Source organism: Sorex araneus, chromosome 3, assembly GCF_027595985.1.
Source record: "Sorex araneus isolate mSorAra2 chromosome 3, mSorAra2.pri, whole genome shotgun sequence".
NCBI classification, from domain to species: Eukaryota; Metazoa; Chordata; class Mammalia; order Eulipotyphla; family Soricidae; genus Sorex; species Sorex araneus.
In genome coordinates, this window is record NC_073304.1 from 86,335,003 (window position 1) to 86,473,912 (window position 138,910).

The 138,910-nt window shown below is 51.1% G+C and overlaps 8 protein-coding genes and 1 pseudogene across 12 annotated transcripts in view; 5 read left to right on the forward strand and 4 right to left on the reverse strand.

Moving 5' to 3' along the window:
* The first annotated feature begins 227 nt into the window (after positions 1-227).
* On the forward strand, positions 228-4,298 carry GCHFR (GTP cyclohydrolase I feedback regulator). Its single transcript, XM_004609573.2, has 3 exons — positions 228-560; positions 2,771-2,865; positions 3,825-4,298. The coding sequence occupies exons 1-3, from the start codon at positions 525-527 to the stop codon at positions 3,946-3,948; spliced, it is 255 nt and encodes an 84-aa protein (XP_004609630.1). The 5' UTR covers positions 228-524; the 3' UTR covers positions 3,949-4,298.
* Positions 4,299-4,500: 202 nt separating this feature from the next.
* Positions 4,501-36,093, reverse strand: DNAJC17 (DnaJ heat shock protein family (Hsp40) member C17). The gene is made up of 11 exons (XM_004609575.2): positions 35,979-36,093; positions 15,505-15,574; positions 15,180-15,238; positions 14,941-15,028; positions 12,201-12,286; positions 11,618-11,714; positions 11,132-11,175; positions 10,747-10,824; positions 9,777-9,857; positions 9,368-9,478; positions 4,501-4,686 (listed from the first exon to the last, which is right to left on the reverse strand). Exons 1-11 carry the CDS (start codon positions 36,054-36,056, stop codon positions 4,564-4,566), a joined length of 915 nt encoding a protein of 304 aa, XP_004609632.2. The 5' UTR covers positions 36,057-36,093; the 3' UTR covers positions 4,501-4,563.
* Positions 4,551-8,637, forward strand: C3H15orf62 (chromosome 3 C15orf62 homolog). Its single transcript, XM_055132507.1, has one exon. The coding sequence runs from the start codon at positions 6,595-6,597 to the stop codon at positions 7,111-7,113; it is 519 nt and encodes a 172-aa protein (XP_054988482.1). The 5' UTR covers positions 4,551-6,594; the 3' UTR covers positions 7,114-8,637.
* Positions 36,094-36,347: 254 nt separating the features above from the next.
* On the forward strand, positions 36,348-44,790 carry ZFYVE19 (zinc finger FYVE-type containing 19). Of its 2 annotated transcripts, XM_004609576.2 has the most exons (11): positions 36,348-36,482; positions 39,154-39,275; positions 39,422-39,472; positions 39,802-39,920; positions 40,158-40,303; positions 40,642-40,750; positions 43,145-43,330; positions 43,640-43,713; positions 43,959-44,057; positions 44,172-44,311; positions 44,395-44,790. In XM_004609576.2, exons 1-11 carry the CDS (start codon positions 36,429-36,431, stop codon positions 44,471-44,473), a joined length of 1,179 nt encoding a protein of 392 aa, XP_004609633.2. In that variant the 5' UTR covers positions 36,348-36,428; the 3' UTR covers positions 44,474-44,790. The 2 variants fall into 2 exon arrangements, with proteins under 2 accessions (XP_004609633.2, XP_054987913.1); XM_055131938.1 differs by lacking the exon at positions 39,154-39,275 and having other exon boundaries at positions 36,391-36,482.
* Positions 44,791-45,124: 334 nt separating this feature from the next.
* Positions 45,125-56,733, reverse strand: PPP1R14D (protein phosphatase 1 regulatory inhibitor subunit 14D). The gene is made up of 4 exons (XM_004609577.2): positions 56,500-56,733; positions 46,396-46,479; positions 46,179-46,211; positions 45,125-45,992 (listed from the first exon to the last, which is right to left on the reverse strand). Exons 1-4 carry the CDS (start codon positions 56,731-56,733, stop codon positions 45,927-45,929), a joined length of 417 nt encoding a protein of 138 aa, XP_004609634.1. The 3' UTR covers positions 45,125-45,926.
* Positions 56,734-70,224: 13,491 nt separating this feature from the next.
* On the forward strand, positions 70,225-87,754 carry SPINT1 (serine peptidase inhibitor, Kunitz type 1). 3 transcript variants are annotated; one of them, XM_055132471.1, is made up of 11 exons: positions 70,225-70,333; positions 70,622-71,159; positions 82,416-82,543; positions 82,752-82,890; positions 82,972-83,142; positions 83,320-83,346; positions 83,624-83,752; positions 83,844-83,894; positions 85,291-85,461; positions 85,622-85,669; positions 86,936-87,754. In XM_055132471.1, exons 2-11 carry the CDS (start codon positions 70,703-70,705, stop codon positions 87,151-87,153), a joined length of 1,539 nt encoding a protein of 512 aa, XP_054988446.1. In that variant the 5' UTR covers positions 70,225-70,333; positions 70,622-70,702; the 3' UTR covers positions 87,154-87,754. The 3 variants fall into 3 exon arrangements, with proteins under 3 accessions (XP_054988446.1, XP_004609635.1, XP_054988448.1); XM_004609578.2 differs by having other exon boundaries at positions 83,627-83,752; XM_055132473.1 differs by lacking the exon at positions 83,624-83,752.
* LOC105943034 (gem-associated protein 6-like) lies at positions 76,012-78,732 on the reverse strand (annotated as a pseudogene).
* A 15,982-nt stretch (positions 87,755-103,736) lies between the features above and the next one.
* On the reverse strand, positions 103,737-105,792 carry RHOV (ras homolog family member V). Its single transcript, XM_004609579.3, has 3 exons — positions 105,463-105,792; positions 105,203-105,261; positions 103,737-105,007 (listed from the first exon to the last, which is right to left on the reverse strand). The coding sequence occupies exons 1-3, from the start codon at positions 105,668-105,670 to the stop codon at positions 104,564-104,566; spliced, it is 711 nt and encodes a 236-aa protein (XP_004609636.1). The 5' UTR covers positions 105,671-105,792; the 3' UTR covers positions 103,737-104,563.
* A 29,331-nt stretch (positions 105,793-135,123) lies between these two features.
* The window catches only part of VPS18 (VPS18 core subunit of CORVET and HOPS complexes), a 12,098-nt gene continuing 8,311 nt past the window's right edge, over positions 135,124-138,910 (forward strand). The window contains exons 1-2 of one of the 2 annotated variants that reach the window (XM_004609580.2): positions 135,124-135,494; positions 136,896-137,037. In XM_004609580.2, coding sequence (XP_004609637.2) covers positions 135,404-135,494; positions 136,896-137,037 — 233 coding nt within the window. In that variant the 5' untranslated portion in view covers positions 135,124-135,403. Of the gene's footprint in view, positions 135,495-136,895; positions 137,038-138,910 lie in introns of those variants that run through there. The other variant, XM_055133708.1, reaches the window with a different exon arrangement.

Sequence of the window (138,910 nt, forward strand, 5' to 3'; positions counted from 1 at the left end):
ACTGCGGCGAGGGGTGGGGGGGTTCGTTACAAGCTTTACCTGGATGGGGGGGGGGGGGCTGGAACCGGGCGGCCTCCGTGGGGCCACCTTTTGCTCTCTGCCGTTTCATTCGGACAAAGGCTGGGGACCAGCGGGACTTTGGAACCTGTTACTGGAGGTGACGAGGTGCAAGGTCACCACGCGCACTGGGCGCCGCGCCCACGCTCCGAGCCACTAGCGGCGCGCTCCGGGCCCCACGTCCCGCGTGCGAGAGCGGCTCCCTCCCTCCCCCCCGCGCCCGCCGCCCGACCGGACCACCCGCGGAAACCAGAGGTCTCACTGCGGGGGACCAGCGGCGACCGCAGGGGGCAGGTCCCGCTAGAAAAGCGCCGGGGCGCGTCACGGCGCCCGCTCCTGATTGGCCGGCCGCGCGGTCAGGGGCGTTGGCGTCGCTCGAGGCCCGAGTCCGAGGAGCGGGAGTGGACGCGGAGGGTCTGCACGGAGCACAGAGCCGCGGCTGAGAGCCTGGCCAGGTCGTACTCACCATGCCCTACCTGCTCATCAGCGCCCGGAACCGCGTGGTAAGTACCGCGGCTCTAGCTGCTGCTTGGGGGGCTTCCGGGGGCGCCCCGGACACGCCCCCTCGCCAGCTGGGGGTCGCGCTCCACTGCCGAGATCCCGGGACCTGACGAGCTGGGGCCGATCCCGAGCCTCCAGGGCCGGCCGCGAAGGGGGCCAGGAGCGGGTGTCCTTTGCTGCGCCCGTCGTCCCCGCCCTGGCCGAGGGAATTTGAGTCTCGGGGACCTGGAAAACCTGACCTCACATATGCAACCCCCGCCTTGCAGCACACTGAAGCGCTCCGGAGTAAACAAAAAGGGAAAGTGGGGGGGAAAGGGAAAAGCTTTGAAAAGAAAAGCGTGCTCAGGCGCTGAAAACCAGCGCCAAATCACTGGCTGCATTTGGAAGCTCTTTCACGAGCTCTAGGGCACGGGAAGACAGAAACGCCTGTTGAAGAAAGGAAGAACACGGAAATAGCGGCAGGAGAACTCCAGTCAGGGGTCAGAAGTCCTGCAGATCCGGATAAGCCCAGCGCTAGTGCGCTTGCCCCGCGTGTGCTCACTCCCCTTCACTGCAAAAAGAAACAAAAACGTCACGTCCCTTTCTCCCCATCTGTCCAGAGATGGTGCAATTAGAGGCGGGAGAGATAATACAGCAGATACGGCATTTGCTTTGCAGGTGGCCTGGGTTTGATTCCCCCACACCCTATATGATTCCCCAAATCCTAGTAGGTGTGACCACTGAGAGCAAAGCCAGGAATAAGCTCTGAGAACCACTGGGTGTGGTCCCCAAACAAGCAGAGAGACAGAGAGAATCAGAGACAGAGAGAGAACACACACACACACAGAAGAGAGAGAGAGAGAGAGAGAGAGAGAGAGAGAGAGAGAGAGAGAGAGAGAGAGAGAGAGAGAGAGAATTAGTCCTCCAGTCCCCTGTTAGCTTCAGATTGATGTGAATGGGCCAGAGAGATAGTACAGTGGTGAAGGAACTTCCTTGCACACAACTGTCTCCAGTGTGAATTATCAGCACCACATATGGTCCCTGGAGCACCTCCAGGAGCCGAGCCAAGAGTAAGTCTGGAGCACCCCAGGGTGTGGCCCAAAAACAAAAAGGAAAAAAAATGAGTGGAATGAAATGACTGGATCCCTGTCCTGCTCTTCTGCCCCTTCCCACCTCCTACCCAGCCCCCAACTCCTTTGGATGGGATGGGGGGTGAAGGTAGGGGTGGTGTGGCACATTCTGTGACAATGAGGTCTTGGCAGTGCCCTACGGCAGCAGGTATAGGGCTGCTACAGCCACCTGAGCAGTACTTAAAATGGGGGCCCCCGGGGGTCTCTTTCCAGACTTCTGAAACATTCTCTAAACCCGGAGCTTAGGGATTCTGTAATTCTCCATCCTGCTTTTAAATATAAGAGCCTCCCTGTGTGTAACTCATACATCTTTGAAGTCAATTGAAAAATACAACTAAACAGGGGCTGGAGCAATAGCACAGCGGGTAGGGCGTTTGCCTTGCACGCGGCCGACCCGGGTTCAAATCCCAGCATCCCATATGGTCCCCCGAGCACTGCCAGGAATAATTCCTGAGTGCAGAGCCAGGAGTAACCCCTGTGCATCACCAGGTGTGACCCAAAAAGCAAAAAAAAAAAGAAAAATACAACTAAACGGGATTTATTGTGTTTATTGTGGCAATTCAGAATTCTGCAATTAGTATTAGAAGATTTCCATTCCTTTAAAAGAAATGCTGTTCCCATACCTGGAACCTTAGAGGCCCCTCCCTCCCCTCCATGACCCTGGTGGAAATATGCAACAGAACATTTGGTGGGGGAGGAAGTTTTTCTCACATATGTAATATCTTCACGTCCAGCCACAGCGCAGCTCATCATTTCTCTGTGCCACCAAGTCAGGTTCCATCCTAGGGCTATGCCATAGGTCTCTCAGATGACAGACCTATAGGTTGTGTCCACTTGCTGGTTACAATGAGAAATATTCAAACACAGGTTTCCACAGTTCTCCTCCAGGTGTTTCTGATGCACGCAAACTTGGTGTAAGTTTGGCAGAAAAGGGATGGTTCGTGGATAGATGGAGGTGGGAGGGAGCCCTCAGAGGGGTCTGATGGACTCTGCCTGCCGTGGCCTTTGAGGGAAGCTAAGGGCTGGTGGCTGGGGAGATGGACCTGGCCAGCTTCCACCTCTTCCTGGTGCTGTCTGCAGCCTCTGTGGCTTTTACTTTGCAGGAGGTGGGTCCCACCACAGTGGGCGATGAATTCTCGAATAAAGAATTGATGGAGTTTCTTGGGGCCTCAAAGAGAAGCTTCCCGGGAAACAACTTGTAAGTATCCAGGAGCTTTCCTACCAATCTTCTCCCTGCAGCCACGTGACCTGTCCCTGCTCCCGTAAGGCCCAGGGACAATGTCACTGCCCGAACTCGAGCCCTTCTACCTGCACTCCAGGGCTCTGTTCTCTAGCAATCTGGGGGTCCTGTGCGCAGCCCCCACCCCCACCCTCCTTTGTACAGCCTCTTAAGTGGGCTGTTCTGTCATCTCTGTTTGGTTCTTTGGTTTGGGGGCCACACCCAGTGGTGTCCAGGGATCACTCTGGGCAGTGCTTAGGGAACCGAACGGTGCTGGGGATTCAAACCTGGGTGAGCCGTGTGTGAGGCAAGCACCGTCACCCCTGTGCTATCTCTCTGGGCCCATCCTCTCACCTTAAAGCAACACCCTAGCTAGATGCAGGCAGTGCAGGCAGCCCGGGTCCCAGGAGGCAGGAGGAACTTGGCCACACAGACCAAGAACTCCAAAGAGGGGGTGCCAGGGAGCCTAGTTTCAAAGGGGATGAGCTAGCAAGTATAACAACATACCAAGCTTGGTGCTTTTGAGCCCTTCACCTCACTACTGGCCCTCCCGAACCCTAAAAGCAGGGCACCATGCTGGGAGGTAACAGAGTCTGCGCCAGGCTGTAGGCTAGAGGGACCTGAGGAGGAGCCAGCTGCCGGCCTCACTCCTCAGCTCCTTCTCGTGGCTTCCACTAGGGGTCTGAGCTTGGAAAGATGCTGGACTCCGGGCCTGCTCCTTATAAACAAGGACACCTCTGGCGCCCTCCTCAAGTTGCTGGGAGGCGCAGCTAAGGGGCAGGAGGGCCTAAGGGGTGCCAGGTCCTGTACTCTTCAGGACTGGATGCAGTTTGCACCGAGGCACCGCACCTGGGGGCCCTCTCTGGGGGCAGAGGCGAGCTCCGCGGGAGTTTGTGGGGTCACTGCTCACCCAGACCCTCTCGCTTTCCTCTTCACAGTAGCGAGTACTACGTCAATGACCCGCCTCGAAGAGTCCTGGACAAACTGGAATACAAGGGCTTCCGGGTGCTGAGCATGACGGGGGTGGGCCAGATGATAGTGTGGTGCCTGCACAAGGAGTGACCCCTCCCACAGGAGCTGGCAGGCATCCCCTCTTTAGAGTGGCGGGTCTCAGCTCCTCAGCTCGGCTCGGCTCAGCTCCCCGAGCCCCAACTCACTCACAGCCCTCCACCTCTGCTCCCGGACCAGTGTTTTCCTCAACCTGGCATCCCTGGGCATCGACTGACTAATCTCTGATAGCAGCAGGGGAGCACTCCTAGCGCCAGATCTGGCTGCGGGTCCTGGAGAAGCCATGTTCTGGGGCCAGGCTGTACCTGGGCAGGAGCCGGGCCCTGAGGAGTACAGTCCAAGGCTGGGTGGATGGGCGGGCAGGTCCTGGGTGGCTGGTCCAAGCTAATAAAAGGCTGTGATGAGTGGTTGCGCTCTGCTCGGCTGGCACCTGCCCCTCGGCCCGTGGCGTGCCTCACCCCCCGGGGAGCTGCCCACTCTCCACTCTCCCGGAAGGGAAGTCTGGGTGGGGCCCACAGACTCAGGTCCCAGAAACCAGGGCCACCCTTGGTTGTAGGCAGACTGGCACCCTACAACCCTCTCTGCAATAAGAGAATGACTCTTAAAAAAAAAACACACACAAAGGTTTATTGGCAAAGTTGAAGCGAAGGGCTGAGGGCTGGGAGCGCACTAGGTGAGCTGCCCCGTCTCATCCTCCTGCTGCATCTGGGCCATCAGCTGCTGCCGCTCGGCCGCCTGGCGCAGGCGCATCATGACCAGGCTCTCGTAGTCCCTCTCAGACACCAATGAGCCCTGGAGACAGAGAGGGGGACAGGGCGAGGTCAGGACACCGCTCCCCAGACTTGGGGCATGCAGCCGAGCCAGGGGGAGGAGGCAGGGCGGAAAGGCCAGGATCAAGCAAGCCCGCCAGCCTCCCACTGCTGCTTCTGCCCGTCCCCACCCGTCACCACTCAGCCCTCCCACCCGGCCAGGCCCTCATTCCGGCATCAGCTTGGCTTCATCTTTTCTTCGTTAGTCACTTCCTCAAGCTTGTACCAGCCCTGTCTGCCTTCCGCTTAGCTGTCTCTGACACCCTTCCCGCCGCCCCTGCGGCTACCCCCTCCTCACAGGCTTCCAGGGAAGCGAGGTTGTCAGGGGTGTACCCCCCACACCACCTCCCTTGACAGGGAGAGAAGCAGGAGGCCGGCTCCCCTGTCAAACCCTGACACCAGTGCTCCTGGAGGGCAGGGCCTGTGGCTTTTCCTTTATGATCTCGACAGCAGGGCTGGGGATTAAAGAGCACTATATTGTAATAATAAAAAGAATAATAAACAGCCGTTCTGTGGCTGCCTGTCAGGGGGAGCCACCCGCCCCGACCTGATAAGGTCTTGTGGAACCAAGCCACCGCCCCCTACGGGCTGGGGGAAGTGGGGCGCCCACCCAGGCAAGCCGTGTGGGCCGAGCAGGCTGCTGAACCCGTTCCTCAGGGTGTCCCGCTGGTACACACCAGGGCAGAGTGGGGTGGCCAGTGACCCGGGGAGCGAGAGGGAGTGGCTGGGGTTTAATGCCAGGCCCTGCCAACCGGCTGGACTGAAAGGATGCAGAGACCCAGGATGCTGCTCAGCCCCATGCCCTGTTCCTCTCAGCCTGGGCCAGAGCACCAGGCACAGGTCTGGCAGCCCCAGAGATGTGGCCCTGCCCTGTGCCCCCCAGAGAAGGGACCCCTATGGAGGGCCCAGGGTGCTGGAGCACTGGTGCAAAAATGATTGGAAACAGCAGGAGCCCCGCCTTCAGCTGCCCCCTGCCCTGACACTGTATGGAAACCAGGGGCTGTAGGAGGCTGAGCTATGACCCCACCCCCACCCCTCCCCCAAAATCATGCTACAGTGCCTGGAAAACCTGAGGTTATCCTCTGCATGCCCCGGGCCCAGCCCAGGAGGAGCCGGCCTTTCGGCCTTTCGCAGGCATGGGGCTGCCCCAGGCTCTGCTAATGAGGGCCTGTCACGGGGCTGAGTCACCACCCCAACGACAGGTCTCTTCCTTCCCAATCACTGTCCTCGTGCAGGCCTTCCAATTACCTCCCGCCCCCGACCTCCCTCGCAGACACACGGCAGGAAGGGGGGGGTTGGGGGGGCGCGCGGGCCCAGCGCAGCGGGTGACACACAAAGGCAGGCTGCGCGCAGGACAGGTCCCCAGAGGAATCTGAAGCTCCCAGTGCCCTGGGGTGTTGGCCTCGGCGGCCCCGATCCCGCACGCGGATGCTGCAATTACCTCAGCACGAAACCCGGCTTCCCACCTGACTGAGTCAGCTGGAAACAACAGCGCAGCTGCTCGCCACCCGCCGCCGCACACCGCGCACTGCACACCGCCGAGCCGAGCCGGGAGCCGCGCCGGGGCTGGGTGCGCCCCGACGGCACGGGCGGGCGGGCGGTCCAGAGCCACGGCCGGCGCTGCCCCCACTCGGCCCCGGTAAGTGCGGCTGCTTCCTCGGCGGGGAGTTTTTCCACTGTCCTATCAAGTAACCAGGCCACTCCGGCCGGTCGCCAGGGACGCTCTCGCTCTCGGCGCGGCGGACGGGGGCGCGCGCGGTGGGACCTGCCAGCCCGCCCTCCGAGATGCGCGCCCTGGCTCGGCGCTGAGTCCGCGCCTCATGGGCACCGGCTGCGCCGAACCTGGCTCCTGAGCGAGCGGACCCGGGCGCGGGCTCCTGGGGAGGGGCCCATGGAGACCTGGAGGAAGGGCTCCTTCCGCAACGCCTCCTTCTTCAAGCGCCTGAGCCTGGGCCGGCCGCGGCGCCTCCTGCGGCGCCAGGGCAGCGTGCTCAGCCAGGCCAGCACGGCAGGCGGGGACCACGAGGAGTACAGCAACCGCGAGGTCATCCGCGAGCTGCGGGGGCGCCCCGACGGCCGGCGCCTGCCACTCTGGGGGGACGAGCAGCCCCGGGCCACGCTGCTGGCCCCGCCCAAGCCCCCGCGGCTCTACCGAGAGAGCACCAGCTGTCCCAACATCCTGGAGCCCCCGCCCGCCTACCCGACCACCCTGCCCTCGTCCATCTCCCTGGCGGGCCCGCTGGACCAGTACTCGGAAGAGGAACTGCTGGACAGCCCCCCCTTCCCGAGGACACCCGCTCCGGACCTCAGTGACCCCTTCTTCTCCTTCAAAGTGGACCTGGGGATTTCTCTTCTTGAGGAAGTTCTGCAGCTGCTGAGGGAGCAATTTCCCAGCGAGCCCAGCTTCTGAATGGGGTGAGGGTGAGCCCAGCTGGGGTGACTGGAAGAGCCTGGGGAACCAGGTGGAAGATGAAGGAAAAGGGTCCGGTCAGGAGACCAGGGTTCCCCCATCTCCCCGCTTGCAGGGTGAGCTGGGAGGTTGAGGGGGCGGACATGGCCAAGACAGGGCCTGGCAGAGGGGTGGGCCGGCAGGGGCTGAGTCAGACCGGGCAGTAAAGCCAGGTGCCCCGAAGTCACTGTCACAGGAAGAGGCTACAGGGCAACTCTGGGCAGCAGTGGCCAGAGATCGAGATCTACAGGGAGAGGCTGAGAAAGATCCCACCCTGGCCCTTTCGTGGCACCAGTTACTGCACAGTGGCCAGCGAGAGTTCCAGCTTTGCAAGCTGGAGGCCTGGGTCCAACCGCTGGCACCACTGGGAGCACAGGGCTGGGAGTAGCCAGGAGTAGCTGGGTGTGGCCTCAAAACCAAAACCAAAACCAAAAAAAAAAAAAAAAAACCACCCCAACCAAAACCCCAGATTAAATTAACTGGAATGAAGTATCACTGTCATTGTATCACTGTCATTCCATTGTTCATCCATTTGCTTGAGCGGGCACCAGTAACATCTCCACTATGAGATTTGTTGTTACTGTTTTTGGCATATCGAATATGCCACCGGTAGCTTGCCAGGCTCTGCTGTGCAGGTGAGATAGTCTTGGTAGCTTGCCAGGCTCTCCAAGAGGGACAAAGGAGTCGAATCCGGGTCGGCCAGGTGCAAGGCAAACACCCTCCCCGCTGTGCTATCTTTCCAGCCCAACTGGAATGAAGTACAATGAAAAAAATCCCTCTTTAGTCCCTTGAGCTCAATTTCTAGTGCTCAGTGGCCACTCATGCCTTGTGATGCAGGGACCGTTGGCATGGTTGGAGGGAAGTTTCTAGGGTGTCAGTGGCATGGGTGAGGGATGCATGCCCTGCAAAGGAGACAGAGACACAGAGAGGGCTCAGACTCAGCTGCCAACACGGCTGCCTGGGATGCTCCCTGGACCCGAGCAAGGGGCTTCTGGAGCGTGAGCCACAGGCACAGCCTTGCCTTGCACAGGGCACAGGGGGTGCTTTGTAAGTGACGGAGTCCGTAGGAAAGGCAACGAAACCATAGCTGACCCCCTCCGCGCCCTGTGAACGAGAGAACTGGATCAGCGGGTGGACACACAGCTCCAGGAAGCAGCAGCACCGGTTCCAGCAGCCGCCGCCAGCCGGGAGCTCTCCTTGCCTGAACCCTGATGATGGGGCTGCCAACCGGGGCAGAGCCCACTGGGTCAAGGCCACAGGATGTGCCCCGCCCCGCCCGTGACCTGGACAGAAGCTTTGACACGTGGGCAGGGCTGGGCTGGTCAGGGCTAACGCCTCAGGCCTTTCCGAGTGTGGCTGAGGGGAGCTAGAAGCTTCTACACCCAAGCCCTGCACCCCTCCTTCCCTCCTGTACGGGTGTGTCAGCTGCAAGGGGACAGTGAATAAAGTGCTTTGTCATGGCACCTTCGAGGTGCCTGGGCTGCAGAGGGCTGCAACTTGCTGGTGGCGAGTGAGGTCTACCCAGGGGCCGGGGCTGAGCACGGAATGGCTCCTTCCCTGCTCCAGCCGGAGTCTCGGTCACTCCCCAAGGGATCCTGTCCTCTCGGGCAGCTGAGGGGCACAGGGGATGTGACGGAGGTAGTGAGAACAATGCCCTCTGGGCACAGCAGCTGGAGGGCCCGACTGGCCCTGGCCACTGCAGAGAAGGCGGGCTCTACTCGGTCCCAGTGCTTTGCCCCATCCCAGTGGAGCAGGTGCGACTGGGAAAGCAGGGGTGCTGGACCAAAGCGTCCATGGAGTTGGGCACTCGGAGTGGAGCTGGAGGCCGAGCTTCACACCTGTGGACTCAGCAGGTGAGCCTGTGTCAGTTCTAAGGAGATGGGTGGACACACGTGAGAGCAGAGCTGGGTGCCTCGATGCGGAAGGCTTCCCGTGCCGGGTGAACTCATGTGCGGGCAGGAGAAGCCTGTGGGAGCGAGTGTGCTAGGAGCCTGGGGGAGGGAGTCAAGTGAGGGGGAAGAAGCAGGAGGTGGGCAGGCGCAGGGGCTCAAGGCTAGCACGAGAGCCCGGGTGGGTGGCTCGGGCGGCAGGGGGCCAACCCCACCCACTTCTGCAGGCCCTGGACATGCCAGGAAGGCGGCCTGAGTAGAGCCCGGGTAGAAGAGGGCAGCCAAGCCTGGGCAGCCCCACTGGGCAGGCGAGCCTGGCCCCTTACCTGCGACAGGCCCGGGTGGCTGTGTCCCACTGCGCCCTGGGGCTGTCCCTCCAACCAGGAAATCTTCAAAGGGTTGTCAACCAGGCCTACTTCATTCTGGACAGCCAGCTCCTGCCAACCACAGCACCCAGCCCCGGGCGTCAGTCCAGCCGATCAGAAAGCATTGGAGCCGCACTCTGAGCCACTCGACCCCTCTGAAGAGTAGCGTCAGGGTTTAACCGCTCACCCAACGGGCCAGGGCAGAGCAGCGCCCCCTAGAGGCAGAAGGCACAGCCTGCGCTTTCTCCCACCCAGGTGGCCCTAGGGTCCCTGAGAGGAGGCTGCTGGAACTCAGCAGTCCCATGGAACTGGGTCCCCACCCTGGAAGGGCAGCGCGCCGGTGGACGCCTAGAGCCTCTGCAGCACTCACCGCAGCCTTGACGGTGGCAAACTCCACCACGGCAGTGCCCGACTTCTTACTGGAAAGCACCAGGTTCAGCACCTCTCCGTACTGTGGGGACAAGGTCCTGGTGAGCACGGCTCAGCCCTCAGGTCGGCCCCGCCCACACGAGCTTGGTCACTCTCAGCCCTCCAGGGCACTGTGAGTGGGGGGAGAGTTCTTGCTGCAGGTTCCTAGAGAAGGGCCATGAGGGGACAGAGAGAGAGAGCAAGCGAGCACTGGGCAGGATGCTTGCCTCACACGTCGCTGACCTGGCTTTGATCGCTGGCACCCCATCTGGTCTCCCATCTGAGCCCTGCCAGGAGTAACCCCTGAGCACAGAGCCAGGAATAAACCATGAGCACCACTGGGTGTGACCCAAAACAAATAAAACACCAAAAACAACAACAACAACAAAAACAACCCAGAGGAGCTGGAGCAGGAGTAATTCCAGTGCTGAGCAGGAAGTAACCCAAAAAGCAAAACCAACCAATCAACCAAACAAACAAACCCAGAAAAGGGCAATCAGAGATGGAAAGGGCCGGTTTTGGCTTTTGTTTGGGGTCATACCCAGCAGTGCTTCAGGGACCTGTCCTGGGTGGGTGCACAGGGAACCATGCGGTGCGAGGGGTCAAGCCCAGACCGTGCACAAAGCAAGCACTCTGGAGCCCCGTCTCTGAGCCCGGGCTGATTCGGGCCGACTGCCTTTCCGGGAGTGCAGGGTGCACACGGAGCAGTGGGTGAAGGGCCGGGGCTGCCTCGAGGGGGACGCGGCCCTGGTGCCAGAAGCCCCGCCTCCTTCACCCAACACACTCAGCCTGGCCCTTTGCCTCCCAGCACGGCCAGGGCAGACCCCGGCTCCCGGAAAGCCTGCCACATTGGTGGGGCTCTGGCCAGCACCCCAGACTGTCCCTGCGGCCGCTGGCAGGAGGGGGGTGGGCGGGGAAGAGGGGGAACAGACCTTCTGCAGGAGCCGCAGGAGCACGTCTCTGGAGTAGCCGCCCTGGGACTCGTCCTCCTTTCTGCATTTCCACTTCAGCTGAGGAGACAGCAGCGTCCTTATCACCTGCCCTGAGCAGACACCCTCCGGGTCTCTGAGGGCCCCAGAGGCTAGGGGGCTCCCTCCCAAGAGTGTGCTCCCCCCAAAAACAGACTGGCAGGGTGCCAGCGCCCCCTCACCCCCCCGTCTGACTCTCTAAGAGGCTCTCTTTGGGGGGACTTCCGGGCAGCCCTCCCCCACAGCCACCTGGGGGACAGAGAAACCTTCGCTGGCCACTTCCTGGTGCCCTGGAAGCTCCCAGTGCACCTGCTCTCGTCGGGGAGGCCGCGATGCTGACAGGACCCACCTTTAGCTTGGGAGTCGCCTTGCCTTCATGGTCTTCTGCCTTCCCTAGAGAGGTTGGGGCAATGAGCAGGCCGGCTCACAGGGAGCCATGCTTTCCTACAGGAGACTGCCCAGGGCCAGAAGGACCTGACCCAGAGGCTGTCTGTCCTGCTGAGGCACCGCCTGCAGGGGGAGACTCGAGCCCATGCCATCCCCCTGGGCGTGTGCTGCTGGCCTCGCTCAAACTGTGGACAGCCACGGGCTCCTGGTGGGTGGGAGGCCGAGACAGACGCCCCAGGCCCTCATCCTTGGCGGTGCCTCCAGAGCAGCCCAGACCTTGGGGTCTAAGACAGGTGGATGCCAGGGCCCTCGGGCCGGGCGGCAGGGAGGAAACAGGCCCCGGAGCCCTGGGAGGCAGAGGGCACGTGTGACAATGGGCCCAGTGAGGTGCACACCGGGCTCTGGCGGTGGAACCCCCCTACGCCGGGGCCAGCGATGGGCCTCGTACCTCTCAGCCTCAGCTCGCGTTCCTGGCGCAGCTGCTCTTGGATGAGCCTCTGCTGCTCCTGCAGCTGCCGGGACCCCTCCTCCCGCAGGCGCTCGATCTGCAGAGTGGGGGGTGGGGGGTGGGGGTGGGGGACGAGAATTCGGTGCAGATCCAGTTCCAGGTTGGCTCACTGGGAACGGGTGCCTTGGGAGAGGGCTCAGCGACCTGCGGGCAGGACACATTGCCCAGCGCCCTCGGAGGACAGGGGCGAGGCCTGTCCTACCCCGACTCTCCACGGCCACCTGCTCCACTCCCCGCTCGAGCCAGTAGCCCCGCCAGTGGGTCTGGACACACACCTCTTTTTCTTTCTTTTGGGGAGGGGGTGTTGAATCTCCATGACTTAAGGACTTACAAAGTTATTCAAGATTGAGTTTTAGGGGTACAATGCTCCAACCCCCATCCCTTCACCCATGTTCCTCCCCCTCCTCCACGCCCCCCCCCCCCCCGCCCCGCCGCAGTGTGCCTCTATGGCTGGTGCTTCTTTCTTTCATTTTCATTCTCCCGTTTCCCCTCCCATCTGGGCACTGTGGTTTAGGACGCTCACCTCCTGTTCCAGTGTCCGGGTGCTCCGGCCCTCCTCCTCCTCCTCGCTACCCTGGGACTGAGCCTGCCGCTCCCGGGCCTCTAGGTCTACGGCACAAGGGTTGAAGGACCCAGTGGTGGGTTGAAGCCATTCCCAGGGGGGTCTCGGCCTGCCCCAGCCCAGGCCGATTCCCCAAACTCTCACTCAGCATACAGCCAAACAGTGCCCTGTGCCCTCCCTCCAGGCCCATATGCCCTAGGTTCGAGTCACCCAGACAAGTTTCAGCAAAGAAGGAACGTCAGCCACTCGGGGTGGCCAGGGGTCTGGAGGAGTTAAGCAGCTCGCGCTGACCAAGCTGGGGGAACAGGGTGTGGGTGGGGGCTGTCGGCGGCCCAGGCCCTTTCAGGGAGGCCAGTGGGTGGAGCTGCTGGCCCCGATTCCCAGATTCCCGTGGTTTGGCACCACAGCTGGGCCTCTGACCCCACCTTGATTTAGGGTTCTTTTTTTTTTTTTGGTTTCTGTTTTTGGGACACACCTGGTGATGCTCAGGATTTACTCCTGTCTCTGCACTCAGGAATCACTCCTGATGGTGCTTGGGGGACTGCATGGGATGCCAGGGATTGAACCAAGGTTGTCTGCATGCCAGGCAAGCGTCCTACCCACTGTACTCTCACTCCAGCCCCAGTTTAGATTATTTTCCCCCCACTGAGCTCCAGGTCCAGCTGTCTCCGGCACCTCCCCCTCAGCTCACATTTACCAAGTCTCCTGGTGGATCCAGGAGGTCTAGCGGCTCCACCAGGGATGGCAGATTCTGCAAGAGGGATCACCCCTGTGCCCAGTCCCCACTACCTCCCAGGGAGTCTTGCCTGTCCCCTTCTCTAGGGGTTTCTGCTTTCTTAGCAGAGTAATGGATGGATGCCCATATTAAATACATCACTACTGAACAGGTAGAAAAAGGGTCAAAAGGCAAGTAAAGACCCCCAGGACCAAGGCCGGGGCAATATTAAAGTGGGTAGGACATTTGTCTTGCACGCAGCAGGCCAGGCCAGGGTTTGATCCCCAGCACCCCTATAGTGCCCCAATGCAACACCAGGAATGATCCCTCAGCACAGAGCCAGGCGTAAGACCCGAGCATCACTAGGTGTGGACTGAAAACCAAACTAAAACAAAATAATGAAAAATTGCCAGGACCAGGGCTGAGGAGTTGGTTCAAAGGACAGAGCGCAGCTCTGCATGGTGCAGTCCCAGGGCCATCCCAGCACTCGCAGTCCCCTGAGCACCTCTGGGAGCAACCCCTGAACACAGAGCCAGAAGCAGTCCCTGAGTACGGGGTGTGGCGCCAAAACATAAACGTAAAAGTAGAACCTAGACAGGGGCCAGAGCGATAGCACAGCGGGCAGGGCATTTGCCTCACATGCGCAGACCCGGGCTCAATCTCCAGCATCCCATATGGTTCCCCCAGCACCGCAGGAGTAGTTCCTGAGGGCAGAGCCAGGAGTAACCCCTAAGCATTGCTGGGTGTGACCCAAAAGGCAAAACAAAACAAAATAAAAAAATAGCACCTAGACCAATCTTACCTTGTGATAGAGATGTTCCAAAACTGATTTATCGGGTGATAGCACAGTGGGCAGGGCAGTTTGCCCTGCACACAACTGATGACCCAGGTTCTATCCCCAGCATCCCATATGGTCCCCTGAGCTCGCCAGGAGTAATCCCTGAGCACAGAGCCAGGAGTAAGCCCTGAGCACTCCAGACAAAAAATAAAATTGATTTATAGGGAGGGATTGGGGGCAACACCCTGGTGAGTGGATGGAGTTGGGATACGCATAGATGAGCCCCTGTCTTTAGTGGTATTATAAATCATGTGCCAAAGATAAAAATAAGTAAAATGTATTAAGAGTTCAGCTGCTCACTTGGTAAGTTTATAGTAATTATTATATACTTGAAATGGATGGATGGGGGCTCATCCTAGCATTACAAAAAAGAGGGCCAGAGCAATAGTACAGTGTGTAGGGTGTTTGCCCTGCACATGGCTGAGCAAGATTTGATCCCTGGCACCTCTTATGGTCCCCTGAGTCTACCAGGAGTGATCAATGAGCGTAGAGTTAGGAGTAAGCCCTGAGTACCACTGGGGTGCCACCCTAAAAAAAAAAATGGAAGGAAACAAGCAAGCAGAGAGGGAGAGAAGGAGGGAGGGAGACAGGGAAATATGGAGGGAGGAAAGGAGGCAGGGAAGGAGGGAGAAAGGAAAAAAGGGAGGGAGGGAGAGAGGAAGGAAGGAAGGAAGGAAGGAAGGAAGGAAGGAAGGAAGGAAGGAAGGAAGGAAGGAAGGAAGGAAGGAAGGAAGGAAGGAAGGAAGGAAGGGAGGAAAGGAGGGAGGGAGGGAGGGAGGGAGGGAAGGAGGGAGGAGAGGGAGGAAGGGGAGGGAGGAAGGGCTAAAGCTATAGAGAAAAGAGTGACTGGGCCCTGATATTTTATGCATACTGCACGGGTCACAGCCAGCTCTAGCAATCTCCTAACCTGGTGGTGTCTTGCTTCCTTGTCTATGAAAAATGGATCCAGTTAATACCAACCTCCTTAGACAGCTGCAGTACTTAAAAGGGCTAATAAAACATTTGTCACAACGTTTAGGGAACAACAATCCAGTCACTGTTAATACCCCTGAGAGAGGCCTCAGGCTCCGCCCCAGCGCTGCTGGACCTGCGACTCCGTGGGGAAAGCGAGCAGGAACCACAGATGCCCAGACGCCGCGGTCACCTACCGAGTTTCACTTTCTTCCTCTTCTCATCAAGTTTCTGGGTCCTCTCTGCCGCCTGCTTCTTGGCTTTCCTGACCTTGTCATAAGCAGCCTGGCGGGGAAGGAACAGTGAACGGATGGGCAGCCAGAGCACAAGTGCAACACCCGATCCATCGCTCCATGGGGCGGGCAGAGAGGGATGCGGTGGGGCCCCGGCACTCAGAGACCAGTGGCGACGTTCATGGGCAGCAGGAGGCACTTACCCTGGCAGCAGCGTCCGTCAGCACCTCCAAGGCCTGAGAAAGCTGGTGGAAGAGCTCCGCTACATGGGAGGGTCACAGGGTGCGAGAGGTCAGCCTCGCCCGGGCAGGAGCGCGCTCCCTCTGAGAGACCCTTCCGGGGGCCGCACACAGGCAGGAACCAGCCTCAGCAGCTGGGCACCAGCAGGGACCGTGAGCACATCAGCCAGGAGCGGAAGCCCTCGAGTGGTGAGAGCCGGAGACCCAGCCCAAGGCCAGGCCGCACGTCCCGGGGAGCCGGAGCAGGAAACCACACCCAGGTGGGTGTCCCCCGGCCGGAGGGTCTCACCTGCTCTGGGGTTGTCGGGGTTTTTGTCTGGGTGGCATGAGAGGGCCTTCTGTCTGTACGCCTTCTTCACCTGGAAGAGAAAAAACACGAGTTGTGTTACTCTCCTCCCTGGGTGGGTCTAGGGAGAGTGCCCCCAAGGAGAGCACCTCACTACCCCCACGGAGATGGCCTTGGAGGGGGCTGTGTGTGGCCTGGACAGTGCTGGGAGCAACCCCAAAACACACCCAGGTATGGACCCCCAAAAGAGAAACAAAACTAAAGCAAAACAGGTGCTCCAGACCTGCCTTGTAGACGACGTGAGCTTTTGAGTGTCGTCCTGAGCACCACCCCACATGCTGAGAGTGAAATGGTGCTGCCATTTCTGCCACGGTGAGGTGACACGTGACACCACCACCAAAGTATGCACGCTCCAACCATGGGCACTGTGTCTCAGTCCACAACCTTGTGTGCCCCCCTCATGATCACAACAAAGGGAAAGGGGGAAGGGAGGCAGATTTAAAAAGAAAAGAAGAACTTTACTAGTGGTTTCCTTTGTAAAGAGACAAAGTGGAGGGAAGGAAACGTTTTTCCCTCATTCTTTCTACAGCTCAAATGCGCAGACATTAAACAAGTCACGTTTCTTATCAATGGGCCACCACCTCCAAGGGGAGGTGATGTCTCACATTTAGCTTTTATTTCTGCATTTTCCTAGATTAAGGAAGGAAAATCACATTTTCTTCCTTTTATTTTTTGGAGGGGAGATTGTTTCTGGGCCACTGCCAGCAGTACTCAGGGGGCTACTCCAGCTTGGTGGGTGGGGGTCACTCGTGGCAATGTTCAGGAGACCCTGAGGTGCGGGGCCTCCTCCACGCAGAGTATACACTTCATCTTGAGCTATCGCGCTGGCGCTTCTTTCTTCTATTTATAAAAATAAAGACCTAGCTACCAAGATGCTCTGCATTCCCCACAAAGCTGTCTAGAGGGAAGACAGAACACAAACACCCTGAATCTGCCTGCCGTCTGCAGAGGGCCTAGCCCTCTGGTTTAAACCCCCTGGAGAAACCTCTAAATGCAGAACCTTTGGGAGTAGCTAAGCCAACTGGGTTTCCAGCCTTCCCAGAGGGAACCAATATTTCTATTGGTTAGTGTGCTAAACACAGCCTGTATACACTGGAGGCCCCGAGACCAGGAGCAGGAACTGACTTCACTCCCATCTCCAAAGCCCGATGGCGGGCACCCAGCCCTGGACCACTGGCATGTGCTGCCACCTACTGGCTAAGGTCAGTATCACAGTCTCAGTTGTCCGGGCAACTTGATCCAGGGGACCCCACGCCCCCAATGAGCAGGAGCCGTAAAACAACACCCAAGGCCCTCTTGGGGCTCTTTTATTTTTTGGACACTGGGACTCTTTTAAAGTGTTATCCGTTCTTGGGCCAGAGCGATACAGCGCAGTGGGTAGGGCGCTTGCCTTGCACGCGGCTGACCTAGGTTTGATCCCCAGCAACCCGTATGACTCCCTGAGCCCCACCAGAAGTGATCCTCAGCACTACTGGGTGTGGCCCCAAAACCAATAAATAAAGTGTCATAAGTTCGTTATTTTTGTAAATCTAGGAGGGGCCATAGAACAGGGAGGAGAAGGACTAATAAGCAAGATACAGCTGGGAGAGAGGCTTGTTGGTGATGCACTTCCTTGAAGTATGAGGCCCTGGGTTCAAGCCCCAGCACCCCCCCCCCACACACACACACACAAACACACACACACACACAAGTCCGAGAGATAGCAGAGGGCAGGGCTCTTGCACATGTCCAACCTCAATTCGATCCCAAGCACCCGACACAGTCCCCCGAGCAACATCAGATTTCTGAATTCTGAGCACAGAGCCAGGAGTAAACCCTGAGCAATGCCAGGTTTACTCCTGTCCCTCCCCTCCTCACACATACAAAAGCAGAATAAAAGAACACAGTATGGGGACAAGGTAGAAACCAGCCCTTCGTTTTCTTCTTTTGGAGTGGGGGTGGGTGGGGTGGGGGTAGCCACATCCAGGCTGTACTCAGGGCTTATTCCTAGGTCTATGCTCAGGGATCACTCCTGGCAGGGGTTAGAGAGATCTATAGAGTGTAGGGGGTCAAAATTGGGGTTGGCTGCTTGTAAGGCAGGCGTCCGGCGTGCAGTACTGTCTTTCCGGCCCCTCTTTTTCTCCTTAAAGGGTGCTTTACAAATCTTCAGTGCTGAAGACAGAATCCAGGTCTCTGAGCCACATTTCCATCCTGTTATACATCTTCCTCAAAGGGATGACACTAAATACTTTTTCATAATTCCCTTTCAATGTTTTGTGCAAGAAATGGTTTTCACTTAGAATAGGGGCAACTATTCAAGCTGAGAAAGTTGTATAATGGGAAATGAATCTAAATATATTTATTTGCTTCCTTTCAAAAATGGGTCCCTATGGTTGTGACTAATGTCCACAACCATCCCGTCAGATCTTACTTGAATTAGACCTAGGTCACTTCATTCCCCATTGGTGGAGCCCTTCTTGCCTCCCAAGTTTCTAGAATCCACAGCTGAACAGAACCATGCAATCCTGGGCCCCATTCCTTCCTGGCCCCACCTGTGCCTCTATTTACAACCACCTTTTTTTTGGTGGGGTGGGGGGTGGTCACACCATTGATGCTCAGGAATTACTCCTAGTGGTGCTCCGGGGCCCATATGGGATGCCAGAGATGAACCTACGTTGCGTGCAAGGCAAGCGCCCTACCCGCTGTTCAAAGGCTGTTTTAAAGGCTCCAGTCCCTGCCACCTTTAAAAGGTATAGGGGCTGAATTCTGTGTTTAACATCCTATAGGGGAAACCTGACCATTGTCAGGCGCTACCTAGATACAGCAGGATAGAAAAGAGGCCGGAAGTCAAGGCCCCTCGTCCCCAGGGAAGAAGAGGGAAGAGGGGTTTTCAGAGACCTGCAGACAGCATGGACCCTGCCCACCCACTGGTCCACCACTGGCACCCCTGCCTAGGGGGCTGAGCGGGGGCTGGAGAAACAGAGGGAACCTGGGCCTTTCCCTGACACTGGACATTTGGCAAGGAAGATGGCCAGGGAAACAAATTACAGCCTAGGGTGTCAGTGAGATGCCAACGGATAGACCTGAAGAAAAGGGAAAGAACAGTTTTAGTCCCGAAGGCTTATCAAGAAGAGGCATTGTCTGAGTTCGGTCTGAAAGGTGAGAAGCTCTCCAAAAGGAGAAATAGTGAAGTTTTGCTTGATTGAGGAAAAAAAAAAAAAACAATAAGAATGTGAAAAGACAGGATTGTGATAAAATAAGGAAATAAAAACACTTTTTATATTCTTTTAATTTTTTTCATTAAAAAATGTTTTTTTTGTTATCAATGAGTGTTTTTGTTCACTAAAAAGCTTCAACTGAGACTGGAGAGATAGTACAGGGGTTAAGGTACTCACCTTATATGTGGCTGAGCCTGGTTTGATTCCCAATATACTATGTATGGCTCCCCAAGCACCCAAACTCTGCCAGGAGTGATCCCTGAGCACAGAGTCAGGAGTAAGCCCTGAGCTCCAGGGGGCGTGACCCACTTCCAAATATTTTTATCACAATTTCTATAAATATAATAGACATTTATATTATATAATATATTATTTATGTATTATATATCAATAAGGCTTAATATATAATAAACCAGATTTAATATATAATAAATAAGATTTCGATTATTCTCAACCACAAGGCAGTACTGTTCAAAAAAGAAAGAAGGTTCTGTAGTCTAACAGATATAATTTCAAATTTTGAATCTTCTGCATTCTACTGGACGGGAGCAATAGCACAGCAAGCAGGGCATTTGCCTTGCACGTGGCCAATCCGGGTTCAATTTCTCCGTCCCTCTCAGAGAGCCCGGCAAGCTACCGAGAGTATCTTGCCCACATGGCAGAGCCGGGCAAGCTACCTATGGCATATTCGATATGCCAAAAACAGTAACAACAAGCCTCACCAGGGAGATGTAACTGGTGCCCACTCGAGCAAATCGAGGGACGACAGTGCTACAGTGCTGCATTCTACCAGCACAGGGCAAGCTGCTGAACAAAACCAGCCTTAGGATTCCAATATTCAGTTGCAAAAGGAGGGAATTATCCCCTATACTTTAGGCAATTGTGTTGATTAAAGAAAATAATTTTTGTGGAGTAGCTGAGAGAAGCTAGAAATGTAAGCTCCACACCTGCTTCAGGAGGGAGGTAAATGTGGCTGTGGTCTGGTCTGCAGTTAGTCTGATGGGAACTCTGGGGGTGAACACATGTCCTCAGTGGGTCGGCCCATCAACCCAATTTCAATTCTTTTTTATTTTTAGTTCACACTTGGCTGTGCTCTGGGGTTACTCCTGGCTCTGTGCTTAGGGATCACTCCTGGGGTGCCAGGCATCAAACCCAGGTCTGCCATGTTTAAGGCAAGCGCCCTACCCGCTGTACTACCTCTCGGACCCCCCAAATTGAATTCTTGAGTGTAAAGTTGGTTTGAAGTCTACCAATGGACAGTCCCAAAAGCCAATCCTTGTGAGCTCCCGGGGAATATGAAATACTCTCATTCAAAGAGTCGAGGGAAGGCAGCCACGTGACTCTGTGGTAAATACATTTTCTTTTTATAGGGGAGAGCTCAAACGCAGTCCCTCACACTTTCTTGGTTTTGGTGGGGGCCACTCTTAGCAGTGCTAAGGAGGCTACTCCTGGCTTGTTGTTTGGGGAATCCCTCCTGGCAGTGCTCAGGGGACCATGCAGTGCCAGGGCCAACCTGTGACAGCAGCAAAGGCAGGCACTCAGTATATCGAGCTCTCTTTCCAGTCCCTAGAGAACATTAACCTCAATTCACAGGCACCTGGGTCCAAGCCCCCAGTACCGGAGCTGGCTAGATAGTACAGCACGTAAGGCACTTGCTTTGCATACAGACAACCCTGTTTCGATCCCCGGCATCCCATATGGTCCCACTTGGCATCACCAAGAATGACCCCAGGGTGCAGAACCAGCAGAAAACCCTGAGCATCACCAGGTGTTCCCCCAGTCCAAAAAAACCAACATCAATCCCACACCATCACACACAAGGGCACATGTAGGTAGCCTTAAGATCTTCTGGCCAGCCACTGAGGCCAGCGGGTGTGTCTGTCCTGATGAATCAATTACCACTATCTTTAGCTGGTAAGCCTGCCTTGGGCAGGGCCCATTGCTAGGTTTTAGCCTGGAAGGCCAGTTTTGACTGTGAACCAATTGGCCTGAAGTTGAGTGTTTTGTTCCAAACTGGATCCCCAGCTTTGCCCGGCCCTCCTGGACTGACTACTGCTGGAAGAATCTGGAAGAATGCCTCTGGTGACAACACCACTCTCCTAAGGCAGGCCTTTGAAAGGGCTTCCGGTGTCGGTGTCTGTGGCCTTTATTAGGAAATAATCCTTCCTTATTAGCAGTTTAAGAGGCTAGATTGGGGGGAGGGGGGTGGTGAGGAGAGAGAGAGAGAAAAAAAAAAGACACAACGATATCTTTCTTAACTGTGGTAAAGTTGGGAAGGAAGAGGGTCTCTGACGGTACCTGTAGGCAGCGCTGTGGGTGAAGGCAGGACCCCATAACGGGGAAGCTGCTGTCCGTGACAACAACCTGACAGGGTGGAGGTGACCCCAACCTTGCCCTGTGGCTGCGTTCGCTCTATTTTTATTTTTATTTTTTGATTTTTGGATATTCGATATGCCAAAAGCAGTAACAACAAGTCTCACAATGAGAGACGTTACTGGTGCCCGCTCAAACAAATCAATGAGCAACGGGATGACAGTGACAGTGACAGATTTTTGGATCATACCCAGCGATGCTCAGAGACAAGTCCTGGCTTTGCACTCAGGAATTACTCCTAGTGGTGCTCGGGGGACCATATGGGATGCTGGGGATGAACCCGGGTCGGCCGTGTGTAAGGCAAACGCCCTACCCGCTGTGCTATCGCTCCAGCCCCAGTGGCTGCATTCTCAGCACTCGTGGCCTCCCTTCCCTACCTCTGAGTTCCCCTTAGCCTCCTCTCTTCTGAGTCCTGGAAACCTTCGACTGTGTTTCCTGAGACCTCATGGAGAGGAGCAAGGGGAGAGATGAGGGTCCCGACACTCCCTGTCCAGAACACGGTTCTGCTGAGGATAATGTTGTCTCAAAGGCCCAGCCAGGAGGGACAGAGACCTCAGGTGGACATTAGCTCCATGAGAACTTGACTCCAGCGACAGGAGGTGGCCTTCTGCTGGCCTCTTTCTAATGTGCAATGGCCTCTCCCCTTCTCTTCTCCACCCGAGGACACCACCTGAGGTGATTGTCTTTCCAGGCTCAGTCGGGCTAATTGTCCAGAGCACCTGGGAACAGTCCAACAGGTGCTATGGAGGGCGAGGGGTCAGGCATTTCCTGTGTCTCCTTAGGCGGCTGTGGCTAAATAGTACAGCATGTAAGGCACTTGCTTTGCATACTGACAACCCTGTTTCGATCCCCAGCATCCCATACAGTCCCACTTGGCATCACCCAGACTAAAGTGGTACCCAAACAATACCCAAAGCTCAGTGGGCACTCAAACAAGTAGCTCCTGGACGAAAGGGGCAAGCATTCATAAGTTCCCAATCAAAATTCAATTAGATGGGGCTGGAGAGATAGCACAGCGGGTAGGGCGTTTGCCTTGCACGCGGCAGACCCGGGTTCAAATCCCAGCATCCCATATGGTCCCCTGAGCACAGCCAGGGGTAATTCCTGAGTGCAGAGCCAGGAGTAACCACTGTGCATCGCCAGGTGTGACCCAAAAAAGCAAAAAAAAAAAAAAAAAAAAAAAAAATTCAATTAGAGAGCTGACATCTGGGGCTGGAGAAGTAATACAGTGGGTAGAGCACCTGACTTGCATGAAGCTGGCCTGAGTTTGATCCCTGGCACCTCGTATATTTGCCCAAAGCTGCCAGGAGTAAGCCCTGAGCACCATCGGGTGTGGATCCAAAAAAAAAAAAAAAGGGAAAAGAAAAGAAAGCTGATGTCCACCAGAAACTAGAAACTAATGTCTGTGACTTGAAACCCATTAAAGGAGCAGAAGGCAGTGGGGGGCCAGAGTGACAGACAGTACAGCAGGCTAGGCACTTGCCTGGCACGCAGTTGACCTGGGGGGTCAATCCCCACTATCCCACTGGGTCCCCCAAGCCCACCAGGGATGATTCCTGAGCGCAGAGCCAGGAGTCAGCCCTGAGCATTGCTGGGTGTGACCCCCAAGGCCAAAACAAAAACAAAACAAAACAAAACAAAACAAAAAAGGAGGCAGTAGGTGTAGTCCTGACCCTGAGTCCTCGTCAGTTTCACAAGCCCCCTCATGTCTGCCTGCACCCCCTCTTGGGAAACCTGCCAAGAGCATCCCGGGAGAGTGGGGCCGGGGTGGACTAAATGTTACCCCCTGGAGCCCACATCACAGGAGGGGGAAACTGAGTCATGACTGAGCAGTCACCCTTCCCCCGAAGCACCAGGAAGCTCAGGGACCGGTTCTGCCACCTGCAGCAGCGGGGCGGGCAGGGACTAGGAGCTGGGTCGATGCCAGCACCAACTCAGGCTTCCTGCCAGCCACACAGCAGGGTCCCGGGCAGTGCACCCGCCTCCAGTTTCACCTCCAGAGGGAGGGAAACCAGCTCCTGACTCACCCAGAAAAGCCGGGCACAAGGGTCCAGTAAATATCAAATAGCCATCATTAACTTAAAAGAAAGGGGCCCCACAAAGAAGAGATCATTATTTTTTAAAAGGCTGCTGTCTTCTCTTGTAATAAAACCTGGAGCCAGGTAAGTAAGTGGTGCAAGCAATTATCAAAGGCCAGTTATCAAAGGCCAGACTCAGAGGTCAAACGCAGATATGGGGGCGGGAGGGGGGGCACAGAGGGCTGGAAGGACAGACCTGCCTGGTGAATCATCTTAGGAAGCCATGATCGGGTCCAGCTCGGGAATGGGAACAGGCAGTCATTTCTCCCTAAGCTTCGGGGACGCGAGCCACGGCCCAATCTCTGCACCAGCCGGACACCAGAGGTGACCTGAATGGCCGCTGTCACAGAAGTACATCACGGAGTTCTAGACGCATCTCTGCCAGGAAGATCGGGCACTTTCATTCCTTATAGCCTGGGGCCCACACTGCCATAGCACTAGGGAGGAATACTCACCGCAGCTTGGTGGCAAAGCATTCATCATGCATGTGTCAGTCCACAACACACACACACACACACACACACACACACACACACACACACACAAAACTAATAACAAGTTAAGGCTCAGTGAAGGCAGGATAATAGCATCCCAGGCATTCCCCAGTTGTGAGCTTGCTGGTAGTACCAAGATGATTCGAGGGGATTCCAGACGTCACACTGACATCTTTCTCTGGGATAGCCTGGGTGACCCCCAACACCACAGGGCCTATGCAGCACCGCACCCGGGGGCCTCTCATGGGCCTAGCTGGCTGAGAATTGCCTTGGAAACCCTGAACACTACTTGTGAGCCCCCTCCTCCAGAAAAATAAATCCATTTAAAGGAAAACAGAAACTAAAAACAGAAGTCAGGACCAAAAAGAATAGAAAAAAGTGAACTTTTTTTTGTTTGTTTGTTTTTGGGCCATACCTGGCAATGGTCTGGGGTTACTCCTGGCTCTGCTCTCAGGAATTACTCCTGGCATTGTTCTGGGACCATATGGGATGCCAGGGATCAAACCCAGGTTTGGCTGGCAAGGCTAACAATTTACCTGCTGTATTATCACAACAGTCCCTTGGTTTTTGGGTTCTTTTTTTTTGAAGGGGCGACACCTGACAGTACTTGGGGGACCAGCTGCAGTGTGATGATTCAGACCACCGTCACGGCTGCAGTCATAGGCAAGGCAAATGCCTTAACCGGTGTGCTCTCTCTCGGGCCCCAGACAGAGATTTCCAACTGCGGAAGTGGAAACTGCACTACAATAGTTTGACACACTGCCCCGAGCAAAGAGCAGGGTTTTTCAAACTTTCTTCACTGGCAATCCCTTTTCACCCAAGACATATGTGAAGGGCCTGCACAGCCAGGAACAGCTCGGGTTCATTCCATGTTTGATTTTGAGTTCACTTTTGGTCACTGCACATTCTGAAATCTTTTACTGCTGCCAAATGCTGAGCAACCCCACCATTTAAGAAGTTGGGGGTCGGGGCTGGAGTGATAGCACAGCGGGTAGGGCGTTTGCCTTGCACGCGGCTGACCCGGGTTCGATTCCCAGCATCCTATATGGTCCCCTGAGCACCGCAAGGAGTCATTCCTGAGTGCAGAGCCAGGAGTGACCCCTGTGCATTGCCGGGTGTGACCCCCCTCCCCCCAAAAAAGAAGTTGGGGGTCTAGGGCCAAAGATCACTCAGTGGGCGGAGTGCATGCTTTGCAGCAGGTTCCCCAGCACCACCAGGAATGGCCTGAATACAAAGCAGCAGTGGCGGTGAGGGGCTGGATCATCTCTACGCCTTCCGTTTCACCCGCGTGAGGCAGCTCCACTTAGCTGAACCCCAGTCACAGGGCGACTCTCGAGGTCTCTTGAGAGACACCACTGTCTCTTGCTGCTCTAGTCGTTCCAGGAGAGTGATGAGGAGAAAAGTGCAGCAAGAGGAGCTAGAGAGGACTGGAGCAATAGCACAACAGGCAGGGCGTTGCCTTGCATGTGGCCGACCCAGGTTCGATTCCCAGCATCCCATATGGTCCCCTGAGTACTGCAAGGGGTAATTCTTGAGTGCAGAGCCAGGAGTAACCCCTGTGCATCACCAGGTGTGACCCCCCCCCCAAAAAAAAAAGAGGAGCTAGAGACACAAGATTCGGGTTTGGACAGGCGTGCTGCTTTACTAGCCACTGTGGGCCGGGAAAATCAATTAAAGTCTTTTTGGTCTTCGTTTTCTCATCTATAAAGCAGAGCTAATGGTCCTTGCCTCCTTCACGGGCTTGTTTTGAAGATCACATCAAATGAGATAATTTATGTGAAAGCACTTTGGTGTCCTATAAATGTGAGGTATTATCTAGAATGCTAATGAATAGCTTAGAGCTCATAAATACAAATGAATCATACTGTTGGACTTAGCAGGCAGCCTAGGACTTCAAAACTCCAGCGCTTTAGCCAGACAACCAAAGCCAGGAGTAAGCTGACCACTAGAGACACGGAAAAGCCCCCGTCCACCCACCCACCAGCAGTGATGGACAAGCCCTGTAGCCAATGACTATCGTTAACAGAAACCAGGCTCAGGGACTAACCTTAGGCCAGAGCACCTGGTCTGAGGTTAGAAGCTCTGGGGACTGAGTCCGGTGTACCTCAAATCGAGAAAGGGTCCCCAGGTGCCCACAGAACCAGTCCAATCACTCCCTCTTTAGCCCAGAGGCCCAAAGACACTAGGTTTTCCAGTTTCATCTGCCACATCCTCCACAAGGGAATTCCCCCTTCCTCATCAAGTCAGTTGCTTTCAGCTCTCCCACCCTGCGCTCACGCCATTCCTTCACGTTCTGCTTTGTTTGCAAAAACTTGATCGTCTCACAACGAGAAGCATGCAGGCCTGTCACAATTTAGGGTACAACAGAGAAGTGCCATTTAAATAAGGATGGTAAGAAGAAAAGCAGCCTTTTTGCTAGAGCGATCATAAAAGACAACCTCCTGGCTAAAGTTGTCCTTTGGCTTTCCAGGGTAGTTCTCTTGGTAAGTGGACTTAAAATTGGAGTCTTCAAAATGCCATATTAAGCACCTGGCTTCACTAAGTAATACCTGCCAAGATGCAATGAGTGCCATAGCCTTCAACACTTCAAACACAAGGCGAGTTCACTTTAGACCGGAGAAAGATTCACCTGTCAGGTGCCCACAGCTGCAGAAGGGCACTGAATTAGAAACTCCATCCAGTTTGGGCTGGGCCCGACACCCTCTCACTGGGGCATCTTTTTTTTTGAAATACTAGTAAATTTTATTTTATTTTTTTATTTTTTTAAAAATTTTTTATTAGAGAATCACTGTGATGTACAGTTACAAACTTATGAACTTTTGTGTTTGCATTTTACTCATACAGTGATCGTTTGCCCATCCCTCCACCAGTGTCACTGGGGCATCTTGAGCAAGTTTGTAACCTCTCTGGTCTCTTTGTGTCTCTAAAATGACCACAAAGATCTCTTCTTATAACTCTGCTGCATTATATTCATTCTTCCTTCTCTCTCTCTCTCTCTCTTTTTCTCTCTCTCTCTCTCTCCACACACATATACACACACACACACACACACACAAACACACACACACACACAGTGCCAGACACCAGACACTAAGGCCGCACACATGCAAGGCCACTGATAAGCTACAGACCTAACCCCCAACGGTCCTTTTCTTTTCTTCCTGGGCCACACCTGGCAATGCACAGGTGTTCATCCTGGCTCATGCACTCATGAATTAGTCCTGGCGGTGCTCGGGGGACCATATGGGATGCTGGGAATTGAACCCAAGTCGGACTTGTGCAAGGCAAATGCCCTACCCGCAACCAATCTTTTCATCTTCCTGGAGGCCACCAGAGCTACAGTCAGCAGTGGAGACCATCTGGTGCCAGAGATTAAACCCACAACCTGCGCCTGCCGGGATAACCTCCAGCCCTCTGAGCTATGGCCCCAGCCCCTGCAATATATTCTCTGTTGAGGGAGTGTTTGGGCCACACCCAGAAATGCTAAGGGTCACTCCTGGTAGTGCTCAAAGACCCTATGTAGTGGAGGGGACTGAACCAGGATCTGCTACATCCAAGGCAAGCACCTTACCCAGTGGACTCTCTCTGACCCTTCCTGAGAGGTATTCCCCTCCTCCCCAAAAGATCCCGAAACAACTTCTCAGGGAAGTCTTCCTTAATCCTGCCAGTCATATGAGTCATGTCTTCCTCTTTAGCCTCACAGCATTTCCTTATATACTTTTATCGGCCTCTTTGACTCTTCTTTAGAGCTCACTGTATACTAAGCTGTGTGAGCTGCCAGAAAGCTGTAGTGAGGGCAGCAGAGACAAGGCTCTTGCCATGGCCGACCCGGGTTCAATCCCCAGCACCACATATGGTCCCCCAAGCCCACCAGGAGTATCTTTTTTTTTTTTTTTTTTGGTTTTTGGGTCACACCTGGTGATGCACAGGGGTTACTCCTGGCTCTGCACTCAGGAATTACTCCTGGCGGTGCTCAGGGGACCATATGGGATGCTGGGATTTGAACCCGGGTCGGCCATATGCAAGGCAAACGCGCTACACGCTGTGCTATCACTCCAGCCCCGCACCCAGAGTATCTTAATCGCTGAGGACAGAGCCAGGAGTAAGCCCTGAGCACAGCCCGGTGTGGCAAAAAGAAGGAGAGAAGGAAGGAAGGAAGGAAGGAAGGAAGGAAGGAAGGAAGGAAGGAAGGAAGGAAGGAAGGAAGGAAGGAAGGAAGGAAGGAAGGAAGGAAGGGAGGAAGCTGTGGTTAAGTCTTATTCAGCCTCAGCTCTCAAATCTGGGTCAAGAGAGAGAGTTGGATTGCAAACTTTACATGTGGCAGGCTCAGGTTTGATTCCCGGCATCATCCCCTGACACCTCCAGGAGCACCATAAAGTGTGATCCAAAGACAAAAAAGAATTAAAAGATCTGCCACGTCCACCCAGCACCTGGCCCTTGATGACACACTCAACTGATCTGTAGATTTAAACCGAGTGGTGAACTCTGGCGATCCTCCACCTTGTTCTCTCTGACTGCCCACCTCTCCTTCCTACCCTGCCAACTGTGAGATCAAGGGCCAAGTGTGAGGTGAATGAGCACTTGTCAGTGAAGGAGGGAATGAGTGAGAAGAGGCAAGGGGTTGATTTTAGCACCAACTGGCCTGATGCTCTAGCCTACAAACTGCCACCAACTCATCAACCAACCAGCCCCCGCACCTACCCCTCCAGGATGTGTACAGAACTGGAGTCCCAAGTTGATTTATTCCTGTTTATTTTGAGGCCATACTCAGTGGTGCTCAGGACTTACTCCTCGCTCTGTGCTCAGGGATCATTCCTGAAGAGCAGGAAGATTGGGTGGTGGTGGGGGCATAGAGAGTACCAGGGATTGAACTATCATCCCGGCCCCTCGAGGGCCAAGTTGAGACTGATGTTCTCAAATGTGGCATTGCAGTCAAATTGACAACAGTCAAAATGACCCCTGAAATAAAGTCTTGAAATGCACCATAAAGCTCTAGGGGAAGCTCTTCCTGGGAACAACATGGGCCTCAAGGTCAAGAAAGTAACTGTCATGAGGGCCCAGAGAGATAGCAGAGCAGGTAGGGCATTTGCCTTGCACGTGGCCAAATCAGGTTCGATCCCCAGCATCCCATATGGTCTCCCTAAGCACCGTCAAGAATGGTCCCTGAATGCAGAGCTAGGAGTAACCCCTAAGCATCACTGGATGTGGACCAAAAATAACAATAAAAAGTCTGTCAAAGATGTTTGTGGTGGCAACAATGATCCCCCAATGGAAGCAGCTGATTTCAGAGCTCAAGTAATTACTCTGCACCAAATCCATGAGGGATGTGCATCTTTCATGACTGTCCCACACTCATATGGCTGTCAATTCTCTGGGCTAGACAAGAAATGATTACTATCTAGGAAAAACCTGAAAGATGATCCAAAGTTCCTGAAAGCTGATGAGGACTTCATCCTTGATATGGTTCCTGGCAAACCCGTGTATGTTGACAGCTTCCCTGAATACCTTCCTCTAGTCTTTTTTTTTTTTCTTTGTTGTGACATGAGGCCAATCAGTGCCCTGGTATAATCAAATCAGTGAACAAGATGGGGCAGGAGCAATAGTACAGTGGGTAGGGCATTTACTTTGCATGTGGCTGAACCAGGTTCAATTCCCAGCATCCCATATGGTCCCCTGAGCAACGCTAGGAGTAATTCCTGAGTGCATAAGCCAGGAATAACCCCTGTACATTGCCGGGTGTGACCCAAAAAGAAGAAAAGAAAAAAAAAAGGAGTAATTCCTGAGTGCAGAGCAAGGAGTAACCCCTGAGCATTGCTGGGTGTGACCCAAAAAGACTCAATCAATCAATCAATCAACCAGTGAGCAAAAGGCAGCTAGAGCTGGCAAGGTCACCACATCTGCCCAGAAGGCTAAATGTACCTGTCACTCTGGTCTTCTTTTTGTTGTTTTGTTGGTGTTTTCGGAGGGAGGCCACACCCAGCTGTGCTCAGGGCTCACTCCTAGCTCTGCACTCAAGGATCACTCTGGAAGGAGCTCAGGGGACCGTATGAGATACTGGGGGTCGAATCCAGGTCCACTATGTGCAAGGCAAATGCCCTACCCACTATACTACCACTCCGGCCCTTGCCACTCCAGTTTTAATCAATGGAGGAGGAACGTCTCAGAACTGTTTGCCTCGGTTGGCCATTCAAGTTTAACAGTAAAAGACTGGTTAATGACAATCATCATAAGACTTTCAGAAGAAAAGGAAAAAGTTTTGTGAATCATTTGGCTGGTTTATTTTTATTTATTTATTTATTTATTTATTTATTTATTTATTTATTTATTTATTTATTTATTGCTTCTTGGGTCACACCTGGCGATGCACAGGGGTTACTCCTGGCTCTGCACTCAGCAATTACCCCTGGCGGTGCTCAGGGGACCATATGGGATGCTGGGAATCGAACCTGGGTCGGCCACGTGCAAGGCAAAAGCCCTACCCACTGTGCTATTGCTCCAGCCCCTTGGCTGGTTTTTAAGGTGTGTGGGAGTCTTAAGTTATTAGGTCTTTTTGCTTCCTTTTGTTTTTTCACATCAGGCAGTGCTCCAGGCTTACTCCAGGCTCTATATTCTATACTCTTACTCCAGGATCATTTCTGCTGTCCAGGGATCAAACCCAGGCTGGCTGCATGCAAGGCAAGCAACTTACCTATTGTACTAGATTTCTGGCCTCTAACTTATTTTTTAAAATCAGTACTTTTAGGGACCAGAATGATAATACAGTGGGCAGAGTGCTTGCCTTGCATGCAGCTGACCTACTTTTGATCCGATCCCCAGCATCCATTAATCCTCAGCATCCATTATGGTCCTTAAGCACCACCAGGAGTGATCCCTAAGGGCAGAGCCAGAAGTAAGCCTGGAGTACCACTGAGTGTGTCCCCCCAAAAAAATAAAATAAAATTAGTACTTTGAACCTAACAATGACAACAAATCTATCAAAGGAGTTTGAAACCCATTAAAACAGAGATTAATCAGAGGGAAAGATTAAAGTCATCTCCAGGCAACCTGACTCCAAAGTCCACTTTCCAAACTGTCACTGCTGATAAGCACCATTTACAGGCATAAAGGCACGCTTATAGGAGGGGGTGGCGACTCAGCAGCGAGAACCTGTCTAGCATCCATCAAGCCTGAGTTCTATCCCGGCACAAGTAAATAAAGGCACTTTTACAATATTTAACACTGCTCAATGCTCCATCCGATGATTTTCATCCATTCTTAACATAAATTACAACAAGCAGCAATTCTTGGCTTTATTTGTTCAGATGAGTTATAAAAGTTACCTTCTACAACAAGTTACACTCTCTAGGAAATCATCTGCTTAGAAAAACATCAAGTTCTAGAGAGTTATCAACTATAGTCACTGTATTTCAAACTGACAGGCCTCAGGAACAAGAGACAGAGAAACTGAACAGACAAATTTCTGTCTCTCTCAGTTGTGTCCTGAGCGAGAGGCTCTGAAGCTGGCACACAAAAGGCATTTAAAAGCTTACGGAGGGGCTGGATCGAAGGCACAGTGGGTAGGGTGTTTGCCTTGCAAGCGGCAAACCTGGGTTCAATTCCTAGAATCCCATATGGTCCCCTGAGCACCACCAGGAGTAATTCCTGAATACAGAGCCAGGAGTAACTCCTTAGCATTGCCAGATGTGACCCAAAAAGACAAAAACCTAAAATAATCCAAAAAATCATTTAAGAGAAAAAAAAAAAGTTTGTGGAGGGGCAGAGTGATAGTATAGCAGGTAGGGCCTTGTCTTGCACACAGCTGATACAGGTTCTATCCCTGGCACTGCATTTGGTCCTGAGCCCCACCAGGAGTAATTTCTGAGCACAGAGTGGGAGAAAGTAAGCCCTGAGCACCACCAGCTCCCCCTCTCTAGTGGAATCCAATGGGTTTGTTGTGGTAAATGCTTCTCTGCTCCTCTGTCTGTCTGTTTGTTTGCTTTTGGGTCACACCCAGCTATGCTCAGGGGTTACTCCTGACTCTGCACTAAGGAATTACTCCTGGCGGTTTGGGGGACATATGAGATGCCAGAGATCAAACCCAGGTTGGTTGTGTGCGAGGCAAACATCCTAGCTGGTGTACTATCACTCCGGTCCATTCTCTGCTCCTCTGAAAACACTTAAGGAGAAAGGGAAAGGAAACCACAAGGTAGCAGGGAAGATTGTAAAATCTGGCTGAACAAAGAGCCAGCCTGTGCCTGATCCGGACAAAGTCCGCCTCAAGAGTCAGGGCTGGAGGGGCTGGAGCGATAGCACAGCTGGTAGGGTGTTTGCCTTGCACCCGGCCAACCCGGGTTCAATCCCCGGTATCCCATATGGCCCCCCAAGCACCGCCAGGAGTAATTCCTGAGTGCAAAGCCAGGAGTAACCACTGAGCATTGCTGGGTGTGACCCAAAAAGAAAAAAATTAAAATTAAAAAAAAAAAATAAGAGTCAGGGCTGGATCTGAGAGCGGAAACTGGCAATATCCTTAGTACCCAGGGGGAATCTGAGCTGAAAGGCACCTTTCTGAAAGGCAATTTTGCTTTGTGGGTTTTGTGGCAATTTTGCTTTGTGGGTTTTTTCTTTAAAGGTGAGAAGGTGCTAGGGAATCAAGAGCAGAGGCACATGCTCACACTGACGCCTTAAAGATCCTCTCTGCTGGGGCTGCAGCGATAGCACAGCGGGTAGGGCATTTGCCTTGCATGCTGCCAACCTGAGTTCGATTCCCAGCATCCCATATGGCCCCTCGAGCACAGCCAGGAGTAATTCCTGAGTGCAGAGCCAGGAGTAACCCCTGTGCATCACCGGGTGTGACCCAAAAATAAAAAAATAAAAAAAGATTCGCTCTGCTGCTGCGTGCGTGAGGCCCAAGGTGGGGGCCCAAATGAGGCCCAAGAACACGCATAAGCGAAAGTCAGAGGCTGCTGTAAGGGACCACTGTTGTTGACGTAATCTTTTTTTGGCAGGGAGGGGATGAGACTGGGGGACTTGGGGTCTTACTCAGTAGTACTAGAGGACTATTACTAGCTCAACACCAGGGAATTGGGCATCATAGGGTACCAGTACTTAAACAAAGATGTGCTTAGTCCACTGAGCTCTCCAGGCCCAGTAAAGTGATCTTTTCTGGAGGCAAGGGATTGGATCACACCCCATGATGCTCAGGGGTTATTTCTGTCTCTGCACCTAGGAATTACTCCTGGTGGTGCTCAGGGGACCATATGGGATGCGGGACATCAAACCTGGGTGGGCTGCATGCTAAGCAAATACCCTACCCACTGTACTGTCACTCTGGGCCCCCAGGAAAGTAGTCCTGAGCCTTCTTCAGAATCCCTTGCAATTTGGGAGTATTTTATTTCATATTGCTAGGCCTTGGAGCCCTGCCTGGAGAATATGGACATGTACACGGACACATACACGTCACTATTTCACTTTCTAGCCGGGGACTGAAATCCCAAGCCCCGACTCTCTCCCCAGGACTACTTCCACAACCAACCCAGATCCTCCATCAAACCTTTCCTACAAGTAAATGACAATTTGCCCCACCCTGCCTCCTCTAAGGCTGGAGAACAAAACTGTCTACCGTCAGAACTGCTGACTCTCTAAATTCCCAAGAATAGTATTTAGCCCACTTCTGGGCCTGCCAAGTTGGTTATGATCAGAGAGGAGCATCAGTAGAAGAGGTGGCAGAATGGGGAGTTGGCCTTGCTAGTAATTCTAGCAGGGATGGGCAAACTTTCCCTATAAAGGCCAAAATACAGCTATATTTACAAGCGCCAGGGTCTGGAAACAACCCAAGTACCCAGTGACAGATGAGTGGACAAAGAAGCTGTTGGGGTTCAGAGAAACAGCATAGAATCACGGCACTTGCCTGGCATGTGGCAGACCCCAGCTTGGTCCCCAGGACCACACAGTCCCCCAAGCACTACGAGGTTCCAAAACTCAAGGAGACAAAAACCAAAAATCCCAAGAAGCTGATGGGAGGTGAGTCAGGGAAAGACCATTCAACTGGCTGAGTGCATACTTTTGGAGGCAGGGAGTAGGTCCCCATCAGTTCTCAGGAAGTCCAGGGGCTCCACTGGCTATTCTCAGTCAGCTGGGCCAGTGGTTCAATGCATGGGTCCGAGAATACTATACTGTTTGGCTGCAGTGCCTGGGGATTATCTGGGACACTAAGACTGCACCACATAGTGCTTAGGGAGCCATGTGGTGCCAGGGATCGAACCTGGCACAGGTCACTGTACTATCTCCCAGTCCTATGAGTGCATTTGACATTGTCACCCCTAAACACTACTGAGAATGACCCTTGACCCCCAAGCAAAGAGCCAAGAGTAACCTCCAAGCACCATCAGGTATAGTCCAAAAAAACAAAAAACAAAAAAGACCACAATGGGAACAAATACTGATGCATGCCTTGCATACAACTTAACTCCTGTACAAAATCCCCAGCCTCTACAAACAATTTTTTGGGTTGCTTTGATTTTGCTTTGGGACTATACCTGGCAGTGTTGAGGGGGACTATATGGGGCAGGAGAACAAAATTGAGACTCCATCCCTTTGAACTATCTCTCTGGCCCCTAAAAAATGTTCTAGGGGACCATGTGTGGTCTTTGTCACACAATGTTTTGGTTACAATATATGTCACATAAAACTTATTGCTTTCACTGCTTTTTGTAACAACAATTGTGCAGTGCTCAGGGGTCAAACTCAATGAGCTGGAGGTCATGATACACAGGTTGAGCTCAGGGCCTCACACATGCAAGGCACATGTTCTACTACCCTAGTCTCACATTTTAACCATTTTCTGTGGCATGAAGTACACCTATCTTATTGAACAACCATCACTGCCATCAGTTGCCAGAGCTTTTTTTTTTTTTCCCCATATTTTCCCACTGGAACTCTATACCAAATAAAAATGAACTCCCAATACGTCCTTTCTAACACAGTACCCTCCAACCCCTGGAAACCACCATTCTACTTTCTGGTGTTTTTTATTTTATTTTTTTGTGGGGGACCACACCCAGCATGCTCAGGCTGAGCTCAGGGATGACGCCTGGTGAGGCTTGGGAGACCATATTGGGTGTCAGTGATCAAAACCAGATCAGCCTCATGCAAGGCAAGTGCCCTGTCCAATGTACTAAGTCTCTGGCTCCGCCATTCTACTTTCTGCCCCTGTGAATCTGGCTCCTCCAGGTACAGCTAGAATGATTCTTACAACGCAGACCTTCTGTGACTGGCTTATTTCATGTAGCATCATGTTTTCAAAGTTTATCATGGGGCTGGAGCAATAGTACAGTGGATAGGGTGTTTGCCTTGCACGTGGCTGACTCAGGTAGATCCCCAGCATCCCATATGGTGCCCTGAGCCCTGCCAGGAGTGATTCATGAGTGCAGAGCCAGGAGTAACCCCTGAGCATCGCCGGGTATGACCCCCCCCAAAAAAAAAATAATAATGCTCTCTTTAAGGCTGAGTACTATATGCCTAAACCACACTTTTTGTATCCATTCATCTCTCAGGAGCCACCTGGTGCTTCATCCTTTGGCTACTTCAAATAGTGCTGTTTTGCTCTGTTGGGAGGGGCGGGGGGAAGCTGCTCAGGGCTTGCTCCTAAGTCTGTGCGCAGGGAGCGCTCCTTTGTGGGTGTGGGGCACTGAACAGGGTCTCCTGCATGCAAAGCATGAGCTCAGTTCACTGAGCTGGAGTTGTGTGGCACCTTTCAGATCCTCCTGATTCTGGCTCCTGGGCATATGCTGAGCGGGGAACACCTCAACAGCCGCTATTGAAAAGTGTTCAGGAGCTACTGTGGAAAAGATATTAGTGATGGCTAAGCCATGCTTTTGCATAGCCGAGCAGGACGTGAAGCGGAGTGAAGGAGACTTGAGACCTCTCCTTTCCTTTCAACCGCATGGTAAAATGAGACTAAGCCAGCCTGCGGGAGAAACTGAAACCCTCCGGCCGGCGTGGGGACAGCAGGGACGCAGAGGCCCGGGGTGCGCAGGCGCGGGGAGGAGGCCCGGGGTCCCGCCCGAGCTCAACCCCGCAGCCTCTGCCAGTCTCGGGCCGCGAGTCTCGCTCTAGTGCCCCACACCCTAGAGACCCCCCGGAACTGTCCGGGAAAGGTCCTGTTGGACCACCCCGCCATCCCAGAGCAGGGCCTGAGCGAACCCGGAAAGCGAGTACCAGTTAGCTAGGGGAGAGGTGCCCGGAAACAAAAAGGCACCAGACCCCTCGGGATCAGCCCTCCCAGTCACTGTGCTCACCTCTTTGTCCGCCGCCTTCTCCTCGATGCCTAGCAGCGCGTACAAGTCCATCTGTAAAAGCTCCTTGGTCACCGCCATGGTGCTCAGTGTGACAGATTCGTACTACAACTCCCAGGAGTCTCAGCGCGCGGGGCTTGTCGGGCCCGGAAAACTCCGTGGCGCTTTGCCCCCTGGGAATTGTGTTCTGCGTCAGACTCGAGCTTCGAGGAAGGAAGCGCCAGATCGTGAGGAAAAAACTACAACTCCCGGCATCCCTCGCTCCCGGCATCGCCCGCTCTCTAGCTAGGGCGGCGAGTCGGGATTCCCTTACAGGCGGCCGTAGGTGGTCGCGATCGGTGGGCGTGGGGGTGGGTGACAGGGGTGGGCCGAGTGAAGGTTCTTGGGGCTCGCAAGCTGGTGGGCTTGATCTCGGCTCTGTGTGGGTCGTGCAGCGCGGCGCGGGGAGCCGGGATGGAGAGTCGGTGCTACGGCTGCGCTGTCAAGTTCACCATCTTCAAAAAGGAGGCGAGTCTTCTCTCCTTAGGGGATAGAGGGCCAGAGAAGATGCGGAGCAGAAAGAAAAGCTCGGGATTTAAAATCCGAAGACGTGGAGGTTTATCCCCTCTTTTAGTGATGTGGTTTATAAAGTCACTAGGGCTCAGTTTCCATTTCTGAGCTGCCACACCCTCACTTTGGGAATTGGGGTGTTGGGACCGGAGCCGCAAGAGAGAGAGACGGGATAGTCGAGAAGACTCTTGCAAGAGAAAAAGTTTATTCAGACCAACATGCTGGGGCTGCACCTCAGGTGGATGCAGCAGCTTGCGTTAGTTAGGGCAGCCTTTTTATGGCATCTGAGTCCTCAGGGCCAGTCACGTAGTCTCGTCCGGAGCCACTATCTCCGATTCCGCGTGTCCGGAACCACTATCTGCGCTCAGGGCCAGTCACGTAACTGTGTCCGGAGTCACTGTCTGCGGAGCCGTGGGACCAGAGTCACTATCTAGGCTCTGCGTTCTCAGTAACTCCTTCCGTGAGCGGGTCAGATGTTCCCTTATCTTTTAGGCTCGTACGTGATCATCAGCCGACTGGCATACAGATGGCAGGATGTATGTGACAGGACTTCGGTACAGTGCATTGTTATGTACAGCTCAAGGGCGTAAGCATGGTTACAGAAGCAGAACAAAGCGAGGTTACAAAAGTCAAAAGTGGGCAGCTAACCATTCAACCCAATATAGTTTCTTTCAACTCAACAGGGGTGAAAGTCCAGGAAGGTGCTGGAGTTGCAAATTCCTTGAAAATTGTAAAGTGCGCTTCTGTAGTTCTTGGATTGCAAGGCTTTTCCGTCAGCCAAGTGCAGGATTGGACTATTTACCTTTGTCCAGCCCCACTCCCACGCCTCCCATCCCTCCCCCCACATGCTGTCAGGCTCTAGTCACTACCCTATGACCACGCTCCATCATCCTAGTGCTCAGTTTCTCTGCTCTGATCTTGGCCGTCACGCAGTCGGCCCTTCCAGGCCTTTCTAGTTAGATTATATTGTCCTTCCTCCTGCTCCCAGGGCATCGTGGCAAAGTGCCTCTTCCTCAGCATAGACCCCACGCCAGAGGGTCCGATAGTAAACTGCAGGCTTCCTCTGTCTGAATTGTGAACAGGAATTGGGAACCAGATAGGATGAATAAATGGCACTACGTGAAGAAGAAAGAATCTAGAAACTTGGATTTTGGAGGTGGATGCTGAAGAGATACCTTAGTGGGCTGGAGTACAGACTGAATTCAAGAGGCCTAAGTTTGATCCCTGATATCCCATGGTCTCTGGAACAATCCCAAACTCTTCTGGGTATGGCCCCAGAACAGAAACAAACGGAAATTTGGACTTGGAAGTTAGAGCAATGAGGGTTTAGACTTGAGCTCTGTGGTCATACCCACTGGGGGACCCTGGTTTGGGGTAGGTTATATAATTTCTCTAGCCCCCTGTTAGATTAAAAATAGTGGTGGTTAAGTAATGTGTGCACATTGTAAGGATTAAATCAGGTGATCACTGTTAAGTGTTGAGTTAGCGCCTGGCACACAGTAAGTGCCTCATCAATGGAGCCTATTGTTTTCATCCCACCCAGAGCTCTCTCCTTCATTCCCTCCCCTCTCCCCCTTCTCTTCTAGAGCAGAGAAAGGATGGACCTTGCACACTCTGTAGCACTGTCACTGTCTTCCCATTGCTCATCGATTTGCTCGAGTGGACACCAGTAATAGCTCCATTGTGAGACTTGTTACTGTTTTTGGCATATCGAATACACCACTGATAGCTTCCCAGGCTCTGCCGTGCAGGCAGGATACTCTCGGTTCGGTAGCTTGCCAAGCTCTCCGAGAGGACTGGAGGAATCGAACCTGGGTTGGCTGCATGCAAGGCAAATGCCCTACCCGCCGTGCTATTGCTGCACACTCTATTTTATTTGGGGGCCACACCCAGCGCATCTAGGGCATCCACATAAACCATTTCTCCAGTCTTCTGCACTCTTTTATTCTCCTTTGCTGGAGTCCTTGACCCAAAACATGGAAATTGGCCTCTCTTCCTCCCTGTGTGGGACTACTGGATAACTAAGTACAGGATAAAGGGCCAAAGCAATAGTACAATGGATAGGGCATTGGCCTTGCATGTGGCTCACCCCGGTTTAATCCCCAGCCACCTGAGCACCGCCAGGGGTAACTGCTGAGTGCAGACCCAGGAGAAACCCCTGAGCATTGCCAGATGTGACCCAAAAAAGCAAAAACAAAAAACAAACATAAGTACAGGGTAGAAGGCTTGGAAGTTCTTTTTTGAGGGGTGCCATGCCAGAGGGTGCTTCTAGTCCTGTGCTTAGTAGTAGCTCCTGGTGGTGCTTGGGGGTGTCATATACAGTTCTGGGAGTTGGGGATCGAATCTTATTCCTCCTGAATGAAAAACATGTTTGTTCTGTTGAGCCATCACTCTGGCCTCAAAGCTTGGAAATTTTGTATGAAGCTTTATTTGATTTGAATAAGAGAAGACAGACGGAGGCACTCTACCCACCGCCCCCATCTCTCTCCAGGCCTTAAGGCTCTTCTCTCTCTCTTTGCTGCAGCTGTTCACAGCTACGGTGCCTTCTCTCTGTGTGTATTTGTCGAGTTCCAGGAAGGACCCTGCAGGGGTGGGTGCGAGGTGGATCCCTCCTTCATGTTTCTTGTAGTACGGCTGTAAGAATTGTGGCCGGGCCTTCTGTTCTGGCTGCCTTCACTTCAGCGCTGTGGTGCCCCGGGCTGGCAATACCCAACAGAAAGTCTGCAAGGAGTGCCATGAGGTCCTAACCAGGTGAGGGCTCAGCCGAGCATGGCATTCGGCAGCTGACCAGCCTTGAGGCCTTGTGCTCTGAGACTCCGGGTCAGCTGGGGGTGGGAGAGGGGACGGAGTGCACTGGCCCATGGCGGTAGTTCTGACACTAGACTTCTCATCTATAGAGGATCTTCTCCCAACACCTCCAAATGGTCACCTCCTCAGAACTATAAGAAGTAAGTGCTGAAGAAACAGAATGGTGGTGGGCGGGGAACCAGGGAGCACAGAGCAGGATTCTCCTCAGACTCTTCCCCAGGAACCCCAAGGCCTGAGCTCCTAACTGCCCTCATGGGTTCAGAAGTTGCTCATCAGCTTTCCCCAGGAAAGGCTTTGAATCTACCGTGCTCCTTTCGCTGGCCCCTCTGGCTGGCCAGCTGGGCTGGGAAGCAGGGCCACAGAAGCTTGTCCCTCAGAAGTCTCCAGGGATGCCCAAAGGGGATGCAGTGAAGAACAGTGAATGGCTCCTCTTTTCTGCTGTTTCAAAGCCTCTATCTCCTCTTGCCAGGCGCATGGCAGCCTTGGAAGCCAAGCAGAAGCCCAGCGCACCCCAAAACAAGGGCCTAAGCCACCCCGACCAGCTTATTGCTGAGCGCCTTGCGCGGCTCCGCCAGGAGAACAAGCCCAGTGAGTTGGGGCAGGCAGGGTGGTGGCCTAAGCCAGCGTTTCCCGCTGGTGAAAATTGCGTTAAGTGGGGGACCATGGCACAAGACTGCGGGGGCAACCCATAAGATGGAAGCAAGGTCTGCAGGGGACCAGGGTCGGGAAGAGGGTGAGAAGCACTGGGGCTGATAGCCTCCTGGCCTCTGGGGTGGGGTCTGCAGGACCTTACAAGTTCCCCCCGCCCGCCCCTATCAATCACAGAGTCAGTGCCCTCATCAGCAGAGATAGAGGCCAGGTTGGCCGCGCTGCGAGATGAACCCCAGCGTCCCATCCCTTCCACCCAGGAGATGGAGGCGCGGCTCGCTGCCCTGCAGGGCAGACCTCCACCTGCACAGGCCTCCCAGCCGGTGAGTGCGGTAGCTCCGGAGGGCTCAAGGGCCAAAGACCCAGCAGAAATCCTGGGAGGGCATGAGGGCCAACAGCCAGCAGAAGTCCCAGAACTTATGTGCCTTGCAGGAGTCAGCAGGGCCTTCCACGCCCACCTCCTGATCCTCGGGCTGTTGCCAGGCAGGGAGCCAGGGCCAAGCAGGATTGGGTGGGGAGGAAAGAGTGGCCCCACAGTGCTCCTGGGGATGGCCAGACCTGCTCGATTACATGCGCCCTAGATTAGGCCCCTGTGTCTGTGCTGAGAATGCCTTCGAGCCACCTTGCACTGCTGCCCACTGGCCTTGTCTCCTCTGAACAGGCCCATCAGCCACCGGACACCAGAACCCAGACCCAGCAAGCACAGGATCTGCTGACTCAGCTGGGAGCTGAGGTGGCCATTGACCAGAGCTGGGAGCCAGGAGGCCCAGGTAATCCCTTACGGGACTGTCCCAGGGCCGTGGCCCTCCTCTTTCCCCATGAGGGAGAGGCTCTGCCTCCCGCCCTGTGGGAGGTAACTATCAATAAGGGAAAAAAAATCATTCTGAGTGTTCTCATTTACTATGTTTACTTCTCCACGGGAGCCAATATGACATAGTGGTAAGTGTGAACCCCAAGTTGCACAGCTCACTTAACTAGCTCTGTGACTCTGGGCAAGAGACTTGACCTTTCTAAGTTATGCTGCTTTCCATTGTGAGATGATGGTAAAACCCTCCCAATGGGACCAGAACAATAGTACAGCAGGTAGGGTATTTGCCTGGCATGCGACCGACCTAGGTTTGATCCCCAGCATCCCATATGGTCCCCGAGCTCACCAGAATTGACCCCTCAGTGCAGAGCTAGAAGTAAGTCCTGAGCACTGCCGGGTATGGCCCCAAAACAAAGTAAAAATAACAATAATAGTCACTTTATCACTGTCATCCCATTGCTCATCGATTTGTTCGAGCAGGCACCAGTAACGGCTCTCATTGAGAGACTTATTGTTACTATTTTTGGCATGTCCAATACGCACAGGTAGCTTGCCAGGCTCTGCCGTGCGGGCTCCATACTCTCTGTAGCTTGCTGGGCTCTCCGAGAGGGGCGGAGGAATCGAACATGGGTTGGCCACGGTGAAAGGCGAAAGCCCAACCGCTGTGCTATTGCTCCAGCCCAACAACAACAACAACAAAACAACAACAATAATAATAAATGATATTATTATCATATATTGATAGGCAAACTACGAGGTAAATGAGATGGTATAGTGATATGCAAATAATGATAGGCAAACTACGAAGTAAATGAGATGGTATAGTGAGCTGCATGTATCGGTCCTACACAGCTCACAGGAAGTGCTCAGAAAATGTTCTCTGTTACAAAGACAAGAAGGCAATTTACATTTAATTTAATTGGGGGTGGGGTGGGGTTTGGTTTGGGATCATGGAAATTGGTGGTTCTCTTGACTCTGTTTTCAGGAATCACTCCTAGCCATGGTTGGGGGATCATAGATAGTGCTGGGGATTAAACCAGTGTTGCTCACTTGCAAAGCAAGTACCTTAACCCTTTAATTAGAATCTTAAGAAATTGATTCTTTGGGGGCTGGAGAGATAGCACAGCGGGTAGGGCGTTTGCCTTGCATGAGGCCGACCTGGGTTTGATTCCCAGCATCCCATATGGTCCCCCAAGCACCACTAGGAGTAATTCCTGAGTGCAAAGCCAGGAGTAACCCCTGAGCATCGCCAGGTGTGACCCGAAAAGAAAAAAAAAATTGATTCTTTGGTTCTTCTGTGGTCTTAGCCACATTTCAAGTGCTAAGGAGCCACATCTATCTCCTAGCAACTGTCTTGAACAGCCCAGACACAGACCATGGGGTGGAACATCAAGAATAGTTCTTCTGGGGCTGGAGTGACAGCACAGCAGGGAGGGCGTTTGCCTTGCACGTGGCCGACCCGGGTTCGATTCCCAGCATCCCATATGGTCCCCCGAGCACCGCCAGGAGTAATTCCTGAGTGCAGAGCCAGGCACCGCCGGGTGTAACCCAAAAAGAAAAAAGAAAAGAATAGTTCTGCTGAGTTCCAGAGCTGTGGTCCAGCCAGCAGGGTATTTGCCTTGTACCCGGCCAACCCCGGGTTCAATCCCTGGCTCCCCATAAGGGTCCCCTGAGCCCCACCAGGAGTGATCTCTGAACAAAGAGCTGTGAGTAAGCCCTGAGCATTGCCGGGTGTAGCCCAAAAACAAACAACAAAAAAAACAGTTCTGTCCCAAGACCTCAGAGAAGTGGTCCCCAAACAGGGATGAGTCATGGCCTGTTGGGGAGTGCCTGGGGACTCTTTGGTTGTCATGCATGACTCAGAGGGTCCTCTAGGGAGCAGAAGCCAGTGCCCACAGCTGCTCTCCTGGCCAGTGTCAGCAGAGCCAGTCTGCCTCGGAGACACCCTGACTCCCTGCCTATGCTTTATAAACCTGTCAGGTGCTGTTGTTGTCTGTGGTTGAGAAATGATGAGGCCAAGTAGTTCTGGAGCTTGAGGAGCAGTTAGGTGATAAGACAAGTTGAGAGTCCCTTTTTTTTTTTGGGGGGGGGCATACCTGGTGGTGCTCAGGGCTTACTCCTGGCAGGGGACCATATGGGGTGCCAGGGATGGAACCCAAGTCAGCCGCATGCAAGGCACATGCCCTCCCCGCCGTACTATCACTCAGGCCTCAGAAATGATGCTTTCACTTGCTGTAGAAGCTGCAGGAGCTGGTGCTGAACACATTGCCAATGGTCTCTAATGCACACAAGTTGGGGAACTCCTGGGGAGAGCTCTCGGGTGTCTCTACCTCCCTGACTGCATTGCTCCTTCCAGCTGCCTCTCCACAGAAGGCCCGCAGCCAGGATGGCCCCGGGAGCAGCAGCTGGTCCCTGGAGGAGGAGAAGAGCAGACTGCTGGCCGAGGCAGCCGTCGAGCTGAGGGAGGAGAAGACGAGGCAGGAGCGGACCCTGGCCCTGGCCAAGCGACTGGCTGTGCTACAGGGACGGGACCCTGAAAAAGGTAAGGGCTTAGGACAAGGCCGCTGTACCCCCGAGACCAAGCTCTGCAAAATGACTGCACTCGCAGATAGGACCGAATGAAGCACGGGGTGCCCCAGCGCCTGGGGGTCCCTGGAGTTCGGGCTGGTGCCAGGAGGATGGTGACAGGACGGTGCATAAGCAGCAGCCAGCCAGGGCAGGGGACCTGCTTTTCTTAAGGTCTCTGCTGCCAAGGTGGGGCAGGGAGAGCAGGTCTGGGCCAGGTCCCAGCGGTGAGAATGTGACTTCCTCCACGCTCCCCACCCGTCCCTGCTTCTCTCTCCCTCCTCAGTGACGCTCCAGGACTACTTCCCCGACAGTGATGACGAGGACGAGGAGACAGCCGTCCAGAGACTCCTGCGCCAGGTGGGTCCACATGACCTCAGCTTTGTCTGCATCCCCAACCCTGCCTCCACTCTGGGCTGGAGGACCAGTCACTCAGCAGCTCCTGTAATGTGGGCCCCCCCACACACACCCCTGTCCCTGACTCGCCCCTCCTCACCCCTGCACTGGGGAATTAGGAGGCACAGCCAAAGGCAGATGATTTGAGCAATCTTGGGGTGGGGCCTGGACCGGGAGCTGGGCGCTGTAGCTCTCCCTCCCATCCACAGCTCACCGAGGAAGCTGCCCTGGATGAGGCAAGTGGCTTCAATATCCCCCAGGATTCAGCTGTGCCACCCCGAGCCCCATCCTGCAGGCCACGGGCTGAGGTGAGAGAAACCCCACCCCCAGGCCTCCGTGTCTTCCCAGCCACAAACTGTTTCCTGCATCCGTGCCCCCAAACTCATGGCTACCTTCCCCCCGATTCTTCTCTGGTCCCCAAGGCCCAGGCCAAGGAGGAGGAGGAGGAGGAGGAGGAGGAGGAGGAGGAGGAAGAGCTCCCCTGGTGCTGCATCTGTAACGAGGACGCCACGCTGCGCTGTCGCGGCTGTGACGGAGACCTCTACTGTGACCGCTGCTTCCGGTGGGTGCCGTGCGGGCGCTCCAGGGGGCTGGGGGAGTCAGCAGACCTCGTGGAGTGCCTGACCCATGTCCTCTGCTCCCCAGGGAAGCCCATGATGACTTTGATCTTAAGGAGCATCAGACATCAACCTACTGCCCCCCACGTGCCAGGCGAGAGCACTGAGGACTCCCTGGAGAGCAGTTCTTTGCACTGGAGTGCCCATCTCTGACCCGGCCACAGGGACTCATGAGAGCAGGGCAGGCCGGACTGCGCATGCCCTTTCCCCAACCTCACTGTCCCGGGACAGAAAGAGCCTCCGTTCTAGACAGCGTCCAGAGGAACTGATGGAAGGATGAAGTTGGGAACTCTCCAGCTTTGAAGTCCAAACTGGAGTGAGAAGCATGAAGGAGAAAGACTAGACTAAATCTGCAAAGCCAGGCTGAAGCATCCAGGGCTCTTCCTTGGCACTTAGTGTATACAATAAAGCACGTTGGCTCAGACCCAAGGCCTGTATGCAGCACTTACTCCCTGCCCTGCAGTTCTGCTCTTTAAACATCTCTGCTTAGCTCCTGCTATTTCTTTTCCTGCCTCTGGCAAGATCCAGCTCAAGAAAGTCATTGGCTTGAGGCCACCTATATGATTTAGGGGTGTAAATTTAGGGATGTAGGAGGGAATAGTCCCTCTGATGTCCCAAAGTCCACACCATTTTTTTCCCATTATCCTCTCCTCTGGGCTTCACAATGTTTTTGCCAGATGGGCTTTTGTGTTGAACTTTAAATTTCTGAAGATTGGGATGAATGGATGGATGGATGGATGGATGAATAGATAGATGGATAGATGGATGGATGATGAATGAATGGATGGGGGGGCCGAGTGATAATATATTGGGTAGGGCAGTTGCCTTGCAAGCAGCCAAACCAGGTTCGATGCCCGGTGCCCCATATGGTCTCCTGTGTCCAGCCGTGAGTGACCCCAGGTTTTACAGAGCTAGGATGATCCCTGAGCACCACCAGGTGTGGCCCCAAAACAAGAAGAGCTGATATATGGGATAGTGAATGGATAAAAGGATGGATAGGTATGTGGGTGGATTAATGGGTAGAAGAATGAGTTGGGGAGCTGGAGCAATAGCAGAGTGGCCAACCCAGGTTCGATTCCCAGCATCCCACATGGTCCCCCAAGCACCTCCAGGAGTTATTCCTGAGTGCAGAGCCAGGAGTAACCCCTGTGCATCGCAGGGTGTAACCCCCCCTAAAAAAAAAAGGCAAGAATGAGTTGGTAGGTGGGAGGATGAGTGGATGACGTGTGGATAGAGCCTAGTTACTTGCTTACCTCTGAGAGTATCACTCCCCACTCATCACCCCTGCACACACCCCTATCCCTCAACATAGATATACTTCACACTTCATTCAGCCAAGGCTCCTAAAGGTTTTTATCCACTTGGTTGTCAAGAAAAGCATAGGGGAATAGCCACAATCAGTTCCAGAAAGTCCAGCTGATAGAAACTAGCGCATACACTGGGCTGGTCAAATGTCCCTCTTCATCCTCCACATTCTTTGTCCCGAAGAACTGCCATCCTGTTGGGCCTGGGTCCAGAGGCGCACAGGAGGCCTGAGGCTGCCGAAGGTGTGTCACAGGTTTATTTCTGAGGCCGACTGAGTCTCCGGAGTTTCTTGAGTTGGCTGAGCAGCTCAGAGATAAAAGTCTGAGAGAAAAAAACAAATGAACTCAAGGCATAGGGCCATACGCACCCCCACACTGTCCTGCTCTGCCCCAGACACAGCTCCTTATAGGTGTGAGAAGGGGTAGGACCCAGACCAAGCCTCCCTTCAGACACTACCTGTCTCCCTGGTAAGCCTCCCCAGGGCCCCAGAGCCATAGCATCCCTTACCTCTGTGGGGCGGGGACTGTCTCGGAGAATATCCTGGATAGGAAACAGGGTAGAGGGTCCCTGAACCACAGCACTTTTTCACAAGCCCCCACTCAGTGTCCCAGAAATTGTCCCCTCACAATTGGCTCACCCCCACTCCACCCAAGGACTCAGAGCTTAACCCAGTTCCACTCTCCGTCCCCCAACCCCCGGACTGCAATCCAGTTCCCTTTCCTACCTGTAGCCAAGTCTTCTGCTCCTCTGTCGGTAGGTCCATTAGCACCTCCAGGTCAATCTCAGGCTCAGTAAGGGCCGGTTGATCCTGTTTGGGAAATGAGACTCAGGGGGGCTTGGTCAGGTACTAATCTGAAGACACTGCCAGGGGTCAGCTGTCTCCCATGGTCCTTCCCATATTCAGTTCCTCTCTTCATCCTACTCAAAGTGGTCATTCAGGGTGGGGGATCGGGGGTGATGGGAGGGAAGCTGGGGACACTGGTGCTGGGAAGTGTACACTGGTGGAGGGATGGATGTTGGAATAATGTATGACTGAAATCCAACCATGAACAGCTTTGTCATGGTCTATCTCACAGTGATTCAATAAAAAAGTTAAATTTAAATAATTTTTAAATTAAAAAATATATATATGTATACTGTACAGAGCTGGAGCCATAGCGCAGCAGGTAGGGTGTTTGCCTTGCATGCAGCTGACCTGGGTTTGATTCCTCCGCCCCTCTCAGAGAGCCTGGCAAGCTACCGAGAGTATCTCACCCACATGGCAGAGCCTGGCAAGCTACCCATGGCGTATTCGGTATGCCATAAACAGTAACAACAAGTCTCACAATGAAGACGTTACTGGTGCCTACTTGAGCAAATTGATGAGCAATGGATGACAGTGATACAGTGATATACTGTACATCTATTACATATATAATGTTACAAACCAATGTTATCTCATTAAACCTTTATTTGTAAGCCAAAAGAAAAAAGTCATTAATTGATCTAATCAACAGTTATTCAAAACCCACTGTCTGCTCCTGAAACAGGGCTAAGGATCTTTAAAAAGCATGTTTAGAGCTGGAGAAATAGTACAGCGAGTAGGATATTGCCTTGTACACAGCGGATCCAGGTTCCATCCCCCACGCCCCAAGCACTGCCAGGAGTCATCCCAGAGCACAGAGCAGCAGTAAGCCTTGAACACCACTGGATGTGGTCCAAAAACCAAAAGAATAAAAAATAATAATTAAAATCCTGTTTAAGGGGCCAGAGAGAATCCAAAAGGCTGAATACATGCTTTGCACTTGGGAGGGCTGAGTTCAATCCCCAGCGCACACCACCATATCCTGCTCTGCCCCGGGCACAGCGTCCTATGGTTGTGGGGAGGGAAAGGACACAAACCAAGCCTCCTTTTAGACCCTATATGCCTCCCCAGTAAGCTTCCCCAGACCCCCAGGGCCACGGCATCCATGGTCCTCTGGCACTTTCAGGAGTGACCCCACACATACTGAGCTTGGAGTAGCCCCTGAGAAATGCTGTGTGTGGAGTTTCTTTTCTTAAAAAAAAAAAAAAAAGATAGAGAGGTTCAAGTGGTAGAGCACATGACACTCATGTATGAGGCCCTGAGTTTGGCCCTGGGCATTACACAACCCCTCATGCCCCTTCTTTGCTAAGTGATATCTCTGAGAACCACCAGGAATAGTCCCTTTATAAAAAAGAAAAAACAAAGGAGAGATAGCACAATGGGTTGTCTGGACACTATCACTAGTGATCCCTGAACACAGAGCCAGGACTAATCCCAAGGATTTAATGTGTATTACTAAGTGATTGCAGCTATTTCACATTCTGGAAAAGGCAAGCTATAAAGACATTAAAGATCAGTGGTTGTGGCTGAAGAAACACTACAATGTGTAGGGCTTGCCTTACAGGAGGCTGACCTGGGTTCTATCCCCAGCACCTCATATAGTCCCCTGAGCCCATCAAGAATGATTCCTGAGGGGCTGGAGCGATAGCACAGCGGGTAGGGCATTTGCCTTGCACACGGTCAACCCAGGTTCAAATCCCAGCATCCCATATGGTCCCCTGAGCACCGCCAGGAGTAATTCCTGAGTGCAGAGCCAGGAGTAACCCCTGTGCATTGCCGGGTGTGGCCCAAAAACCAAAAAAAAAAAAAAAAAAAAAAGAATGATTCCTGAATTCAGAGCTAGGACTATGCCCTGAACACTGTCAGGTGTGGCCCCCAAACAAATAAACAAAATGTAAAGTCAAGATTTAATAAACCAATGATATTTTTTTGCTTGTTTTTGGGGAGTCACACCCAGCAATGCCCAGGAGTCACTCCTGCACTCATGGCAGAGTGCTTACGGGACCATATGGGAACCCAGATTGGCCGCATGCAAGGCAAACGCCCTAACCACTGTATTATCGCTCCTAAACCAATAACCTTTGATTACTTTATCAAGGGCCTTCTCAAATGGAAATAACAGGAAAGAACTGATATAGGTTGGGTCCACTTTATTGATTTGTGCTGAGGGACATGGTGCTTCTGTCTCATTTGTGTAAGTATCAATTCAGTGAAAAAAATCAAAAGGTTCTAGAGAAATAGCACAGCAGGTAAGATTCTTCCCTTACATACAATTGACTCAGTTTTCATCCATGTCACCATGTGGTCCCCCATACCCCACCAGGAGCGATTCCTGAGCACAGAGCCAGGAATAAGCCCTGAGCACAGCAGGTATGCCCCCCAAATCAAAACAGAAAAAAAGAACAGTTAAAAATTTGGGGGGGTTGGAGAGTAGTACAGCAGGTCAGTCGCTTGCTTTATACAAAGCTGACCTGGGTTTGATCTCCAGCATCCCATGTGGTCCCCGGAGCATCACCAGAAGTAATTACTGAGTGCAAAGCCAGGAGTAACCCCTGAGCATTGCCAAGTATAACCCTAAAAAAAAAAAAAAAAGTCCTTCCATACCTTTTTATTTTTGGGAGGCTTTTTTGGGGGGTCACACCTGGCAATGCTCAGGGGTTATTCCTAGCTCTGCACCAGGGCTCACTCCTGGCGGAGCTTGGGGGACCGTATGGGATGTCAGAGATTGAACCTGAGTTGGCTATGTGCAAGGCAAATGCCTTACCTGCTGTACTACTGCTCAGGCCCTGTTCCATACCTTTCAAGAAGAGATTAAGAGCTTGGAATGTGGCTCAGTGGCAGAGTGTATTCCTTGCATGTGTGAGGGTCTGTGTTCCATCCCCAGCACTGCAAAAATTAAATCACAAATAAATGTGTGAAATTTCTGAATAAGTCTTTTCTAAATCCCTAAGCTTTAGACTTCGTTCCCCTACCTCCTGCCCCAGTGTTTGGACCATACCTGGCAGTGTTCAGGGCTTACAGCTGGCTCTGTGCTCAGGGATCACTCCTAGTAGGGCTTGAAGTCCTTATGTGTTGCTAGTGATTGAACCAGGATAAGCCATGTGCAAGGCAAGTGTCTTAACTCTTTATACTATCTCTCTGGTCCTTTAAACTTCCTTTGTTTTAGTTAATCTGATTTAGCATCTGATAATCATATAGATGTGTGTGTGTGTGTGTGTGTGTGTGTGTGTGTGTGTGTGCAGGGCCTCACACAGTGACTCCTAGCAGTTCTCAGGCAACCAAATATGGGGATCAAATAAGGGTTAGACAAAGCTGCTGCATGCAAGGTTAGTGCCTTACCTCCAGTACAGTCTCTCAGCCCCAAGTATTTATTTATATTTTTTCCTCCCCTTATTGCTATTGTGATGAGAAGTGTGCTGCTAGGTGCAGGGGATCTCACACACACTTGGTTGCAGTACTCAAACACTTAGTGGCAGTACTTGGCAGGGGGCTATACACTTTATACAGTTTGAGGGATCTCAAATGCCAATGCTTCCAGGATCACACTTGCAAGGAGGGGGCAAGGAGGGATTGCTGGGAATCAAACGTACGTGTATACAGAGGGCATGCAATGTGTCTCAGATTGTCTTTGGGGTGTTTACTTTGTTTTGCTTTGTTGTGTTTTTGAGGTGGCCAATGCGGTGATGCTCAGGACTTACTCCTGACCCTGTGTTCAGGGATCACTCCTGGTAGGCTCGGGGGACCATGGGTGGTGCAGTGGATTGAACCTGGGTAGTTTCCTATTGAAAGTACCCTACCCACTGTGCTATTGCTCTGACCCAGTTGTCCCACTTTGTAATGAGTGCTGAGGACAAAACAACAAGAGAGACACATGCCTAACCCTGAAAACTTACGGCCTCATGAAGAATATGGAAAGTAAAAACAGGGACTGGAGCAATCACACAGCAGGTAGGACGTTTGCCTTGCACGTGGCCGACCTGGGTTCAATTCCCAGCATCCCATTATGGTTCTCTGAGCACTGCCGGGAGTAACTCCTGAGTGCAGAGCCAGAAGTAACCCCTGTGCATCACTGGGTGTGACCCAAAAAGCAAAAAAAAAAAGAAAGAAAAAGAAAGTAGGGGCTGGAGCAATGGCACAGCGGGTAGGACATTTGCCTTGCACGCGGCAGACCCGGGTTCGATTCCCAGCATCCCATATGGTCCCCTGACAGCAACTAAGAAGAGCTGACCGAGAATTGGGCCAAAGCAATAGTACAGTAGGGAGAGCACTTGCTTTGTATACAGCCAACCAGGGTTCAATACCCAGCATTCCATATGGTCTCCTGAGCCCCACCAGAAATGATCCCTGAGCACAGAGTCAGGAGTCCCCTGAGCACTCCTGGATGTGGTCCCAAAGCAAAAACAAAAAAGAATCGATCAGATCTTTATGCCTGCACTCATAATAAAGTTAATGAAGACAAGATGTGTTCTCTCAACATAAGTAATTAGAAAACTGGACAAAGTATGGGAACAGTGCTTTCAGCCACTAGGTAGCAGGTAGTCCAGGACACCTGAGGAGGAAGAAGGGAAATAAGACAAGCCTGGGAGTCTACCACGTGCTCACCCAGGAGCAACCCTGAAGCACTGCTGGGCAATCTCTTAGCTGAGATTGCTTTTGTTATTATAACAAAGGAACACTTTTTGAGGATATGCAGTATGTTCATTGACTAAAGTTTTTTGGGGAGTACCTAGTTAGGCTGAGGGGTCCCTGTGGTGCCAAGGATCAATCCTGGGCCTCCTGCCTAGAACTCTAGCCTACTGATCCATCTCTCAAGCATCAATACAATTTTTAATTTTTTTTTTGGAATTTGAGTGATATCTAGCTATGCTTAGGGCCTACTCCTGGCTGTCAACTCAACAGTCATTTCTGATGGTACTTAGGGGACCATGAGATGTTAGAAATCAACTCTCGGGCCCCCACATATAAGGCATGTGCTCCAACCCTTTGAATCAATAGATTGTTTCCTCAAATGCCAACACATCAGGGGCAGGAGAGACAGATAGGGATTAAGGTAGTTGCCTTGCATGTGGCTTACCCTGGTTTGATCCCTGCCGCTACATGGTCCCATAGGCACATCCAGGAGTGACCCACAAAGCACAGAAGCAAGAAAGCTCCACCATGCACCTGGTGGTGGGGGGTGGCCCCAAAGATCCTTATTCCCCCCAAACATGTCAGTACACCTTGAGTACTGGAGTTGTGACCCAAAAAACAAAATAAAATCAGAAAATATGAACTAGAAGATGGCAACTGGGATGAGCAGAACATGTTGTTCAGTGAATGTCTCTAAAACAGGAGAGAGGCCAGAGCAATAGCACAGTGGATAGGGCTTTGCACATGGCTGGCCCTAACTCAATCCCCAACATCCCGTATGGTCCCCAAGCACCGCCAGGAGTAATTCTTGAATGCAGAGCTAGAAGTAACCCCTGATCATCATTGGGTGTGACCCCAAAAGGCAAATAAATAAATAAATTAATAAAGTAAAACAGGAGAAATGTGTGAGTGTTTAAGTTCTTGCTTAGAAGCCAAATCCACCCCAACCCCTGAACTATAGGAGCTCCAGGTCCCATGTCTGGGTGCACGGTGGGACCCTGCTGGTAGCCTCCAAAGAAGTCAAGCCAGGGGCCAGAATGATAATATAGTGGGTAGGGCATTTGCTTTGCATATGGCTGATCCAGGTTCAAGTTCAATACCCAGCATCCCATATAGTCCCCCAGCATCTCCAGGAGTGATTCCTGAGAGCAAAGCCAGGACTAACCCCTGAGCATCACCAGGTGTGACCCAAAATCCAAAACCCAAAAAAAAGAAATGAAAAGAAAGAAAGAAGAAGCCAAGTCAACGGCCAGAGTGATAGTATAGGAGAAAGGGCGTTTGCCTTGCACACTGCCTACCTAGATTTGATCCCTAGTGTTTCCTGTGGTCCCCTGAGCTCTGCCAGGAGTAATCCTTGAGTCAGAACCAGGAGTGATCTCTGAGCATTGCCAGGCGTGGCTCCAAAATAAAAAAAAATAATAAAATAAAGGGCTGGAGCAATAGCACAGCGGGTAGGGCGTTTGCCTTGCATGTGGTCAACCTGGGTTCAATTCCCAGCATCCCATATGGTCCCCTGAGCATTGCCTGTGGTAATTCCTGAGTGCAGAGCCAGGAGTAACCCCTGTGCATCACCGAGTGTGACCCAAAAAAGCAAAAATAAATAAATAAAATAAAATAAAATGAAGAATCCAAGCCATGTTGCGCTGTAAGAGGAAAGAGATGAGGCCGCCTAAAAAGGACGATCAGGCCCCATCAAGTCTGATTTTATCACATAAAGTGCTGTGTCCCTGGAAACACTCCCTGGGCCCCCCTGGGCCATCTGAGGTGGGCACAGAGGAAAGAATCCTGGAGATGGGTAGGACCGACTACCCTAATCCCTGCCCGAGATAACCAGACACCTGAGATTCCCAAATGCTTAACTGCTTCCTGCTAATACAGAGATTGGGAGAGGAGCTGCCACCAGGCACCTTTGGACAATTGCCATGGCAACTGTGGGGCAGGCTCTTTATTCCGGGCATTGCCTGGGAGTGGTCCTCCCCCATGTCCTATTTTCTGAAGTTATGAGTTCATTATTATTCAACATTCCCCCCTGCTTTGATCTTGCATAAGAAGTTTCTTTAGGTTGTTGTTGGCTATCAGAAAGACTTTGCCCTGCAGTGTCTGAAATAGGACTTTTCAGGCAAAATGAGCACTTGAAACAGATACAGAGGGTGAATGGCACTGGGGGTGAGCCACAGACCGAGAAACGTGTCACTTCAGCTCCAGCTCCTCAGTCTCTCCCCACCCAGGCCCAAACTACTGCAGGAGATGTGGCAACCCCACACCAAACTCAGCCATGCTTCAGGAAGTGCCACTGAACAGCCCAAGCCACACATTTCTCTAAATGTAAATCAGACTAGCTGCCCTGAAGAAAAGATGGCACCTGCCTTGTGTACTCCGATCCTAGGCAGAGCTTATCAGAAATCACCAGTGCTCAGAGAAGAGAGAGAGAGAGAGAGAAAGAGAGAGAGGGGGGGAGGGAGGGAAGGAGGGAGGGAGAGGGAGAGAGAGAGAGAAGGGGGGAGGGAGGGAAGGAGGGAGAGAGAGGGAGAGAGAGAGAGAGAGAGAAGGGGGGAGGGAGGGAAGGAGGGATAGAGGGAGAGAGAGGGAGAGAGAGAGAGAAGGGGGGAGGGAGGGAAGGAGGGAGGGAGAGGGAGAGAGAGAGAAGGGGGGAGGGAGGGAAGGAGGGAGAGAGAGGGAGAGAGAGAGAGAGAGAGAGAAGGGGGGAGGGAGGGAAGGAGGAATAGAGGGAGAGAGAGGGAGAGAGAGAGAGAAGGGGGGAGGGAGGGAAGGAGGGATAGAGGGAGAGAGAGGGAGAGAGAGAGAGAGAAGGGGGGAGGGAGGGAAGGAGGGATAGAGGGAGAGAGAGAGAGAGAGAGAGGGAGAGGGAGGGGGAAGGGAGAGGGAGAAAAGGAGAGAGAGGGAGAGAGAGAGAGATGGATGGAGAGAAGTGCTGGGGGTGGTGGGAGAAAATCCTGGCACATTGGTGGTGGGAAGGTGGGAAATGTGCACTGGTGAAAGGAAGGGTGCTGAACAAACATTGCATGACTGAAACCCAATCCGGAACAACTTTGTAACTGTATCTCACAGTGATTCAATTTAAAAAAAACAAAAACAAACAAACAAAAAAAAAAACAGTGCCTGGCCCAACTCTCCAGCTGGACTCTGTTTTGAAGTTTTGGACTTTATTTCCTTAGTTTATTTCAGAGGAAATAGGATACACTTAAATTCATGCACAACTCTTGAGTTTCTTGCTTTTGGGGGCACTGGGTTGGTTGGCTTGTAGACCACACTCCAGGTTTCTCAGGGCTAGCTCCCAGCAATTTGCCAGGAGACCAGGAGACACGGGATCACTGCATACATAAAGCAAGCACAAAACCTGCTGAGCTGCCTCTCAGCCCCCTCACACCCCCCAGGCTCCTAAATTTCCGAGACTGAAATTCAGTGGTGGGGGGCTAGGAAATGGCTCAGCAGGCTGGCGTACCTGCTGTGTGTTCAGGAGGCCTGGTTCCATCCCCAGCACTGCATGATCCCTCCTGAACGCAGAGCCAGGAGCAATCCCTGAGCACTGCCAGGAGTACCACCCCCTCAATTAGGTAAATTTTTTTTTTTTTCTTTTTGGGTCACACCTGGCTCTGCACAGGGGTTACTCCTGGCTCTGCACTCAGGAATTATCCCTGGCGGTGCTCAGGGGACCATATGGGATGCTGGGAATCGAACCCGGGTCGGTCGCGTGCAAGGCAAACGCCCTACCCGCTGTGCTATCGCTCCAGCCCCAGGTAAATTATTTTTTAGTAATTTAAAAAAATTCAGTTGTGGGGGGAGCTGGGGCTGGACATTTTGTTGTTGTCACTATTGCTGTTGTTGTTAACACTTCAGGTGTGGATTCTCACTTATTGCTGAAGGCAGAGCTCAGCTCCCACCCCAGGGCCCTCCATTACCTGCGGGAGGGAGGGTGAATTCAGCATCTCTCAGCATCCACTTCCTCCACAGGTGAACAGAAACCACTGGATGAAATTGCAGGAGGGCTAGATGAGACCTTACATCCAGTGCTCAGCACATGGCTAAGTGCTCAAAGTGTTAAGTCTAATTGGTTGAGGTCTCAGCAAGGTGGCTCTGGCAGTGAGCATTCACGGAGACGGTCCTCTTCCTGGCCATCGCTTGGCCAGCACCCTCCTCTGCTTAACTTGGCACTCACACCCAGCACTGGACATGGGAATGCTCTGTGTTTGCTCTGACACTATGACAGCCACTAGCCACATGGAGCTTCTGGGTTTTTGAAATGTGACTAAGTATGTATGACTGGGGAACTAATCATTTTTAGGGAGGAGGATTGGGCTATATCTGTCTGTGCTCAGGGCTTCTTCCTGGATCTGTGCTCAGGACTCACTCTTGGTGGTGCTCGAAGGATCATATGTGATGCCAGGGATTAAACTGAAGTCAGCTCTAATGCAAGACAAGTGCTCTACCCACTGTCCTATCTCTCAGGCTCAGAACTGGACTTTTCTTTTTCTTTTTGGGTCACATCTGGCGGTGCTCAGGGGACCATATGGGATGCTGGGAATCGAACCTGGGTCGGCCGCGTGCAAGGCAAATGCCCTACCCGCTGTGCTATCGCTCCAGCCCCTCAGAACTGAACTTTTACTCCTATCTAGTTGTTACTTAAAGTGAAGCTACACATACATGACTGATTGTTATTGTATAATTAATTCAAGATGAGAGCAAATAAAGACCAAAGTCTAAAAATAAAAAATAGGGGCCAGCAGATAGGGTGTTTGTTTTGCACATAACTGACTGGGTTCAATCCCCGGCACCCATTAGGCTCTGTGAGCCCCAGCAGGAGTGATTCCTGAGTACAGTGCCAGGGGTAAGTTAGAACTCTGACAGGTGTGGGTCCCAAATAAAAAATATAAATAATAATATTTTTTTTTTTTTTGCTTTTTGGATCACACCCGGTGATGCACAGGGTTACTCCTGGCTCTGCACTCAGGAATTACCCCTGGCGGGGCTCAGGGGACCATATGGGATGCTGGGAATCAACCCGGGTCGGCCGCATGCAAGGCAAACACCCTACCCGCTGGGTGTAGCCCCAAATAATAATAATTTTTAAAAAGTCTTACCAGGGGCCAGACAGCCCCCTTCACAAAAGGAAAAGCCAGTTAAAGGTGAGGAAACAGATATCGGTAGCCTAACTTTATACCTCAGAAATCAAAAGAGCCACCCTAGGAGATGAAGATGCTCAGAAGCAGAGCCCCGAGTTGGACCACTGACCCGGGCTTCCCTGCAGGGACCCACTTTCTATCCCATCAGCCTCCTGCTTCTCCAGGGATCAGGAGCTCTCTCCAGCCCTCAACCCGGGCCCTCCTCAGGACCCACCTGGAAGAGCTCCTGAACTTGGGCGTCCACCCACTGCTCCATCTCCAGCCAGCTCTGGAGCTGCCCTCGGTCATACTTCACCGTCAGCCGGCTGGGTCTCCGAGCCCTGGGCGCCTTTGACTCTGAGTCTGTGGACGAGAGCCTCCTGCTCCCTGGAGCCCACTGGACCTTCTTACTCGAGGCCTCCGTGTTTGGCTGAGGAGATGTGCAGGCAGCAGGGCTTGAAGACGGCATGAAGGATCGGTCTGGACAAGGAACAGGGGGGAAAACTGCCCTTCTGTCGGGGCCTGGGGAGCAGGGAAGTGAAGCGCCACGGAGGCCTGAAGGGAAGGTGGGAGGCAGGGCCGAGGCCCTGGGAGTGGCGGGGAGGGGGGGCAAAGATCAACAAGCCTTTGTTGGCTGCTGGGAATGCCAGCCTCCTGCCTCCCCACTGCCAGGCAGGGCCACTCCAGAGCTACACCCAGCTTTCTTTCCTGCAGCCACGGCCCAAGTGGCCCCACCTGCAGACCCTCAGAGGTCAGGAAGGGGAGGGCTCTTGGGTTCTGACAGCTTCAGGGCTCCTTTGGGGCTCTAGACTGACCATCCTTTGATTTTGTTTTCGTTTTTGAGCCACACCTGGCTGTACTCAAGGCTTATTTTTGACTCTGCATTAAGGGATCACTCCTGGTGGAGCTCAGAACACCCTATAGGGTGCAAGGGATCAAACCCAAGTTGACTGCATTCGAGGCAAGCGCCCGAATTACCGTACAGGTCTCCGGCTCTCTACACTGACTCTTAAACAGAAACTGAAAGTCCTTACTATGCCTCCTGAGAGGGACAAAGACATCTGGGCTCTGAGATGGCTCCTGTAGAACAGGAAGGGTATAAAGTGTAAGAGGAAAATTAAAAAAGAAATAAAAAAGAACAGGAAAGGTCCACTGGCCAGCAGGAATCAGGTCTAAGTCAGCCGCCACTGTCACGGGGGCAGTCTGCAGCCTGAGTCAAAGAACAGGTTACCAAGGGTTTTCTTGGACCGGTGCCCTATTTTGTTGGGTCTGGAATGTGTGCTAATTTTAAGAATAGATGAAGGGCGGCTGGAGCAATAGTATAGTAGGTTGGACATTCGCATTGCATGTGGCTGACCCTGGTTTGATCCCCAGTACCCTAGATGATCCCCCAAGTCTGCCAGAAGTGATTCCTGAGTGCAGAATCAGGAGTAAGCCTTGAGCACTGCCAGGTGCCCCCACCACCAAAGATAAAGGGGTGCTGCAGAGACAGTATGGGGGTTAAAGCACTTGCCTTGAATGCAGTTGACCTCAATTCAACCCCTGGCATTGCATATAGACCCCTGAATCCCACCAAGAGTGATCTCTGAGCACAGAGCCAGAAGAAGCCCTGGAGATCACTGGGTATGGCCTCCTCCCCACAAAAGCAAAATAAAACAAAACCAAAAAAGCCACCCAGAACTTATAAATGAGGAGTGCCAGAGAGACAGTTCAAAGTCTCAAGGACATGCTTAGCTTGCAGGAGGCCAAGGTTTGATCTCCAGCACCACGGTGTTCCCTGAACATACTGCCTGGTCCTGTATGTCGAGAAAAGTTCATTTATCAAACTTGTCTCCTGTATCCTATTCCCAGAGACAACTGCTTAGAAACCAAGTTTATCATCACATGACCTCCTGAATCAGCTCCTTCCTGACACAAAGGAAATCTGCAGACCTACTTTACATCCCAGTGTCATGAGTTAATACTTCTGGGGACCCAAGAGACAGTGCAGCAGTTCAGGCATTTGCCTCGCATGCATCTGGCCCCACTTCAATCCCTGTCTCCATTAAATACAACACTTGTATTTTAAAGAAAAGGCATTTTTAATTGTTTACTCCCTGTAACAAAAATTTCTAAATTCGTTAGAAAAATAAAGGAATAGAGCACTATTTTTATTTTTATTTTATTTATTTATTTTGCTTTTTGGGTCACACCCAGTGATCCACAGGGGTTATTCCTGGCTTTGCATTTAGGAATTACTCCTGGTGGTGCTCAGGGAACCATTTGGGATGCTGGGAATTGAACCCAGGTCAGCCTCCTACAAAGCAAATGCCCTATCCGCTATACTATCGCTCCAGCCACTGTTTGTTTATTTTTTAAAAGACAAATATTATGTTATATTAGATAGTGTCAAAGAAATAAACTAAATACAATGAAAATAAATTTTAAGAAGCTCAGAGACTGGGATTAGCTCAGCAAACTGGAATGCTTTGCCTGTAGGAGTCCCAGGTTTGATCGCTGGCACCACATGATATGAGAGCACTGGTTCCCAGAGCACTGACAAGAGTATTCCTGAGCACTGCCAGGTATGACCTCGGCACAGGTGTAGACACCACCTTTAAAAATGTGAAAAGTGGGGCTGGAGCGATAGCACAGTGGGTAGGGCTTTTGCCTTGCACATGGCTGACCCGGGTACGATTCCCAGCATCTCATATGGTCCCCTGAGCACCACCAGGAGTAATACCTGAGTACAGAGCCAGGAGTAACCCCTGCACATCACCGGATGTGACTCCCCCCCAAAAAAAGAAAAAAAGTGGGAAGTGGCTCGGGATGTGGCTAAGGGGCAGAGTATTTGTCTTGCAGGTATAAGGCCTTGGTTTCCGCTCCTAGCATTGCAAAGAAACAAGGGGAAATAAAAGCAGGGTCCAGAAGCATAAACAAATGGGCAATGAACCTTTCTCTCCTCTCCCAGCTCCACTTCCCAGAGGCAAGTCATGCCACCCAGCCTGTGATGCTTCAGTTCTCCTGCAATCATTCTTATCTGTTTGTGGAATGACACAAACACATTGGTTTTAGCAAGCACCTTTTGTCTTCTCAGTATTCAGGATGAATGCATTTCCCTCACTCAAAAAAAAACTCTCTTATCCCCATTTCTTTCCATTTTCCAAATTTTGTTTGTTGGGAGAGATATACCCAGAAGTGCCTAGGGGCTACGCTTGGCTCAGTGCTCAGAAGTCACCCCTGGCGGTGGTTATGGAGGGAACCATCAGGGAAACTAGGGAACCCCAGGAACCGACTATCTTCCATCCACATGGCTGGGATTTTACTAGAAAAACTCTTTTTAGGGGCTGGAGCAATAGTACAGCAGGTACGGAGCTTGCCTTACACTTGACTGACTGGGGTTCAATCCCCAGTACCCCATAAAGACCACCGAGCTTTCCAGGAGTGACTCCTGAGAGCAGAGCCAGGAGCCCTGAGCATTGCCAGGTGTAGCCCCAAAAAACACAATCTCTTTTTATCAGAAAAACCTTAATATAGGTTTTAATGTATTCAAATGCAATAAAACATCTCATCACAGTGTTGGGTTGTCTTTATGTGAGCCCCCGCCTCTCCCTCTTCTCTCCTTGAAGCCACAGGCCAGCACTGATTTTTTTTTTTACCTTTTTTAATTGACTCACTGTGAGATAGACCCTTACAAAGCTGTTCATGATTGAATTTCAGTCATACAGTATTGGAACACCCATTCCTCCACTACTGTACATTTCCCAGCACCAGTGTCCCCAGGTTCCCTCCCATCACCCCCACCCCCCAGCAATATTGATACTGAAAGGGATATCAATATCCCTGGGGCTGGAGCGATAGCACAGCAGGTAGGGTGTTTGCCTTGCACGCAGCCGACCCGGGTTCGAATCCCAGCATCCCATATGGTCCCCTGAGCACCGCCAGGGGTAATTCCTGAGTGCATGAGCCAGGAGTGACCCCTGTGTATTGCCGGGTGTGACCCAAAAAACAAAAAAACAAACAAACAAAAAAAAGCCCTTCCTGAGGGCCATCAGGTTCAAAGGGAACACACCTAAAGGCATTCCAAAGCCCTTCCTGACTGCCAGCAGGTAAAATACGTTTTAAGATTTTTCTCCTTTCCTTTTTCCAAGAACTTATTCACATCTGAATACTAGTTATTTTTGTATGGCCATAGCAAGAGATACATTGAGGCTTGCAAGGCAGCTCTCCTGGCAACATCTTGCCACAGACTCAGACTACAGCACTCAGGCCAGATCAATCATTCCTAACCCTAGCAGGGTCCAAATCTAGTTATCACTATTTGGATCATGACAGCATTTGTCCATGATCAAGCTCTTAAGTTATAGTTAAGCATTAGGCACTTTGGCCAGGCCCATCTCGATGCCAGGGTAGCACACAACTCACCGCTTGCCCTGGGTCCGTCCCATCCCTCGTCGGGACCTTGTTTTTGGGGGTGCTAGGAAGTAAGGGCAGCTGAGGTTTAGGTCGAGAGAACAGATGCCCAGGAGAAAAATATCATGTAGAGTCAAATGACTCCCAGGTTACAAAAGCATAGCATTTGCTAAGTCTTCCTATGTCCATACAAAAAAGACATTGCTCTGAATAAACTATGCAAAGGACTCAAGGAGAAGAGAAAAACAATATTTACAAGTCAACAGAACACTAAGAAAGAAGCTACAAATGAACACAGGAATGGGAGCACTGTGATGGGAGTAACCCAATAAACCTAAACTACCTGAGGCTATTTTATCCTACAATATCCCTTACCTACTTTGAACACTCAGTTCTTGTCCAGCGCAGCACTGACTTTTTAATCTTCAAGTCTCACAGTTTCTTTGACTCCCTTTTTTTGACTCCCTTTGACTCTCCTTTGTTTCCCTTTTTAATTTATTTGTTTGTTCATTTGGTTTCGGGCCACACCCTTCTGTGCTCAGGCTTACTCCTGGCTCTGAGTTCAGGAATCCCTCTTGAAGGGGCTCCTGGGGGACCTTATAGGGTGCCAGGGATCAAACCCAGGTCGGCCATTTGCAAGGCAAATGCCTACCCACTTTACTGTCTTTCCAGCCCAGCTCTGCTTCATTATCTCCAAAATGGGGACTTGGAGAGGACTAAAAGAGAATGATGAATGGCTGGAGAGATATTTCAGGAGTAAGGCACTTGTTTGACACTTGGCTGATTCTGGTTCAATTCCCAGCACTGACAGTCCCATGAGCACCACCAGCAATAACCCCTAAGCACAGAGCCAGGAGCAAGCCTTGAGCATTGCAGGGTGGGTCCTCACATGCCCCTATCATCACACACACAAAAAAGAGATGTTGACAGGCTGGGAATGGAGTGTGGTGGTGAGGCCATGAGTTTCACCTTTAATACCCACTTCTCTCTCAAAAAAAAAAAAAAAAAAAGGTACACATTTAGCATGGAATCTAAGAGAGAGAGTCCCTTTCCAGTCCCTTTCCAGTCCCTTTTCAGTCCCTTCTGATCATTCTGATCATTCACTTCCTTTCAACTTCCCACTCTCCCGGCTGTCCTGAAGACACTCTCTTCACCAAAGGCTGAGCCAGTTGGCTTCCTTCCTGTCCCTCTTAGCAAGAGGGTGTAGGCCAGCCCAAGGGAGGGAGGCCTTTACAACACATCCCATGACTCACCTGTTACTTTGACACAGTGATCAGCAGGTATCATGAGAGCTCCCTCCCTCTTCTGTTTTATATTCCTTTCAGGAAAATAAACAAAATCAGAGGAGTCGTTGGATTTTATTCATTCATTAACCTATTCATTTAACAATGGTTACATAAGCTTTTTTAGCCAGTCAGGCACTATGCTCACTCCGTACCAGCGACCGGTAATCCAAAATAGACACTGGGAGGGCCCCTAAACATCACAGGGTGCGGGCTGGGCCCCAAGACAAACCAAAACAAAGAGAAAGAGACACGGGGGGGGGGGGGGGGGGGGGAGGGGACGGCGGGGGGGGGGGGAGGGGGGCTGGAAAGACAGTGCCCCCAGCAGGTGTAAGCTTGCAGCCAACAGGAGAAGGAGGAGATTGAGGAGGAGAAGGAGAAGAAACAAGTCTGTCCTTGGGGCCAGGGAGCTAGATCAAAGGGCTGGGATGCATACTTTACAAGCTGGAGGTTCAATTTAATCCCCGGCACTGCATCATCCCCCAGCACTGAGCCAGAAGTCGTCCAAAAGCCAAGATAAATAAGGAAGTGTGTCCTTCAGAACATAGCAGAAGCCACAGTCCTCAAGGATAATTTGTTGGGGTTTTTTTATCTGTCTTTTTGTTTGTCCGTTTTATTTTGGGACCACACCCAGCAGTGCTCAGGGCTTACTCCTGGCTCTGTGCTCAGGGATCACTCCTGATGGTGCTCAGGGGACCCTATTTGGTGGCGTAGATTCACCCTGGTTGCATACAAGACAAGAGACTTGCCCCTGTGCTATCTCTCCGGCCCCCTCGGGAATATATTGCAGAAGCAAGTGTCTTCAATGCCTATAGGCTTCCCGAGCTGTCAGTGAAGCTGCATCACTGGCCAGTTGGGTCATTCACAAGCGAGCTGGGAATCACTCTTCTGAAGCCTTTGAGGTCCATATAGCCCTGTGGGTGTTGCCCCCGAGACCTCCACCACTGCTCATGGAAAGGAGATAAGCCCTTCTGGACTAAGAAAACCTGCCCTCTGAGGAAAAACAAAATGGAAATTGTTTAAAAGGATTTTAAGAACAAATCTTAAAAAGATCATCCAGCCTGTAGCATTGAGAGAGCATAGGAGGTTGAAGAAGGCAGCAAAGCCAGAGGCCGCAATAGGGAGGTCGTGCTGTCAGTCAGGGGAGGTGGACAAACGGGAGCTACTGCAGGAGGAATATTTTACAGAATTTGGTGGTGGGTCAGGGACACAGAAATCTGCAAATTGCTGGGTCTCTGCATGGGGACACAGGTCACGTTGGAGTCTGTGAAAGTCTGCAGGGGCACAGGGCCAGACCTCGGGGAAGCTGGAATTCACAGAGGTGTTCTGCCCACTGTTTATAGTTTGAGGCTCCTTCCGGACAGTCTTCTGTCTCACCTATCTGACTGGTCTACCCACATCACCATTCTTCAGTAAGTTTGTCCAAGATAAGAGTAACCAAGACTCAGATATGAGAAGGATAAACTCTCCAGGTCGCACTGGGACAGGGACAGACACAGGCCTGGGCAACGGTGAGGGAGTTTAACCAGCTCTTCTGATCCTGCTTGGGTCTAGAGGTGGCATGAAGATGGGCAGGCGGCAAACCCCATCAGAACTCGGCTATTCTTAAATGTCTCTTCTTTCTTGCCTGTCATTAAAAAAAAAAAAAAAATTAAGATTTTATTTAAGAGAAATGAAAGGAAGAGAAAAGAGGGCAGGGAAGCTCTCAGATTATAGGAGGGTCTCTTTAAGCAAGATTCCCCTGTCATTATGTCATTACATGCTTTATAGAGGCCACACCCAGTGGTGCAGACGGCCTGGGGGCCATTCTCAGTGATGCTTCCTCCAGCATGTAGTCTGTCTCTGAGCTACCTCCTCAGTCTACTTGTTAAAGTTCCTAAAAGGAAAGCATGTTCACTTTAGAAACATTTCTATGTGTGATTGTAACCCAAACATGAAAGCTTGTAACTATCTCACGGTGATTCAATAAAATTAAAAAAAAATTTTTAATTAAAAAAGTAAAAAATGAAACATTTCTAAATTTTCAAAAACACTAAAAATTGGGTCCAGAGTGATAGTACAGTGGGTAGGGGATTTGCCTTGCACACGGCCAACCCAGGTTCAATTCCCAGAGTCCCATATGGTCCCCTGAGCACCGCCAGGAATAATTTCTGAGTGCAGAGCCAGGAGTAATCCCTGAGTATTGCTGGATTAAACCAAAAAGCCAAAACATAAAAATAAAAAAAAAACATTAAAAATTTCCCCATAATCCCAGCAAATAAAAAATATCATCACTCCAAGCTGGAGAGATAGCACAAAGGGTAGGGCACTTGCCTTGCACGCAGCTGACAGGATTCAGTTCCTGGGACCTATATGGACTTCTGACCCTTGCCAGGAGTGATCCCTAAGCACAGATCCCTACCCAATATGCTATCTCTCTGGCCCAGAACTGAACTTTTACTTCTATTTAATTGTCATTAAAGTCATGTCACTACACAGACATGACTAATTGTTATCATATGTCATCACGGTCTAGCATTACTGTATCTCAGTGGTAGAGTGAATATTTTGTGTATATGAAGACCCTGGCACCTCCACACACTTTCCAATGTCCCCAAAATAAAGAGGACAGAAAATAATCACCACTTGCCCGTAATATTCTGGCAATATTTTTTTCCTGGCAAGGATTTTTTGGTGTGTTTTTTTTTGGGGGGGTTCACACCAAGCAGTGCTCAGGGGTTACTCCTAGTTCTGTGGTTAGGGATCACTTCTGGTGGTGCTCAGGGGACCCTGTGTGGTGCTGGAAATTGAACTCAGGTCATCTACATGCAAGGCAAATATCCTACCCTCTGTACTATCGCTCCAGGCTGTGGCAAATTCTTTCTAGTCTTTTCTTCCCCTACCCCCATGCATCAAAATTGAATAAAATTATCAACTAACAACAATAACAAATATATATATGTGTGTGTAATCAGAAAACTTTAAAAACTATTATAACTAGGAAAGAAGTTTGAAACTGGAGACATTGTTCAGTAGACTGAGCAACTGTTTTGCAATTGGAGGCCTGGATTTATCCCTAGTACCATATGGTCCCCCCAGCATCACTGGGAGCAACCCCTGAGCACTGAAACAAGAGTAGCACCTGAAACCTTCCAGATAAAGCCCAAAGTTTAAAATAACAGAAAGAAGTTTGGGGCCAGAGAGATAGTACAGCAGGTATAGCACTTGCCTTGCATGCAGCCAACCTGGGTTTGATCCCTGAACCCCGTATGATCCCAAGTCCTACCAGGAATGGTCCCTGAGAGAAAAGCCAAGAGTAAGACCTGAGCATTACAAGGTACGGCTCAAAACCCAAAGAAGAAAAAAAACAATAGAAAAAAGGGAAGAAAGGGAAAGGAGAAAGAGAGGAAGGAGTTTAGAAAGAATGTTTCATTTACAGAAAATTCTAATATCCAGGTAACAGCTGAAAATATAAATTATCTATATGACGTACTTATTTTTTATTTATTCCATATTTATTTACTTATCTGGGATTTTCACAAAATCAGACCATTTTGTAATTATGTGAATATATGTATATATATTTAAATTGATAGGCCACATTCATGGTGCTCAGATCTTACTCCTCACTCTATGCTCATGGGTCTTTCCTGATGGTTACTGGGGGACTATATGCAGTGGTGGGTTTTCGAACTGGCATCAGTAGCATGCAAGTGCCTTACTTCTTGTACTATCTCTCTGTATATAGTTACAATTGTTTTTGCTTTTATTTCATCTGGTATCCTTATTTTCCCACTTCACTGATATATTAGCCATTTATTGCTACATAAAAAATTATCCCAAAAGGTACCTGCTGAAAGCAATATGCACTATTCCATCACTCTTTCCATAGGTGAGTTAGCAGGTTCCAATGGTTCTGGGACTCTCATATGGTTGAAGGCAAATACTGGTCAAGGTTGTCACTTACAAACACTGGCTTCTTGCCACATGAATCTCTGCATTTTATTATTTATTTTTGTTTTTTGGGTCATACCCGGCCATGCTCAGGGCTTACTCCTGGCTCTGCACTCAGGAATTACCCCTGGGAGTGCTCTGGAGAACATATGAAATACAGGAGGATCAAACCCATGTCAGCCACGTGCAAGGTAAGTGCCTTACCGGCTGTACTATGACCCCAGCTCCTTTACCTGGGCCTCGTTAGAGGGTCTACTCTTCACACAGCAGCTGGAGTCCAGTAGAGCCAGGCCACTGAGAAAAGGCTGCAGGCAAGCAAAATGGAAGTCAGAGTCCTTGAGTGAGCTGATCCAGGAAGGAGCCTCCCATGACCTTTGCTGTGTCGAGTTCACTGAAAGCCAGTTTCACTCGGTGCTCCACACTCTGAGATTGCACAGGGCAGGAAGGGCAGCAGATCACTGATGGCCATTAAGAGGATACCTACTACAATGGAATATTGAGTGTAAGCAATATTTTTTTTTCTTTTTGGGTCACGCCTGGTGATGCACAGGGCTTACTCCTGGCTTTGCACTCAGGAATTACCCCTGGCAGTGCTAGGGGACCATATGGGATGCTGGGATTCGAACCCGGGTCAGCCGAGTGCAAGGCAAACGCCCTACCCGCTGTGCTATTGCTCCAGCCCCCGAGTGTAAGCAATATTTTTGGCCACACCTGGTGGTGCTCAGGGGTCACTCCTGGCTCTACACTGACTGGCCACACCTAGTGTTTCTTCGGGGTCCATATGTGATATGAGGGACTGGAACCAGACCACATGCATTGCATGTAGGTGGCCCAGGTTCTATCCCTGGTACTACCTGGTCTCCCAGCAACTCTAGGAGTGACACCCCCCCACCCCCCGCCCCACAAAGCACAGCTGCATGTGGTCCAAAAAACAAAAAGAAAGGGATGGAGAGATAGTACAGTGAGAAAGACACTCGCTTTGCAAGCAGCCAATCTGGACACAATCCCTGGAACACCATATGGTTCCCCAAACCCCTCCAGGATTGATCCCTGAGTGCAGAGCCAGGAGTAAGCCCTGAGGAGGCCCCAAAAAGAAAACAACAAACAGAAAGAAAATACAGGGGACCAGAATGTACAGTGAGTAGGATGCTTGCCTTGCATGAGGCTGACCCAGGTTCAATGCCCAGGTTCAATCCCCAGGTTCGCTCTCCAGAGGTTATAAGGGAGATCTTATAGTCTCTGAAGTTTTGCCAAGAGTGATCCCTGAGCACAGAGCTAGGAGTAAATTCTGAGTACTGTTGGGTGTGACCCAAAAATCAAAAACAAAAAATGTAAGAACATACAGATGTGACCAATTATAAGGAACAACTACAAGGACCCACGGGTCGACTGGATATTTCAGGAAATTCCCCAAGAAAGACAGGGGCATAGATAATTAAACCCAAATGACAAGAGTTGGGAAGAGTAGGAGAGAAGGTATGAATTTATAAGTGGTCTAAATATGTAAACTAGGAGAGATATAAATAATAAACTAGGAGGGTATACAACTAGGAGATTTGGAAATAAATATGAGCAGTGAGAGGTTGTTGTGATAAATTTCTTTATTATGAAATGATTTTATACTCAGTAGAGGAATGTACAAAAATTAATTTTACATATTATTGATGTATTGTTTTGGGACCAAACTCTGCAGAGATCATTTCTGATGATGCTCCCTAGAGCCCTATGCAGTGCCAGGATCAAACCAGGGGCAGCTACGTGCAAGGCAAGTGTCTTCCCCACCGAATCATCTCTGGCCTCATAGGGGAAAAAAAACTTTCGTTTTTATTTTTGGGCTATACCTGGAGGTGCTCAGGGTTTACTCTTGGTGAAAATGTTTTAAAAGTAGAATCAAATGTAACTCAGATGCTGTGAAAATTGCAAATGTAGAAAAACCTGCTGCTAAGGCAGGTTTGGAATGCAAGGAGCCTGTTAGGACTCTCACTCCTTGGACCAGAGTGATAGTACAGCGGGTAGGGAGCTTGCCTTGCACCTGGATGACCTGGGGTTTCATTCCCCAGCATCCCTTATGGTCTCCTAAGCACCACCCAGAGTGATTTCTGAATGCAAAGCCAGGAGTAACCCTTGAACATCATTAGGTGTGGGCTCAAAACAAAAACAACTGAAAAAAGGACTCTCACAGGTTTTATCACCCAACCGCTACTACCTGATCTGACAGTGCTCACTGTTTGATAATATGTAAAGTGGGGGTAAAAATATTGCCTCCCGATTGTTTTGGGGCCACACCTAGCAGTATTTAGGAGTCCATTTGTTGTCGGGAATTGAACCTGGGACTCTGGGGTGAAACCTGACCCTTTGAGCCATCTCTCCAGTCCCGGTGCCTACTTTCTTCATTTCTTTGTGTATATGGGGCCATGGAGCAATCGCACAGCCGGTAGGGTGCAGAGCCCGGCAAACTACTGAGGCTATCCCGCCCGCATGGCAGAGCCTGGCAAGCTCCCCATGGAGTATTTGATATGCCAAAAACAGTAACAAGTCTGGTGCCCTCTCGAGAAATCGATGAATAACAGGATGGCAGTGACAGTGATATGGGGCCAGGTGAGGGAATACTAAAACACAGCATAGGGGCATCGTCAAGGCTGGATAAATTCAGGTGTTTGGAATGATGTGTATGATGGATGGGATAATAAATTAATGGTACTATATCGTTACTGTAAGGTAATAGTCTCCTGTGTTAGAATTCTAGAATGGATAAGGTATTAGGGGAGGCAGGCATAAAATCACTCCGAAATTCTTTCTTCCCAGTAACTGCTGAATCATGTTCTTCATTCCCAACATACCATCACAGTCCTCTGCCTACTCACTGTGCTAGGAGCTGTGGGAAACCCAGAATTCTGGAGAAGTATAGACAGACCTCAGCTTCCCACCTACAGTGCTCAGAAGCTGGGTGGGGGGGGGGGGTATTGCCCTTTAGCCAGGAGAACAGTGGGAGGGTTGGCTACATAAGCAGGAGGTAAAACTGCTGGAATAGGAAAGAAATCGGAGTAATGTTCCTATTGTGTATGGAGATTTGTTAAGGCATTATGGAAATGTGTAAGCAATTTCTTCTCTTTCTCTTCCTTCTTTCTCTTCCTTCTCTCTCCCATCATTTTCTTTCTTCCTTTATTTTTTTCTTTTTGGGTCACACCTGGCAATGCTCAGGGGTTTCTCCTGGCTCTGCACTCAGGAATCATTCCTGGCAGTGTTTGGGGGACTATATCGGATGCCCGGGATCGAACACGTTGACCATGTGCAAGACAAGCCCGTCTCACCTCATTTTTTGGGAAGTGCTTCAAAGATTCAGTCACTGAAGCCAGAGAGATAGTACAAGCTAAGAAGGCGCTAGCATTACACCAGGTTCAGTTTCTGGCACTGCATGTGGTCCCCTCAAGCACCACCTGGAATGATCCCTAAGGATAGAGCCAGGAGTATATACCCTATGCACCACTGGATATGCCCCAACAGAACCAAAAAAAGAATTCTTCAGGCAAATGAAGTACATAAACTGAGTGCTTCTGGAACTTTTGGCTTCCAAGGATGCCATTTTCCCTGGAAGAAAGTGGCCGGCTCTGCCCACGGGAGCACCCCTCTCCCTCTCGGTGGGAGAGGAGAGGGCACCTCACCGAACCCCCTAGAAGGGAACAACGGGCCTTGAGCGGAGACCCCCGAGAAGGAAGAGGTGAACGCGAGAGGATCAGAGACACAAGGTGGGTGTCGCAGGCAGGCTGGACCCGGGAACTCGCCCCGAGCCTCTTGGGCTGGAAGGCGGGCTCCGCAAAGCGGGCAGGGGCGGCCTCCCGAATTCCACGACCCAGGTGCCACCGCTCAAGCTTGGGCCACGAGGTGGAAGAGTTTTCCGGGGACCGAAGGCGACAGCAGCGTCATTTGCCCCGAGCTTTCCAGTCTCCTCCGCCTGCCGGCTGGCCGCGTCTGGAACTCAGGACCCGACGCTGCAGGGAAGCTCAAGGCAGCTCCCCATCTGCTCCCGGGGCCGAACCCTCGATGCACTCCAGCAGACCTGGGGTCGCTTCTGGGGCGCAGGACCCATGGGCCGTCCGGGGCCCCTTAATGAAGCCGGAATAGAGCGGCCTCCCTGGGGCGCGGCCCGAGAGCCCGGGCATCCCCACCCCCACTCCCCAGGGCCCTGGGAGGTTGGATCGGGGTTGGGGGGGGTTCCCGGGGGCTCGAGGCCCGGAAGCCGCGCCGGGGAGGGCCGGCGAGGGCGCGCGGGGCGTGGCCGGCGGCGCGGGGGTCAATGTCCGCTCCGCCCCCGGCGCACTGACTCAGTTTCACCAGAAACCTGGGGAGGAGGTGGCCGGTCCCCTAGGCACCGGCAACGGGGCGGAAGCGGCTGGCGTGGCCGCGCAGGAAGCCGGGACCGGAACCTTGGCCGGCCGGGCCCCACCCCGCTCACCTGCGCAGGTAACCGAGCCCCCGGCGCGCGGGCCCGGCGGAGGCGGAGCGGGCGGGGAGCATGAGTGGTCCTTTGTTCAGCGCCCCGAGTGGGTCGGGGTACGTGGCTCCTTCTGTTCCTTGGCCTGGCCGTCCGGGGACCGGCGGGGTACCCGAGGTGGGCGTGGGAAGGTCGGGCCGGCAGATCGCTCTGCACTCTCGGGGTGCTCGATTGCTCCCCAGCCCTGCCCTGTACTTCCTCCGGGCGGCCCGGCTAATCCGGTGTCTCCTCCTCCGTCCCCTCCCCTCCTCTCGCAGGTAGCGAGCACCCTCGGAACTCAGTCGCGCGCGGTGAAGGTGACCCCCCTGGGGAGGAGGGCGACGGCCCTCGGGAGGATCATGGCCGGTGCCCGCGTCCTCCAGACCCGCATCCGTGTGGTCGCCGTGTGGCTCGTGGGCGCGCTCAGCCTCCAAGGTACCGAGGCCGGGCCGCCGCCCGAGCCCCCCGGCCTGGCCGCCGGAGCCGCCGCCTGTCTCGAACGCTTTACCCCCGGGGTACCCGACTTCGTGCTGGACACCGATGCCTCGGTGGGCAACGGGGCCACCTTCCTGGGCTCCCCGGACGTGCGCCGGGCCAGGGACTGCGTGCGCGCTTGCTGCAACACCCCCACCTGCAACTTGGCGCTGGTGGAGCTTCAGCCCGACGGCGAAGACGCGGCCGCCTCCTGCTTCCTCATCAACTGCCTCTACGAGCAGAGTTTCGTGTGCAAGTTCGCGCCCCGGGAAGGTTACACCAACTACCTGACGCGGGAGGTTTACCGCTCCTACCGCGAGCTGCGGACCCAGGGCTTCGGAGGTGAGGAAGAGGGCCGGGACGGATGGATTGGGGCTGGTTATTTGGAGTGCTGGGGGTGGGGGCGAGCATCAGAGAGGAGTTAAGGAGAGTCGCTTCTACTCTTTGCCGTCCAAGTAGTACTGACAGTAAACAAGACCGGTGAGAAGGAGGTGGCATCCGGGAGCCCAGATTCCGGCTCCTACTGAGGCCGTTGCTAGGCTGGTGATCTGGCTTGAGTCTGGAGAGGGTCCCCGGGTCCTGGTCACATGTAGCTGAGTCAGAGAGCCGCTCTCTGGTAAGGGTGAGGAACTCCTGGCCCAGCACTGGTGTGGGTGTCTCTGAGGCTCTCTGGGCTGAGTCCCGTGTCTTCCATGGGCTCTCTCGGGTCTGGATGTCGCGTTAGTATTGACCTTTTGGGGACCCTGGGGGAAACGACCCGAGACTGAATGAAGGACAAGGAACGAACCCAGTCTGGGATTGACCCAAATGGGGGAAGGGGAGTGGTGTGGACACAGTAGTCTAGAGGCTGGGGTGGGGGTGCGGAGGGTTGCCGGGTGAGTCAGCCTGTTGGCATGTATCTGGTAGGGGAGGGATGTCAGCTGTTCTGGCAGGTGTGTGCGCGTGCCAGCCAGGCTGGGCTCTCGCTGCTTAGAACCTGCTAGCCAGACTGTCTGCTTGTCTTGTTTACTTCCCGGATAAGGGAAAAGTGGGGGGTCAGAGAGTGAGGGCTGGAGCTCCTCTTCTCTTCCTTCTTGGATGGAGCAGTCAGCTGGGATCACATACACACATGCACACACAATTCATTCCAACACACAGACACACACTCGCGTGCGCGCACACACACACAGACATGCGTGCACACCTTCATTCCACTGTCCGTCTGCTGTTCTGGGCTGGTGGGGCCCCGGGGTAGGGATGGGTCATCACTGATAACTTGTGTAGCACTTGATAGTTTAACTTTGCTGTGCCACTGAATTCTCTTTCCCAGCCCTCATGACAGCCACCTGTGGAATGGGTGCTATTAGTAGTCATTTTTTTCTTTTTTGGATTGGAAATTGACATTCACAAGATCTTTGTCTGGTATCACACCATCCCAGTATGGGAGATCTGGCATTCAGCACCCACCCCTCAACAGTCCTGTTGGAAAAAAAATAAGATGTCCTTTCTTGATTGAAGAACAAAGCAAGCAAAGGGGCCAGAGTGATAATACAGCATGTAGGGCAGGTAGGAAGGTAGGGTGATGGCCAACAACTACGAAAACAGCCCTCTGACCCCAGGGCAGCCTGCTGGGTCATGGAACTGGACACCGAGGAGTCCTGCAGCCTGGACTTGGCTCGGCCTGAGCCCGGAGCTGCTCCTGCTTTGGGAAAGTGGAGAAAGCGCATTACTGTCCAGCCTTCTGGGCCGGCGTGGCCCTGCTGAGAGGCCTGCATTATCCCTTCCCTTCCTGGGTCACCGAGGAGAGGTGGGATGGGGATTCCCCAAGGGGGGGCCACCAGTTCTGGGCCAGGCCGGAGCCTGTTCCACAGGAAGGAGCAGAGTGTGGGAGGTGCAGTCATCGAGCTCGGCCGCCTGTGCTCTTCCTGCTCTGACAGTCTGTGGAGTCCTTCCCCCTCGGCTTCCCCGAAAGCCCAGAATCTGGTCAGGCTTTGCACGGGGCCGCACCACCCTTGGAGAGGATCCTCCTGTGGGCCCCCACCCTGAACCAGCCGTCCCAAGATGGGCCTACGAGGGCATCGAGGAGGGAGTGCGGACTTCCTGCAGCACTGGGGCGCAGGGTAGGCTTGGACTGAGTGAGCTCCGGGCTATTTTCGGGGGGTGTTGCATTGCTTTGGGGAGTGGGAGATGCTGTGTGTTTGTCAGGAAGCCCACACTCAGCCAAGTCAGCCCTCGGGGAGTTGGCCGGGAAGAGCAGCCATTCACTGTGGCCTGCCGGAGCAGGGCCGAAGGCCAGGTGGGCGGAGGTGCCCGGGCTCGGGAACCTTTGATTTGCTGAGCATCATGGGATAGAGAAATTCTCTCTGGGGTAAAGTAGTTCCCCTTTCCCTGCCTGTGGCCCAGCCAGTTCAGTCCAGATTCCTCCTGAGCGCTGCTTCTCCCCCTGCCCTCCCCCTTTCCTGAGGCTTGGCGGGAGGAGCCTGGTTCCCCTGGAGTGGCCCTGCGTTCCTGCCCCAGGGGGAGGGGTGCTTGGAGGTGCCAGCCCTGTGCACCCAGGGAAGGTGGGAAGAAGGGAGTGGTAGGACGGCTCCTGCCCCTTCTGGGGGGATGGGGGGTGTCACCAATGTGTCCGAGGCCTGTCCAGACACCCCTCTGCCACTTGCACCCCGGGGCGCTGGGGCTGCCTGCCTTTTTTAGTCTGAGGGTTGTCTCTGCTCTCCTTTCGGACTGCTAATAACTCTGCAAAATGCCAGGAGGGAGGAGCGGCCCCTCCCAGCCCCCTTGGCGTTGTCTCAGAGGCCTCCCACCTTCTGGCCGACCCCTGGCATGTCCCCTGCACCCTCTCCTGATGCCCAGCCTGCCCACTGGGCTGGGGCAAGCTCCAGCTTGCACTTTCCTTTCTGCTCTCCCAGTCTCCACTGTACCGCTCTTGACCCGCTTCTCTGCAGCAGCTCTCGCTCTGGGCTGCCCCTCCGTGTCCTGGACGCACCCCCCAACTACCTCTGTGAGTGCTCCCTCCATCTGTTTTCTCTGCCTCTTCCCAGGGGACTCCCTGTGACTCAGTCACGGAGCAGCTGGCTTATCTCCTACCCTCCTCTCCATTGAAGTCACTTTTATTGAGTTTAACCGTCTCCATCCAAAGGGAAAGTGCTCTCACCCTCGCCCAACCACTTCCTGCAGCCTTACTTCCCCAAGTGCAAGAGGTTCCAGGGGCTATTCACTGGAGCTTGTTTAGAATAGGGAGGAATTGGAGACAACCTCAATCTCTGTCTGCATACACTGTGATTGGACTCCAGGGTGCTGTTTTATTTAATTTTATTTAATTAATTCATTGGGGGAGGGACTTTTTGGGTCATACCCCAGCAATGCTCAGGGGTTACTTCTGGCTCTGCACAAAGGAATTACTCCTGGAGGTGCTCAGAGGACCCTATGGGATGCCAGGGATAGAATCTGGGTTGGCCTCCTGCAAGGCAAACGCCCTACCCTTGCTTTGTACTATAGCTCCAGCCCCCCCATGGTGCTCTTGGAGTAATATAATAAACCCAGAGGCCACATGGTTTTGTTTTTTAATAGGGAAGGAAGGAAGAATCTAAATCAAGTGGAAGTTAAATAAATTGTAAATTGTCCTGCATTTGCAAATTAGCAACTTACTTTGCAACTAAAAGGAAAAAGAAGCTCAGGCTAGAAGGTAATTCAAAGGGCTGAAGCACAGGTTTGCATGCTGCAGGCCTGGTTCAATCCCTGGCGCCTTATGGGCCCCAGCACCACTGGTATGACCACACCCCCTCCTGATTGTCCCTCCAAAAAGAAAAGAAACTCTGTTGCTATAGAATGATTTCCAAAAACATATTGTGGAAAATCAGGAAGTTGTATGGTTCTGAATTTAACGTTCACGCACGCACACCACTAAGAGTGGGTGCCTCTGTAAGGAAAACTTTTTGGATATTTTTAGTCAATTCATAACAAGCAATACAAGATAAATTATTTAGCATCTGCTTTTGGGGTGGGCTTGGGTGGTGGAGAGGAAAATCGAAATAATGGGGGTGGGAAGGTATAATGGGGGTGGGATTGGTTGAAATATTGAATATAATCAATTACTGTGAACAACTCTTTGAAAATAAAATTTAAAGGAAAAAGAGTGGGTGCCTCTAGAAAGGGGACTAAAGGAGCAAAAGGGGACTTTTTTCTCAATATACTTAGTGGACTGCACAGCGGGTAGGGCGTTTGCCTTGCACACAGCTGACCTGGTTCTATTCCCCATCCCTCTCGGAGAGCCCAGCAAGCTACTGAGACTATCCTGCCCGCACGGCAGAGCCTGGCAAGCTCCCCATGGCGTATTCAATATGCCAAAAACAGTAACAAGTCTCATAATGGAGATGTTACTGGTACCTGCTCGGCTCCCCCCGCCCCAACAAGTCAATGAACAATGGGACGACAGTGCTACAGTGCTATACTTTTTAGTATTCTTTCCCTCTTTTTTTTTTTTCTTTTTGGGTCACACCCAGCGATGCTCAGGGGTTACTCCTGGCTTTGCACTCAAGAATTACTCCTGGCAGTGCTTGGGGGACCATATGGGATGCCGGGGATCGAACCCGGGTCGGCCGCGTGCAAGGCAAACGCCCTACCCGCTGTGCTATTGCTCCGGCCCCTCTTTCCCTCTTTTTTGATGGATTGGTATTGGGGCTATCCATGGTGATGCTCAGGGGCTACTACTGGCTCTGATCTCAAGGGTGACCCCTAGCAGTGCTGGGGATTCAAACTGGAATGGGTGGGATGCAAAGCAAAGGTCTTAGCCCCTGTGCTACCTCCAGCCCTGTCCTTTATATATATATAAAAAAAAAAACTTCTTACTGTGATATGTTTCACAGATCATGTATATTATGACATCAAAGAACTTTACTTAACTGTTACTTTTTCTGTTTGTTTTTGGACCACACCCAATCATGCTCAAGGCTTCTTCCTGGCTTTGTACTCAGGAATCATTCATGGTGAGGCTTGGGGGACCATGTGGCAAACCCAGGTTGGCCGAGTGCAAGGGAAGTGCCATACTTGTTGTACTATCTCTCCAGCCCTTTCTTTTTTTGAGGGATATCTCCCCCAGCAGTTTTGGGGCACCAGTACTCCCAGCAGTATTTTTTTTTTTTTATGTGCCTGTGCTAATTTAGCCCATGTGGAACCCAAATAACAAAGACTTAATCCACACATTCAGGTGCCGTCAGTCCCAGGGAGAGACGGTCCGGACTAGGCCATGCACTCGGGACAGGATGATCTCATTGTAGCTGCTGCAGTTGTCTGGGCCGTAGGGTGGTTCAATGGTCAGCACCCCCGCCACACAGAGCGCGTGGGGTGCGTCCCCCAGCTCAGTGATGGGGACGTGGTTCTTCTCCAGCCACTTCAAGCTGTCCTTCCTCTGCTCCAGCACCTCGGGGCTGCAGGCCTCAGGGGCTGCCGCCACGAACAAGTGATTTAGCTTCTCCCTCACTCTTGCGTCCTGCCCTTCCTGCTCGGTGTCCGCGGTCACAGTCTGAATGGCGTGTCCCATGATCCCGGTCACATGCTGCCGTCCTCGAGGAAGCTGACCAGGACGATACTGGCGGACACGGGGTCGGTGGCCAGCAGCCAGCCCCGGTACTCGCGCTCGCCGGCACACCCACTAGCCCATGGCGGCGCGCCCGGGCCTCACGCCGCCGGAGCCCGCATGGCACGGCACAGCTGGCCCGACTCGAGCCCGGCGGGACGGGACGGTTGCAGCCCAGCGGGCCAGCTATCAGCGCATGGTCCAGCATGGCGCCCGGGTTTTTTTTTTTTTTTATGGGTTCTTTTTGGTTTTGGTGCCACACCTAGCATTGCTCAGGGATTACTCCTGGTTCTACAGTCAGGAATTACTCCTGGAGATGCTCAGGGGACCACATGGGATGCTAGAGATCGAACCTGGGTCGACTTCATGCAAGAAAGCAAGTGCCCTCACCACTGTACTATCACTCCATCCTGCCCTAGCAGTTTTTGGAGGGACCATGTGGTGTTGGGACTGAACCAGGGCCTTTATGCATGCTACATACATGCTTGAGCTATCTCCTTGGCCTCTTTTCTAAAATTTTGTTTAGGGGGCCATACCTAGAGGTACTAAGGCTAATCCCAGCTCTGTGCTCAGGGGTCATTGCTGACTGTGCTCAGGGGACCTTGCGACACTGGAAATTGAATCGAGGCCTGCTGCATGTAAAACATGTGCTTGGCCCTTTGAGCTGTCTCTTTTGACCACATTTTAAAAATCTGTATCATGTACATATATGACTTAAGCACAAAACCCAAACCCCAATATCATAAAAGCCATGAAAATCTCACCCAATGTCATGGAGTGATCTGCAGTGCGATTTGTGGAGTCAGACCGGGGTTCAGTCCTAGATCTGTTGTTTGGATGCTCAGTAACCCTGAGCCTGCTCTGGTGACCATTTCCTCATCTGGGAAGAGATAAGAGCATGGTTGTGATGGGCTGACTGGGAGGACAGAGAGTGGAGTAGAGGGTCACCCCAGTTCTGTGACAGTTCGGATGGTAAATGTTTTAGGCTTTGTGGGCTCACTCATTCTCTGTTACAGTTTCCTTACTCTTCTTGCTTCTAAGGTGAAAGCAGCCTGTCCACTACAAGGAAACAAAGAGGAGAGGCTGTGTTCTAGTTTCTGGACACAAAATTGATTTTTCTGTATTTTGCGCATGAAATAGTATTATTTGTTTTTGCTCTTTTCAGCAACTAAAAAGATGATGGGTGCTGAAGAGAGAGTACTGACGATAGGGTGCTTGCCTGACACATAGCTAATTTGGTTCCATTCGTACCACCTTATGTGGTCCTCCAGGCCCTCCCTGTAGTGATCTCTGAGTGCAGAGCCAGGAATATACTAGCCCTGAGCACCACTGGGTGTGGCCAGAACACCAAAACAACAAGAAGAAGATAGTATTCTTTAGTTTTCTTTTTCAACCATTAAAAATATGGTGGGGGCCAGAGAGATAGTATAGTAGGTCAGACACTTGCCTTGTAAGCAGATACCAGGTTTAATCTCTGGCACCTCATAGAGTCCCGGAGACCCAGCAGGGGTCAGCCTTGAGTACAGCTGGTTGTGCCCCCACACAGAAAACTAAACAAAACAAATAGTGAGAGAGGGTCCAGGGTGGGACTCAGTGTGTCTTAAATTGTTAAGACCTTGGGTTTGATCCCCAGAGCAAAAGGGGAAAAGATTGAAAAACAAGGTGGTTGTTTAACAAACTAGTTGGGATAATATACCAGGTAGGGCACTGCCTGGCACACTGCTGATCTGGATTTAGTCCACTGTTGCATGTATGGTCCCCAGAGCACCATTCGGAGTGATCCCTGGGTGCAGAATCAGGGGTAAGTCCTATTTTTGTTTTTTTGGGGGGTGGCTTTTTGGGTCACACCTGGCGATGCACGAGGGTTACTCCTGGCTTTGCACTCAGGAATTATTCCTGGCGGTTCTTGGGGGACCATATGGGTTGCTAGGAATCGAACCCGGGTCAGCTGCATGGAAGGCAAATGCCCTACCCGCTATACTGTCACTCCAGCCCAGGGGTAAGTCCTGAACATCTCTGGGTGCAGCCCCCAAAAACAATAATAGTAAACCGGTAAACAAGGTTCCAAACTTGCCCCAGTCTCAGTCTCTGAAGCTCCTACCTGCACCTTCCTACCCACCGGTCAGTTCCCCATTTCCTTGACTTCCCTCATCTTCAGCTTTTCTGCAATGGCACCAACTTGTCTGATTTCCTTTCCACAGGCCCTGAGCCGGGTGCACACATTTCCTCCCCGTTCCCTGCACCCTGCAGGCTCAGCGCCTGCCTCAGACTAGGCTCTCCCCAGTCTCTGCTTGGAAGCCTGGGCCGGTGGACTCACCCACTCTGGGAGTTAACTGCTTTTCCCCGGAGCTCAGCCATGCTTCTGCTATCCACCTCCCTTAGACTCCTGGGTCCTCAATGAGGAATCCAGAAGGGCATTGTCTGGGGCACCCTGGCCTCTAGCACTCCATAGCACGGCCAGCAGTATCCGTCTCTGCCTGTACCAGGGTTAGGTATAGAAAACGTTGGGCTAGAGCAGTAATACAACTGATAATACACTTGCTTGGCATGTGGCTGACCCATGTTCAATCCCCAGCATCACATTGGGAACCCAAACACTACCAGGAGTGAGCTCTGAGCAAAATCAGGTATAGCCCCAAAACTCTCTCCTCTCTCTTTCCTCTCCCTACCTCTCTGTCTCTCTCTCTCAAGAACAAAACCCTCAAAAAGCAGGGGAGGGGCTGGAACGATAGTATAAGCAGGTAGGGCATTTACCTTGCACATGGCCGACCTGGGTTCGATTCCCAGCATCCCATATGATCCCCTGAGCACCGCCAGGAGTAATTCCTGAGTGCAAAGCCAGGAGTAACCCTTGTACATCACAGGGTATGACCCAAAAAGAAAAAAAAAAATGCAGGGGAAGGAGAGAGAGAGAAGCACCACACCCAGTAGTACTTGGGGCATCTCTTACCTTGGTGCTCAGGGGATCATAGGCTGAGGATAGAACTGTGGGCCTCACCCAGGAGAGACAAGTGCTTTACCACTAAGCCACATTCCTGGTCCCCCAAATGTCAATTTTTTTTCTTTTTTATTTTTTGGGTCACACCCAGTAGTGTTCAAGGACTTATTCCTGCCTCTGAGCTCAGGAATCTTGGTGGGGCTCTGGGGATTGAGTTTCAGGTCATGCAAGGTGAGAACCCTACCCACTGTACTATCACTCGGGCTCCAGATGTCCCGTGGCTTCTGCTATGTCCACATGCCTTGACCCACCCTCCAGGGCCTTGCTGACCCACAAACTAGGCGTACTCCCAACTTCTTGCTTGAGCCGGTCCTGCTTTCTGCTGCCCTAACAGCACAACACTTGCTTCCCCACAAATAAAGGAAATAAAGATTGAAACAGAATAACCTGGGTGGGGGTGTGGCTCAGTGGGAGGACCCAGGCCTCCTTTGTTTAGCATCCTGGTTTTGATCCCTAGCATTGCAAAAGAAAATAAACAACAAAAAGCCCTCCAAAAAGCCTGGCCTTGTTCCTCCAGTCCGCCCTGGCCTCTCCCCTATCTTGTGTACATATCACACACCTCACTTTTTCTTCACTTCATGGTGCTGGGCTGAATCCGCCTAACCAGCCCGGAATCTTCTCAGGGGCAGAATATTTGCTTGTTGTCTCAGTTCAGGTGGCCAGAGGGCTGAAACGAAGATGTCATCAGGCCACCTCCTTTGCAGTCCCTCAGGCGGACACCTCCCTCCCTGGGCTCTTCTTGGCTCTCTGGCATACCTCCAGACTTTTTTTTTTTTTTTTTTTTGCTTTTCGGGTCACACCTAGCAATGCTTGAGGACCTTATGGCATGCCTTATGGAGTGCCAGGGATTGAACCCAGGTCAGCCACAGGCAAGGCAAATGCCTTACTCCCTATACTCGCTCCAGCCCTGCCAGTCTTGGCTTCTGTGTTCATGCGGTGTTTCCTCTGCTTTCTTAAATGGGTTAGGATCTCAAAGGGAGGGGAGGTGGGGACTAAACTTGATTAGAAAGCGACTTCATGGTAGAGGGATGGGTACTCGATCATTGCATGACTGAAATGTAATCTCGAAAGTTTGTAAGTCTGTAACTGTATCTCATGGTGATTCATTAAAAATATATATTAAAGACAGAGACTACAGACAAGAGCAGAGCAGTAGTTTCCTTAGAGAGTGCTGGTCAGAGGGACACAGCAGAGACCCCGGGGGAATTCTGCCCAGCACAGGCTTCATCTCCCTGCAAGGAGCCATTGGGTCAGAAAAGTGAGACAAGCGCACTGTTAGAAGGGAACCTGGAGAACCTGGGGTGGCCGGGGGGTGGCTTGTAGGGATTGGGAGTACAGAGCAAGCTCGCCTCGGGAGTGTGGTGCAGAGAACAGAGCATTTCTGAATGTGTGTAACTGAGACATTTCCTACACAACCTGGGCTCACAGATCAGAGATTTCCCCATGGACAGTAAGTCAGATTCCTTCAGTCTGTCCTCTCGTAAAAACACATGAGGCAGGGGGCTGGAGCAATGGCACAGTGGGTAGGGCGTTTGCCTTGCACGTGGCCGACCTGGGTTCGATTCCCAGCATCCCATATGGCTCCCCAAGCACCGCCGGGAGTAATTTCTGAGTGCAGAGCCAGGAGTATCCCCTGTGCATTGCTGGGTGTGACCCGAAAAGCAAAAAAAAAAAAAAAAAAAAAAAAAACAACCCACATGAGGCGGTCTGGAGTGATTGATAGTGGAGTGGGTAGGACACTTGCCTTGCATGCAGCCAACCAAAGTTCAATCCCTGGCACCCCACATGTTTCCCCAAGCCCATCAGGAGTGATCTCTGAACTCAGGGCCAGGAGCAAGCCCTGTGCACTATTGTGTGTGACTCTAAAACAAAACGAACAAAAATCATGTTAGAGCTAGAGAGACAGTACAGTGTATCACTACCCAGGGACTCTGCTTAAAGCTTCTATTGAGATGAACTTTCTCAGCAGTGAAAAATACAGTTACTTGGCTTTTCAAAAATATCCTTGGGCCAAAGTGATAATACAGTGGGGTAGGGCGTTTGCCTTGCATGCAGCTGACCCGGGTTTGGGTTTGATTCCTGACATCCCGTATGGTCCCCTGAGTATCACCAGGAGTAATTCCTGAGGATAGCCAGGTGTGACCCAAAAAGTCATTATATGTGATTTCTTGTGCTGGAGAGAAGGTACAGAGGGTAAAACATTTGCCTTGCATGCAGTCAACCTGAATACGATTCCCAAAACCATATATGGTACCTAAGCACTACCAGGAATGATCTTTGAGACAGGAGTAAGCCCTGAGAACTGCCAGGTATAAGTAAGGAAAAGACTTTTTTTAATTTGTGAAAGCAAGTAGCACATATACCTACTTATTGTAGAAAATAGAAATATTTTTATTTTCTCCCTTCCCCAGATATCTTCTAGAAATGTATTATTTCTTTTTTCTAAGTAGCACCAGTTGGCACATGCTATTTGCTTCAAAAAGTGAGTTTTACCATCTAAAACTGTATCCAGTGGGGTCTGAGTGATAGTGATACCTACAGCAGGTAGAGCACTTACTTTGCATGCAGCCAACCTGACTTCAGTTCTTGGCACGCCCTATGGTCCCGTTCCCCGGGCCCCACTGGGAGTGATCCCTGAGTGCAGGAGTAAACCCTGAGTACCACCATGGGTGGCCCAAAAACCAAAACAAAATAAAAAATGCCTTCAGTGTAGGAGTCTGAGTGATAGTACAGCAGGTAGAGCATTTGCCTTGTACACGACTGACTTGGGTTTGATCCCTCGTATCCCGTATGGTCCCCCAAGTCTATCAGGAGTGACCCCTGAGCACCACCTGGTGTGGGCCCAAGACAAAACCAAAAAGTTCTCATGTACCAAAGACCTAGCTAAACAGAGAACAAGGTGATAGGTGTGAGTTTGTGTCTGTAGTCTTGCAAACTGCCAGGCCTCGTTGGTCTTGGGGTATTCCGTATTGCCCCCCACCCCCACCCCTCAGGAGAGAACAGGGCCCTTCAGTGAGAGCTGACCTTATCCCACCTTCCCCAGGATCCAGGATTCCAAAGGCCTGGGCAGGTCTTGACTTGAAGGTGCAGCCCCAGGAACCCCTGGAGCTGAAAGCTGTGGATAACATGGATTGGCACCTACTGCAGGGTGACCCGGCCATCAGGATTGAGGTGAGCTCTGGGCTGGCACCCTGACCCCACATCTCTCCAGGGTCTGCTTTCTGGGCTCTATGCCAAGCAGTACTTGCAAGCAGGGTGGGTGGTTAGACATTGAGGGTACACCTATTACCCTGTCCCTCTGCTCTCCCTGTGGGAAGAACAGCTGGGAGGCCCTGGGGCAGCCCAGAAGGTGCCAGCTTGACGGCTCTCCTGTGTGTAGAAGAAAGACCCGGACCAGGTGCTGCTGTGGGGACTCAAGGAAGGCACCTACCTGTTCCAGCTGACAGTGCCCAGCGCAGAGCAGCCCGACACCCCATCCAATATCACCATCACGGTGTTGTCTGCCAAGCAGACGGAAGGTGAGGGAGGTGGGAGAGGCCACCGCTGGAACTCCCCCATCTGCCGATGGGACTCTCTGACCAGCTTTCTTCCCCTCCCAGAATACTGCCTTGCGGCCAGCAAGGTGGGCCGCTGCCGTGGTTCCTTTCCCCGCTGGTACTACGACCCCAAGGATCAGCTCTGCAAGAGTTTCACTTACGGAGGTTGTTTGGGCAACAAGAACAACTACCTGCGGGAGGAAGAGTGCAGGCTGGCCTGCCGCAATGTGCAAGGTGGGCCTTCGCAGGGGGTCTAGGATTCCAGTGACGATCCCCCAAATTGCGTGTGTTCACTAATCAAGGAGGTGGGCGCGGGGCGTTCCCATGCCCAGGCGATCCCACCCCCACTGGCTCATCCCTGCCTGAGCCTGTCTTGCTTTGCTCTTATATCTGTGTTTTCCTCTCTCCCAGGTCCTTCAACGGAAAGGCATCTTCCAGGTGGGCTTGGCTCTTTCCCTTCTTCCCCTACCCAATGTCCAGACCCAGCTAGCTGCCTTAGCCCAGTGCCTGCCCCCTTGTAGGTGTGAGGAAGCTCCGCCCACTTTCTTAGCACCGCCCCTGCAGCAGCAGCCTCCAATCAGAACCTTCCTCATCGGGTGGGCGGGTCAAGGATGGGGCGGACTGTGTCCTGGTTGGGTGAGGATGGAAAGCCCTGCGGGTGTGCTGGCCTCTGCTCCTCCCTCACCTCTCTTTGGCATGGGTGCCATGGCTCTAGCAGTGTGTTCTACCCTCTGTAATCCCACCGAGTTCCGCTGCAACGATGGCTGCTGCATCGACAGCTTCCTGGAGTGTGACGACACTCCTGACTGCCCTGATGGCTCTGACGAGTCCTCCTGCGAAAAATGTGAGCTCTGTGAGGTGGAGGACCTGTCCGCCCTAGCAGGTGCGGAAGCCCCTCGTTGTGCAACCTGTGCCTCTGGTCTTTCATTTTGCAGATGCCAGTGGCTTTGAGGAGCTGCAGAGCATCCCTTTCGCCAGTGACAAAGGTGAGTTTGTTCTTGGTATCCAGGGCCAGGGCTGATGCTGCAGCTAAGCTGCTGTCTGAGGCTGGGCTCCCCTATTCCTTAGCATGGCTTCTCCACACCTTCCCAGCGATAGTATTTACTAAATGTTTTAACCACTTTGGTCTCATTGTGCTGCCAGGGATTGAACCCAAGGGCTTACACATGCAAGGGATGTGCTCTATTACTGAGTAAACTATACCCCTGGCCTAGTCACAAGCTTTGGGACCACACCCAGCACTGCTCAGGGGCTGTCTGTTCTTTGGGTTTACTCCCAGTAGTGCTCTAGAAACCATGAGGTGTGGAGATCAAACTCTCATCATGTTAGGGGCTGGAGTGATAGCATAGCGGGTAGGGCATTTGCCTTGCACGCGGCCAACCCAAGTTCCAATCCCAGCATCCCATATGGTCCCCTGAGCACCGCCAGGATTAATTCCTGAGTGCAGAGCCAGGAATAACCCCTGTGCATAGCCAGGTGTGACCCCCCCAAAAAAAACCAAAAAAAAAACAAAAACTCTCATCATGTTAACACAAAACATGCCCCTCATCATGTTGAGCTATCTCTTTGGCCCCTCAATTACTTTTTTTTTTTTTTTTTGCTTTTTGGGTCACACCCAGCGATGCACAGGGGTTATTCCTGGTTCTACACTCAGGAATTACTCCTGGCGGTGCTCAGGGGACCATATGGGATGCTGGGATTTGAACCCGGGTCGGCCGCGTGCAAGGCAAACTTCCTACCCGCTGTGCTATCGCTCCAGCCCCCTCAATTACTTATTTAAAGATAAGTGTTAAAAAGGAAATAGTATAGTGGGCAGGGAACTTGTCTCGCACAACATTGACCCTGGTTCGATCCCTGGTACTGTATATATGGTTCTCCAGAGCTCTATCAGGAGTGATCTCTGAGCATAGCACCAGGAGTAAACCTGGAGTACCATGTATTACACACACACACACACACACACACACACACACACACACACCTGAAATTAAACTGAAAAAGCAAGTTGGGACCAGAGCTGGCATTATTTACTTCTGTACCTAAGCTGATTGTTTAAGAATTGTCTTGCTGGGGGCTGGAGCGATAGCACAGCAGATAAGGTGTTTGCCTTGCATGTGGCCGACCCAGATTTGATTCCCAGCATCCCATATGGTCCCCTGAACACCGCCAGGGGTAATTCCTGAGTGAGAGCCATGAGTGACCTCTGTGCATCGCTGGGTGTGACCCAAAAAGCAAAAAAAAAAAAATTGTCTTGCTGGCTTGGCTTGGGCAGCACTGCAGATAAGCCAGATATTTTGAGGCAGCAACCATGTGAAGCCTGGTGGAAGGATCAGGAAGGCTTGATTGAGTGATTCACCTTTCTGCACATGCCTGACCCCCCAGGGCACTGCGTGGACCTGCCATACACGGGGCTGTGCAAGGAGAGCATCCCCCGCTGGTACTACAACCCCTTCAGCGAGAGCTGCGAGCGCTTTACCTACGGCGGTTGTGAAGGCAACCAGAACAACTTCGAGGAGGAGCAGCAGTGCCTTGAGTCCTGTAGGGGCATCTCTAGTAAGCAAGGCGGGTCAGGGGGCTTGGAGATAGAGCCCTCTGGTCCTGGCTGGGCTGATCACAGCTCATCTGCCTGAAATGGATGTGGGAGGGATAGCAGGAGGGAGTAGCCAAGTCACAGAGCTCCTTACTGTCGTCTTTCCTCCCTCTCATTTTGTAGAAAAGGATGTGTTTGGCCTGCGCCGGGAAAACCCCATTCCCTCTGTGGGTAAGTCCTGGTCTGCCCTGTCCCAGTAAATAGGCACTAACCCAGGATTGAGTGCGCATGGTTGGTGGGACTGCCTGGGCCTGGGTGGAGAAGGACCTGGAGGGTGGCTCAGGGGACAGAGCCACACTCAGTGGACATACCTGCCATGGGAAATTCCTTCTGTATAAGCTCGCTGCATAGCACCAGGACTGAGGTTGAAGATATGGCTGAGTGGTAGCACACAGCCTAGCGTGTGTGAGATTCTGGGTTTGGTCCCATACACACCAACCAGATCCTAGCCAAGCCAAAAAGAGCTAGCTCCATGACTGAGCACTTGCTTTGCATGCAGGAGGCGAAGGCTCAATCCAGGGCACAGCATGGGCCTGAGCAATGAGCCAGGAATCATGCCTGAGTAGCATCCTCCATCCCTAAAAATATCCTAGCCAAGCTAGCTCAACTGTTCATGCAGGAGCCTCAGGTTTCGTCCTCAGCATGACCCCCCCACCCCAGCACATTTGGGAGTAACTCTTAAGCACTGTGGCCCCAAAACAAAGTTAAAAAAAATTAAGTTGGAGGCTGGAGCAGTAGTACAGCAGGTAGGATTTATACCTTGTCTGAAACCCGGTTCAATCCCCAGCATCCCATATAGCCCCCCAAGCACTGCCAGTGATTCTGAGTGTAGAGCCAAGAATAACTCCTGAGCATTGCTGGATGTGGCCCAAAACAAAACAAAACAAAACAAAGAAATTAAGTTGGGGACAGAGCAATAGTACAACAGGTAGAGTGCTTGCCTCACACATGGCCAACCTAGGTTCAATTCCCAGCACTCTATATGGTCCCTGAGCACCACTGGGTGTAGCCCCAAAAAACAAGTTTCCCCCCTCCTTTTTTTCCCCACTTTTTGGGTCACACCTAGCAATGCTCAGGGGTTACTCCTGGCTCTGCACTCAGGAATTACTCCTGGCAATGCTTGGGGGACCATATGGGATGTCAGGGATTGAATTCCAGTTGGTTGTGTACAAGGCAAACACTCTACCTACTGTACTATCGCTCCACCCCCCAAAAAATTTTTTTTAAAAACTAAAATTAAAAAAATATAAGTTAATAAAATCCTAGCCAAGTTCCAGGTACTTTCCACAAACATTGGGGAACTTAGTCAGGAGGCCCGCAGAAGCCCTCCACTGAGACCTCTCAAATCAGATTTGTTTGCTGCCAAGCAGGGTGGGTGCTGTTGAGTAGATGCTATTGGGACTCACTGTCTCCTCCTCTGGCCCCTTTTTCCCCCAGGCTCTGTGGAGGTGGCCATCGGGGTGCTCCTGGCCACCTGCATCGTGGTGGTGCTCGCCATCCTGGGTTACTGCTTCTTCAAGAACCAGAAAAAGGGTTTCCACAGACATCGCCACCGCCGCCACCATGCACCGCCTTCTACTCCCGCCAGCTCCACCATCTCCACCACCGAGGACACGGAGCATCTGGTCTATAACCACACCACGCGGCCCCTCTGAACCAGGGGCTGCCTTGGCCCTGCGGCCTGGGGTGCTTGAGCTGTGGCCTGGCCCGACTTTCTCCTCGCCATGACCTGGGCTGGGGAAGACTTAGGGACCATGCACCTCTGGCCTGTTTCCCAGGCCCACTTTGCCTCAGGGGGTCAGGTCACCAGCCCCTCTTGGGGCCAGATCCCAGCTAAAATCAGGCCTGTCCTTGAGAAAGCGCCTGGGTTTGGGAGCTGCAGAAAAACCTTTGATTCGGGAATCACAACAGAGCTGGACCTACCCACTTCAATTTCAGAGGAAGTTGTGAAGTTTTATTCCTGGTCAGAGCTGCCTGCCTTCCTGCCTTGGCCTTGGGGAGGGGCCAGTGCGTTCCGGGCTAGAGGCCTTCTCCGTCCTCCCCGCTGCCCTCCCACTCTGCGCAGGCTGGGTGGGGACAGGGGCCCCCTGTATATTTTGCGCTGTACAGAGTTACGTTTATTTAATGCTGCGAAAGTGGGTGAAAGGAATGGAAAGTGGTTGCATATTGAGTGTGTGCTGCCGCCGCCTCCTCTCCCCATGAGTGAGCCCCATCCTGGCAGGGCTTGCTCCCCAGAACTCCCAACACCACACTGTCCCCCACCCCCCGTCACCCCCCCACTTTCTCCCTTCTGGGTAATAAAATGATTTGTTCTGGGAGGCTTCTGCCTCTGCTCTGTGGGCCTGGGGGAGAGTGGGGAGGACGCCCTGTCCAACCGGTTGGGCCTGTGCCCGGCCCCATAGTTTAGCAGGTTCTCCCACCTGCCCGAAACTGCTCCTGGCCCCCAAGAGGCCTGGGAGAGCTGCCAAGTTTGACCACCAGAGGGAAGGGCTGAGAACGCCCTGGACTGCATCCCTGGCTGCGGCCTAGCCTGAACCTGTCCAGCCAGTGGAGTCTTGACTCTTAACCGCAATGTGTGTGACGGGGAGGGGAGCAGACGGGCATGAACCCTGATTCTCATCCCCTCTTTGGTGTGGAAGTTGGGGACAGGGTCTTATCTGTCCCAAAAAGATAGAAGAGGCAGCATGCCACTATCTCCTTTCTACCCCCAGGATCACTGGCTTCTCGATGGGAATGTAGCTGCTCCACAGGCTCTGCTCAGCTGAACCAAACCACTTTATACCCATATTCCCAAGGGCATTGCCAGCTGGCACCAAGAACTATACAGGGGCTGGGACAATAGTACAGCAGGTACCTTGCATGTGACTGACTAGGGTTCAATCTCCAGCATCCCATATGGCCCCACTAACCCACCAGGAGTGATCCCTTAGCACAGAGCAAAGAGTAAGTCCTTTGCACCACCAGTCTAACCCCAAACCATTGTGTGTGCGTGTGTGTGTGTGTGTGTGTGTGTCAAAGTTTATTCCCTAACTTAAGTATTATGCGTATTATGTTTCTGTGTGCTTGTTACTAGATTCTGTTTTGACAAGCTACACATTAAGGAGCTAGATAACTCCAAAGGCTAATGTTCCTATAGGAGGCCCAGCTGCCCACCCTGGTACCACCTGGTTCCTTTGTACTGCCAGATGTGCCACAAAGACGAGATAAGCACACAAGCACCAGTGTCTGTTTCACACATTTTACTGCTCTGCACACACCTGCAGGGCAGGCTCCATCACCTGCATTCTCCAGAGAGCAAATGGCCTTGGCTAAGGAGCTGGTGCAGGAGAACCCAGTACCTCATGCCAGGGATCCAGCCTCTAGTCTGACAAATGAGATGGTTGTAGGATATGATGGGTGCAACACAGAAAATGAGGTGTGATATCGGGGCTGCTTTAATTTTTTGGGTTTGCTTTTCTTTGGGGGCCACACCCAGCAATGCTCAGGGGTTAGTCCTGGCTCTGCATTCAGGAATCACTCCTGGTGGTGCTCAGGAACTGTATGGTATGCTGGGGATTGAACCCAGGTTGGCCATGGGCAGGGCAAGTGCCCTACCCATTGAACTATCCAGCCCTGGGGCTGCTTTTAGATGACTTAAGTACTGGCTTGGGAGATAGCTCAGAGCTGATGCATCTATAGGGCTCCAGGTTTGATCCCTGGCACCACATGGCCACCAAGCCTAGCAAGGTGTGGGCCCCATAGCAATAATAAAGAATGACTGAGGGACTGGCGCGATAGCACAGCGGGTAGGGCGTTTGCCTTGCACGTGGCCGACCCAGATTCGATTCCCAGCATCCCATATGGTCCCCTGAGCACCGCCAGGAGTAATTCCTGAGTGCAAAGCCAGGAGTAACCCCTGAGCATCGCTGGGTGTGACCCAAAAAGCAAAAGAAAAAGAATGACTGAAGTGCAGCAGGTGCAAGTATACATATACATGAGGTCACCGTGAATCTCGAAGCCTCACATCCAAAAAGCAGGTACCCAGACAGAGAAGCTCATGTTTTAGTTGTTTTGAAATGTGGCTGCTCAGAGCACAGTTATCTTGTTGAAACCCCTGGGTTCCAGACCACACACAAATGAGAAAATAGGGCTGCAGCAATGGTATGGCAGGTAGGGTACTTGCTTTGCACACGGCCAACCCAGGTTTGATCCTTGGCATCCCATATGATCCCCCAAACCCACCAGGAGTGATCCCTGAGTGCAGAACCAGGAGTAAGCCCTGAGTGCCACTGTGTGTTGCCCCACCCCAAAAAAATTCTTTTTTTCTTTTTTCTTTTTTCTTTTTTTTTTTGCTTTTTGGGTCACACCTGACAATACACAGGGGTTACTCCTGGCTCTGCACTCAGAAGTTACTCCTGGCGATGTCGGGGGACCATATGGGATGCTGGGACTCGAACCCGGGTCACCTGCGTGCAAGGCAAATGCCCTACCCGCTGTGCTATTACTCCAGCCCCCCCCTTTTTTTAAAGAGCAAAAACTTGGGGCTGGAGTGATAGTAGAGGGGGTAGGGCATTTGCCTTGCATGCAGCCGACCGGGGTTTGGTTCCCAGCATCCCATATGGTTCCCTGAGCACCACCAGGAGTCATTACTGAGAGAGAGCCAGGAGTAATCCCTGTGCATTTCTGGGTGTGATCCAAAAAGCAGATAGATAAATAAATAAAAGCAGAAACTTGCTGGCACCCAGAACAAACCTTTTAACAAGTGACTTTTTTATACCTGTTTTTGTATATTTGTTCTCTTGGCCTGTCCCACCTCCTCATTTCTCATCTTTCAGCTGAAACTCTGGCTCTTGTCCCCCAAATCCTCTCACACACCCCTAACCGGGAGGCACCCCTACTCAGGACCTGTATCTGCTAATAGGATCCTGGGTGCACACACCTGCTTTCCCATTACTTATCTGCCTTCCTGTTGGGCTGGCATCTTGCCATCGTTAGGGCCACAGTAAGTGGAGTGAATGGTTCAGGAACCAAGTGTTAAGGAGGTAGCATCATCAGAGACCATTAGCCCTGGGCTGCAGGTTCCATTTCACAGGGCCTAGAGCTTTGCCTCATTGCCAACATTTCATCCACTCTCAGGAGCTCTGAACAAGCTCCTATAGTCCCAGCCCCCAGCTCTGGGACCCCATTTGACATTGATTCTCTGAGCATTAAGTCAAGGCTGAAGCAACAAATCACTAAACTCGTGTCCCAGTGCCTCAGACAGTGATCAGCTCCAAAGAGGTGCATATTCCCTGTTGGTTGGCCAGAGGGAACTTCCCCCATCTCAGGGACTGGTAGAGGTGAGCAGCTGCCAGGAGCCAGAGGAGATGTCACCACACAGGAGCCACAAGGGGGCGCTCTCTTCACCACTGTCTTCTCTGCAAGGATTTGAGTCCAGCAGAGTATCATCCCAAGCAGGTGTCAGGTGTGAAGCAATGAAAACTGAGATGCAGCCCCCGCTCATCTGGTGAGACTCTTCGGTGCGGGCAGAAGGAATGCAAATACTGTAATAAAATAATCTGATCTCAAGGCTCTCTTTGTCTCTGTGACCTCTCCATCTCCACCCAAAACTTTCAGACCTCCATTCCTCCACACACGTAATTGCCTCACTTTCAAATGCTTCTTGAGGGGGCTGGAGAGATACTACAGTTGGTAGGACATTTGCCCTTCATGCGGCCACCTGGGTTTGATCCCTAGTGCCTCACTGGGTTCCCTGAGCCCACCAGGAGTAATCTCTGAGCACAGAACCAGGAGTAAGCTATGTGGCTCAAAAAAAAAAAAAAAAAGAAAACCCAACAAAATTGAATGCCTTTTTACCCCTGGACAGCTGCTAGTTACCCTGTGAGCAGAACTAAAGAGATAGTACAGGGGTTAAGGAGCTTGCCTTGCAAATAGCTGGCCTGGTTTGCTCCTTGCTGGGGGAAGGGCTGGGATTTCCACTGCACAACTCTCCTAGTACTGTCAGCAGCACAGAACTGGGAGGAACCCCCAAGCAATCCTCGGTGTGGTCCAAACCCCTGCTCCCTCAAACCTTTCCCTGTTTCCCCAACTGAAATGTCTCCCTGCCCTCAACGTGCTCATGCTCTGCTGCACACACATCGCCCGTGGTAGCAGACAGCTGTCCTCCCCCAGACAAGGCTGCTCAGGATAGGCAGGGGGTGCCATTCTTCTCAGTATCTCCCATGCCAGGTCCTGCTTGTGGATCCGAGGCTTCCAACAAGTGCTGTGCTGGTGGCTGAGGCTGCTCCCCAGGCAGAGCAAAGTCTCCGTGAGCAAATGCTGGACAGGGGAGAGTGTGGGTCTTATTTGGATCCCGCCAGCAAGACAGAAAGCGAGGGGGGTGGAAGACAGATGCCACATCGGAGGACTCTTGAGGATGTAAACAGGGGAGTGTGATTCAAACTCGGCTTTAAGGAGGTATGGGGAAGTAGGTGACATCACTCTAACCCCAGCACACGAGAGGGAGAGGTGAACAGCATGAAGAGACTTAGGCAGTCTCCATGGAATACTTAGCTGTAAAGGCCAGTTGAAAGGTTATGGGCTGGCAGACTGCAATCATACTTCTACCCAGCTGGTGGTTTCTTTAATTACTTAGCAACTTTTAAAGAGGCAGGAAAGTGGGCTGAGGAGCTCGCTCAAAGGACTAGAGCACTTAGCAAGGAGGTCTGGCTTCAATCTCGGGCACTGCATGGTCCCCCAATGGGTACTAGCCCCTAAGCATTGCTGGGTGTGGCCCCAAATCAAAATAGCTATTATAATCAAATACTAACAAGAATAGCAATAAAGACATGGGAAACTACATTAAAAGAGGAAATCGAGGCCCAGGGAAGTAGTATAGGGAGGAGGGGCACAGGGTTTGCGTGCAGCTGAACTGGGGTTTGGTCTGGTCCCTTGTACCGAGTGTTACCACCCCTTTCTGTGCACTGCTGCTGTGGCTTTGGAGTTTCCCTGATTTATGTAAAGATGCATACACATGTACACCATGCTTTGACCCTCTTGTAGAAATTTGGAGGGCTCCAAACACATGCTTTGGGTGCTCGAGCTGGGTGGGGGCCTGCTCACACTGCCCCCTACCCCCTGGCTAGCCTGCTCTCAGGAGAGGGTAGCACGCAGCCTCGGGACCCACCATCCTCTTCCTTATACTGGGGAGTTTACTCCACAATTGGCCCCAACTGTTCAAATAAACACTGGCAGAAACTGGATTGTTTCTCTCAAACCAATAACCCATCCCTACCCACTTAAACAAACAGCCCCATAGGAGCTGTGCTTGGCCTGTTGCACAAGACCACTCCCTTCCCCACCCACCAAGCCAGACTGAAGCCTGGGAAGGTAGCAGAGCTCCCCCTCCAAGGGGGTGTTGGCCGCAGCACCAGCTGGGAACCCCAAACCCATAATAACAGTTGCTGTCTGTGTGGGTATGTGTCTGTATGTGTGCGTATGCATTTGGGGGCTTGTCTAGGGGAATATATATGGTTGTGTGAGTATATGGCTGTATGTATACATATGGCTAAATGTGTGCAAGTACGTATGTATATGTGTGGTTATGTGTCTACATGTATATGGGTGTGTATGTATATATATGTATATTCTGTGTACTTCTGTATACATGCATAAGGTTGTATGTGTGTATATGGGTGTGTGTGGTTGTATGTACATGTGGATGTGACTGTATGTATCTGCCAGTGTGGGTGTATAGATTCTTCCACAGGTTCTCTGGGAGGGTATTTCCTACCCAGTGATTCCTGGGGTTTGTACCTAGAAGACCATGAAAATAGACCAGGGGGCCAGAAAGACAGTATGGCAGGTAGAGTTTGTCTTGCATGTAACTGACCCCTGTTTCATCCCTAGCACTCTACCAAGAGTGATCCCTGAGCCTCAAGTAAGCCCTGAGCACAGCTGGATATGGCCCTCAAATCTAAAACAACAACAAAAGCCACATTGAAGCACACACTCTTGAGGTTGTATTCTCAATGGATTTTGTCCCACCTACAGACCCTCGTGGGCAGAATCTGCTGCTTTGCAATTCTAAGCAGGGTTTATTTGTCTTTTTTTTTTTTTTTGCTTTTTGGGTCACACCTGGCGATGCACAGGGGATACTCCTGGCTCTGCACTCAGGAATTACACCTGGCAGTGCTCATGGGACCATATGGGATGCTGGGGATCGAACCCGGGTCTGCCATGTGCAAGGCAAACACCCTACCCGCCGTGCTATTGCTCCAGCCCCTAAGCAGGGTTTATCTGTGACCCCCTAAAAGACGGAGTCCTGAGTGGCTGATGAATAGTAAAGAATTTGGGGCTGGAGAGATAGGGCAATGAGTTGGCTGTTTGTTGTGCATGGGGCCAATCCAGGTTCGATCCCTGGTGCCCCACTTGGCCCCTGAGGTCCACCAGGAGTGATCCCTGAGCACAAATCCAGGAGCAAACCCTGAGCACTGATGGGTATAGACCCAAAACCAAAAATATTTTTTAAAAAAGGAAGAAAGAAAAAGCAAGTAAAGAACTTGAATTGAATGGGGCAACATTGTCCTTTGTAGTTTTACTCTAGGATGTTGGCCTTTGATTAAAGGGGGCTTGGGGCTGGAGAGAAAGTTCAATAGACCTAGCACATTTGCACACCAAAACATAGTCCTCAAAACACCTTGGGGAGTGACACCCCTACCACCACCAGCACTGGCCCAGGGGTATCCCCTGAGCCATTGTTGGATGTATCTCCTCCACTCCCACCAAAACACACAGGGACTTGGGGGCCCCTCCGTATAGAGGGACAAGCTGTCAGAGCCACATGGTAGAGGCCCAGAGACAGATAGTGACTAGCCCAAGGTCTTGCAGCCACTGGGTGGGGATGGGACAAAGCTTAACTGGGAAGCCAGTGTTTCTGAACCCCAAACTTCTGGCTCTGACGTCTCATCTTCTCCGCAGGATCAGACTGCTGGCTTTGGTTTCTGTCCTTTCTCTGGAAGTGGGACAAAGGAGGCAGGAGACAGGCCAAGAAGCTGTCAGAACTGGTCCCAAGCCCCAGGAGGCTGGGAACCCAGGGCCCACACCCAGTAAACACAGGCCAGCACTGATACCTCTCAGCTTGGCTCTCAATCGCTTCCTGCAAATCAGTTCTCCGCTATTATCTCGCTTATCCCTGCAGGTCCCCTTGGAGCCAGGGAGGGGCAGAGAGTATTTAGGCCTGCTTCCCCCCCAGAGAAACTAGACAAGGAGGAAGGCAGTAATTTGCTGAGAGTGGCCCAGCCAGTCAGAGATGGGACTGGCCCCAAGGTCCCGTGGGAGAGGGGGTGGTCAGCTGAACACACACCTGTAGGCTGGGAGGAAGGGAGGCATTAGACCTTAGACAGACGGACAAAGCCCTGGGAATGGAGGGTCCCCGTCTCATCAGGAAAGTGATCAGGACCTCTAGGCACAGGTTGGCTTGTGCCCCGGCTGGAGAGTCCCGGGGAAGAGAGAAAATGCCAGAGGCAGCGGAACACGGGAACAGTGAATACAGGCGGGACGATGAAGCAATTGGACCAGGGCACCAGTGGGGTCTGGGTGAGCTCCCTGACTTTGGAGTTAAAGACCTCCCTGTGGGACTGGAGCGATAACATAGCAGGGAGGTGTTTGCACACGGCCGACCCGGGTTCGATTCCCAACATCCCATACGGTCCCCTGAGCATTGCCAGGAGTAATTCCTGAGTGCAGAGCCAGGAGTAACCGCTGTGCATCACCAGGTGTGACCCAAAACGCAAAAAAAAAAAAAAAAAAAAGAAAGAAAGAAAAGAAAACCCTCCTGCATCCGCCGCTCTCACATGGCGCCAGGGAGTCATCCCGGCTGTCCATTGGGACAACTGTTGAGAGAGGAGAAAGGAAAAGGGTAAGGGTTTAGGAGGTAAGGGAGCTGGTGACAATGACATACTGCCTTGCAGAGGAGTGGGTCCTGAGCCAAGGTAATGCATCCCCAAAATAGCATTCTGCAGGGGAGATAGTATGGTGGGGAAGGTGCTAGCCCTGCACACAGCCAACTGGGTTCACTCACTGATTCCTGAGTGCAGAACCAGGAGTCAGCCCTGGACAGAACTGGGTGTGGCCCACAAACAAACAAACAAACAAGCAGGCAAAGAAAAAGCTATTTTACCACCAGAGAGATAGTAGTACACCAGATACAGCATTTGCCTCATATGTGGCCGACCTGGGTTCCACCTATCACCATAATCTCCTGAGCACCTCCAGGGAGTAACGTCTGAGCCCAGAGACAGGAGTAAGTCTCAAGCAGGTTCTTGCTCCCCCCACCCCCCCACAATAAACCACCCTGATTCTGACTGAAATCTATGACCATCTCAATGAAGAAGCAAATTCTCTGTTCAGTGGAGAAAGTCCTGAGAACATTCCAGCAAGTCTGGTTCAGTGTGGCCATTTCTCACAGTCTCACACCACTGCCTCTCGCCCTCTGCCTCTCTCCCAACGAGGACCACCTAGAATCTCCCACTAGCCATGCCTCACAGTCTTGCCTTGGGTGTTACCAGGGGCAGCACCCCCCTGGATGGTACATTGTAAATAAGACCTGAGGGCCAGAGGGGCAGCTCAACAGACGTTTTGTATGCAGGAAGTTTGGGTCTGATCCTTGAAACCATAAGGTCTCTCAGCACCACAGATGTGACCTCCAAGTACAGCTGAGTGCCACCAGAAGGTACTACTCAAAAACCAGAAAAGAAGAAAAAGGGCTTAGACTCAGAACCTGGAAAGCTAGACTGAGACCCAGCTTTAGATAGATATAGATATTGGAGGGGTGGGGGCTGGGGTATTGCATCACACCTAGGAATGCTAATGGACTAATGCTGGCTCTGTGCTCAGGGATCACTCCCTGTGATGCTCAGGACCAAACAGGGGTCAGCCACATGCAAGGCAAGTGTCTTAACCCCTGCACTATCTCTCTGGCCCCCCAAGAGCCAGCTTTGCCTTAACCTTGGGCATGAAGCTTTGTGTTCCCATCTTCTCATCTGAGAGTTAGAACAAACAGCCATCTGGCCAACCTTGAGTTTAATTGTAGGAATGGAAGGCAGTGACAATTAGCTGGGGGTTGCCTAAGCATGGTTGCACCTGGCTGGGACAGAAAGGGACAGAAAGTGCTATTTCCTGGCAGGGGTGTCATTCTCAGAGCATTCATGAGGCCCTGGGTTTGCTTTCCTGCCGAGGTGGGGGTGGGGGGTTTGGGGGGTGGAGTGTTTCCCTGGGACAGTCAGCCCTGGCCAGGCCCAGGAAGTAGGTGACTAATAGTGCCCCTCGCTGTGTTCTCCCCCAGAATCTGGCCGGGGTCCAGGGAGGGCGCTGACGGCGCAGCCGTGCTGGGAGCCCTGGCTTCCTGGCAGCTGAGGCGCTGTGGGCAGGTCTGACCTGTGAGAGCCGCGGTTACCGCCTGGGGCTTGGGCTGGTTGCAAAAGGGGCTGGCGCTCCTGACGCAGTCTACTCTCGGTCTCACTCTCCCAAGCCGGTTCCCAGGAGAATGGGAGCTCAGAGAAGCTGCGTCACTCTGCCTTGGGCACCCCTCTGCTCCCAGGAGAGGAAGCTAGCAAGGCTTCTTTGCACATGCAGCCCTGGTCTGACAATACATGTGGAGACACCCCACATAAATCAGCTCAGCACACACAGACACACAAAATACATGCATGCACACAGGTCCCTAGGAAAGGAGGCCAGACTCAGATGCACATAGGCACAGAAGCTGGTACCCCGGCGCTAGCACAGAGAGGGTACTGATAGTCCTTACTCCTAAGGGCAGACATGGTTGGACACATGGACAAGCTGTAAGACACATGCATAGAGATGCGCACATAGAGACGGAGACACACACATAGAGATGGAGACACACCTGAGAGACAGAGACACACACACAGAGATGGAGATACACACATAGAGATGGAGACACACCTGAGAAACAGAGACACACACACAGAGATGGAGATACACCATAGAGATGTTTCCCTGGGTCAGTCAGCCCTAGCCAGGCCCATGTTTCCATGCGCCACGAAGACACACACATAGAGATGGAACCACACACATAGAGACAGAGACACACACATCGAGAGGGAGACACACACATAGAGATGGAACACTCCAGTGTTGCCCACAGACCACACCCACTCACAAGAGCCAAAACAAGGACCCAGAGATGTAGGTGACAGAAGCATATACACAGCTTGTCATCAGTATTTATTGAACACCCACAATCTGTTCGTGCGCCACCAGAAAAAGCCCCCTCCCTCCCCGCCTCCAGACCCCCAGTCAGGCGTATACAGAAACTCTAGGTCACTCCATGAGCCACTTGGGATTATGTTGGGGCCCAGCCTCCAAGCCAAAGATGAAGCCTTGGTCACCAAGCTGCAGTGTAAGAAGTAATCAGCTGTTGAGGCGCTCTCCCTCTCTCTCTCTCTCTCTCTCTCTCTCTCTCTCTCTCTCTCTCTCTCTCTCTCTGGAGGACACATTCTCCAGTGCACATGGGCTACTCCCAACACGTTGCTCAGTGGAGTTGCTTCTGGTGGTGCTAGAATTTGTGTGCCTGAAATTGAGCCCTGGGCCTTATACATGAGGGTTGGTGTTCTACTGCTGGACCGTGTACCTGGCCTTGAGGTCATCTCCTTTCTTTACCTTTTTTTGGGAGCTTTGGGGCCACACCCAGGGGTGCTCAGAGGGTGTTCTTGGATCTGTGCTCAGGAGTGATTTTTCCTTGCTATGGAGACCATATGTGGTGCCAGAGTTGGTGGCATGCAAGGTGATCTCCTAAAGCTCAGTACTATCTCTCCAGCCCCGGGTAATCTCATTTGTAATAGAAAAAAGGCAGAAGGAAAGAAACTAAGTGACTCTAAATGGAATGGAAGGGCTGGAGCGATAGCACAGCGGGTAGGGTGTTTGCCTTGTATGTGGCCGACCAGGGTTCGATTCGATTCCCAGCATCCCATAAGGTCCCCTGAGCACCGCCAGGGGTAATTCCTGAGTGCAGAGCCAGGAGTAACCCCTGAGCATCGCCAGGTGTGACCCAAAAAGCAAAAAGAACACCAAAAAACCAAAACCAAAAACAAAAACGGATTTATACTGGGCAGAGAGAACCTACAGGAAGTCAAGTGCTCGCCTTGCAGCTGATCCCAGTGTGAATCTCCAGCACTGCATGTTGTCCCCTGAGCTCTGCCAGGAATGACCCTTGAGCACAGAAGGAGTAAGCCCTAAACAGTGCAAGGTGTGGCCCCCGCCAAGAAATCTTTATAGGACTGGAGAGATAATACAAGGGTTTTAGCACTTGCCTTGCCTGTGGCTGAGCCTGGTTCAATCCCTACACCACATGGTTCCTTGAGTGCTGCTGGGTGTGGTCCTACCCCCTCCCCTCTACAAAACAAATTTACTGGGGCCAGGGAGATAACTTGAAGGGTGGAGCACGTGCTTTGCATGCAAGACCCCCTTCGGTGTCTCCTGAGCACCGAAAGTCCCCTATCAGCCACTGCCAGGCTGACTGGGTGTTTCTGGGAGCGGTTCTCAGGCCTCTGAGTAAAACCCTACCTTACCCCCGACATGCACAATTTATCAGGGCCATGTGGCAAATTGCATTTTCCATATATATGAAGGCTTGGCAATTTTTTTTAAAAGCATTTTACTGAGAGAAAAAAAAAATGAAAAAAGGGCCCAGAGAGATAGCTTAACAGACTGAGTGCTTGACATGTGGGACTCCTGGGCCCAGCCCAGAGCTCTGGTAGGAAGTTTCAAGCAGAGCCAGGAGCAACCCCTAAACACCGCTGGGTGTGCCCCTAACAAAAAGACAATTTATATTCACTGTATCACTGTCTTCCCATTGTTCGTCGGTTTACTCAAGCGGGCACCAGTTACATCTCTATTCCTCCCAGCTCTGAGATTTTAGCAGCCTCTCCTTACTCATCTTTCCCAATTATTGGAGGCTTTTACAGGGTCAGGGGAATGAGACCTATTGTTACTGTTTTTGACATATCGAGTACACCACAGGTAGCTTGCCAGGCTCTGCCATGCAGGTGGGATACTCTCGGTAGCTTGCTGGGCTCTCTGAGAGGGATACATATATATATATATATATATATACACACATATATATACACATATATACATATATATACATATGTGTGTATATATATGTGTATATATATGTATATATGTGTGTATATATATGTGTATATATATATACACACACACACATATATATAAAACTTGTATCACTTGTCATCCCTTCAATTTGCTCGAGCGGGCACCAATTACGTCTCCATTGGTCCCTGCCACTTGTTAGTGTAGCCCAGTGGCATCTGCTCGCTCCAGGAATACAAAGAGCCTCAAACTATTCGTTCAAGGTCTTAACGAAGAAGTTCAACTATCTCGTAAGTGGGCGGCCAGACATTCTTTAGATATCCCATGGAATCCAGTTGGTAACAGCTCTAGTCCAGTGGTCATCTCTAAATTGCATATATAAACATATATATACATACTACTCTCTATGATTTATTGCCTACTGTCTGAACTCCATCAAATATGGTGTGGTGAATATGGAAAATGGGTAGGAAGTATCTTACTTATAATGTGTTCGGAAAGCAGCCTGGAGCATGGCGGTGGTTGGGTTTTGCCTCTACAAAAAGACAATTTATATTAATATGTCAAAACATATATGTAAGGAACATACAATTTGAGGAGCCAGTGAGTTAGAACAGCGGGCAGGGTGCTTGCTTGCCTTGCACGAGGCCAGCCCAGACTTTTTTGTTTTGTTTTGTTTTTGTTTTTTGTTTTTTTGCTTTTTGGGTCACACCCGGCGATGCACAGGAATTACTCCTGGCTTTGCACTCAGAAATTACTCCTGGCAGTACTCGGAGGACCATATGGGATTCTGGGACTCGAACTCAGGTTGGCCATGTGCAAGGCAAACACCTTACCCACTGTACTATTGCTCCAGCCTTGGCCAGCTCAGATTTGATCCAGGCACCTCATCTGGTCCCTCGAGCCCTGCCAGGCGTGATTCTTGAGTACAGAACCAGGAGAAGCCCTGAGCACCACTGGTGGTGGTTCCAAAACAAAACAGAAACAAGCAAACAAAAGAAAAATTCAATTTGGGGCTGGAGAGATAGTACAGCAGGTAGGAGTTTGGCATGCAGCTGACCTAGGTTTGGGCCTCAGCACATAGACTCTTAGCCCTGCTAGGAGTAAGCCATGAGCACTTTCATATGTGATCCCCAAATCAAAGCAAAACAAAAAAAATTGTACAATTTTATTCAGTTAATAAACAGAACCTTCAATTTAACATTCAAGAATAGAGAAAAAAAATAGTGGGCCAGAGCAATACTATGTGGGGAGGGCACTTGCCTTGCATTCGGCCTACCTAGGCTTGACCCCTGGCAATTCATATGGTCCCCGGAGCCCACCAGGAGTAATCCTTGAGAGTAGAGCCAGGAGTAAACCCAAAAGTGGAATGAAAAAAGAGCCCAGGTGTGGCCCAGAAAAACAAACAAACAAAAGAGTGAAAAATGTGCCTGGGATATGTCTTAGTGATGGAGCACGTGTGTCATATGTGTGAAATGCTAAATTTGAGTCCCTGCATCACAAAACTAAAAGAATATATATATATATATATATATATATATATATATATATATATATATATATAGGAAAGATGTTGGAGGTGATCTTGGAACCGAACAGTTCACTGCAGAGATGCCTCTGGACCTTGTGCCAAGCTGATTTCACCTGGGTACCTCAGACGGGAGAAGGCATTGTCCCTCTACCTGCCCCCTAGGAATCCTGGCAGATGCAAACCTACAGAGCCCAATGAAAAACCCAGGTACACGGGACCAGTGACTAAAAACTCCAGGTCTCAGGCAATTGGGGATAGGCCAATTCTTCCCATCTCCCTGCCCCTACGGGGTCCTGGCTGTCATGCCCACGAACTGCCTCTGGGTGCCATTTAAGCGCATTAACGACCATGATCCAGAAACTCACAAATGAATCTCGGGACTGAGCAGCTCGCTGCAGAGATTTCTCCTAATTATTTAAAATTTTAGAATTCCAGGAGCGTGCTGCTGTACGGCATCTCATGCTATTCATGATAAGCAATACAAAATAAATTATCTAGCATCTGCCTGTGGTGCAGGCTTGAATGGGGGTGGGAAAATTTGAAATAATGGTGGTGGGATTGGTGTTGACATATTGAATGCAATCAATTATTGTGAACAACTTTTTGAATATAAAATTTAAAAAAAAGATGTTGTAGGTGGAATCAGGGTTTAGGTTTTTCCTAAGATTAGGTTTTTCCTCTCCGCCCCAATGCAGCTGTAAGGTAGAGCTGTAAGCTCTACCCTTGGAGCAGATTGAAAATGCTTATCTGGCATTTGAGCCCTTCATTTCATGAATGATGAAACTGAGGTACAGGGTACAGAAAAGGATTTGTCCAAGATGTGGTTAATGGCAGAGCCTGAACTTAAACACAGCCAAAAGCAGATTGTCAGGCAGTTCTTCAAGTAAGCAGAGGCCACCGAGCTGGGCTGAGACCTTTTAGGACCTAGCTGAATGGTCAAACTGGACACCTGCACCCCAGGAAATAAGGGGACCCAGGGAGGGAAGGTGGCTGGAGCCCTGAGAGATTGGCCCTAGCAGGGCAGGAAGTGGACAGTGTGGGCTAAAATTCAACCTAGGGATTAGCCGAGGTTTCACTTGGCTGGGATTTCTGTCCCTCAGCTAAGCTTTCTCTCACATCCTTCAGAGCTTCCTGCAAAGGGTGCTGGGCTGGGACAGGGTGAGTACTCACCTGGCCCAGCGGGTACTACCTCCAGCTGTGCCTGAACTACCTCTGCTCAGGAATAACTTACCCACCTGTGCCCAACCACAGAGCTTGCAAAGTGCTCTCACCGCCACAAAGTAATAATATCTCAGCTGAGATATTACCTTTTTACTCTCGGCCTCATTTCCTTGTGGGCATAATAAAGTACAGCTAATATACTTCAATTTACCCTTTAAAGTTCCTTCCTTGGGATGCAGCGATAATATAACAGTGATAATATATACGACCTTGCATATGGCCAACCTGGAGCACCATATATGGTCCCCTGAGTCCACCAGGAGTGACTCATGAGCCCAGTGCCAGGACTAAGCCCTGAGCAAACAGGAGTGGCCCCCAACCAAAATTAAATTCCTTCCAGTCCTTCCAGAGCCCCAGGAGCTAGTGAGCATGCTTCATATGTGGGAGGTCTACCTCATGGTCCTTGAGCACTGCTAGGGAATAACCCTTGAACACCTAGCCAGGAATAATCCGAGGACTGCCAGGGATAAGCCAAAAACCAGATTAAGAAAAATTCCTTCCAACCCCACTCAAAGGGGATGTCCACTCCTCTCTAGCTTTTCTCCTTTTTCTCCTAATGAAACCTCACTCCCAAAGGACTTATGACCCAAACTTTTTTTTTTTTGGCTTTTTTGGTCATACTTGGCGATACTCAGGGGTTATTCCTGGCTCTACACTCAGGAATTACTCCTGGCAGTGCTCAGGGGACCATATGGGATGCTGGGGATCGAACCCAGGTCAGCTGGGTACAAGGTAAATGCTCTACCTGCTGTATTATAGTTCTAGTCCCTGACCCAAACTTCTACTTAAGTTATTCACAGCCGGTAGCATGACCTTCACTAGGTTTCTGTGTGGACTTTGTGTGCCAAGGCCAAAAGCTAAGTTCACCTAACCCAAGTCCAAGCTGTTTGGCCAGACATTAAGGTCTAAGGGGTCCCTTGGTGCTCGGGTTGGGATCCTGGCTTCTGTGGACAGCGGAGGGCTCAGGGCTGCCCGGGAGCCCCAGTGCTGAGCAGAGCGCTTAGCAGGGAGGGAGAGAGAGAGGGGAGGGGCACCCCGCCTGGTGAGGTCATGGGAAAGCAGGTCTGGCGCTGACACCTGGGGAAACCCGTTTCCAGGCTGCTTCCCACGCTACCTCTCCTGGGAACCAGCTAAGCTTCAAGTGGGGAGCCCCACATCTGCCCCCCACCCCACCCAGTCTAGTTCCCATCACCCTGTTCCATGTAGTCCCGCGAATATCTCCCTCTCCCCGCCCCCCACACAAGCCCCTTTCAAGGCAACCAAAGTGTCTCTGATCAGTAGTTGGACTTTGTGGGGTCCAGCAGGAAGCCACCGGTGGGCCAGTCCAGACAATGACACAGACACAGCAGCTTTAGAAACTCAGACTTTATTGTAGGCGCTGACCGCCCGCAAAACCTTCCAGGCTGTGACCTTGGAGAAAGGTGACCCCCAGCTCTTTCGACCTTAAGGCTCTAGTTTGCAGCTCCTCCCCCACTCCTCCTGCCGGGCCTTGCTGCTTACTTCCTGCCTGACTCCCGGCCCAGCCAGTTTGGGCAGTGCTGAGGGAGCCCTGAGACCCACATCTTCCCAGGGACCAGCCCCGCCCTCCCTGGCCTTGGGGGTTGAGGGCAGCCCAGGTGTCAGCCAAGCTCCTCAGCTGCCCCACTTCTCTGCTCCTATCCTGACTCTTCCTGCTCCCCACCCCAGCCCCATACAGCCTGCCTCCACTCCCTGGGCACGGAGGTCAAGCTTTCTGCTCACTCTCCATCTCAGTCCACCCGAATCATCTCTTCAAACTGGTGCTGGACACACCTTCCAGCCTTCCAAGAGGCCCAGCCGGACGTTCCCTGGGCTCCTGCTCACCCCAGTATGCACAAGGCGCTGGGACCACCACAAGGGGTCCTTATCAGCCTACTGGGCTGCGGACCCTCAAAGAAGAAACCAGGAATCAGATTTCCAAAGGCTTGGAGTCGTCTGACACTGTTAGGACCATCCCAGTGCAATCAAAGCGTTGGGAATTCTCTGAGCCCTGACCACACAAATCCAAGCCAGAGCTGTCTCTCCTCCTGGCCCCAGGCCCACCCTGGTGAGCAGAGGCCCTGCTCCACAGTGTTCAGTAAGGAACTGCGTCCCATGGAGTGGCCTAGATCTGCCAAGAGCCCCCCTCAAAGGCGGGGGACCCCAGGTTCCAGAAATCTGCGGCCGCTGGTGCATGGCCCCCTCTGCCGTCAGGACAGTCAGACAAAGCAGAAGAACTTCTTCCAGCGGCAGCGGGAGAGGGTGCGCACACCCTTGGCGTTCAGTTTCTTCTCCAGCCTGGCTTTGTGCTCTATGGCACTGAGGATGGCCGAGTCAAACACCTCCTTCAAATTCTTCTGTGTCAAGGCCGAGCACTCGAGGTAGCAGCAGGCCCGGATCTTCTCGGCCAGGCCCTGGGCCTGGGGCTGAGGCACGGGGGCTTCCCGCCCGCCCTGGTCCAGCTGAATCAGTACATTGACATCGTCCCTCAGGTCGGCCTGGGTGCCCACCAGCAGCACGGGGGCTTGCGGATTGTGCGTGCGGATCTCAGGCAGCCATTTCTCCGTGATGTTCTGGAAGGAGCTGGGCTGGACCACGCTAAAGCAAGCCAGGAAGACGTCGGTGTCGGGGTAGCAGAGCGAGCGCAGGCGGTCGAAGTCCTCCTGGGATGGGAAGGTTGGGTCACTAGCGGGATAACGTTCCCCCGACGCGGGGAGCGGGGAGCGGGCTGAGTGCCGTTGGGAGACCCGGGGCTGCTAAGCCAACGCTCACGGCCCTTTTTCCACCGTTGCATCTGGGGTCCGCCTCGGCCTCCAGCCCGCCTCCCCAGACCAGTAGGGGCCGCCACGGCTTCTCACCTGTCCCGCCGTGTCCCAGAGCTCAATGCGCACGGGGGCTCCATCCACCAGGACTTGCACTGCAGGGGCGAGGCAGGAGGCGACGTGAGTGGGGACGGGCGCCCAGCGCACCCGGGGCCCTGCTCCCGCCTCCCGTCCTGGAAGGGGTGGGGGTGGGGGGGATCGGGGGCTTCCACCAGACCACCGGCCTAACCCAAGGAGCACACCACCTCCCCCACACCCACCCCAGTGAACGCGGCCGCCGGGACCGTGGAACGTACCGGAGAAGGTGTCCAGCGCCGTGGGCCGGTAGCGCGCGGGGTATCCATTGCAGGTGTAGCTGACGATGAGGCTGCTCTTGCCCACCGCGCCGTCGCCCACCAGCACGCACTTGATGCCCAGCTCCGGGGGCGCGCTGCCCCGCCGCGGGGGAGGGGTCGGGGCCCGCAGCGGGGATGTCTCGGCCTCGCTCAGCTCCCGCGGGGGCATGGCCCGCTCCGGGGACTGCCCGGCACCAGGCTCCGCTGCGCCGAAGGGAAGCAGTTTCGCAGGAGCCCTCAGTCTCGGCCGGCCGGGCTGGGCGAGCCGGCCCGCCGCTACCCGCTAGTATATGCGGGTCACGCCCACCTCGTTTGCATTCGGACGCCGGGGCCCCGCCCAGCCGCCCTGCTTGCCTTTAGCACCTCCTTCTCCCGCGCCTGCAGGGACGCCCAGGCAGCCTTCAAACCCGGCGGGAAGGAAGGTGACGGCCAGAGATTCACCAGTACAGGGATCCTGAATCTCCAAAATGAGGCAGCTCTCGGTCTTGGCAGAGAATGCTATCCAAGCTGAATTGTGAGAAGAAAGCGAGTGAGCTGGGGATGAACACACAATGCAGCATATCCAAATTTAACCAACAAGCTGGACATACATATGAGAGCCACCGGAGGGACAGTACACAGTTGGAAGGGCGCTGACTTGCACGCAGCCCTACCTGGCACCCCGAAAGGTCCCCCGAGCCCGCAGGACTGATTCCTGAGTGCAGAGATTAGGGATCTTCTGAGTAAGGACCTCAGGATGTGCCCTACTGCACGCCACCCCCCCACCCCCCCAAAAAAAAACCTAACTAGATATATTTCTTAAGTATATATTTTTTAAAATGTCTGAGAGGCGAGGGTGTGATTCATTGGTAAAGCTCATGCCTTTATGCACAGAGGCTCAGGTCCTCTGAGCACAGAAAATCTGGGAGTTTTCCCTGGTGCTGCCTGGACTAAGATCTGACAGCCCCTTTGTCCCCAGAGAGAAAAACAAATAAATCGCTCATAAAATGGTGCTTCTTTCTTGCTGCTATACAAAGAAATGCACTCTGTTAGAAATAGGATGTAAGTACATACATGCATATATATGCATATATATGCATATATATACATATATATACATGCACACACACACATATATATAGCTTATAAAGAGGTAGAAGATAAATAAGATAAATTTACACCTGAACACTGCAGGCAGGGATGTGTTGGGCTCTCAAGCACCAGTCTGAAAGCAGGCTTTCCTACACACTCCTTCACACTCCTTACTAAAGGAGCAACAGGCATTGGCAAAGTCAGCGGAGGAGGACAATCCTCGGTGGAATATTTGAATGTTTCATATATATGTATATGGTTTTGGGGTCCCTTCTGGAGATACTTGGGTCAACCTCAGGGCTCAAAGCATGTGCTCTAGCCCTTTTCTTTTTTCTCTCTAGCCCTTTGAGTCACCTCCCTGGTCCCCATTTGAATAATTTCTAAATCCCTAAAGTCCCTAATACTATCTTCTTCTTCATCAAAAGCAAAGTAATTATGTATTTGCAGATGCTCTTCTGGGCCACCCACTGTCCTTGCCCCAGGAAATTTCTAGGAGACAAGATATCCCAGGAGCCCTAGGAAGGTCACCAAAAGAGCAAGTGAACAGTAGCCTGATGCCAATTTCATCTCTTTATTGCAGCCATGTCAAGTGACACTGGGCCCAGGATCCTTTCTCTGAACCCCAAGGCAGTCTTTCATGTCTGTCTATACAAAGATCACAGACGTTACACTTCAGTCAGGAGTCCCTGTGGGGAGAGTGTGAGGCTGTGGAACAGGGTAGTGAAGATAAAAGAAATAAGCCTATTTCTCAAATATTTTTTTTCTTTTTGGGTCACTCCCAGCGATGCACAGGGGTTACTCCTGGCTCTGCACTCAGGAATTATCCCTGGCGGTGCTCGGGGGACCATATGGGATGCTGGGATTTGAACCTGGGTCGGCCGTGTGCAAGGCAAACTCCCTACCCACTGTGCTATCGCTCCAGCCCCTCAAATAATTTTTAATGAAAAAAATCCACAAATCTCTACAATTTTTAGGGAAAGTGTCAGGATGATGGTAATGATGATGTCAGTGACATTGGTGATTTAGTCAAAAGGAGAAGAAAATAGTTGAAAAGTTACTGATTTGGGACCAAAGAGATAATACAGCTCTTGACTTGCATGCAACAGACCTGGGTTCCCATATGGTTCCCTGAGCCCGCCAGGAGTGATCTCTGAGTACAGCCACGTGTGGTCCCAGAGCAAAGCAAAACAAAAAGTTACTGATTTAACCATTAAAACCCTGACTGAGGACTGGAGAGATAGCTCAACAGGTTGGAGCGCATGCTTTGCATGTGGGAGACCTGAACTCCATCCCCAGCAGCACATGGTCCCCCAACTACTGCCAGGAGCAACCTCTGAGCACAGAGTCAGAAGCCCTGAGCATCACCAAGTGTGACCCCACACCCCTCAAAACAATTTAATTACATTTTGACTATGGGGAATGTTAGGATGCTACATCTGAGTTTCTACATCCTATATTCCCCAAGCCTGAGTGTCTGGGACTAATAATCCCTAATTAAACCCCAGACACTTCTCCAGCACACTCTCATAAATGTATTCACCCGTAAGAGAAAGGTGCCCCAAAGTGCTGTCTTGCCATTACACACCCCACAGAAGGTTCTAAAGCTGTTCTTTCTGCTTTTCTGGAAACAGAGGTAAGAAGGGAAAATTTGCAAGTCTGAAAAGCCAGGAAACCTGTCCCAGTATAGGTAGTTCTTTCATCTCATTAACTGTGTGACAGCTCAGAAATCACTTGATCCATCTCAGTACTGTTAAATGACAGGGGACGCGTGTTTATTTCTGGGGCTAGTAATCTGTGATTCAGGGAACCTAGGCAAGGCCCCAGCGCAGGCGTCTGGAACAAAATGACTGCAAACGCACCACACACACATACACACACATTCACATGCATCCACACACCACGCATACATATACACACCATATACATACAAATAACTTTGGTGTTCTTATCCTTTTATCCAAGTTTTAATAATAATTTTTGAATGCAGCAGTAAATTTGAGGAAAATCTTGATCCCATCTTTTATGCAGGTAGGAGGTATTATAAACAATAGGGCAGATGTTGTGGGGGGAGGGCCGGGGTTCTACCTGGGTAACAGCCTGATTTGCCTGTCAGGGGCATGCCTTGTTGGCCCCATGGGTGGAGGCACTTTCTGACCGAGGTGAGGTCCCGTCTGTCTGGGCTGGTTTAGGGACAGTCTTGTCAGCAAGAGGGGGAGGGCGGAGACAGCCTGGGAGAGGTGAGTCATTCACCGGCTAAGGACTTGCCATTCTGGCTGCTGCTGGGAAGTCCCCTCCTGAAGTGGGGGGGGGGGTGCTGGGTGCTGAATCTTTTCTCTGCCCACCCAAAAATTTGTCCCCAACTCCAGCCAGAAAAGTGTTTTCATTAAGAGTAAAATTTGACCTTTCTTCAAAAATCATTTGAAGAAATGATTGATTCAAGGACTAAGGCAGGAACTATAAAGGTGAGCCAAGAGGGTTTTGTAGCACAGAACATAAGGAAATGCTGAACAAACAAACAGACAATGCAACAGGAAGAAGGAGACAGCCGCCAAGTGACAGAGCTCCCCAAGGCCCGATCTGGAACAAAAGGGGAAAAAAGTATAACATTGGGCTGTGACCCAAAGTATAAAATAAATATGTGCTAGTCTATTCTGATATATATAAACCTATATAAATAAACGGAGATAAGAGACAGATTCTCCTGTGAAGGGCATAAAACCTTCCTCTCTCTTTCTTTCCTTCCTTCCTGGCTCAAGCTCAAGGCATCAGGCACGTGAAGTATGTGCTGTACTTCTGAACCACATCCCCAGCCCCAAATTTGACTTATGTTTTTGTGTTTTGGGTCACATCTGACAGCTCAGGGCCCACTCCTGGCTCAGTGTTGGACAGTTGCTCCCATTAGTGCATTTCCTGGGATGGAACCTGGGGCTCCTTTACTCCAAATATGCACTTCAGTCCTCTGAGTTAGTTATGCTGCCCAGAACCACCACCATTTATTTTGCGGTTTTAGTGCCAAACCAGATGGTATTCAGGGTTTATTCTGTATTAAGGGGTTATTCCTAACAGTGCTCAGGGCCCGTATGCAGTATTGGGGATCAAACATTAGTATGGCATATTTGTCACAATGAATAAACTAGCATTGATAAATTCTTGGGGATAAAAATGAGGTATATCATTAGCTACAGTGCATTTTTAGTGATCTTACAGTAGGTAGAATGGTTGCCTTGCCTTGCGTGTGGCCAACCCGGGTTAGATCCCTGGCATTTCGTATGGTCCCCCAAGCACTCCCAGGAGTAACTCCTGAGTACAGAGGCAGGAGTAACCCCTGAGTGTCTCTGAATATGATCCCCCCAAAAAACCCCTTTTTTAAAAAAGTGCATTTTCACTCAGAGTTCATTCATTTTCCCCCTACTGTCCCTTCTGCCAGGAATCCCACCCAGAGTAGCACTTTGCATTTGGTTACTGTGTCTCCTTTGCTTCACCAGGGATGTTTTTCTGATTTTCTGTCTTTTTGATGACCATGAACTAGAGCAATAGCACAGCGGGTAGGGCGTTTGCCTTGCACTCGGCCAACGTGAGTTCAATTCCTTCGTCCCTCTCGGAGAGCCCGGTAAGCTACAGAGAGTATCCCGCCCTCACGGCAGAGCCTGGCAAGCTACCCGTGGTGTATTTGATATGCCCAAAACAGTAACAAGTCTCACAATGGAGACGTTACTGGTGCCTGCTCAAGCAAATTGATGAACAATGGGATGACAGTGCGACAGTGCTACAGTGCTTTGATGACCTTGGGTTTTTGAGTTTTGGGTTTGTTTTGTTTCAAATGTGCATATGAGGCACGTAACCTGCTATGGAGCCAACTCCCAGGGCCTGACCTTGACTGTTGGAAGTGGCCTGAGCAAGCACTATAAGAATGTCTTCCAGTGGGAACTTTCCTGATGGTTTCCTCTGATTAGATTAGGCTCTGGATTCTAGAAAGACCCACAGATGTTGGGGGGTGGGAGGGATACAGGGGTCATCGGTGGTGGAGAATGGGCACTGGTGGAGGGATGGGTACTCCCTCCATTGTATGACTGAAAACACAAGCATGAAAATATGTAAATCTGTAACTGTACCCTCATGGTGATTCATTAATAATAAATAAATAAATAAATAAAAAGACCCACAGATGTCAAGTTGACTTTCTCCTCACTACTATCACAGTGCCACACCACAATCACCCTAATTTAGGGAGGTTCATGGAATCATCATCACCTGAGGGGTATCTGTCAGATGGCTCCATCTTAAAGTCACTCTTCCACTCCCACCTCCCCATTTTTTTTTCTTTTTGGGTCACACCTGGCAATGCACAGGGGTTACTCCTGGCTCTGCACTCAGGAATCACCCCTGGCGGTGCTCAGAGAACCATATGAAATGCTGGAATTGAACCCCGGGTCAGTCACGTGCAAGGCAAATGCCCTACCCACTGTACTATTGCTCCACCCCCACCTCCCCATTTTTATACTGTTCTCAATGGAACAAATCCTTTCTACACTATCTACCATTTAAAAATTGGGGTTTTGGTGACCAGAGAGGTAGTACAGCAGGTAGGGTTATGCCTTGCACATGGCTGGTCCAGGTTGGATCCCCAGCACCCCGTATGGTCCCCAGAGCCTGCCAGAAGTGATTCGATGAAGAGCCAGGAGTAAGCCAGGAGTAACCTCACCTCCAGGTGAGGTTAACAACAACAGAGTCAAAATGAAAGCAACAAAAATCTTAAAAACCCAAGTGAAATTGCTGGGTGGGGATACAGGAGCCTTGAGAATTTAAGGGGGTTGTTCCAAGATCAAAGAAACTAGCCAGTGGCAATTGATTCCTACCTGGCAATCTTCAGACCCACCCTCCAGACCCACCCTCCAGAATTATGCTCTAATTCTTCAGCATATCTGCTAATCCCTACTCTTACTTAAATTTGTTTTGTTTTGGTTTTTGGGTCACACCTGTGGTGCTCTGAGGCTACTCCCAGTAGCCTACTCTGGGAGCTTCTCTGTTCTTTAGGGTCACTCCTGGCAATCCTCAGGGGACTGCCCATAATCAGGGATTGAACCTGGGCTTTCTACATGCAAAGCATGTGCTCAGCCTTTGGAGCCATCTCCCTGGTTACTATCTTATTTAAATTTACTGCAAATATTGGGATGCAAAATCTCAACTCAACATAACTAAACCAAAATAAGTTCTGCTCCTCCTTTCTGGTTTTCCTATGATTGAAAATGGAATGGTGACTAAGATAACAGTTGTGAGGAAGAATTTAGTTTAAAGAAAAAATGTAGGGGCCAGCGCAATAGTAAAGTGAGTAGGGTGAAGCACTGCCAGAGTAATAAAACCAAAAAGACAAACCAAATGTAGGGGCCAAAGCATAGGGCACTTGCCTTGCACCTGGTCAACCCAAGGTTTGATCCCCAACATCCCAGATGGTTCCCTGACACCACCAGGAGTGATTCCTGAGTGCAGAGCCAGGAGTAACCTCTGAGCATCTCCCGGTGTGGTCTCCCGCAAAATGAACAAAAAACATATCTAGGCCCTGGATGTAGTTCAGCTGTATAACACTTGCCTTGTATGTCCTGGGTCCCTCTCCAGTAGTTCAAAACACAAATCAATCAACAAAACATTAGTTGCAGAGGCTCTTGGTTAGGGAGGGCCATCTGGAGCCCTCTTCTTTCTCCCACATATCCCAAGCCCGCCAGATCGGGCCTGGTGCTTGGTGATGAGATTGAGGGCAGAGCTCTGTAATAGAGCAGAGTTGGCGCTGGACTCCAGCCCTAGTATCAAAATAATAATCCCATCATCATCATTCCATCATCATCCCGTTGATCGTCGAATTTCTCGAGCGGTCTCAGTAACGTCTCCATTCGTCCTAGCCCTGAGATTTTAGAAGCCTCTCTTTACTCGTCGTTCCCAATGGTACCACATTGGAGGCACCATTATTATTATTATTAATAATAATAATAATAATATTTTATTATTATTATTCAAATATTCAAAATATTTCTGGCAGTTCAGAAATATTTTGGGAGGATTAGGTTTGGTTTGGTTTGGACTGGCACTTTCCAAAGCAAACATAGCATATCCCAGCCATGTCAGAGTGACATGTGCTATCAGGGGCTTCCAAATGCAAAGTACATGCCACAGCCATGTGAGCCACCTTTGCCTGCCCAGATGTTTCCTTGTTTGTTTGTTTTTGTTTCTGGGTCACACCTGATGATGCTCAGGGGTTACTCCTGGCTCTGTACTCAGGAATTACTCCTGGTGGTGCTCAGGGGACCATATGGACTGCCAGGGATCAAACCTGGGTGCACCTTGTGCAAAACAAGTACCCTATCCACTGTACCACTATCCACAAGTATCCACTTGCTCCAGCCCAACAATTTATTTATTTTTAATTTTTTATTTTATTTTATTTATTTATTTTTTTTTGCTTTTTGGGTCACACCCAGCGATGCTCAGGGGTTACTCCTGGCTTTGCACTCAGGAATTACTCGTGGCGGTGCTTGGGGGACCATATGGGATGCCGGGGATCGAACCCGGGTCGGCCGCGTGCAAGGCAAACGCCCTACCCGCTGTGCTATCGCTCCGGCCCCTATTTTTAATTTTTTAAATTTGTTTCTTTCCTTTAACAATTTATTTATTTATTTTTTATTTGGGGGCTCTTTGGGTCACACAGCAATGTGACTTTTAAAAAAAAACAACAACAACTATTGGGGCTGGAGGAATAGCACAGCGGGTAGGGCGTTTGCCTTGCATGCGGCCGACCCAGGTTCGAATCCCAGCATCCCATATGGTCCCCTGAGCACCGCCAGGGGTGATTCCTGAGTGCAGAGCCAGGAGTAACCCCTGTGCATCGCCCCCGGGTGTGACCCAAAAAGCAAAAAACAAACAAACAAACAAACAAAACTATTTCCTTATTTATGTTTTTTTGGGTCGGGTTGAACCCAGCGATGCTTAGTGGTTGCTCCTGGCTCTGCACTCAGGAATTATTCCTGACAGTGCTTCAGAGACCATGTGGGATGTCAGGTATCGAACTCAGGTCAGCCGGTGCCAGGCAAGCACCCTACCTGTTGTACTATTGCTCCAGCCCTGCAATGTGACTTCTGGTCTGGAGAGATGACTCAATAAATTGAGCACACACAGGAAGCCTGGGTTCCATCCCCAGCTTCTCATGGTTCCTTGAGTACTGCTGGGAAGTACCCCAGTGAGTACAAAACTGAGAATAGCCCCCAAATACTTCTGAATATGACCCCAGACCCTGTAAACTAAAAGAGTAAAATCGAAGGATTCCAACTTCCTTCATAATAACAACGATAGCAAATTTTTTTTCAAGCAAATGAATTGGAAGGAGTTGGAAGGTAAACAAGTTACAAACCTCACAATGCACTTGGACTCCTTCCTCTTTTTCTTTCTTAGGCTTTCATCTTTCCTTTGAAGTATTAGCTCTCTTCTTCCTTTTGGCAACCTTTGCCACAATAATCTCCTCCTACCTGCCTCCCTGTCTGAGTTTTGTCCAAGTCAACTAAACTTCCTAAGACCATACATACATTGATCCAGTCACGCTCTCACTCCAGTCAGGCACTCTACACAGATTGCAGGCAGGCTGGGCAGCCACTGAAAATTATTTTATCTTATTGAAGGTGCTGGACTGGTGCTGGACCCAGTGTGCGATAGCACAGTGGGTAGGGTGTTTGCCTTGCACACAGCCGACCCGGGTTTGATTCCTCTGTCCCTCTCCCTCTCAGAGAGCCCGGCAAGCTACCGAGAGTATCCCGCCCACATGGCAGAGCCTGACAAGCTACCCGTGGCATATTTGATATGCCAAAAACAGTAACAACAAGTCTCACAATGGAGACGTTACTGGTGCCCGCTCAAGCAAATTGATGATGTCAACCCCGTTGGATGACAGTACTACAGTGCTATTGGAGGTGCTGGGGATTGAATCCAGGACCTTACATATACAAGGCAAGGGTTGAGCTACATAGAGGTCATTAAAAATGATGGTTTGGGTCCTGGAGAGATAGAGGTTAAGGCACTTGCCCTTGACCAGGACAGTTGTTTGAATCCTGGCCCCTGAACACTTCCAGGTATGGGCAATACAACCGCAACAAAACAAAGAAAATGAGGGGACCAGAGTGACACTACAGTAGGTAGAGCACTTGCCTCACACTTAGAAGAAACAGGTTCAAGCCCCAGCACCCTACATGGTCCCCCAAGCCCTGCCAGGAGTGATTGCTGAGCACAGAGCCAGGAGTGAGCCTTGAGCTCAGTCAGCTGTGTCCCAAAAATCAAACAAATAAAAGGTTTTGTTTTGGGAACACACCCACTAGTGCTTAGGGGCTACTCCAAGCCCAGTGCTTAGAATTTTTGTTGTTGTTACTGTTTGGGGGCCACTCCCAGCCATGCCCAGGGGTTACCCTGGGATCTGCACTCAGGAATCACTCCTAGCATGCTCAGGGGGCCATACGGGATGCTGGGGATTGAACCCTGATTAACAAGACGAGTGATTTACGTACTGTACTATTGCCCCAGCCCCCACTGCTCAGGATTGCCCCCAAAAGTACTTGGAGCAAAACATGCCTATTTGAGCTATCTTTGAGCCATCTCTGTATCTTTTTTTCTTTTTCCCCTTTTTGGGTCATACCTTGCGATGCTCAAGGGTTCCTCCTGGCTCTGCACTCAGGAATTACCCCTGGCCATGCTAAGGGGACCAGATGGGATTATGGGATGCCAGGGATTGAACCGGGTTGACCACTGCACGGCAAACGCCCTACCCGCTATCGCAAACGCCCTACCTGCTATCGCAGTCTGGATCCTCTCTGTGCTCCTGTTTTTCTGGCCCTCTCTCTGGTCTTGTTTTTGTTTTCTGTTTTACGGCCACACTGGCAGTGCTTAGAGCTTATTCCTCGCTCTGTGCTCAGGGATCACTCCTGGCAGTGCTCGAGGGACCATATGGGGTGATAGGGATTAAACCTGGGTTTATCACATGCAAGGCGCAAGGCAAGTGCCCACTGATCTATCTCCCTGGTCCTATCTCTTTGGTCTTGAAAATGATTGTTTTTTTGGAGGGGGTGGGATGTTGGAAGGTAAACACAAACAACCAGAAGTAACCCTTGGAACACTGCCAGGGGTTACTCCTGAGTACAGCCAGGAATAACTGCTAAGGACTAACGAATGAGAACCAATTCTTGATCCCCTTTCAAAACAAACAAACAAACAAACAAAAACAACCAAAAAACGAAAACAATAATGTAAATGAGAGATTGTGGACCAGAGAGATAGCCCTAATTGCTAGAGCACACATTTTGCATGCTGGAGCCCTGGGTTTGATCCTGGCCCTTCTAGGAGTGTTTCCCCCCCATCCCAAGTTAGAAGTAGCCTCTACCACCACTGGTGTCACCACCCCCAACAAAATCAAACAAATAAAGGACTCGATAGGTATTCAATTAATAATTACAGCACTCCACATTTTCTTCTTGGCATTGCTAAAATAAATTTACACTTTATATAGTTATTTTCAGGGATGATACTTATGTATTTATATTTTGTTTTTGTTTTGGTGCTTTACCTGTCTATATTCAGGGCTTACTCCCACCACTGTGCTCTGGGATCACTCCCAGTGGTCCTGGGTGACAGGAATCAAACCTGGGTCAGCTGCACACAAGGTAAGTGTCCTACCTGCCGAATTATCTCTTCAGCCCCAGGGATGATATTTAGATATATTTAGCAACTGGTGACCTCTGAAAGATACAGATCTTCTGTTGGAGCAACTTTTTGTGTATGTAGGGTGCCGAGGCTCCAACCCAAGGGCCCTGTGCATGCAAAGCAATACATTAAAAAAAAAAATTTAATTTGTATTATTTGTAGGAAGAAAGGGAGATTGGATCACCCACACATGGCTGTGCTCAGGTCTTCCTGGCATTGGGCTCAGGGGACCATATGTGATTTGGAGGAAATAACTGGGGTCTGCTGCAGAGAAGTGAGAACCTTGACCCCTGTGCTCTCTCTCTGGCCTGGAAATGAATACTTTAGCAAGTTTTGTGGGACTCCGTTCAGTATCATCACACAGTTTGGGTTTGACATAGCGCAAGCTAAGGAGAGAGGGCTTGGGAACACCTCAAGGAATAGCAGGAATCTGGCCCAAAGCACAGAGCTTGGTTTGTTTTGGAAGAAAAACCGTTTCCAAGTGGCGGAGGGAAAGAGCATGAGACTGCTCTGAGATGGGATGCAAGGACTGGGCCGGGTTCCTGGACTCCTCAGCTTCTCTTCCTTGGGGCTGTTTCAGGCCCAGGATGAGCAGGGAGTAGGTGTATCCTGGAGACAGATATCTCAGTGCTAAAACCTGGAGGGTGGGTCATCCTAACTTGTTTGCTTTTTGCTCCTTTTAGGGTTCCAGTTGGCCCTTTAGAAAGAGTAGCAACTGAAACTAGAAATAGAAGTGGAGGGGCTGTGACACAAAAAGAAAAAAAAATAGAAGTGGAATTTTCCAAACCACCATGAAATCATCTTTGCTGTTTTGGGTAAGATTATTTGATATGAAAGGTACCGTATAATTTTTTTTACCTTTAGGTTTGCATGTAACTAGTATCTCTAAATCAAATTTCTTTCCTTTTCTTAGCCTGATAGTCAAGAGCATGGGCTCTGGATTTATGCCTGGGTTGCATCTATCACTAGCTGTGGGCTTCTCCAGGCCTCAGTTTCCCTGTATATAAAATAGGATTAAAATGGTACCTTCTTGGGGCTGGAGCGATAGCACAGCGGGTAGGGGGTAGGGCATTTGCCTTGCATGCGGCCAACCCGGGTTCGATTCCCAGCATCTCATATGGTCCCCCAGCACCGCCAAGAATAATTCCTGAGTGCAGAGCCAGGAGTAATCCCTGTGCACTGTTGGGTGTGACCCAAAAAGAAAAAAAAATGGTACCTTCTTTGGAGCCCAAGAGGTAGCATAGCGGAGAGAGCATTTGCATTGCAGCAGCAGCCAACCCTGGTTTAATCCCTGGCACCCCATGTGGGTCTCCCAAGCTCACCAGTAGTAAACCCTGAAAGCAGAGCCAGAAGTGAGCCTTGAGCACTGTTGACATGGCTCCAAAACAAAACACATAAAATAAAACAGAATAGTACATACCTCACAGAAAAAGCTTGTAGGGCTGGAATCCATGATTTGCAAGCAGAGAGCCTGGGTTTGATCCCTGACATTGCATGACCCCCAAGCACCACTAGAAGCAACTGCCAAGCCACGTGACTGGGAGTAGCCCCTGGCACTGTTGTGTAAAAGTCCCTTCCATAAAAACTTAAATTTAGGGGCTGGAGCGATAGCACAGCGGGTAGGGCATTTGCCTTGCACGCGGCCAACCTGGGTTAGATTCCCAGCATCCCATATGGTCCCCCAGCACCGCCAGGAGTGATTCCTGAGTGCAGAGCCGGGAGTAACCCCTGTGCATCACCAGGTGTGACCCCAAAAGCAAAAAACAAAAAAAGAAACAACAACAAAAAATCACTTAAATTTAAAATGATTGAGAGGCCAAAAAAATAGTAGAGTGGAGTAAGGCACTTACCATGCTTGCGGCAAACTGGGTTTGATCCCCAGCACCCCGTGCACCCCGTTTGGTTCCCCGAGGTCCACCAGGAGAGATCTCTGAGCACAGAGCCAGGAGTATGCCCTGAGCACAGCTGGATGTGGCTCCAAAATTTAAATAAATAAAATGAAATAAAATGACTGGGAGCTGGAGAGGCGGTACTGGTGTTAGGTGTTTACATGTGTGCTGCACAGGTTCCATCTCTGAGCCCCACAAAAGTTATTCCTGAAGGGCCGGAGTGATAGTACAGCTGATCCAAGTTCCATCCCGAGCATCCCATATGGTCCCCCAAACCCCACCAGGAGTAATTCCTGAGTGCAGAGCCAGGAGTAAGCCTGGAGCACTGCTAAGTGTGGTCCAAAAACAAACAAAATATGTGAGAAGTGCTGGGGTCCCAAACTCAAGGCTTGCAAGGCTGACCCTTTTAGTGACTGAACCCCAGAGCTTATTACTTTTAAAAGTTTTGAGAACAGTTTCTACAAGAGTCCACATGAGTGAGTCCCCAGGCAAGTTTAATTCACACAGAGGTGGGGTAGGTACAGGGAAATGTACCTGACACGTCAAGTCATGTGTTCATTCACAGGCACTTCCAAAGTACTTAGATGTGTCAGATCTGAAGCTCTAAAATGATGGAGGCCAAATGAGGGCTGCTACTTAGGTTTTATTGGGTTTCACATTAACCAGGGATGGTTCTGAGGCATCTTTCTTTTCTTCTTCTTCTTTCTTTTTTTTCTTTTCTGTAATGCTGGGGATTTAACCCAGAGACTAACACATGCAAGGCAAGAACTCCACTGCTAATTATTTCCCTGGACCCTTTATTAGGGTACCTATAGATTTTTTAGAATATATGCACATACTGTTAAAATCTATATTATTAGAATGGTTTATTTATTATTGTAAGACTACATTTTAACCAGTTTCCTTTTGAATTAAGTTATTGCAATTATTAGTCAGCTGGAGCGATAGCACAGTGGTAGGGTGTTCACCTTGCATGCAGCCGACCCGTGTTCGGTTCCTCCACACTTCTCGAAGAGCCCGGCAAGCTACTGAGAGTATCACGCCCGCACAGCAGAGCCTGGCAAGTTTCCTGTGGTGTATTCGATATGCCAAAAACAGTAACAATAAGTCTCACAATCACACGTTACTGGTGCTAGCTCGAGCAAATCGATGAGCAACAGGCTGACAGTGAAAGTGACAATGACAATTATTTGTCACTAGATCAAAATATAACTGTTTTACACTTTTTGTTTGTTTGTGGGCCACACCCGCACTAATTATTCTTAGTTCTACATTCAGGGATCCTGGTGGACTCTGGGGACCGTGGGGATACTAGGTTTGAATTCAGATTGACTGTGTGCAAGGCAACATTGTACCCACCAAATTATCTCTCAAGTCCTTATTTTACACATTTTGCTAAAAATAATTACACAGGGACTAGAGCAATAGCACAGTGGGTAGGGCATTTGCCTTGCTTGAGGCCGACCCGGGTTCAAGTCCCAGCATCCCATATAGTCCCCCAAACACCACCAGGAGTAATTCCTGAGTGCAGAGCCAGGAGTAACACCTGTGCATTGCCGGTGTGACCCAAAAAGAAAAAAAAATTACACGGGGCTAAAGAAATAATGTAGTGGGTAAGGCATGTGCTTTGAACATGACCAATCTGAGTTCTGTTGTTGCTGGCATGGTATATGGTCCCTGCACACTGCCTGGAGTGGTCCCTGATTGCAGAGCCAAGAGTAAGCCCTGAGCACTGCTGGGTATGCGCCCAAACCGAAACAATAATAACAATAATTTCACATAAAAAGTAAAATTATATTAGAAATACATTTTTAAATGAGACACATATAAATTACTCAGTTTTGTTTTGAATTTGTTCATGTTTTGGGGGCTGGAGTGATAGCACAGATAGTAGGGCGTCTGCCTTGCATGCAGCCGACCCGGGTTCAATTTCCAGCATCCCATGTGGTCCCCTGAGCATGGCCAGGGGTAATTCCTGAGTGCAGAGCCAGGAGTGACCCCTGAGCATCGCTGGGTGTGGCCCAAAAAGCAAAAAATAAATAAAAATGAATTTCTTCATGTTTTTGTAGATAAAATGCAGGAAGAAGATGAAGTCCATCAATTCTCTTTCTATACTTTTCTGTTTTGTGTTGATATAAAATAGCACAGTGGGTAGGGCATTTGTCTTGCATGCAGCCCACCTGAGTTCGATTCCTCTGCCCCTCTCGGAGAACCCGGCAAGCTACCAAGCGTATCTCGCCTGCATGGCAGAGCCTGGCAAACTACCCTTGGCGTATTCAATATGCCAAAAATAGTAACAAGTCTCAAAATGGAGATGTTACTGGTGCCCGCTCGAGCAAATTGATGAGCAATGGGATGACAGTGACAGTGACAGTGATAAAAGCAGAGAAGCCTTGTTCATATAGTTCATTAGATGTGACTAGAAGGAGATTTGATTTGCAAATCATTAGGTCATTTGACCCTTTTCCAAATTTCAAACTTATCTCCCCAGTCATTTAAAACCTGATTAGATTCACAAATTGTACTCAAAAGAAATAATTAGAAATCTTTTGGCATGCCAAGACCTTGTTACTCTTTATTCTTCTTATGGGCAACCCACCTTTCAGGGGTTCCTTGGCTGACATCCCTGGAGGTGCCCACTTTTTTTTTTTTTTTTTTGCTTTTTGAGTCACACCCAGCAATGCTCAGGGGTTACTCCTGGCTCTTCACTCAGGAATCACTCTGGTGGTGTTCAGGGGACCATATGGGATGCTGGGATTCAAACCCAGGTTGGCCGCGTGCAAGGCAAACGTCCTACCCGCTGTGCTATTGCTCCAGCCCCAATGCCCACGTTCTTAGTAATGCCCAGGTCTATGGAGAGGGCGGTTTCAGTCTCAGGTCCTACTGGGCCTTGATTTCTTTGCAAAGTAATAATAGAGGAGGAAGGCACAGTCCTTTACTCCTCACTCTGCCTCCTTCTAGGAAAGAACCTAGAGAAGCCTGGGTTCTGTGTTTTGGGCTTTGAGATCAAACTCAAGGTCTCATATGTATGAGGTAAGAGTTCTACCACTGAACCACATCCTGCCCCAGACTCTAAGGCTCTGAACACTTAGTTTCATAAAAGTATCTGATGCTTGGAGCCAACAAGATCCCTCAGTGCACTGATCACATGCTTTGCAGAGGGGAGGCCTGGATTCAATTTCTAGCACCATCTGGTCCTCCAAGTACTGCCATGAGTAGCCCTTGAGCACTGCCACGTGTAGCCTGAAAAAGTACATAAAACAAAAGTATTTAATTTTCAAAGCCCCTGAGAGGATCTTCCACACCCCTACGCACAAGTGAACCTCTTATGCTGGACTGTCATGTCTTGCTCACACAAGGATCCTATTCTCTCCCCTGAATATTGGGGTGAGGGGTAGGGGGTGGAGGCATGCGGTCGGAGGTGGTGGGAGAGAGCAGGGCTGGATCCCTGCATGCCTCCCACATTCACTCAGAAGGGATGACAGGAACAGGGTGGGGAGACAGCTTTGAGACTTGGGGCAATTCAAGGAGGTTTAGAAATCTCTGGAAAGGAACTAAACAGAAGGGAGGAGAGATTTATAGCCCTTGACAGGGGTTCTGAGAATTCTGAGTCAACTGCCTTCTTTCGCCCCTTTTTTTCCCCCTTTTGATGCTGAAGGCTTGCAACCCAGAGCCCTGCTCTCTGATACCCAGTCACCTTCTGGTCACTTTCAGCATTTGTTTATTTAGGGACAGACCCGGTGGTGCTCAGGACATACTTCTGGCTCTGCACTTAGGGGTTACTCCTGGTGGGACTCAGGGGACTATATGGAAAACCAGGGACCAAATAAAATTATATGGGATGCCAGGGTTGGCCATGTGCATAGCAAGCCCCCAACCTGCTATACTATCTTTCTGGCCCACCTTCAGCATATTTTTAAAAAATTTATTTTTGGCTTTTTGGGTCACACCCAGGTATGTTCAGGGGTTACTCCTGGCCCCTTACCCAGAAATTACTCTGGCAGTGCTCAGGGGATCATATATCTGGGATATTGGGGATTGAACCTGGGTGGTTGTGTGTAAAGCAAATGCCCTAACCACTGTACTGTAGCTCCGGCCCCCAACCTTCATTCTCATCCCATTGATCCTCGATTTGCTCAAGCAGGCCCAGTAAGTCTTTATTGGTCCCAGCCCTAAGATTTTAGCAGCCTCTCTTTACTTGTCCTTCCCAACAGTGCCATATTAGAGGCTCTTTCAGGGTCAGGAGAATGAGACCCATCATTATTACTGTATTTGGCATATGAATACCATTTGGCATATGAATAACCTTGCCAGGCTCTCCCGTGTGGGCAGGAAAACTCTCGGTAGCTTGCCATGTTCTCCATGGCATGTCTTAAGTCTTAAACACAAAATTGCTGGAGATGGGGGATTGAACCCAGGGCTTCAGACATGCAAAGCAATCCCGCCTCTGTGCCATGGCCCTCCCCAGCCCAGAACCGGAAGAGTCCAGGATCAAATGGCTCTTTGTCATTCTATTAGACACTAATATGCAAAACTTAAGTGACCCCTCTCTTCTCAGTCAATCAGACTTGCGCACCCTATTGGAGAGGCAACTCTGCAGATGCACAGATCCTTCATGTCTAGCTAAGCTGGAAAAGGTGACTGAGGCAGGGCCAGGGAAGCCCAATGGAGTGCTTGCCTTCCACCTATGAGGTCCAAAAAATTTAAAAAAGTAAAAATCGGGCCGGAGCAATAGCACAGTGGGTAGGGCGTTTGCCTTGCACGCGGCCGACCCGGGTTCGATCCCCGGCATCCCATATGGTCCCCCAAGCACTGCCAGGAGTAATTCCTGAGTGCAAAGCCAGGAGTAACCCCTGAGCATCGCTGGGTGTGACCCAAAAAGCAAAAAAAAAAAAAAAAAAAGTGAAAATCTAATTCTACTGGCTTATAATCAAGAAGTGGTACTTGGATATTTCAACTCCTTTAGAGATAATTTTTGTGGATGGCAAAAACCTTCACCATTTAAAAATAAAAAATTAGGGCCTGTCGCTGCTTTCTGCTCAGACGAGACCCCAAGTGGCCCCAAATGAACACCCCCTCTGCTCCTGAATGACCGTGATCCTAGAGGCCCACTAACTAATTTCGGAATCCAGCAGCTTTGCGCAGATATGTCTCTAGACTGTGAACTAAGCTATGGCCCCATGCCGCCCTGGGAGAGGAAAGATTTTTCTCTCTCAGCCTTTCCTTGTGGCAATGGTGTGGCGACCGCCATCTTTTAGAGCCCACTAAACAGAGGTATGAGCTTGCAGTGATGTGACTTCTGACAGAAATTTCTCTGAACTTAATTACTAAAATAACAGAAATTCAAAACTGCGCGGCCACTGTTGTGACCACACAACCACATATGCTCTTCGTTCTCAGCAATGGAAAGCAAATTATCAAATAATGCCTTTTCGGCAGATCTGATTGTTGGGGGAAAATTCCAAATAATAATAGTGAGTTTTCTGTTGAAATATTGAATGTGATCAAAGAAAAGAGTAAAGTGAAAAATCATCAGCCACACAGGCGGGGTTGGGGGGATGGGAGGTATACTGGGGTTGTTGGTGGTGGAACATGTGCACCATATGAAGGGATGGGTGTTTGATCACTGCATGACTGAGACTTAAACCTGTAGGCTTTGTAACTTTTCTCATGGTGATTCAATTAAAAAAATTAGGGCCTGAGTGATTGTACAATGAGTAGGGCTCTTGCCTTACATGCAACCAACCCTGGTTCAATCCCCAGCATCCCATATGGTTCCCCCAACCCACCAGGAGTGATTCCTGTGTGCAAAGCCAGGAGTAACCCCTGAGCATCACCAGGTATGGCCCAAATTAAAAAATAAATAAACAGATTTTTTTTTTTGGCTTTTTGGGTCACACCCGGCAATGCACAGGGGTCACTCCTGGCTCTGCACTCAGGAACTACTCCTGGCGGTGCTCAGGGGACCATATGGGATGCTGGGAATCGAACCCGGGTCGGCTGCATGCAAGGCAAATGCCTTACCCACTGTGCTTTTATTCCAGCCCCCCTTTCTTTTCTTTTTATCCTCCTCCTCCTCTTCCTTCTTCTCCTTCTCCTCCTCTTTTTTTTTTTTTGTTTTTTTGAGGCCACACCTGGCAGTTCTCAGGACTTACTCCTGGCTCTGTACTCAGAAATCACTTCTAGTGGTACTCAGAAGACATGTGGGGCATTGGATCTGGGTCGATCGCTTGCAAGACAAATTTCTGACCCGCTTGCTGTACTATCTCTCTGGTTCCTTGTCCTCAAGGAAACACAAACTCCCACTGCTTACATGCAGGCTGTGAAGGGACTTTCGGAGTTCAGTTGCAGTGGAGAATCCTGCAATTCAGCCTGGACAGGTGACAAGGTCAACAGCCCTACTGAAACATGATATTGAGGGGAGGTTTCATAGCCATGATGTGATGACAAAGGACACCACTTCCCCCAAACCATATAAAAACCTAAGCCTCATATGAAAGTGTTTCAGGAACTCAGACAAACTTCAATTGACAGCATCCTATAAATCACCTGCCCAGGGGCCAGAAAGACAGTATAGGAGGTAAGGCATTTGTCTTGCACATGATGATCCAGATTCATCCCTAGCACTCCATATCCCTGGTACCCTTATCCCCCACCAGGAGGGATCCCTGAGCAAAAGTCAGGAGTAAGCCATGAGTACCACCAGGTGTGGCTCCCAGAAAAAAAAAATAACTTCAGGAATATGAATACAATATGGACTTTAGTTAATAGCAATATATCAGTATTAGCTTATTAATCTTATTTATGTATTTACTTTCTTTTTTTTTTTTTTTGCTTTTTGGGTCACACCCGGTGATGCTCAGGGGTTAATCCTGGATCTTCACTCAGGAATCACTCCTGGTGGTGTTCAGGGGACCATATGGGATGCTGGGATTCGAACCCAGGTTGGCCGCGTGCAAGGCAAACGCCCTACCTGCTGTGCTATTGCTCCAGCCCCTTCATTTATTTGACTAATGTGCTTCAGGGGTTTCTCTTAGCTCTGTGCCTGGGAGTCACTCCCAGCAGTGCTCAGGTGACCATGTGATGCGAAGGAAGGAACTTGAGCCTCTTACATACTAAAACACTAGCCCACTGAGATACTCTGGTTCTTGTGTCACTCAGTTTTTTGGAGAAGGCAGGGATTTGGGACCACAAATAGGGCTGGCCATGAGCAAGGCAAGCATCTAAACCGGTATATTCTTTAGCCCCTGCTTCACTCATTTCAACTTGATCTGGAACATAAAATGTTTGTAATAAGGATAGTGATGTGAGATGTACTGAAAGTCTTTACACCCTGCTGTCTTTCTGTGAATCTAAAGCCTAAACAAAGACCTAATTTTTTTTTTTTTGCTTTTTGGGTCACACCCAGCAATGCTCAGGGGTTACTCCTGGCTCTGCACTCAGGAATTACTCCTGGAAGTGCTTGGGGGACCATATGGGATGCCGGGGATCTAACCCGGGTCGGCCGCGTGCAAGGCAAACACCCTACCCGATGTGCTATCGCTCTGGCCCAAGACCTGATATTTTAAAACTTTTATATTGAATCACTGTGAGCTAGACCATTACAAAGCTGTTCATGATTGGATTTCAGTCATACACCCATACCCCCACCAGTGTACATTTCCCAGCACCAGTGTCCCCGGTTCCCTCCCATCACCCCCACTCTCCCACCCCCTGCCTGCCTCTATGGCAGGTGCTAAAATAATTAATTTTAAAAGCTAATTACTTACTTAAACCAATAAAATAATTCTTCTGAGGAGGGACTAGAACAATAGTATGGCAGTTAGGGCATTTATCTTGCATATAGCCAACCCAGTTCAATCGCTGGCATCCCATATGGTCTCCGAGCACTGCCAGAAGAGATTCCTGAGTGCAGAGCCAGGAGTAACCCCTGAGCACCACTGGGTGTGTCCCAAAATAAAAAATAAAATAAGTCATTCCTTTTGATTTGAACTTTCATTCAATCAACAGTTACTACTAATAATTAACTTGTATTATGCATTTGCAAGGCATAAACAGTGATTTGCATAATATCCTAAAATAGTTCCAATGCTATAAAATAAATTCTCATTAAAATATAAAAATATAGGGTCTGGAGCAATAGCACAGCGGGTAGGGCGTTTGCCTTGCACGCGGCCGACCCGGGTTTGATTCCCAGCATCCCATATGGTCCCCTGAGCACCGCCAGGGGTAATTCCTGAGTGCAGAGCCAGGAGCAACCCCTGTGCATGGCCGGGTGTGACCCAAAAAGCAAAAAATAAATAAATAAAAATAAAATAAAATATAAAAATATAAAAACTGGGGCTGGGGAGATAGTACAGTGGGTAGGATGCTCACCTTGAATACAGCCAACCTGGCTTCAATCTGCAACAACCCATATGGTCCCCCTGAGCACTGCCAGGAGTGATTCCTGAGTACAGAGACAGGAATAACCCCTAACCATTGCCAGGTGTGTGGAAAAGAAGAAGAATGATGAGAAGGAGGAGGAAGAGAAGGAGTAGGAGGAGGAGGAAGGAGAAGGAGGACAAGGAGGAGGAGGAGGACAAGGAGGAGGAGGAGGAGGACAAGGAGGAGGTGGAGGAGGAGGAGGAGGAGGAGGAGAAGAAGAAGAAGAAGCAGCATTTGTCTTGCATCTGTGAAGCAGAAAGAAAGAGAGAAAGAGAGAAAGAAAGAAAGAAAGAAAGAAAGAAAGAAAGAAAGAAAGAGAGAGAGAGAGAGAGAGAGAGAGAAAGAAAGAAAGAAAGAAAGAAAGAAAGAAAGAAAGAAAGAAAGAAAGAAAGAAAGAAAGAAAGAAAGAAAGAAAGAAAGAAAGAAAGAAAGAAAGAAAGAAAGAAAGAAAGAAAGAAAGAAAGAAAGAGGAAGGAAGGAAGGAAGGAAGGAAGGAAGGAAGGAAGGAAGGAAGGAAGGAAGGAAGGAAGGAAGGAAGGAAGGAAGGAAGGAAGAAAGGGAGGGAGGGAGGGAGGGAGGGAGGGAAAGAGAGGGAGGGAGAGAGAAAGGGAGGGGGAGTGAGGGAGGAAGGCAGGTTTATGATTGATTTATTGACTGTCCCCAGTACTGGTCCTAGTATTTGCTCTTCAGGAGGTTGAGGTTCAGCTTGATCTCAATCATGTGACTTTTGCTTCCCCACCCCAACCCCTGCTTGTCCTCATCCAGGACAATGTGTCACTGCACCCAGGCAGGGTCTCCCCATGAGCTGCCCTGCACTCTTCCTTTACCTCCCATCTCTGATTTAATACTCAAGTCCAGGGCCCTTCCCGCACTGTCTCCTCACACCCAGGCTGCTGTCTCCAAATTTGGTCACCACTTTGCTGCTTCTGCCTCAGGTCTCATCCTCTCTGAAGCGACTCCACCCAAGCCACCGCCCACTTTCTAGAACTCACATCAGGTGATCTCATCCCCAGCCAGAACCTTCTGACGGTCATTCAGTATCTTTCAGAAACCTGGCCTAGGCCCGTGGCGTTTCGTCCACTGTCCTAGCCTGTCGTGCAGCAGATCGCCCTATGCAGAGCACCACTTTCCTGACCGGTGGGCTGGAAAAACACGTGCCCATCATGTCTAAGTCTGAGCTCAAAGTCACCAGCTTCTGTTCACAGGTCTGCTTTCTCCAGATCTGTCTTACAGGCTGGCTCAGCAGTTAGCCTCTCCTGTCTTTTTTTTTTTTAATCATTATTTTTTTATTTATTTGCTTTTTTTTTTTTTTTTGCTTTTCTTGGGTCACACCCAGCGATGCTCAGGGGTTACTCCTGGCTCTGCACTCAGGAATTACTCCTGGTGGTGCTTGGGGGACCATATGGGATGCCGGGGATCGAACCCGGGTCGGCCGCGTGCAAGGCAAACGCCCTACCCGCTGTGCTATCGCTCCGGCCCCTATTTATTTGCTTTTTAGGTCACACCTGGCTCTTCATAGGGGTTACTCCTGGCTCTGCACTCAGGAATCACTCCTTCACTCCTGGCGGTACTTAGGGGACCATATGGGATGCTGGGAATTGAACCCGGGTCGGCCGAGTGTAAGGCAAACGCCCTACCCGCTGTGCTATTGCTCCAGTCCCAGCCTCTCCTGTCTTATGGCAACTTCCACACAGATTCTGAGGTCTGGGGATGGGTTTTTCTCTATCTCCAGCTGGGACTCCCAGGGCTCCTGTGTGGTTAGGAATGTGGGAGTTATTCCTCAAGAGCAGCCGCCTATTTCCACACTCCACAGTCAGACAAGAAAGGCCATAGCAGTTCTGAAGGGCAGTGGCGGTCCGGAGGCTTCATGGAGGGGTTTACTTAAGAACTGTCAGAGGAAAGCCACATCGAGAAAAAGGTAGTGGATTAAGTACATTCTGTTTTGGACATTAGGCTAGAACAGTGAGCTCGAATCACCATCACTTAATTTATTCTGTCACAAACCTAACAGGTATCACACAAATTTCCATAGGTCAGGAAACAAACAGAAATCAACATTGTTACTGCTACTGAGTGGGCAGGATAAAAGAATTGTTTGCTTTTCTTTTCTTCTTCTTCTTCTTTTTTTTTTTGGTATGGATAATGCTCAGGGGTTACTCCTGGTTCTGCACTCAGGAATCACTCCTGGCATGGGGGACCATAAGGGATGCTGGGGATTGAACCCAGGTTGGCTGTATGCAAGGCAAATGCACTGCCCGCTATACTATTTCTCCGCCCCCCCCTCTCTCTCTCACACACACACTCTCTCTCTCTCTCTCTCCCTTTTGTTTTTGAGCCACACCCATTCACTCCTGGTGGTGCTCAAGGACCATAAGCAGCAGTGCTATGCAGTGCTATGAACTGAATGAACTGAGCCCCAGTTGGCCCCATGCAGGCCTTACCTGCCATACTAGCTCTCTGATCAAGGTTATTCTCATCTTCTTCCTCGAAAGTTCAATCTAAGGGGGTAGAAAGAGCATGCGGAAGGATACTGTTTGTTCCTTTGTTTTGGGGTCATGCCTGGAGTGTTTGAGAGTCCAGGAGGTGTTTGAGGGCCCAGGAGACCAGGAGAACCCTGGGACCCAGCCCAGGGCTCCTGTATATAAAGCATGTGCTCAAATCCCTGACATCCCAAGTGGTCCCCCAAGCACTGCTAGGAGTAAATCCTGAGTGCAGAACCTGGAGTAACCTCTCTCTGAGCATGGCTGGGTGTGGCCCCAAAACCAAAGCCAACACCAAACACCAAAGCATGTGCTCTAGCCCTTTGGCCATCTCTCTGGACATGGGGAAATATAGTTGTTGTTTTGTTCTAAGAGGAAGGTAAAGGGATCATTGAGCAGGTGGCTAAAAGGACTCTATGATGAATGGCCCCATGACAGGAGGGGACATTCTCTCTACAGCCCAGACCTGAGGGCACCAGCTGAACCTTCTCTCAGTTTCCACTGATGCCAGAGGCAGGATGGTGGCTACTTCTCAGCGTCTGCTCTGATTTGGCTAGTGTCTTCTGACCACATGACCTGGACAAACTTCTCTACCATCTGAACTTTGCATTCTGCCTTTGTAACGTGGAGGGAAAAACATAGCCTGCTTCATAGCATTGAGTTGTAAAGGAGAAAAATTGTAAAGGAGCGAAGAATCCAGGTACTTAGCAGTTGTTGGTATTCTGTAAAAGGGCCTTTCATACTTACTTGGCCTTCAGTCAGTCCCAGATGTGTTTCGAAGGTGGTTAATCTGTGGTGGAACCTAATTATGCTCGGAGGAGGGCAGCTCCTTCGCCCGGATCATTTTTTCCAGGTGGAAACCCTCCCCGGGGCTCCAGTCTGGAACTCAGTCTGTGGACAGCGCCCCTGGTGGCAAGGGCCGCATAGCGGTCGCCGCTTTCTACAGGCCAAAGTACAAAATGTGATCTGGGCGCCTCTGGAGGTTAACTAGGAGGATGTCACCCGTCGCCCCTGCAGCCTGGAGGGAGAGAGGCCTCAGCTGGGGGGCTGAGGAGGTTGAAGTCTTTAGTGCCTAGCAAGGAAGATCCTCAAGGGTGCCGTGACCACACAATGTGTAAAGTTGAACGTTTTTGAGAACAAAGGGGGCAATTCTTAGTCATTACCCAGGGCTGCTTGTTATGGACAGTAGGGTGGAGAATCGCTCAAGAATTGACTTTTAAGGGGTGGGAAGGATAGTATAGCGGGTAGGGCCCTTGCCTTGCATGCAACTGACCCAGGGTTCTATCATTGGCATCCTATGTGATCGCACGAGCTCTGCTAGTGATACCTGAGCACAGAGCTAGGAGCAAGCACTGAGCACCTCCAGGTATGCCCCCAAACCAAAAAGAAGCAACAACAAAGAAAACAGAGATTTCCTCCGTGAAATCCTTTACACCAGCCGATTTTAGGGGCTTGTCTGTGCTCAGGAGTGACCCCTGGTGGTGCTCAGGGGACTCTACATGGTGTTGGGGAGCTGCAGACAGTGTGCCTTAGTGCCTTACCTCCTATACTATCTCTGAAACCCCCAAATTCCACCACCTAGGGCCTTCCACCTGCTTCCAATGTCGCTTGTCACTAGTTCCCTTTTGTTTTTCTGGCTTTTTGGGTCACACCTGGTGATGCATAGGGGTTACTCCTGGTTCTGCACTCAGGAATTACCCCTGACGGTGCTTGGGGGACCATATGGGATGCTGGGAATTGAACCCGGGTTGGCCATGTGCAAGACAAATGTCCTACCCACTGTGCTATCGCTCCAGTCCCCTAGATACTTTTAATGCCATTGTTCTCCCATAGTGCTGTGACTATGTCCCTGGGTACACTGGATAGAGACTCTCTTTTTGTTGTTGTTTGTTTGGGGACCACACTCCACGGTGCTGAAGCTTCTCCCAGTTCTTCGGGCACTTCCTGAGTGGCTGAGGGACCAACCTGTGCAAGTGCTGGGCCGTGGGGTCACCTATCCTCTCATCCAAGGCAGAGACTCTTTTTCGTTTTGGTTTTGTTCTTTGGGCCCCACCAAGAAGGGCTCAAGACTTACTCCTGCACTCAGGGATCACTCCTGGTGGCCTTGGGGACCATACATAGTGCCAAATGAATCAAACTGGGGTCCACTGCAAACAATAAAAGTGCCTTAACCCTTGTACTAGCTCTCTGATCCAGTGTTTCTTTTCCTTCTTAAAAAGTTTTTTGGCAACTCCTGGTTGTGCACAGAACTTATTCCTGGATCTATGCTTGGGGGACCATATAGGGTGCTGGGGATCAAACTCAGATTAGCTGCATGCTAGGCAAACACCTTACCCACTGTACTATCTGTTAGGCTCTCTACCACTATTTCTTTTTTTATTATAGTTCATACTTGGTGTTCTCAGGGACCCTTTCTAGCTCTTTTGGGAATATTGGGAGACCACATGTGGTACTGGGAATCAAACCATGGCTGGCTGCTTGCAAGGTAAAGTGCTTTACCCCTATAGTGTCTCTCTGGTCTCTCAACAACAGATTCATCCCTTTTTTAAATTTTTTTTTAATTCTTGGGATACACATTGTGGTGCTGGGGATTACTCCTCGAGGATTTTGGAGGAAATATGTTCTGGGGCCCAAGCAGGGTTAGCCAAATACTAGACAAACACCCGAGCTCCTGTAAGATATCTCAAGCTTCTCTTCTGTTATCCACTCTGATCCCAGAACCTGAATTAACTCCTGTGAAATGAAAGGGTTTCTGAAAAAAATCAATTACTTTTCTAGTATTAATGATCTATTTACTGCCACCATTGCCCCTGCCAGCTTATGGCCACCAAAGATGGTATTGTACTTGTCTCTATAACCCCAGGATCTAGCTCAAGGCTAGGCACTGAATAAGGACTAGAGACGTTTAAATAGCTTTTTCTGGCCACACCCAATGGTGCTCAGAGGTTACTCTTGGCCCTGCACTCAGGAATTACTACTGGGGACCATATGGGATGCCAGGGATCAAACCCTGGTCAGTCATGTGTAAGGCAAGCACCCTGACAGTAGTACTATAGACACTTGTTGAATACATAAATAGACATAGGCGGCATCCCTAATTGTGCTTTGGCTTCTCAGTTGTCTCTGTTCATCCCCACTCCTCGCCCCCACACACTGAGCTACCACTGTGGAGCAGGTTAGAGGCCGTTTAGGACACACTTGGCCTCTCAAATGCCAGCTCACAAGCTCGACCACTCTTTAGAACTGGTAAGTTTCTAGATGTGGGAGAAAAAGAGGTCAAGTCACCCATTCTTTGTGAGGGCATAGGGTCAAGACCGCAATTAGATTGAGGAACATCAGTTTCTTCTGGGACCTAGGGTAATGGACTATTTAGGATGGTGGAAGTGCGAACTGGACAGGGAAATTGAGCAATAGTTTGAAGGAGGGAAGTTTCTACACCAAAGGCTGCTTGGGTTCAGATTTTATAAAACAGGTGTTAGGGACCCACTTGAAGCTACCTGGGTGCATTTTATACAGAAAAGGTGCTAGGGACCAACTTGAGGATATTAGGGTGTAGTTTCTACACACACAAAAAAGGTGCTGAGGCTGGAGCAATAGCACAGCAGGTAGGGCGTTTGCCTTCCACGTGGCCGACCCGGGTTCGATTCCCAGCATCCCATATGGTCCCCTGAGCACCTCCAGGAGTGATTCCTGAGTGCAGAGCCAGGAGTAACCCCTGAGCATCACTGGGTGTGACCCGAAAAGAAAAAAAAAGGTGCTAAGGACCCACTGGAGTCTGCTAGGATGCAGTTTCTACACAAAAAAGTGCTAGGGAATCACCTCTTTTTTTCCCACACCTGAGGGTGCTCAGGGCTGACTACTGGCTTTTTTGGGGGGCTGGAGTGATAGCACAGCGGGTACAGCGTTTGCCTTGCACACGGCCGACCCGGGTTCGAATCCCAGCATCTCATAGGGTGCCCTGAGCACCGCCAGGAGTAATTCCTGACTGCAGAGCCAGAAGTAACCCTTGTGCATCTCTGGGTGTGACCCAAAAAGAAAAAACAAAAGAGAGATCATTTCTGGTGAGCTCAGGGAACTATATAGGATGCCGAGAATTGAACTCAGGTCTGCCTCATGCGAGACAAGAGCCCTGTTTGCTGTAATATCTCTTTCGCCATGTAAGGACCCACGGGAGACTGTTTGGGTGTAGTTTCTACACAAAAAAGGTGTTAGGGACCCACTTGAGGCTGCTCAGGAATATTTGATATAGAAAAGATGGTTAGGTTCTTAAAGAGATAGGATGCAATTTATACAGAAACGGTGCTAGGGACCCATCTGAGGAAGCTTGGTGCAGTTTCTACACAAAAAGGTGCTAGGGACCCACTTCCTTTGTATGGTGGGCGGTGGGCACACCTGGCTCTGTTGTCTTCGTGCTCAGGGAACCATATGTGTGGTGTGGAGGATTGAACCTGAGTCAGCCTCGTGCAAAGCCAGAGAGAACGGTATGTATTATAAGCCTCTTGAGGGTGATTAGTGCAGTTTCTGAGGACTCTCTTGAGACTGCAAGAATGTAATTTCTATATAAAAAGGTGCTAGGGACCCACTTTTTTTTTTGCTTTTTTTTGGATCACTCCTGGCTTTGCACAGGGGTTCTTCTGGCTCTGCGCTCAGGGATTACTCCTGGAGGTGCTCAGGGGACCATATGGGATGCTGGGAATCAAACTCGTTGGCCGAGTGCAAGGCAAACGCCCTACCCGCTGTGCTATTGCTCCAGTCCCTAGGGACCCACTTTCTACACAAAAAGGTGCAAGGGACCTGCTTGAGTTTGCTAGGATGCAGCTTCAGCTTCTACACAAAAGGTGTTAGGAACTCACTTCCATTTTTTTTTTTTTTTGGCCACACCTGGTTCTGTTGTCTCTGTGCTCAAACATCTCCTAGTGAGCTTGGGGGGGGCCATACGTGGTGTGAAAGATCGAATCCGAGTCTGCTTCATGCACAGCTAGAGTGCATGTACTATCTCTCTGACCCTGTAGGCACCCTCTTGAGGCTGCTTGGGTGCACTTTGTACACCAAAAGGTGCTAGGGACCCACCTTCTACAAAAATAGGTGTTAGGGACCCATTTTTCTACACAAATAGGTGCTAGGGACCCATTTTCTATACAAATATTGGTGCTAGGGACACACTTGAGGTTACTAGTATGCAGCTTCAGCTTCTACACAAAAGGTGCTAGGGACTCACTTCCCTTTTTGGGGGGCGGCACACGTTGTGCTGTTATCTTTGTCCTCAGCAATTACTCCTGCTGGGCTTGGGGAACTATATGTATAGTGTGAAGAATCGAACCCAAGTCAGTCTCATGCAAGGCTAGAGAGTACTGGCTGTACTATCTCTCTCTAGCCCTGGACGGACTCATTTGAGGCTGGTCAGGTGTCAATTTATTAAAAAAAAAAAAAAAAGGTGCTAGTGTTCACTTGATGCTTGATGCAGTATATAGGGACTTGAGACTGCTAGAATGCAGTTTCCATACAAAAAAGGTGCTAGGAACCCACTTCTACATAAATTAGGGGCCCTCTTTGTATGCAAAAAGGTGCTAGGGACGCACTTTCTACCCAAAAAACGGTACTAGGGACGCACTTTCTACACAAAAAGGTGCTAGGGACGCACTTTCTGCTCAAAACGGTGCTAGGGACGCACTTTCTACTCAAAAAGATGCTAGGGACGCACTTTCTGCTCAAAACGGTGCTAGGGACGCACTTTCTACCCAAAAACGGTGCTAGGGACGCACTTTCTTCACAAAAAGGTGCTAGGGACCCACTTAAGGCCCGGCTGGTTGGGGAAAGGAGCTGAGAAAGCTGGGACTGCCACCTAGTGTCAAAACTTGGAACTGTGCTTGGCAGGAGGTGCTACGCTCCTCCCTCTCGGGCCCGCGCCCGGGGCCCCGCCCCAGCAGCGCCTGACTGCGCCGCCCAGTGGCCGGTCCGGGACGATCCTGCGCGAGCTGACGCGGGGCTGAGAACCCGGAAGTTACGTGATAGGCCCGCGTCCCCGGAGCGCGAGTCAGCTGAGCCGCCCGGCGAGGCTGGGAGCGCCTGGCGCGGGCTGCCGGTCTCTGGGGGGCGGGAGTGGGCTGCGCTGTGGCTCCAGAGTCAAGCCCTGGGGGGCTTGCCCGCCTTGAGCGAGAAGATTCTCTGGATTTTCAAGCGTCGGCGGTGGATTGCCAGGATCTGCCAGCTCTCTGTGGAGGCTGAGCAATCGCAGTTTCTAATCCGGGGTCCGGGATCCCCGGGGGCGAGCCCTGTCGGAACCCCGGGGGCGCCCGGAGGCCGGACACCATGGCGTCCATCCTGGATGAATACGAGGACTCCCTGTCCCGCTCGGCGGTCTTGCAACCTGGCTGCCCCAGCGTGGGCATCCCTCACTCGGGTAAGGGAGTGGAAGGAGCTTTGGCCCCTGCTCTGCTCTCCTGGCACGAGCTGGGGCGGGGCGGCTCTAAGAGCCCCTGGCGCAGCTCGCGCTTGTGCAGCCCCAGTCTCGGCCCCAGTTTGCTGCACCGGCTTTCTAGGTCCCCAGCTGGTGAAAAGTGCGAGTTCGAGAGAGAGCGTTACGGGCAGCGCTTGATCTAGGCCCTGCCTCCAGGGAACCTTTAAGAGGGAACTGGGACCTAGAGAAGGAAGTGACTTGCGTCCATGGCTGCTGTTGGGAGAACTGAAAATGCACCCAGGCTCCTCCGGTCTCTGAGCTTCTCCTGCCCCGATCCTCTATTGCAGTGGGGGTGGGGAGGAAGGGAGTGTGCATTTTCCCACTGTGTAGGAAAAATGAAGCGTTGGAGCCTTTGCTAGACCTGGGTGCTGCCGGGAGTGGAGGGGAAATTGTAGAAGGTATGGCAGACTTTTTCAGGGCCGGTGGGTGCACAGCCTACTCCTGACTTTGTGCTCAAGGATCACTCCCGGTGGTGCCTGGGAGGCCAGAAGTGGGGCCAGTGAATGAGCAATGTCAGCCCTGTGCAGGGGAAAGGTGCTGGCACATTTTGACTCATGGTAAAAGAATGAGAGTTAAAAAAAAAAAAAAAGCAACTGAAATTAGTTAACAAACAACTGAAATGTACTGCCTGGGCTCCTTCGGACCTCATTCTGAGACCATTTCTGGGAGAAAGCCTGCATTAGTTGAGTGGGGATCACTGGACCCAAGATTGATCAAGGAGCTCCCAGCCCTTCCCTCTATTACTGCTTGGAGCAGGTACATTGTGTTGTAGCAGCATGGAATCAACGCACCAAAGAACCAACCCATTACTGCTGTCAGAAGTGCGGAAAGAGGGGCTAGAGAGGTAGTACAGTGAGTATAACACTTGCCTTGTACGCAGCCGACCCAGGTTCAATCCCCAACATCCTATGTGGTTGTCAGAGCACTCCAGGAGTGATTCCTGGGTTCAGAGCCAGGAGTAACCCCTGGGCACCACCAGGTGTGCCCCATACCAAGAAAAAAAAAATCTGTGGGAAGAGCATAGGAGTCCTAATGTAGAGATTAGCAAAGCACTCCATATATACATGGGGGGGAGCGGAGGGGGTTGTGTACACATATGCCAGGGCTGGAATTGGAATATATTGATCATGTGTGGCCATGGATGGAACCCAGGGTCTGCCTTTCCCGTGCAAGGCATGTGCTCTGCCACTGGGTCCCATACCTGGCAGTGAGTTGTTTGTTAGCTGAGGACCTGGGATAGGAGGATGATGGGAAGTGGACAGAAGCACTTCGTGTCATTGTGGTCTAACCTTGTCCTCCCTCCATCTCTCCCATAGCTAACCTTTGCTTCACTCCTACCCACAGGGTATGTGAATGCCCAACTCGAGAAGGAAGTGCCCATCTTCACAAAACAGCGCATTGACTTTACTCCTTCCGAGAAAATCACTAGTCTGGTCGTCTCCTGCAATCAACTGTGCATGAGCCTGGGCAAGGACACGCTGCTCCGGTAACTGGGGGTCCCAGAGCTTTCGGAGTAGAAAGTGGATGGGTGGGTTTGAGGACTCTTAACTGACAAGAGGAATTTCTTTTAACCTGGGCAGGTGAAGCAGTGGATTTGGAAGTTTTCACAAACATTGTTTCCCAAAGAGAATCAGCAGCGTACTAGCTAAGAATCAGACCCGAGGCCCAGGGAAATGGCTCTAAGGACTACCAGGAACTGCCCCAGAGCATTGTGGGGTAGGGCCTCAAAACACACAAAAAAATCAGAATCTGGGGTAGAGCAGTAGTACAGCAGGTAGGGCACTTACCTTGCTTGTGGCCAACCTGAGTTCAATTCCTGGTATCAAGTATGGTTCCCTGAACACCACCAGGAGTGACTCCTTAATGCAGAGTTAGGAATAAGTCATGTGAACACTGCCAGGTGCAGCCCCAAAATAAAACAAACAAGGGGCTGGAGTGATAGCAGAACAGGTAGGGCGTTTGCCTTGCACGCGGCCGACCTGGTTCGATTCTCAACATCCCATATGGTCCCCTGCGCACCACCGGGAGTAATTCCTGAGTATATGAGCCATCAGTAACCCCTGTGCATCGCCGGGTGTGACCCAAAAAAATAAAAAAGAATCAGGAATAGACCTAGACTCAGTTTCCCAGCCCTACCACCTACCAGCTATGATAGATTGGTTACCCACAGCTCTGTTAATAACAACCCATGTTGGTCACATAAATCCAAGGAACTGCCTAGAGTTCTGAATAAATTCTCTGGAAAGGGAAATAAAGAGGACCGGAGAGATGGCTCAGTGGGCTGAGACCATGCTTCCCAGGCAGGAGGCCTGGGTTCAAGACTGGCACCACATGCTACCTCGCATTGCTGGAGCAACACCTTAAGTACAGAGCCCGGAGTAGCCCCGCCAGGAGTGGTGCCAAACCTCCCCACCAAGTAATGTTATGCACCTCAATAAAAACAGAGGAACGTGGTAAATAGAAATAATATTTGACAAACATACTTGCAAGGGTGTTTATTCTGAATAAGCTACTGAAGCCAGGGAGATCATGTGGCAGACTAAGCCTGTGCTTTGTATGCTGGATGCTTGGGTTCGATACCCAGCACTGCATGTCCTCTGAGCACGGCCAAATGTGGGCCCCTCGCTCTAGCAATAATAATAGCAACAACTATCTAAGGTATAATCCTGCTAAGCCTATATGTCGCTAAACCTCTGTATCACAAAAAAAGGAAAATTGTTTATAAAAATCAAACAATACAGGGCTGGAGCACTGGAACAGCGGGTAGGGCTGTTACATGTGACTGACACAGGTTCTACCCGCAGCATCCCATATGTTCCCCTGAGCACTCCCCGAAGTAACCCCTGAGCATCACCAGGTGTTACTCCAAACCAAACCAAACCAAAATCAAACAATATAAATATAAAAAAGTACTTTTTTTTTGGGGGCGGTCATGAAGGGCACACACAGTGGTGCTCAGGGCTTAGTCCTGGTTCTGTGCTCAGGGGACCATATAGGGTGTCAAAGATCAAACCCAGATTGATCACGTGTAAGGCAAGTGCCCTACCTGCTGCTCTGGCCCTGTAGAATTTCTTTTTTAAAAAATGGTCTATGTTCTTGAGCTGAAAGGAGACTTGACTCAAGCTAGAAAATTCAGAAACATGGGGCTGGAGAGATAGCACAGCGGGTAGGGCGTTTGCCTTGCACGCGGCCGACCCAGGTTCAAATCCCAGCATCCCATATGGTCCCCTGAGCACGGCCAGGGGTAATTCCTGAGTGCAGAGCCAGGAGTAACCCCTGTGCATCGCCAGGTGTGACCCAAAAAGCAAAAAAAAAAAAAAAAAGAAAAAAAAAGAAAATTCAGAAACCACAAGGGAAAA

Excerpts from the sequence above, each read along its gene's own strand:
- GCHFR (XM_004609573.2), top strand. The coding sequence starts at position 525 with ATGCCCTACCTGCTCATCAGCGCCCGGAACCGCGTG. Across the intron at positions 561-2,770 it reads TCAGCGCCCGGAACCGCGTG|GAGGTGGGTCCCACCACAGT; the intron begins GTAAGTACCGCG and ends TTTACTTTGCAG. Across the intron at positions 2,866-3,824 it reads AGCTTCCCGGGAAACAACTT|TAGCGAGTACTACGTCAATG; the intron begins GTAAGTATCCAG and ends TCCTCTTCACAG.
- C3H15orf62 (XM_055132507.1), top strand. The coding sequence starts at position 6,595 with ATGGAGACCTGGAGGAAGGGCTCCTTCCGCAACGCCTCCTTCTTCAAG.
- DNAJC17 (XM_004609575.2), bottom strand. The coding sequence starts at position 36,056 with ATGGCGGTGACCAAGGAGCTTTTACAGATGGACTTGTACGCGCTGCTA. Across the intron at positions 15,029-15,179 it reads TGACGGACGCTGCTGCCAGG|GCTGCTTATGACAAGGTCAG; the intron begins GTAAGTGCCTCC and ends CTTCCCCGCCAG. Across the intron at positions 9,858-10,746 it reads TCCTGCGGCTCCTGCAGAAG|TACGGAGAGGTGCTGAACCT; the intron begins GTCTGTTCCCCC and ends TTGTCCCCACAG.
- ZFYVE19 (XM_004609576.2), top strand. The coding sequence starts at position 36,429 with ATGGAGAGTCGGTGCTACGGCTGCGCTGTCAAGTTCACCATCTTCAAA. Across the intron at positions 40,304-40,641 it reads CTGCACAGGCCTCCCAGCCG|GCCCATCAGCCACCGGACAC; the intron begins GTGAGTGCGGTA and ends TCCTCTGAACAG. Across the intron at positions 43,714-43,958 it reads TCCAGAGACTCCTGCGCCAG|CTCACCGAGGAAGCTGCCCT; the intron begins GTGGGTCCACAT and ends TCCCATCCACAG.
- PPP1R14D (XM_004609577.2), bottom strand. The coding sequence starts at position 56,733 with ATGCCGTCTTCAAGCCCTGCTGCCTGCACATCTCCTCAGCCAAACACG. Across the intron at positions 46,480-56,499 it reads AAGTTCAGGAGCTCTTCCAG|GATCAACCGGCCCTTACTGA; the intron begins GTGGGTCCTGAG and ends TTTCCCAAACAG. Across the intron at positions 46,212-46,395 it reads AGCAGAAGACTTGGCTACAG|GATATTCTCCGAGACAGTCC; the intron begins GTAGGAAAGGGA and ends TTTCCTATCCAG.
- SPINT1 (XM_055132471.1), top strand. The coding sequence starts at position 70,703 with ATGGCCGGTGCCCGCGTCCTCCAGACCCGCATCCGTGTGGTCGCCGTG. Across the intron at positions 82,891-82,971 it reads GTCTGCCAAGCAGACGGAAG|AATACTGCCTTGCGGCCAGC; the intron begins GTGAGGGAGGTG and ends TTCCCCTCCCAG. Across the intron at positions 83,347-83,623 it reads AACGGAAAGGCATCTTCCAG|CAGTGTGTTCTACCCTCTGT; the intron begins GTGGGCTTGGCT and ends CCATGGCTCTAG.
- RHOV (XM_004609579.3), bottom strand. The coding sequence starts at position 105,670 with ATGCCCCCGCGGGAGCTGAGCGAGGCCGAGACATCCCCGCTGCGGGCC. Across the intron at positions 105,262-105,462 it reads GGCGCTGGACACCTTCTCCG|TGCAAGTCCTGGTGGATGGA; the intron begins GTACGTTCCACG and ends TCGCCCCTGCAG. Across the intron at positions 105,008-105,202 it reads TCTGGGACACGGCGGGACAG|GAGGACTTCGACCGCCTGCG; the intron begins GTGAGAAGCCGT and ends TTCCCATCCCAG.